The 144,179-nt window shown below is 48.1% G+C and overlaps 3 protein-coding genes across 3 annotated transcripts in view; 1 reads left to right on the top strand and 2 right to left on the bottom strand.

Annotated features, from left to right (window-relative positions):
* Positions 1-12,039, bottom strand: part of Nachrbeta1 (nicotinic acetylcholine receptor beta1) — a 38,030-nt gene extending 25,991 nt beyond the window's left edge. Inside the window, exon 1 of the mRNA XM_077675985.1 lies at positions 11,719-12,039. Coding sequence (XP_077532111.1) covers positions 11,719-11,866 — 148 coding nt within the window. The 5' untranslated portion in view covers positions 11,867-12,039. The remainder of the gene's footprint in view (positions 1-11,718) is intronic.
* A 34,086-nt stretch (positions 12,040-46,125) lies between these two features.
* Upf1 (Upf1 RNA helicase) lies at positions 46,126-86,866 on the bottom strand. Its single transcript, XM_077675984.1, has 11 exons — positions 86,409-86,866; positions 80,795-80,922; positions 78,618-79,130; positions 77,919-78,091; positions 74,869-74,967; positions 74,171-74,279; positions 65,116-65,695; positions 64,893-65,036; positions 59,940-60,461; positions 55,217-56,238; positions 46,126-46,362 (listed from the first exon to the last, which is right to left on the bottom strand). Exons 1-10 carry the CDS (start codon positions 86,598-86,600, stop codon positions 55,267-55,269), a joined length of 3,432 nt encoding a protein of 1,143 aa, XP_077532110.1. The 5' UTR covers positions 86,601-86,866; the 3' UTR covers positions 46,126-46,362; positions 55,217-55,266.
* A 375-nt stretch (positions 86,867-87,241) lies between these two features.
* Positions 87,242-95,176, top strand: LOC144144505 (uncharacterized protein C16orf52 homolog B). Its single transcript, XM_077675982.1, has 4 exons — positions 87,242-87,786; positions 88,728-88,940; positions 91,013-91,214; positions 95,090-95,176. Exons 1-3 carry the CDS (start codon positions 87,684-87,686, stop codon positions 91,198-91,200), a joined length of 504 nt encoding a protein of 167 aa, XP_077532108.1. The 5' UTR covers positions 87,242-87,683; the 3' UTR covers positions 91,201-91,214; positions 95,090-95,176.
* The last annotated feature ends 49,003 nt before the right edge of the window (positions 95,177-144,179 follow it).

Raw genomic sequence — 144,179 nt, 5'->3', positions numbered from 1 at the left:
CCCCGCCGTTAGTCTGTGCGCAACCAGGGAAAGAGAGATGTTCCAGATTGGTCAGATTTGAGCACCAGCCGCTTCGAGATCATCTGGCAGTTGTTTATCCCATCCAACTCCTTCCTTCCATGGGTGCTGAAAAAGCACTTTAGCTCGTACCAAAAAAAGCGCCGCTAATCCCAAAGGGTCAAAGATCCTCGCTGAAGCCTGAAGCACCGCGCGCTTAGTGGTGACTCCTGTGCATGCGGTGATTAGAACGGCAGCGGTTGAAATGGCCATCTCGTCCTTAGAGGGCATCCACAAAAAGCCCGTGCACTTTCCGCGACTCTTCTGGATCGCTACTGCCCGATGTCATCCTAGCTCTTTCCGAATTGAATGACCATTGTTTGAGGCACACTCCAGCCTCGGTCATTATCTTGTTTATTTCTACAGTTATCTTCAAAGCTTAGAAAGAGTCCTTCAGCATGATCTTGGTTCTCTGAAGTCAATCGCTGTGGTTTCCTAATAAGGCGAAGGAGAAACGCGTTTGACAGGTACGGGCTCGCTGTATAGAGCCAAACCGTACTCTGCATTCTCCATTCCTTGATATCTGGGAGGGCGTCCGCGTAAAGGGCTGCTAAAGAAACCTTAGGTCATCCCTGTCCTCCATTCGCACTCTGATCTGGATGCATGTTTTTGTGATGTCTGCGACGAGAGCAACGGGGTGCAGGCAAAAACGCAGCAGAGTGCGTACCATGTCGCTGATGAGTTTCGGTCCTTTCTCTAGGTGTTCATTTAGAGACGAATGTTATAGTGCATCGGAAGAGGCGTCGAACATTATGCGAAGTTTTGTTGTCTTTGCGTTCGGATGACCAGCTGGTGAGGCATGTAATACACATGCTCGGAGGCTGTTTCATTCTCCACTCTTTCCGCATGTCAGAGTTGTGGTAGATTCCCCAACCAACAACCTTCCCTCTGCGCTTACTGTCCCCAGCCTGGCACCCTCTACCACATCATATGGGAGTGCCAACGAACTCCATACTTTCCCCCACTTTCTAACCCCACCTTCGAGCAGTGGAGGGCTTCCCTGGCCAGCCCCTGCCCGGATATCCAGCTTAAACTGGTGACCCGAGCACGGACGGCCAGCCGAAGTCAAGCCATCCCGGACTAGGGACGCCTTACACGGGGCGAGGCCCACACATTAGACTATGCTCGATAAATAAAAATATTTATTCTCTCTCTCTCTCTCTCTCTCTCTCTCTCTCTCTCTCTCTCTCTCTCTCTCTCTCTCTCTCTCTCTCTCTCTCTCTCTCTCTCTCTCTCTCTCTCTCTCTCTGCACAAATATTTCTCGATAATTCATCTTCTCACTTACAGAACAGTTCACGGAATGCTATCCACAGAATAATGCCAATAACTAGAGACCGGAATTTAGGCACAATGCCTATTCTTCCCTGGAGTCCGTATCAAGCCTATTTAACATATAAGCATGAACTAGGGGAAGTGGAGCATTCTAAGCAAGTTTATTGTGCCTATTAGTGCCTATGTTTATTTATTTATGTATTGATTGATTGATTGATTGATTGATTGATTGATTGATTGATTGATTGATTGATTGATTGAATAAATGTTTATTGAAACCGGAAGACGACGTTGTCGGCGGTTCAGTGGTAGAACACTCACCTATTTTGACTATATGGGCTTCTTAGCGCCTAAAAACGCCTTTTTTTGTGTTTTATATGCCTGTTCTAGTTTTTCGTAGATCTTCTGCAAGGACTTTTCTCGCTTTAGAAGGCCCGCAACTGGCGTTTTCCGCACGCATTTTCCGAAACATATCCGCGCACCGTGCCGAGCACGCCGAGAAACGCAAACCGTGCTCAAGCCGCTGCCACGTCGACCTTGTCAAATAGGCAGAGCCGCCGGAGGCCCGTGCGCAGCGACACCGCTGCCAAGCTCACCGACGTCACCTCTGTCCGCACGAGCGCATTTGTTGTATGTCCTTCTGACGAGCTCTGCCCGCGGACCAATGGTGAAAACATTTGTCGACGTGGCGTATCCATTGCTAACGCAATAAAAAAAAACCCGAGCAAAAAAATGAACGCGACACAGCCGCGCACATGCCGCTCAAGGTCAAAGACGCCTCCTGGGGGAAAACTACGCAGAAATCTTAAACACCCAAGTTTTAAGGTGCCGTCACCGACGCGTGCACTGTCGGCCGCCAAGGGAGGGAGAGACTAAACTTTATTTGAAAACAGAGAGAGGGAGAGAGAGAGCACATTGGCCGAAGACCAACTCCTTCATCGCACCGATACCGCTGGGGTGAGTGTCCCCAGATGACATTCGCCTCGTTCCGCAATTAATTTCACCAAAGGCAGTAATTACTCCCAGCCGGCGCTAATCAATTAAATCTTTCACCTTCCTCCAACTTATCATCCGTCTCCCTGTTGACCTCACGACGTATAACACAAGTTCCCACCTTTCAATAGCCCGCCCTTATTTCCAGGGGGGAAGCGGCCTCAGCAGTACAACAGTCCATCGCGGTGGGCGACTTGGAACCGCAGAGAAACAAACAAACACGCCTCAAAGTGCAAATATCCAACAGCGGCTTTCGCTGAATAACACTTATTCTCGCTTTCAATTCCTACAGCTGCAATAGACCGAAATACCAAAATTATTTCTCGCGTCACATTTCTGACACGGGCGCAGTCATAACAAAGGTTCGGGTATTTGTCTACTCCCCCGACGATGCAGGGCAAATGCCTTCAGAGATAACGGCTCACTTTTGGATCAATTTGCAATCGCTCGAACGGCTGTTGCGTGGGGAAATCTGCGAAACACGCAGACGGTAACTCGCTACGGGCCGAGTTTGTCCCCACATGTATTCATGTGTGCGGCGCCAGCTTAGTGGGACGTACAAAAACTCCGCGAAAAAGCACCCAGCCGTAGCCCTAGTCGTCGGGCGGCCGAGACCACGTTCAGGCTTGGGAAATGACACCCACGACGCCCATGTGTTCAGGTTTTCTGGGAGCGGGGTAAATTGCACATGCACAGGCCACGTTCACTAGATATTAAGCCCGTGGTTAAGCTATGCTCACCCGATGACATTGACAATCAGCAATGTCACAGTAGTAAATAACTCACGCTTGAATAATTTCTGACGTAATAATAACTACATTATAGGCGGCTACGTTACGAAGGCAGGAAGGGACTGTCAGGCGTGACCATGAACTAAAGGCGGGAAAATGCGAGCTCAGGTTATCACCCCAAAGCGAGGGTTAGTTCAAACTTATCGTAGGTACGACATATGATGAAAGTGGTCAGAAAAAGGCCGCGAATATCGTGCAGGTAACGAAGGTGAAAAAACAAATCTGCCAGGAGCCCAACGTACCTTTCATAGGTTGTGAATACAAAAATAATAATTGAGTACTCCTGGGTGCTGTTTCGTGTTTTGCGCTGCGAATTGTCTGTCGGCCACCTTTCGGTAATTGCCAATCAAGCTGCGGCCGCCGACGGGATGTAGATGCTTCAGACTCCATAACTGCACGGTACTGCAGCACCCCAGGCGTTTCCGCGCATGCGCTCCTTCACGATTTATAACGCGAAGCACGCGGTGTCGAACACGTCGCAGCGATTGCGCATGCCGAGGCGTTGCTTAGCAGAATGCGAAGCCCGCAACATAGAACGTGTCGCAGTCACGTGGGTTTAAGAGCCATTCCACTACTTCAGACGCAGGACGACGCCTGCTCTTTCATTCCTCCGCGTTCACCTTATTTGGCACTGCTCTGCTTACCTCTCCTTCCGCCCCGTTCTGCTCAACGCCCTACTAAATCCAACCGAGACACCCCCTAAGACACTCGACGCCGCGATTTCTTTGCCGCCCCTGGGCGCTTCGCTATCGCGAGTGGCCTCGCAAGGGTAGTCCAGCCGGGGTCTACCTCAGCTGTCTGTGCACTCAGGAACTGATTCTTTCTCATCAGTATCTTCAAGTGGACATCGCCTCATCTCCGTTCATCGTTTTCCAAATCTCTCCCTTCCTGGCCCTCCTTGAATTAATAAAAGACTTTCACTAACTCACTCCTCCTTCTCCCCACCATTATCGGCCTGTTTTTGTCCAATGCAGGGCGAAATTTTCTCCGATATTACCCCTGCCATTGCCGTCGCGCAATGCCCTCGTCCGTTCTTTGTCTGAATTTTCTTATTCCATGCCTCCATCGAGTTAATGACCGGTCTTCCTCTACTTCTAATTCCACTTCTGGGTAGCTACTCGGTTGCCTTGCAGGTGCTCCACTAGTTGTCTGTACTCCGCCTTACGTACCCAGTCCACGTCCACCATCCACAGTTCCAGCTGATGACGTCTTCCGCCCGAGTTCGCTGATATGAGATGCTCGTTTACGACACAAAAGAGTTACTACTCCCGTCATCATTTTTAGGGGCCAAGCACCTTAGGACCTCGCTTTGTCCAGGGCTTGGCGTCCGTGTACACAGTGTTGCGCATGCGCAAGGTGCAATGGATTGGATTGAATTAGATTGGATTTAGATTGGATTGGATTAGATTGAAATGGATTGGATTGGATTGGATTAAATTGAATTGTATCTGATTGGAGTGGATTGGAATTGTATATACGGTACACACGCGGTGTCACTCATTTACATGCGCGAGTGGGCAATGCCACGGGTGATTTACGGTAAGAACGATGCCCAGCGCTCTGCCCACTCGTCATGATTCACTTCGTGGAAATGCGTGAATTTGTTCCACTGCGTTGGGATGACTTAATCCCTTCAAGACACTTAGTGAAGCACCAGGTTTCTGCCCTTGAAGTCGTCACTAGCAGTACACTGGTTGTGTACTGTTTTTTGAACGACAGAAGGAGCCCATTGTTCCCTTTCTGAGCGTGTGTGGTTAATGCTGTCGAACCCATGCTAACTATACGCCGGGTTTTCTTTTTCGTGGTTTGATTCATCACTGAAAACTTGCCAACTAAAGTTATGTTTACCTGCCTCTTCAAGTGTTTCAATACCTACGCTAAAGTCGACGTACGCGTGCTTGATATTCATCTTTAATCATATCATGAAGCTTTCTGACACCGGCTACTTCAAGAATTTTTCATAGTCGTTCTCTTCATTCCCTGAACTAGATTAATGTCGTCTGCAAATCTCAAGTGGCTCAAGCATTCTTCATTGATTTGTATTCCTCACTGCTATGCGAGCTTTCTAAATATGCTCCTTTACAACAATAATGTTAATTTGTTCATCATTATGTGCATGATGTAAGCAATTCTGTAGATATGGTGTAAACAATTTCAAAGAAATAGCCCCAGTATTTTGAATCCCTCCTCCACTAGAGCCTTGAGTGCAGGAGATCCTTGAAAGCAATTCTCGCATGTAAAATGATTGCGATATCCTCCACTTACCCGAGTCGAGGAGGCATGGAGTCAGAATACAACCAAGTGTCTCCTTGTCTCACTCTCTTCCTGATAGGAAACTTTTCACTCTTCTTGGGAAGAATTCCCCTCGTATATGTCCTCCAAGAGTTTTAAAGCGAAGCTTTCTTGGTCTTACTGATGGCAGTGTCGTAACCAAAACGCACTGCAGGAAAGTCAACTTTACACAATGGGAGGGCACATGATGATGATGGTGGTGTGATTATTATTATTATTATTATTATTATTATTGTTATTATTATTAGCCAGCTTGATGTGGTCTACTGTGACATGAGCAAGGCCTTTGATGTAGTCAACCACTCGTTATTGCTTGCCAAGCTCATTCTGTTAGATGTCCACGCTTCTTTGGTGGGTCTTATACGTTGCTATCTCCAGCAGCGATATTGTTATGTAAGTGTTAACGGTCAAACTTCATTTAGGTACAAAGCAACCAGTGGTGTACCCCAGGGCTCTGTTCTGGGTCCCCTTCTTTTCTCCATTTTCATTAACGACGTTGCTTCTGTAATTCAAAATTCTTCTTTTTTGTTGTATGCTGATGATATGAAAATCTTTAGAGAAGTGCGTAATATTCATGACTGTAATTATCTTCAGGCTGATATTGCGTCATTCCATCGCTGGTGCACCAAAAACGACCTAATTTTGAACCCCTCAAAAACGAAAGTTGTCTCCTATAGTAGAAAAACTCAACAGCTGCAATACTCTTATAAAATTGCAAGCACTGCATTGCCGAGGGTGACTGAAATTCGAGACTTGGGAGTACTATTTGATTCTTCTCTGACTTTCTCTTCCCACGTTACACAAATTACCCGTCGCTCTCTTCGATGTCTGGGTGCTGTTTGCAGATATTCTAGAGAGTTTAGAGGTCCTCTTCCTTTCTTCAAGTTGTGTGCGGCTCTCTGCTTACCTCTTCTTGAATACGGCTCTGTTGTTTGGAATGGAACTTGCAAGTCCAATAGTGACCGTATCGAAAAAGTTCAAAATAAGCTCCTCTTTATCTTTAAGCACCGCTTCCGTCATGTGCAAGAAGACGCTAACGGCAGTGTGCCTTTTCTGGAAAGTCTTCCTTCCCTTCGGTGTCGACGAATGCGAGCTGATATTATCTTTCTTTATAAACTTCTTCATGGGGATATTTTGTGTGACGACTTGGTTACACTTATCAATATCAACTTGCCGAACAAACTTTTCCGAACATTTCGAACTTTTAGAACAGATGCTTTAAGTAGGAGACGCTCGTCCATCTGCAGAATACAATGTGCTTATAATGAATATTCTGTTCGTCTTGATATATTCCAGAGCTCTTTTTCTTTGTTCTCAAACGACTTGAAAACTGTTGTAGCTTAAGTGCCTTTATGTCATTGCAAATTTATGTGCCGTATTTATTTTAGGCAAATCATGTTCTTGTTTGTTTGTTTTTCACATTTCCTGGTTTTGCGTTGCTTGAATTTCTGTAGGTTTGAGTGCCAGTGCTTGTAATGCTGAGCTTCTTTCAAAGTTGAAACTTCCGAACATTTTGTTATAAAACCTTCGTTTTATGCGTATAACGTATCTCTGTCATGTTCAGTGAGTATTTCCTGTTTTTCACGTGCCTTGAACATTTCGCTGTCCGAGTGTCATGGCTTGCAACGCTAGGTCTCCTGTTTCTTTTCTTTTCTTTTTTTTTTTTTTGCTGTTTTGCTTTCTGAGATTACTGTAACTATCTTTACTTTATTGTTTCTTTCATGCATACGGTTTTGTGTGTTGTGTTGTCTTGATTTTAATTTGTTTTTATGTATGTTTTGTATATGGTGTACCAGTACCAAGACCCTAGGGTTGTTCCTGGGCACCGAAAATAAAGGTTGATTGATTGATTGATTGATTGATTGATTGATTGATTGATTGATTGATTGATTGATTGATTGATTGATTGATTGATTGATTGATTGATTGATTGATTGATTGATTGAGGGGTAAGTTGACAGACAGGTCCTTATTCTGTACAGCTAGTGAACATAAAAATACTCATTGCTTGCATCTCCTCTTTTAGTAACACGCATAAGTTACTTCACATACAGGTCTTCTTTCCCTCTGTAGTTTAATTTTGTCTTTAAAAAGAGAAGCACACTATGAATTAGTACTTCGCATCTCACCCATGGGCCATGGCACAAAAGTTTTGGGATTACGACGGACCTTGCAGGAAATCATCATCAGCCTATCTACACCCACTGCAGGGCAAAGGCCTCGCCCATTAATCTCCAATTATCTCGGTCCTGTGCCAGCTGCGACCAATTTCTCCCCGCAAACTTCTTGATATCATCTGCCCATCTAAGTTTCTGCCGCCCCCTGCCACGCTTGCCTTCTCTAGGGATCCGCTCTGTTCCCTTTAATGACCAACGGTTATCTTGCCTTCATGTTGCATGTCCCGCCCACACCCATTTCTTCTTCTTAATTTCTACTAATACGTCCTTAACACGGGTTTGTTCCCTGATCTACTCCGCTCTCTTTTTAATGTTACACCTATCATCTTCCATTCCATTGCTTGCTGAGTCGTCCTCAATTTAAGTTGAACCCTTTTTGTGAGCCTCCAAGTTTCTGCCCCTTAGATGAGTACCAGTCAGATTCAGCTCCAGAGACAATGGTAGGCTGTCATTCATTATCTGAGAATGCCTGCCGAATGCACCTCACCCCATTCTTATCCTTCTAATTATCTCTAATATCCATTCTAATCCTAATATCCATTCTAATATTCTAATATCCATACACAGCTTCAGAGAGTTTGCCGATCGCCCCAACACTGAATAAATTATTCGTTTCATTACTGCTGTATCACATTATCATTGATTGGATATTTGGCGTTACTTCAAGTTTCTTCGTGTTTATTGTTAAACTTACCAGCGGACATTCTGTGTGCAGGTCTTGTACAATTTTCACAGGTCCCCTATAAAATAACTTAAACTGATAATAAACAAGAGCCTTGACACAGCCTCGAGAAGGAAGAACCGGAACTTAGTCAACCAGGAGTTGCCTCAGACTACCGTGGACGACGTTTCGATAGATGGGCCTATACCTTACTTGCTAATCTCAACTGGCCTAAACATTCTCCGTTCAATCTTATCCTAAACACGTCGAAATAAACCTTCGTGAAGAATCCATCGAAACGGGTTATAGGGGAATTAGGGAGACTGTCTCCCTCCCCACGCCTCCGCCATAAGTAATGTCGCTCCAAATATTTCTTCAGTGACCGTTCACTCTTTGCATCCACGCACAGATGGCCTAATTACAGCATTCCTAATTGTCCACGTGGTTTCGCAATACCCCGTGACTGCTGTGGTTTTAGATTAATAAAATGTCTTTGAAATAATCTAGTGTGCCCATTTAAACAGGGCTGAGTTACAATGCATGGATTTAACGATTACTTGGTTGATTCCATGACTGTGATCCAGTGCCGAGTAACCCTTACTAAATTCAGTCCTTCTCCAGTTAGATGGAAACCTCAAGGGATACCTAGTAGGGTAAGTTTGGCGAAACGTACATGCTGTTATTGTTGAAAATGTCTCACAGCAGTTTGAAAGTTGAGTCTGCAGTGTTTCAATTTTTAACATTCCTATTCTTCAGAATTAGAACGCTTTTAAGTTTCCAATTTTAAGTGAATTAAGCTTTTAAGTCCACTGGTACTTATAAACTCCTAAAAGATTTTTTTCCTAGTACGACCTAACAGCGCCCGTCCTCGTCCGTTTTCTTCCGTCCCATAGGTCCCCTGCGCCGTTTTCTACCATTAAACCGCTTTCCTAGTATACCGTATCCTCCATCAGTTAGCAGATCCCCGTTTATTTCGTCGTCTCCTGTTACCATTTCTGTTACAATTCCTCTACGCACCAAGCCCACCGCTCTGTGACTTCACTATGCACAGTGTTTATTGCGGTACCATTCCCAAGTACATACATAATCATACTGCCAATGCCAAGTCTCTGTATTTAGTAGCTAGTAACAGCTACAAAACGTTAGCAGAAGAAAAAAATGGCAGTTTCGTAAGTGTGTGCCGTTTATTGAACATAAGAATGTGTACAGGTGACGCCGGCATCAGATTGGAAAGATGGACGTTAAAGTAGCCTGTTTCGATACAGACGCCCGATATCGTGTCTCCGAATTGTGACTTCGCGAATAATTTATGGCACTCAACATGGCGGCCGTCAGTGCTGCCCTCTACTCGTCCGTCCACATGGAGGTCTCCAGAGATCCTTTATCTGGGGAATATCTGAGCCTCTAAGAAACCGCAGATAGGGAAATTGATAGTGCGTGTGTAAGACGGAAAGCTGCACTGCACTCCTTAGTCGATACAAGAGCATGTCCTCCGCTGCCACGACTTTGAAGAGGACTCCTGGCGGTTTTCGGCTGAGAAGCGCGTAAAAAGGTAAAAAAGAAGTAAAAAACAGGTAAAAAAGAGGAAGGATGGCACCATCAGAGGTTCCTAACTTCATTCGAGCTCGCGTTTCTGCGCTTGAATTCAGGGGGGAGCTTACTTATTGGGTTTAAGGATTTCATCGCAGTTCACGTTATTTCCGCTCCAATTTCTCCCCCGAAACTGGATTAAACCTCCATTAAACCTGTAAACTTAACAGAGACGCAGTCGACGTCTTAGCCCTGGCCAATTTTTCCTTGGGGGTACGAGCCGACATCTCGAAGGCATCATCATCATCATCATCATCATCATCACCATCACCATCACCATCACGGGAAACACTGCGTACGAGCACACTGTGAAAGGGAGGATATATTATTTCCTCTGTCGGTCCAACTGAATATGTGATTCGTCTTTTTGCGACAAGGTTACAAGGGGAAGCTCTACTCCGCTAATGTTAAACATTCCCGAGACTTACTTCGCTAGATGGTACGGAAGGCGGTACGCCTGCCCGAGCGTTTGGAAGCCTCTTCAGCAACACGCCGGTTTTATTAACCTCACTTTTAATTGAGATTCGCGGTAAGTGAGATTCGCGGTACAAGAGATCGCAGCCTCGTTGCTGCACTATTTGTGAGTGTTTTTGAAGCCATTGTTTTTGTTGGAAACGCCGCGGGTTTAATCGCTCTGTGCAAACCACGGAAATGCGTAAGCTTACAGGTAGCGGATGTCATTGCATAGGCAGGGAATAGGTGAGAATTCCCCGTTTCCACGTTGAGTGTCCTCCAAAATCTTGATCCCGCTTCTCTCATTGAGCCTCCCTTCTAATCTGATCACGACTGATACTTACGGAAGGCTTTCCCTCTGCATACACCTTGCTGACTGAAGCCCCTCCCCCTCTTCCATAAATTGCACCCAGTTACTGGGACGCCCTTTGCTGCAAACTGAGGAATGTAGGAGTTTCATTTATCTGCTTCACAGACCGCAAGAATCGCGGCAAGCTTCCCACGACCAACAATTCGACATAAACCGAGTGCAACGGGACATGCAGCATGTCTATGTTCTTTGGAACCTGGTATGACTTAGGAAGACACTTCTTTTGGGCTCTCTATATCGCGGTAATAGCATTTTGAAGCCCATTACTTTCAACGAACAGAATACTGCCAGTGCCCGTTCCTTCTAGAAGGACGTTCTTGTGCGATCACTAGACCCCAGCAACTAAGAAGGATAATCGCGCCGAGCTCAGTAGGTGCAGCTACACACAGCCGAGGCCGGAGGCATGTAACGTCCACGAGCCCCAGCGCCGCCAGCATGGAGCCTCCTAAGGTCACCCTATGCTCCTCCTTGTGAACGCAGCAGGCACGGGAATAAAGGAAAGAAGGAGCGCTGCCGAAGAGCACGTGGCGGGCTCCACGCTTATATGGTTGGCTAGAGGACACGCTTTTTCTGCCAAGACTGAGCCGAGGCAGACGGACACCAAGGCGGCCGCACACAGCTTTCCCGGAGCTCCTCCGCCCCACTATTGGCTGCTACGCGGGCTGTCTACTCGTACCCGTTCGCGCGCGCCTTTCTCCGTGCTTTGGCGTTCACCACGGCGCGGTGCGTGCCCGGGGCGCACCAACTTCCCGCGACGAGAGACTGCCCGCGGCCGGGCGCATGCACGGGCCCTCCTCCAGCGAAGCGTGTTCTTGGGCCGCACGCTTGCCATGTCGGCCGCCCGGGCGCCCGTGCGGCGGTGACAGGGACGGGTGGGAGCCCCGGCGGCTAGCTCGGAGGGGGGCCACCGGCGGCCCCGGGCCTCGCGGAGCCCTTTCGGGGGGCCCCATCGAGCTCGGGGCCCACGTGGGCGGGTTCTGTGCGGCAGCGGGTCGACGGCCCCGCGCCAATGGCGCGGTCCTTAGGCCTAGCGACTAGGCCTGCTTCCCGGCGGCGCTCACCTGGCGCAAGCCGCAGGGCCAAGAGCAGGATGGTGCAGGCGGCCGTCATGGCTGGCCGGGGAAGACGGCGGACGGCCCGGTCGACATGGCGGTTAGCAGGCGGCGGCGCACGGCGCGGTGCCGCCGCCCATCGCCCGGCTGCGCCCATCGCGGGGCCCCATGGCGGCCCACACCGGCATCGGCCGAGGCTCGCTTCTCCCTGCTCCTCCGCTGGCGCCGCCTCCTCGCACAGCCGCCGATAGTCCGCCGCTCGGCTGCTGCTGCCTCCACTGCTGCTGCTGCTGCGCCTCCGCCGGCGGCAGCCTGCGAACGCGCGCGCGCAGCATCGACCCGCGGTCCCGACCCACGTCCGCAGCGCCGCCAGCCAGCACCGCTGCACAGCGTGCGTGTGTGTGCGCCCATTGTAATCCCCGCTCCGGCCCCAGCGTCCGCACCGGGGGCGCTTCGGAGCGGCAGTCCCGAGAGCGGGGCTCGCGCGAGCCTCACGTGCCGCCGCCAGAGACGCCCTCGCGCCTCCACGCGCTGGTCTGGCGCCGCCGGCCCATGGCGGAGGGGCCGCTCGGGACGCCTGCTCTGCAGCAGCAGCAGCAGCAGCAGGGTGACAATCGGCAAAGCTGCGGTGCATCTGCTCGAGCAAACGAACCCCACGGAAGCGTTGGCTCACAAAGCGAGATTAATAGTCGTGTTTCCATTCCAACCGTCGGCGGACGTCCTGTATTTCCTCTCACTCCGGCCACCCTTGTTTCTTCGGGAACGGCACTGATTGTGACGATAGGCGATGAGTTTCTGTGCGCTATCCTAAGTACGCCAAAAGGGCGGAAATGGGATAGGATGTGAAACAAGCCCGCAGAAGTCGGAGCGTTGAGAAATCAGGGAGTACAGGAGGCTTACACGATCCTATTGAAGGACATATACGGGGGACGCACGGGCATGATAGTTTTTCACAAGATAAAAGTGTTCTTTACAATGAGGCGTGTCAGAGAAGGAGGCAACACCTTTCTGAAATTATTTACAACCTGTCTAAAGGGGGTAATCGGAAAACTTTATTGGGAGAAGTCAAGGATGCGGATAAACGTAGAATAATTGATCCACTTTAGATTAGCTGGAGGACACCGTCTTAGTGAGTCAGGCCAGACAGTATCTTCATGTTGTGAGGTTACAAGCGAATATAAGGAAACTAGACTCAACAATAAACACACATGCAAAAAAACTTGCCTTCACTGAAAGTAATGAAATACTAGAAAAATTTTAATACTATAACTACCTTGGGCAAGTTACAAGTTCTTGTTCAAACGATGAGAATTGAATACAGATTTAGTATGTGCTCGGCTGTGTTCGGCTAGCATTTTGAAAAAGAACTGTGGTTGATTCCTCTGTCGTAGGAACCGGTAAAACACGAAAGTGAAATGTGCAGCGAAATCTGCAGCTGAGCATGATTTTCGGATGGGCGGCTGTCTTGTGGGTGTGCTTGCCGAGCGACGTCCTGCTGGCGGGTCGCTTCGGCAAAGGTGTACTGGTGTCATTTCCGTGACGGATACGACGTCAGTCAAATCTTGGGGCATCGCGGCCTAAAACACTTTCGTGTTGAAAAATAAAACCCGAAAACGAACAACCCTAAGTATAACGTACCCTTTTATACTAAAGGTTGCTTCCCGCAAGAACACCCTGTGTGCCGGGGTGCACCCTTTACAGGCCGCTTGCTTCGTTGTACTGGCGTCACTTCCGTGACGAACATGACGTCAGCGAAATATTGGTGTATCAGGGAATAAAACACTTTCATGTTAATAATGAGTAGTAGGCTATCTCTGTCACTATGAAGAGTGCTGTATAACCAATGGTGATGGCACATGGGGCAGAAACATGAGGTCACACTAAGCATCTTGAAAAAAAAAACGGCCTATAGAAAAAAGAATGATTGAAGTACCATTCAGCGATAAGATAGCAGTTTTATGGATTGGAGAATAGACTAGAATGAAGTGCATCCTCGGTCGGGTTAAGCGATACAGGTAGTGTAAGGCAGGCCATGCATGCAGATAACGGACAACACGTGGAGCACTCGTTGAGCGGCATAGGGACGGGAGGATAAGGGGGAAGACGAAAGCTCGATGGCGGGATGGGAGAAGAAACTTCGGGGGCAAGGAAAGACTTCGGAAAACTCCGGATAGGAGAGGATGGAAGTCTAGGGGGGAGGCAGATGATGATGACAATGCTGGTAGAGGTGATCAATCAATCAATCAATCAATCAATCAATCAATCAATCAATCAATCAATCAATCAATCAATCAATCAATCAATCAACCAATCAATCAATCAATCAATCAATCAATCAATCAATCAATCAATCAATCAATCAGTCAACCTTTATTTTCGGTACCCAGGAACAACCCTAAGGTCTTAGGGCTGGTACACCCAAAAAAATTCATGCAAATAAACGTAAATCAGCAGGACACAACACACAAAATCATATATCTGACCGAAACAATCAAGCGAAAATACTTACGGAAATCTCAGAAAAAAAAGCAAAAAAAAAAAAAGGAATCCCAATGTTGCAAGCTATGGCACTCGGCCAGCGAAACTTACAAGGCACCTCAGAAAAAGGAAACATACAAGAAAATACACAATGCACATGATAGAGACAGAGTATACATATAAAACGAGAGTTATGGTTTTCGAGAAGTTACACTGCCGTAAAGTATTACCGAAAAGCAACGAGCGATGCCCTTGCGATGTCCCCTCTTATCGAGACCACACAACAAAAACAAGTTTGACAGAAAAACAATGGAAAATAAAGAAAGAACAAAGAAAACAATGGCACGGGTATATAAATAAATGGTCAGACCAACAAATCGCAGAAATAATAATAATGATGAATCAATCAATCAATCAATCAATTGTAAATTAGCGTGTCCAGGAACTATGTGCTGGCGCGGAAAGAGAAGTGCATATCTCCGAAAAATATTAGTAGCAATGATAATGATGATTATTGGGATGATGGTTGTGATGATATCGACGACGATGACGTTGATGAGAATGAAAAAGGAATCTGAAAAAACAACGCGTTTTTTTTTTCTTTTTTTCCCCCTATTTGTGCAGCATCCTCTGTTCGGCTCCAGCGAAGGTTGCTTTGCCGCATAAACACCATTGTTGCAGGAAAGCTCCCTGTAGCTGCCGTTATGCTTCTCCCTCATACAAGGGGTCTTGCGGGTTGGCTTCTGTGAAACCTTTTGCGGCGGTGAAGAGCGAGGGTTGTTTCAATAATGCCGGGGGATGGTGGGTGACAGCAGCGCGCAAGAACAGAGACATGACCACCTGCCCCGGCAATCAGGCAGTTGCGAGCTCTTCGCGCCGTCCTCTTGTGATGCCAGCGCGGCCCACTGTTCTTTAGGGGCGAAGCCCCTTATGGGTTGGGGCTGTTGGCGTCTTCTGTCGTCGTCGTCGTCGTAATCGCCGTCTCATGTAGTCACGGTACTAAAACATCGGGAAACTCGCTTACGCCTCGCGCTAGACCGTAACGGGTACTAAAACACCGGGACACTCGTTTGCGCCTCGCGCTGGAGCGCTTCGTAACGCGTACTAAAAAACACCGGGGTACTCGTTTACGCCTCGCGCTAGAGAGCTTCGTACTTCGAAGACAAGAGACTTTTACAGAAAAGCTGTATACCCCTACCCCCCAACGGTTTCATCTCCGTTGGCAAAAACGCCGAGGTGCCCAGAATACACTAATACACTGCATGCTTCGCCCCTGCCCAGGTTTCACGTTGGTGGAGATGGCCCGGGATTTTTTTTTTATTCTCTTCTATGCTCTCCAAGAAGGGCGCTGCAAGGCTTCCCTCCTAGCCAGCAAGTCGATTAAGAAAAATTATGTTCGGTTTCGTACAGCTCCAAAAAAAGCTATGTAGAGCTCCGCGTATACATGCGGTGCGACGTAGCGACTACATATAAGGCGGCAAGAATCTACACAAGAAAAAGAAAAAGTAAGTTCCTGTTCGGTCAAGGTGCGTGACAATTATGAGTCGCCAGCAGAAAAACATACGGGTTAGCGTAGTGCGCGTTGAAAAAAGTTCTTAAAGGGACCCTGCAACACTTTTTCCAACTTTTTTTTTAAATTTTAAATGCTTGCAGAACGCCGTCAGCCAACACACCCAGTACTTAGATTATGGGGCCTCTGCCAAAAATTACTGCTCTATGCCCATCAGATAACTTGTAAGCTCGCTCAAAAGATTTTTCTCTCTTCCCTGGTCTTGAAATTCTGCGACGGCTCTAATTACGTCACTAAGGCTATGTAGCGGCTGTTGGCCGGTTTTCCTTCAGTTGTAGCAATGAACGCCCTTCGATAGCAACTTACAAAAAGCCACAAAAACAAGGCAGAAATGGAAGGCGTATCTGGTGCGACGAGCAAATAACGCAGTGCCGCTCCGTGCTGGAGATAACTATAGCTTTCGCAGTGGTTCCAGACGCGAAGGAAAGAGTGCAAACGCGTATCGAAAGTGTTGCAGGGTTCCTTTAAGAAAGTTCGAATTGTCGTCGTGGAAGGCTTCCGGGAGAAGAGAAGCGTAGGATGTTGATTAGTAATATTTACTGTTGCACAAGTTTGCAATTTATTTTTAAGTCTGTTTGAATGCGCATCATGATCATGTGGTCCCATGACGGCTTAATGAGAAGAACAATGGCGACAAGGAATGTGCGTGTCATCCGTTTATGCCACGGGAGGCCAGCGACCTGGGCGCAGAGTTTGGCATGGTGAAACTACGCCCAGACGCGAGGTCCCATACGTCATGTGCCTTGAATGGGGCCCGTGGAAGCGCTTGTCAGCGTGTGTGCTGACACGAACAAGGGCGAGAATTCGTGTGCTCCACAATCAACTGTGAATGCAAATTCATATCACCTGGGGGCCACGGAGGAACAGGAATGGACGTATTTGTGAAGCAGTTATCCCTAGGGAAGAGACCTTGTTTCAGGACCCCTTAAAACCACCCGGCTTCGTCGGCACTCTTCACAAGACAAAGTTGGTGTGAGTGTCTGAGCTGGACAGAACCCTCTCCCAGTGCTTGGGAGAGGGGGAGGATAGGAGGCAGCGAATCTTCTGCGGTCGTCATGTTGTTGGGAACAACGTAATAAATCCTATCATTCAAGGTGGCGCGCGTGAAGCGTATAGAAGCGGTAGAATTTCTGTCGGATAAGTACCACAGGTTCCTTGAAACAGCTACGGACCTTCAGGCAGAACTGACTCAGCCACGGGCTGGAGTTGTATCGTTTTTCCGGACTGTAGTACAAGGGAGTGGCATTATTCGTAATATTCGTACTGAAATAAATTATATTGATAATTATACCCGAAGCGTCCACTTCGAAATTCTCGGTTTCCGGCAACTCAATATGAAGACTTGTTGGCTTTTAAGAATGGTTGGTTTTGCTGTTAAACTCAACCTTTATGAATGCCAGCCAAGCGATATCGCAACGGCACGCAGATTACAAACCATAAAGAAATTTATTCCCACCGTTATCGTCCTCACGACAACCGAAGCTAGAAGAAACACTTGGCGGACGTCCCTTCGAAAGGGCCTCGCAAATTTTAAACTCTAAATTCTCCCCACGGCTCTACTTTAATTAAATACTTACGTGCACCAACCGCGACCTCTTCAAATTGACACGGCTACGAGTAGAATAAAACGGCTTCAAGTTCATCTGGATGGTAAAGGGAAAATTGGTAGCAAGGAAATGTGTAGGTGCATCTACCATTCGCATGGCTGGGTTACCTGACTTCGAAAAAAATGGTTCCAATGGGGGGGTCACCCTCTCATAACGTCGACCTTTTATGGAGTCGAACAATTTTTTCCGGCAATCAGTGGCAACAGTCTTCAGGCTTGCCACGTTGTCATTCCAAGTCTGCATGAGAAAAAATTGGGGTTAGAATCGATTCTGGATAATAACGCCACCGTTGCGTTTACTGTACGACTTTTTTATGTTAATAAGGCATAATGTTATTTCAAACTGCGGGCCCCAGCACACTGTCCCTGGTAACCACACGTTCTCCTAGAGGGGTAGGAGTTGAGGTTTATTAAAAGTGCTTCACGAGAGCTAACCTTAAGGTTAGCTCTGGTCAAGCACTTTTCAAGTTAGTTCCATTTCAGGTTATAGTTCTGTTTAAGCATAAGCTTCTGCTTGAATGAATGACTTGTAATTCATTCAAGCAGAAGTTTATGCATTGCGTTTAAGCACGCATGCATCGCTTCAGCATTATTGTCTAGTTACCGACCGCATTGTTGCAGCATATTTTTTACCGAACTGGATTCTGCTTTACCTTCGAAGGTGTTTGGAGAAAATGCATGAATGACGGGTGATATTAATTTCGTCCTCCTTTGTCGAGCACTGGGCCTAGTTTCGAGTTACCCTTGAGTAAGTTTCGAAGGGGGTTTACTGGATATAATCCAAAAAGTGGCGCGTGCTGAGTTCTTATCGGGACGCCTCGTCAAATCATGCATTGATCTTAAAAACCTTCAAGCTCCGAAGTGTACCCCCCAATCCGAAGTCGTAAGATCAGAACCTGACCACCTTGTAATCGTCTAACGAGTGACAGAAAACAAAAAGAATTGAAAAGTTATAGATCGTGCACTTTAACCACCTAGTTTTACTCGTAAATGATTGCTTTGGCTATTACCGCATGCAGAAACTGTGCCCGAGGGTACGACTGTTCGTGTTTCAAAGGCCTTTGGGATTCTCAAAGGTCAGTTGTCATGCTCCTTCGTCTCAAATGCCATTTCAACCAAATGCCTTTGAAAAACGTCATGTAGCAGCTCAAAGGTGTGATTTGAGTCAAATGACATTCGACTCGAAGGCCTTCGAAACGCTCGTGTAGCACGGGTATTAATGACATGTCGGCAGTGGTGGTGACAAGAGCTCTTGTATCGATTCACATCTCAAGACAATCTGAGCATCGCTAATGAATTCGACGATTTTGTCTTAGGAGTGTCGAAGTTTGCTGCTCACAAGTTTCTAGACTCTGCATTATCGCGTAGCTTTATCGGCCTTTCTTAAATTTCTCTATGAAAAAAAAAAAAAAATAGGGCTGGGCATCAATTAAAAAATTTAACCCGATTACTAGTCGGGCTTTAATTGGTTAATTGACAATTAATCGGTTGCGTTGTTTTGTTAAGGAAATTTTAAAAATAATACAAGAAAAATACCGGCAGTATCCTTTTGGCCTGGTCTTAGATATTCCAGCTGAGGTAAGCATGTCATCGTCATGGCGTTGATGTAGACTGGCGCTTATTACCGAGTTCGTCATTCGCCCTATTTATTGAACCAGGATCGTATGCACCCGTTTTAATTGCAGCGACACCTATTAATCGCGGTTTACGTACGCCAGAGTTAGTGTATGCAACGCTAAAGCGGTATGAGTGCCCGCTCGCAGTCTTTTGTACCGTGTGTATATGAATTATGTACAGTCACTTTCCCGTCTGTCTTGGCTATCATCGTACGGTTTTCATCACTATAATCTCGGATCATGCTTGCACCGTTTCCTGTCATGACATAAGACGGGTTACTTGAGCACGAGTATGACCATCGACCTGCTTGCGCAGAATTTTAACGTGACATTCGTGGTCCATTTTGCTCACATGACGTCAGCCGATTAACCGGTTAAAAACTTAATTGCGATTAACGCATTAATCAATGAATCGGAAAATTGATCGATCAATCGCCCAACCCTAATTCATATCCGTACTTTTTGCCTTAAAGCTAATAAATCACCTGGAATCGACGGGGTCTGCATTAGTGAATTGCGAAGAAGTTATGAGCCCTTAAAAATGTTTTGTTATCGCTTTTTAATGGCGTCATATCGTCTCGTGAGATTCCCGTGATATCGTGAGATTCATTGTTAAGCACTAATTCATTGTTAAGCGAGAAAATTGTTGGCACGTTTCTATTTTTCCGAACATATCATGGGTGCTAGAAAAAAAAATCTCTACGAGATGCCTTATAATATAAACAAGCACGACATTTTATCACCTACGAAACATAAATTTGTTGAAAGCAAAGGAAGTATTAGAAGACGTTGCTGGTATTTGAAACTCTTCTGGAAGCAATCAAGTTACTTTCGAGCTCTTCCTTGACATCAGCAATGCGTTCGACAGTGTTTGTCCATGTCGGATGGGAAGGCAGTGCCTGCCGGCAAGTAGAACTGGAGGGGAAGAGTAGACGCACAATCCTCGTCCCGCCATTTCATTCTTTTCTGACAGGCAGCGCGACGCAGCGGAAGAAAATTCACTGTCTGTGCTGGCAGAAACAGCGTAGGAGGAAGAGGACCACAACGCATCCCTCACTCCTCCACGTATCCATCCGGCGCCCTCGTTTCAGGTCGTGCAACGCTGTGGAGAAGGAGGAGCCAATGCTTATCGATAACGAAGAAAAAAACGGAGCAACAGAAAGAAAGGAAGACACCTTTCGTTACAGAGTTCCGTGTGGAAACGATATACTGCTGCAGAGATTAAGGCTACGGCTGAGGAGTACGGCTACCTCTGCTCATCAGGAAGCAGAAGACATCGGGACTTGACCTCATACAAGCTGAAGCGTTTAAGAGAGGCTATCAGGAGGGTTTTTTATTGTATGCGAAAGGAACGTTACGCCTCAAAGAACAAGCTAGCCTGCGCTGCACGCCTGGCAGATGCAAAACGCGAGCACGTCGGTACAGCGAGCATACGAGCAACGCGTTTTGCCAACGGGTTCTTTTATCGCGTTGCAAGGTTGCGGAGTTCAGACGTGGCACGCGGGATCAAGCAGCGGACGTGACTGAGGGCCGAAGCGGAAGCGCCGCACGGGATCTCTCGGCGTTTTATTTCACGTCCGTTCCAAGAGAGGAGCGAAAGCTGAAATCTGGGTAATGGTGCGAAACCCTGCATTTGTTTTTCATGGTCTACCCTTTAAAACATTTCCACGTAAAGGCACCGCAAGCGTTTACTCGGCGAACACGCCTCCTCCCGACACGTACCCGGTCCTGTAATAGAGCGTGCTTGGTGCGTTTCTCAGCGTACGTGCCGAGAGAGCCTAAGGGCTCGCTCTTGCCGGGCATCTGAAATGTTTATCGTTAATCGTGAGCACCGCTACCCTCGAACGTGCACGCATGCCCGTGAGTAACGCTCGTGTAAGCGCTATGATGTCGCTATACACTTCTGTCGAGCGCACTTGGCATCCGTACACGTGCCCACCCCATTGCAAATTGTTATATCAAAAGCGGTCTAGCAAGAGCAACACAACATATAGGGTTTTGTACTGCACCGTACCTGGCCGTAAACCTCGCACTCCACAATTCCCGGAACACCTTCTGTAACGACTCCACGCTTCCCCCCAAGGAGGCAGCCACCATGCATGGCTGAATTGTCCTGTTTCATTCAACCTCCCCTCCCCCCCCCATCCTCCTAAATGTTCTCAAAAATGCAATAAAATGGTTACTATACTGTTTGTACTATTGCGGATAGCTGGGGTAGTTGCTGACAGGGTTGGAAATTCTTAAACCACCAAAAACATGTTTCGTCTTTTTGCACAGTCAATATGCTGATGCTATAAAGTTATCTTATATGTAAACGAATACCACTTCTACAGGGTGGCTTCTGGGAAAAAAGGAAGACTTTTCAGTCATTGTTATTGTCTCTTTACCGTCACCCCCTTATCTTTTTCTTTCGCTATTAAAGCTTCTTGCCTTTTACTCAATAAGCCGCACTTGCCTATAAATCTTTCAGTTCGCGTCGAGAGCTCATACGGATGACCTCCTCGGTGAGAATGGGCGTGCCTCCTGCAGTGATTGGCCAAGGCTAAATGGGCTACTGCGATCTACTAGTTCCTAGTTCATGAATGACAATTAACTTCAAGGGAAATAGAAAAATCCCGGGCCATCTCCACTAACGTGAATCCTGTGGAGGGACGAAGCATGCAGTGTATAAATGTATTCTTGGCGCCTTGGCGCTTTTGCCCACGGAGATGAAAGCGTCGAGGGGTAGAGGTATACAGTTTTGCTGTAAAAGTTTCGCGTCTTTGAAGCACGAAGCGTTCTATCGCGAGGCGTGGGAAAACGAGTGTCCCGGTGTTTTAGTACGCGACTACATGAGACGCCGACGATGACAAAAGACCCTGACAAACTGAGACCCTAAGGGGCTTCGCCCTTATTAAGTAAAGAGCTCTGTCACCGTGATGACAATCCACAATAGTTATAATTTATGATCCCCATAGTCCCACAGGTCAAAACTCTCCGCCTACTAGAACTTACGCTACAGCAAGACGGAGCGGGCATGGCAACGCTCCATAAACTGCAAACCACCATTCATCAAGTTCTACGTCTCATACGCCGTATCACAAATCGCCGACTTGGCCTCAAGGAACAGGAAACCATTAAAATTGTGCAAGCATTAATAGCGAGTAGAATTACGTATGGAACGCCATATCTAGCCCTGAAAAATAACGAAAAAGAAAAACTTAATATCTTGATCCGAGAAGCCTACAAGTTTTCTCTCGGTTTACCTAGCTCCTACAGGCAAATTATTGCAATTAGGCCGGCACAACACTTAGGAGGGAGGAGTTGGCTGAAGCCCACAAAACTAGCCAATTGGAACGCCTAAAACTCACCAAGACGGGAAGACACACCCTACAAAAACTGGGTTACGAAGTCCCGAAAGACAACAGCGCTAAACAACGCATTCCTCAACATGTTAGAGAGAACATCACCGTTGCCCCGGTACCAATAAATACGCATCCGCTCCAAAACAAAGCACGACGCAAGGCCAGAGCTCAAGCTCTTCGAGCTGCATACGGGAAACGGCCTGACATTAGGTACGCAGACGCATCACTATACACCAGTCGATCAGCCCACGCCATTAGCATATTCAATAATCAGGGACTGGAGCTAGCTTCTGCTTCTATACCTCCCAAGGACATCGACACCACCGAAAAAGCAGCCATTGCCCTTGCAGCTACCACCGGCAAAGACCATGTCGCCATCATATCAGACTCCGAAACAGCCTGTCGAAACTTCCAAATTGGACGCATTTCATCAACAGCAGCAAAAATTCTATCGGTCCACCCTGATTTACCCGAAATGTTTATGATATGGACACCGGCTCATTCATCACTGGAAGGGAATGAGGCGGCTCATGCCGCAGCCCGAGCTCATACACACCAGGAGCCTCCTTCTGGGATGTCAGCCAGTCCTCCCATAAGCCGAACACGAGACATAATCCCCAGAAGGTACAGTGACGTCCTGGCCCATTACCGCTTGGGACGGAGAACCTTTCCGCCTCCACATACCAACATGTCTCGCGAAGACACGGTCATCTACAGACAGTTACAAACTAACACATTTCCACATGGTGCATTACTACACCCAATGCATCAGACATTATACACATACACTTGTAAATTCTGCACAGAGCCATGCACTCTTCACCGCATGGTATGGGAGTGCCGCCATACACCATCCCTTGCCCCAAATCCCAATCCCTCATTTGAGCAGTGGGAGGGTCGGTTGACCAGCTCCAACTCGGATCACCAACAACATCTGGTGGACCGGGCGAGACAGGCCGCCAAGACCCAGGGCTTCCTGGACTAAGGAGGTCCCCCACCTGGCGGTCAACCCAACAACATTGACTTCTCAATTAAATGTTTATTCCTCCTCCCATAGCAATAAAAGAGGGTTGACGCAGACATATACATATACAGGAATAAATTAAGAAAAACACGGTGATGATTATGGATTATTTTGCAAGTATTGCAAGAAAGAAGGGAAGGGGAACAGAGCGGTGCTTCTTTCTTTTTCTTTTTTTTGCCTTTTGAGCCGACGGGATTAGCCTTATGTGTAATGACAATGAATTAACTGCACTGGATATACCCAACCCAGACACCTGTTCATATCCTCATCGTCGTCGTCGTAGTAACTACACTTAAACCTGCATGTAACAAACTTCTCTGTAACGAATTCCTGGATTGACCGAAGTTTCCAATTCCCCATTGGCAGCCCCATTGAAACCCATGTGTTTGAGAACTATGTAACGAAGGCGTTGCGACGGTTAACCTTGATATAACGAATTCGCTACGCTAATGAGCCATTGCTTTTCGCCCTTTTTCTGAAAAAATTGGCTGCCGAAATGCACTCATTTATCGAACTTCACCCGCACCGCAAACTGCCGCGCGTTTCCAGTTGGAGTACGGTGTCGGTTAGGTGCTAAGCCTGCCTGTCGTCGTTTAGTCACGAGTCTTCACTACTATCTGTGGTGTTGGTTCGTCGGTGATGATTCCTGCTGCCAGGAAACGAATTTTTTTTTTCTTTTCAAGACGAGGTCGCAGTTTTAAATACCGTCTCTGCCTGGCAGAAAGAACGTCGCCACCTGGTACAGTGCCCAGCTAGCACCCACTCAACAATTCTGAGTGCGACAAAGAGCAACAAGTTCGCGAGAAGGCGCCCTTTTTGAATGTTTGGTCCTTAAAATGGGATAAGGCACCGAAAAATGTCAAAGGGATAAGTTATACTTAAGTAACGTTCGCGAATACGGGTGTAAGTGACCTTGCTTCTTAGAGACTAAGACTAAGACCAGAGACTAAGTTAAGTTCGTGGGAAAGCAGCAGGCGCCAATCACACAGTTTTTCGCTGTGAACTACATTCGTTAGGGCTGAGTTCACCATCGCTGATGTCTAGCGTTTTGGTTCCGCTTCTGCGTCACTCACGCTAGCCTTAACTCAAAACCTGCATGTAACAAAAACCTGCATTTAATGAAAAATTGCGAATTGTTGTCAACTTCGTTATATCCAGGTTTAACTGTATAATTCTTTACCATTATCCGCTAACCATCCCCAGCAACACTAACAAACATCTCTACGACACTTGCCCACTCCAACTGGGCGTCAATATAACCGATTTCTTTCCTCGGAATGTTCTTATCCCAACTTTTAGGGGCGAAGCACCTTAAGGCCGAGGCTTGTCCGGCGTTTGTGCTCACGGCACAACACCGTGTAAATCGAAACATCTGTGAACAAAAGGTTCACAAAAGGTTAACAAGAACAAAATAAAAGGTTCACAAAAGGTTAGAGAGAGAGAGAGAGAGAGAGAGAGAAAGAGAGAGAGAGAGAGAGAGAGAGAGAGAGAGAGAGAGAGAGAGAGAGAGAGAGAGAGAGAGAGAGAGAGAGAGAGAGAGAGAGAGAGAGAGAGAGAGAGAGAGAGAGAGAGAGAGAGAGAGAGAGAGAGAGAGAGAGAGAGAGAGAGAGAGAGACCCTGAAGAGCCATGCTGCTATAGTGCCTAGAAGATAGTGCTGCGCATGCGCGAGGAGCATTGGATTGGATTGGATTTAAATTGATTGGATTGGATTGGATTACACTGAATTGTATTGGATTGAATTGGAAATCATTTTAGCAGCAGTAAGCACTCTCACGGGTGATTTACGGGCAAGAACGATCCCCAGCGCTTCGCCCACTCGTTATGATTCACTTCGTGGAGATGCTTGAATGTTTTACTCTGTTATCCAACTCAGTTTGATTTCCGTTCCTTCCTTCGCATGCCTGGTTTCGTTCGTGGGTTCCGCCTGCTCTTTCCCGCCCTGCGCATTGTTTTCCTTAATGCAGCGCCACTTGCGGAGCGGTGTGTTGGTTATCCCAACTGTCACTCTTAGAAGACAGCCAGGAACGAGAGCGTTGTCAGCTGCAAGAGCGCATCGTCCCCTTCCCGCCCCTCTCCCCTCGGTGCCCTGGGGAATCATGATCCATAGATCATGGCGGTCTCAACTGCTCCAGGGGCATTGGCAATTGCCTCCGTCGTCGCCATCCCATCAATAGCTCGGCTCGGCTCAAGCCGATGGAGTGACGTACTGAGCGATAACTTAAGAGAGACAGATGGACCCCTCGCGTCTTTCCGGAATATTTTTGGCTCTTGTTTCGCTTGGGCGTTCGCTCGAGGATAAAGAGAACGGCCTGTCACACGCCCGGATCCGCGGAGAACGGCGAACGAGAAAGCTGGAGGCTTTAGTGGAGGGGATGTAAGGGAAAGAGAGAGAGAGAGGTCTTTTTCACTGACCAAGGTTTCTGCCGGCAGAGTTGGTCTCCATTGCTTTTTTGTTTTCTTCTTCGTCTGCGTCTATGCGCGGTTTATCCCGGTAGCGAAGCGACTTCCGGATACAAGAACGCCAGTAGGATTTACAGGCGGCAATGAGACTATATATTTAAAAAAAATTCCACGAATTAAAGAAAAACACGAAGCTATGCGCCTTTAGAGCTTTTGCAGGAATAAAAGAAAACAAAAATAGGGTTTGAAGCGGTATTCAATCTCAGTTCATGAGAAAAGTTATTTATCTTTTTCTGCTTACAGATCTGAGAAACTCTCAAGGAGAATAAAGCGTACAAGCGCTGTACTTTCCGAACAGGCTGTTTTTTTCTTAGTAACGAACTATAGCGACGCGTACCAGCGTCAAAAAAAAAAAGAAAAAAACATCGACCAATATCAGCACGCAGATTATCGATGAAATGAGATCACCCAGGACTGGGACGTCATCGACTGGCTCGCTGAGATATGTATGTACGCCCCTGGCTGAAGGTTCTTTTACTTTTTTTTCCTTATTCTGTTTCTTCCTTGTTCTGTATGCTTTTTTTCCTTTTCATTCATCGTTCAACTTAATTTATTTTCGTATTTATAATTTGTAATTCTTGACCTGGCTTTTTAATTCTTTTATCTTGTTTTATTTTGCGTATAGTTAACCTTCAGGTATGCTTCTCTTAATTTTTTCTCGTTTTTGTATTTTAGTATTTATTGTATTTGTACCGTAAAAAATCAAAGCCACTTTTTAAAACAAAGATGGTTAAAACGCGAAGCTTTCTTCGAAGGACACAGGTTTGATTCCGACCCCGGAAAGCGTTCTTTCTTGAGGCTTTTAATGTGCATTCGCTTGTCATCATCCCCGTTTTGTAAAGCCCAGTTTGTGAAGTTGGCTTTTCTGCAGTGCGTTTTGCGCGACGTCGAACGCCATCAGCGAGGCAAAAAAAGCTTCACTTTAACATATATTTATTTGACCATCATGTGACAGATCACGCAGGGCATCCAAGGTAAAGGCTGTCAAGCGACAGCTTGGATGCGCTGCAAACCGGGGTAGAAAAAAAGATCATGAAACAGATTTGTGTACCGGAATAATCAATAACAGAGCGCCGCCTTTACCAAGCATACTTCCTAAGCACGCTTGCCGGAAAAGTAGAGTTGACATTGAAGCCCGACAGTTCCTAGTGAAAAAAAGAACAGCATTCTGGAGCACGCCTGCAAAGAAAGTATGAGCAGCCGCAAAAGAGCGACCACACCTCTGTTCATCGCTGTTTCTTTTTTATTAGCTGTATTAATCTGGCGATGCTCCGTGTACATTGGTTAGAAACCTACCGGCCAACCGACGTCGAAACGCAATAAGTTTGTCAACGTCTCCCAATTCGCAAAGCAGGGAATGAAAGCGCTCCGTTCGAACATCCCGCACGCCCAGAGTATACACGCGGAAAAGGAGCAAGCCTGCAGAAGCCACCCGAAGATTGCACGATTGGAGAAATGATAGCACGTTACAACGGAGGCCGCTCCTCGCGTTGGACGGCAGCGTTTTATTTCTCTCATCTACCACGCGAAGATCGAGGAGCGGCGCAGCCCCGAATCCGTTTCATGAGCGGGACGAAGGCGTTTTACCTCGGTCTACCCCACTGACGTTACAAGCGGAGCAGCGAGATCGTGATACTGCTCTTGGTTGCCCCGAATGATGCAATATGGACTTAAGAAAATCCCAGGAGCGCGCGCTCAGGCTGCCGCAAACAAATACGTCCCTCAACCATGCAAATAAATTGTATCCGACCCAGTAAACCGGCCTGTGTCAGCTTTGCAGAGAACCTGGCTCCCTAGGTTTGCTATATGGTGTGGGGGTGTCAAGAAAAGCCCAATATCTCTCAGACACAATTCCTTGTCCGCCGCAGTGTGTGAGGAGCGGGGGTAGGGGGCGGGCATGATGTCCAGACATGATTTAGAAACAGCGCAGTATTACGAGAATACAAAGAAAAGAACCAGACAGGACGAGCTTGTCCGGTCTGGTTCTCTTGCTTGTGTTCTTGTAATACCGCGCTTCTTCTAAAGCATGTTGTCGCAATACGAACTCGCCCACCTTTCCATCCTGCTGTGCCGTGCACCTCCAGTCCGGCCAGCCAGCTTGACCGCCGTCGCAAACAATTGATGACGCCGTCCCAACTGGCACCACCAATGCTGTCCTCAAGCTAAGACATCCCTCTGCTAATCTACTGCGTCTAAAGAAAGTTACTTTTTGTCCCTTACCACGGCTCATTCCTCCGAAGCACATGAGGCCACGCGCTAGTCGCAAACGTATACGGTACGCGCGGCCGTCTTCGCCGGCCTTCGTCCATGTGAGATTGACGACGAAACTAAACTAAACTAAACTCGGCGGAGTTCTTACTCATAATGCACTATTTTTTCCACCCTCTCCATCCACCCGTCCGCCCGCCCGCCTGCCTGCCTGCCTGTCATTAGAACGGCATCGTTCCTTGGACGTGCTTCAGGGAATGGCATCCAGTTTAACGGGACCATGCAGACAAAATACAAGTTTGTTTTATTCGAAAGATTTCGTGTTGTATAGTGTCTCCAGCGCTTGTCCGGAAGCAAACGATGCTTTATTCACTGAGAAGTTAATCAATTTAAGTTAAATATTTGATTCTCCCGCCAAATCACGTGTTTTCGTGACGTCTGCAATGACGTCACAAGAACAGGTCTTCAAACGAAACTTAGTGCGCCATTAGGCTCGGCAGCCGACTGCAGAGCTTTGTTTACCGTCAGTCCTCCTATATGGCGCAACCATACTGCGCCGGGCCGTTCTCTGCCTTTGCTTTGTTTTTGACCGTATTTGCACCTGGCTTGTTTTTTGTTAAAGGCCAACTGCACTCAAATTTTTCTTTGTCCAAATTTGATCCTAATAAGTAGTCTATGCTCTTAAAATCACCATGGCGAAATCCTAAGCTCCGTAAGCACAGAGCACACTAGGTACCGTCGTTCGAAGTTGCTCCGTGCAGACGACGTTTGCACCTGGCGGAGAGTAGCCGAAACAAGTTCCGAGCGGCCTGTGACGGAGGTTGGGGACCCTGTCCCGTGGAGCTCGCGCTTCTCCGGCGACTTGTATGGCGCTCCGCCGGGCGCAGGGACGCGTTCGTCCGGGGTTTCTCTGCTACACCACCGCGCTGTACAGCCGTCGCCATCACATGTTTCAAACTAACCGCATAAGTAGCAATATTCGCATTTTTTTTTCAGTGCAATAAAAGAGATTAGAAGCCTACAAACTATTCACGCGCTTACGAACGTCCTGGAGTTAGCAAAACTCTTTTCACCTGAAAATAATATTTCCAATAAAAAAATAGCGCTACAAGCACACTTGCCTTACATCTGTCATATTGCCATCACAGAAAAAAGGATCTTTTATAAATTATTTACCCCTTGCACTACCGCGTCCAATATTTGCAATATCTGGGCTGGGAAAACGGCACCTCCATCCCTTAGACCTGTCCAAATTTAAGTTTTGCGACCTAACTTGAGTTGTTGCACACGCGGGTATAAACGTTTGTGCGGCTTTTGCCTCACTCACTAAGTGAACCAAAATCAGCCTTTCTCGTGGTAACAAATACATCCGAACAAATATCGGCCGTCGTCTTCGCGAATTGCGCAAGCTAACAAAACTGCTCCTCTCATAAACAATAAACTTGATGAGCTTGAAAATCTAGAGTCCGTCATTGAAAGCACACTCCAAGCCTGCAAGCGTTCCGTCCGGCTGTCTCCAAAAGTGACCGAGTTTGACGTGGAGCTGGAGCGCCTTCGTGCTGTTCGTCGCCGCGCCGAACGCAGATACCGGTGAACGAAATGTCTCGAAGATTTGAGAATTTGCAGACGAACGCAAAAGAAGATCCAGCGACGCATTGCCCAAGTGCAAGCACAACGTTGGAAATCTTTTTGTGACACGCTGGACCCTCGCAAGCCTTTGTCGAGGATATGGAAAACGGTGCAAGGGCTAATGACTCCTGTACAGCAGCGCTCCCAATTTAAGGCCCTGGCTATTCACCAGAACCGCCGAGAGCTCGAAGTGGCCGAGGACTTCTGCGTGAGGATAGCCAGTGGAGCAGGCCCTTCTGGACTACTGCTCGCCAGTGACACCCCTGCATCGCGGGATTCAAGGATGGACGTTCCATTTAGCATGGAAGAACTGCGGGCGGCATTGGCTGCATGCAAGCGATCTTCGTCTCCTGGGCCTGATGGAGTCACATATGCTGCTCTCCGTCACCTTGGCAAGGATGCCCGACAAGCCTTGCTGGAATATTTCAACGACCTATGGTGGGATGGTTCCGTTCCTCAAAAATGGAAGACCAGCCGCCTCGTTCCGCTCCTGAAGCCCGGAAAATCTATGCTGGATCCACTGGCATACCGACCAATTGCACTTTCAAGTTGCGTTGGAAAGCTGATGGAGCGAATCATTCTCGCACGTCTGGAGTGGTTCCTGGAGCGTTACAATGTCTACCCTGATGTCATGGCTGGATTCCGTCGTGGACGCTCATCCATTGACTGCGTTATTGATTTGGTGACTTTTGTGCAGCAGCGGAAAAGTGCGAAGCGGATATGTGCCGCGTTGTTCCTCGACGTTAAAGGGGCCTACGATAACGTGGAGCACGATGCGATTCTCAAAGTACTGCAGGCTGTGGGGCTCGGTGGCCGGGTCTACCAGTGGATACGGAACTACCTAACAGAGAGGTCATTCTTTGTTATGACTGCAGATGGGCCGACATCAGCTCACTATACTCACCGTGGTGTTCCCCAAGGAGGCGTCCTGAGCCCTACACTGTTCAACCTTACACTAATTGGCCTGATTTCTCGCCTTCCAAGGAGGGTTCACGTGTCGATATACGCCGACGATATATGTGTTTGGGCAGATGGCGTGACTCGTCGGCATGTGCGCGCCCGACTGCAAAATGCCGCAGACTTGACGACCTCATATCTACACGGACAAGGGTTGGAACTATCCAGCAGCAAATGCGCCGTGCTTCTGTTTACACGAAAGCCTATGTATGCATACCCTTTGTATATTAACGGTGAAAGGGTGTCTTATGTGAGAAATCACACGTTTCTCGGCATAGTTGTCGACAGAGGCCTTTCTTGGAGCGCTCATGTTAACGTTCTAAAGAAGAGGCTCTCTGCAGTGGTGCATGTGCTCAAACTCATCGGCGGCAAGACGTGGGGAACACCACTGAAGTCGATGTTACAGCTCTACAACGTGCTGTTCTTGGGCTATCTGCGATACAGTGCCCCTGTCCTTTCTGGAGCGTGCCGCACAACTACTCGGTAACTTCAGGGTATTCAAGCTCAGGCCCTGCGAACCTGTCTTGGCCTACCACGATGTACGTCCACAGCAGCGACCATTGCCCTGGCTCGAAATCACCCTTTGGCAACCTTTGTGGACGTCGAAATACTCAGGACACATATCAGGCATCTCGCCCGTCTACCTGATCATCACCTCGTGGGAATACCAGCGACCCGTCCCCGGGCGTCGTTCGCAAGGGTGGTAGCTGCCCACAACACCAGCGTTCCATCGAACTACACGCCGGCGATGAGACCGCTCATTCCGCTGTGGTGTGTGATGCAGCCCCGAGTGTGCCTAAATATCCCAGGAGTGACAAAAAAAACGTGAACTTCCAATTCCGGCCCTGCAACAGCTCGCTCTGACGTACATGCACGAGACATACAGTGACCGAACCCATGTATACACTGATGGCTCGGTAACATCGTCGGGTTCTGCCGGAGCTGTTGTTATACGCCGACTGTCACTGTGCAGCAAATTTAAGATAGCCAATCTTACCACATCCACGGCTACAGAACTTACGGCCATCCGTAGCGCTCTTCACACCATCGAGCAAAGTTCGTGCCGCAGATGGGCTATCTTCTGTGATTCGAAGCCTGCACTTCAGTCACTCCAGTCAGCGCTGTGCCGGGGACCTCACGAACAGCTCCTGACAGAAATAAGAATGGTATACGACCGTGCTGTCCAGGCGGGTCATGATGTCACCCTACAGTGGCTTCCTAGCCACTGCGGCATTGTCGGCAACGAAAGTGCGGACGCTGCCGCCCGGCTGGCGCATCAAACAGCGACAACTGTACTCATCCCATTGTCTAGGACGGACGCAGCTAGGGTCCTCCGCATTCTTGTCCGGGAAACAGCTATCTCCCAATGGTCTCCAGAAGATTTCACATGCGCACGCATTGGTGCCTTTGACCCGCACCTGCAACGTCCCCTTCCACTAGGCCTCCCACGGTCTGACGCAACTCTTCTTTGCCGTCTCTGGCTGGGGGTGGCATTCACAATTGCTTACTCGTACTTAATAGGAATGGCAGCAAGGGTGGAGTGCGAAACGTGCGGCACATCGGAGACGATACGCCACGTTTTATGCGAGTGCCCACGCTACTCGGCTGAAAGAAAAAAGCTGTCGTCAGCGCTGAGTAACCTGGACTCTCGGCGGCCATTTTCGGAGGGAAAGATTCTGTGCCACTGGCCTTCTCAGTCATCCGCTCAGAAGGCGACTAAGGAACTATTACGTTTTCTACGGGCGACGAACTTGAATACTAGGCTATAGACTGAGAGCCTCCAGTGTCAATCACTGTCAGTGCCTCAGTGCTGGGCATACGTGTCTGGTCCAACTTTTCCTCTCTTTTTTTTCCTTTATCTTTTTTGCCCATTTCCCCTTTCCCACGTGCAGGATAGCAAACTAGGCTCTAGCCAGGTTAACTTTCCTGCCTTTCTTCTACATTCTTCCTTCCTTCCTTCCTTGATTTTTTTCAATTCCCAAATGAAGTATTTACTTTTGCAGAGCGCTAGAGTTAGTTTACTTGAAATTAAAATGTTTTCAACAGCACATGCCTCTGGTGAAAGTAGAAAACAGCGGCAGGTAGGTATTTTTTTTAGTTGTTTTAGTGCATCATTTAGCTGTGGAAGCTGGCTTATAGTTTTAGATCCCTTTTATAATTCGATTCTCGATGTGCAGCAAGGTGTAAAATACTGGGCTGATATTCACGAAGCTGTTTGCACTTAATATATAGTAAAAATAGTGATTGATCTCCGCCCGCCTGCGGTTTATTCCCTTCAAATATAGAGCGATGTGACAGTCGAGGCGTCGGCTAACCAAAGCTGCTTTTCGATATCGTTCAACTAGCTTTGTAAATCAGCTAGGGCCCGATTTCTTACTTGCAATGCCAAGGATTGCTACAACGGCAATAATTCTAATGCAAAAATAACTGTCGTACGGTCAACTTCATTTCGATTGATAGCAATGCGATGTCGGAATTTCGCCCAACTCCATTATTCTGGGCAAACGTTAGTGGGAGTCCTTCTGTGGAAATAACCATGTCAAACGCGACGCTACCACGCACATTTGAAGGGGGCTCTGAGCGGCAGCCAGTTCTAGCGCGGCCGCTTCAGTTCCGTCACGTACGTCACGTCCGGCCGCCGGTAATGACCGCCTTTTCTATTCAGTTTCGGTTCCAAAAACGCCAATGTCGTGAGCCGTTCGCGTCGCGCGCGTTGATCTTTGAAACGTAGTATTTTTCACTTCGCACTCTTCGTATCTGTACTATTAGATGACATTATTTTTACATTGTCGAAAATTTGAGTGCAGTTGGCCTGTAAGGTAGATAATAACCGTTTCGTGAAACATGGTGTTCGCTAGGCAAAATATGGTCCCGTAAGACACCGTCGCTTACGCCAATCGGCCAGTGTCGTCTGAGACAACTCCAAAGCGCCGCACTGCTGTGCAGTTAAAACAAGCATAGTGCGCGCAGTACCAGCAGCAGTACGCATCGGTACTTCTATGTTTACGTGTACCTTCATAACTTACATTGTTTACCCACCATTATTAGTGCTATAAAAAGAAAGGGCCTTAAATTTAAGCGCAAATAACTCGTTCGGCAAGCTTATAACCCCTGCCTAACTTGCCTTTGCTTTTGCTGGCCTCAGCCAATCGCACAGCTGCCCTTATTACGTCATGGGTTCTAATGCGGGAAATGAGCTAGTGAGTCGCACGGCCATTCCCTTTTCCCCTAAATATATAGCTTATTTGAGCGAAGTGTGCGTTAAAAGTTGTGTCAGTATGATTCTAAAGAGGCAGTCTTTTGAATTAACCAAACTTGTGTTTTGCCTGCATGGCCCCTTTAAAGATTTCACGAACAGTATGATGGCGTGACATCTGCTGCATGCGGATTACCTGGTCCGGGTATGGCGCTGCCTTTGATCATGGCTGGTGTAGAGCTTTTCCACGTGACCAGAAACCAACGTGCGTCATTCAAAGCACCCGAGTTGAATTTCGGCGTCCCTGTGCTTCATTCTACCAGGCCAGTCTGATGTGGACGCATAGTAACCGACGCAGCCACCAGTTTTCAAAATGCGCTGCTTGCGCACGAGAGGAGAATCAATGCGGTTGACGGTGGCAGTTTTTGTCGTTGCAAGTACAGCCTCCGAAATTTTTAATAATATAGCCGGAGCAACGGCCGACCGGCATGTCAGCGCCTTATCACGGTGTTCAGCAGCGAAATAGGCGAGAGTACGCGCACGCGCATAGGGTTATTTGCTGTACGAGTGTCGTCTGCTACGCTGTTTCCCTGAGGGTGGTACACCGCCTATACCACTGCATCTGAATGACTTTGCGCCCCACGCTGCTTAGCTATCTTCGGCGGTAGCGAAACAGCCTTGCAAGGTAAGAAAACCGGGGGGTGTGTTGCCCTGAGAAGAACAGCGGAACAGACGACGCTCCCACAACAGATAGTTCTTTGCGCGTGCGCGTACCCTCACCTATTTTGCCGGTGAACACCATGATAAGGCGCTGACATGCCAATCGGTCGTCGCTCCCGCTATATTATTACAAATTTGGGAGGCTGTACGTTCACGCAATCAAATCATTTTGCCCTCAGAGAGAAGCACAATTAGACAGCTGCTGAAACTCAGTATCATCAAATTCTGCGGTGGGCGCACTGATAAAAGAGGTGGTTCGACGTGCACACCCGCAAATGAGCTGCGGACCTCCACAGTCACTTTCAACGCGGCTCGTAACTTGAAACCTTCAACGAAGGATTAACAAAGATGTGGGGTAGAGTGCAAGCACTGTTGCAGACAACTAATTACCTTAAAGTGTTAACGTCGACGGATAGTCAATACGGAAGGACGACGCCTGGTATTAACACAAGCGCGCGCGAAAAAAAGCTCACAAATAGTAGCAGAAACTGCTTCTTCGTGACGCGTAAACGTGATGAAGGCGTAGAAAACGTGTGTGAATGATGACGGATATTTAAATTACTGCTGCTAGGGATGTTTTTTTGTTTTTTTGCTGCGTGATCGTGAGCAACTTGCTAATCTAACCTAATCTGCGATATTCGTCTCAGGCGTCCTTGACCCCATACCCTCACAATTGCGCCAGTTTACTTACCACGTTCAAAACGCGGAACAGAATCGCTTTAAAATTGTTGTTTTTGCATTAGGTGCATGCACAAAGTTGACGCACGTACAGCACCATGTAAAGTGGTTTTTGAAATTGGCTATTTCTCAAACAGTGTCTGCGTCACGCAATACACAATCTCTGAGCACGGGAAGCCTAGTGAAACCAACTGTAAGCTAGCTTCTAAGTCGGACATATGCATAGAATATAAGTTTTAAGGTTTACTTCGGTAGTTAATGAGCTTGTATCGAGAAATGCAGTCATACTTGTTCTGAACACGTATGTATTGTACACGCATTCTTGAAAGCTCCGATTCGAACTAGCAGCAAACTTAACACTCTAAATTAAAAAAAAAAAAAAATCCCGGGCTATCTCCAGGAACGCGAAACCTAGGGAAGGACAAAGCATGCATTGCATAAGTGTATTCTTGGCGCCTTGGCGTTTTTGTCAACGAAGATGAAACCATTGGGGATAGAGGTATACAGCTTTGCTGTAAAAGTCTTGTCTTTGCTGCACTAAGCTCTCTTCAGGTGTTCAGGTTCAGGTGTTTTGTGTTCAGGTGTTTTGTGTTCAGGTGTCTTGTTAGCACACGTTACGAAGCGCTCCAGCGCGAGGCGTAAACCAGTGCCCCAGTGTTTTTGTTTTTTGTTTTTTTTTAGTACGCGTTCCGTTCGAGCGCAAGGCGGGAACGAGTTTTCCGGTGTTTTAGTACCGTGACTACATGAAATGACAATTACGACGACGACAGCCCCTGCCCCTAAGGGGATTCGCCCTTAAAATAAGATGGACTCCCAGAACGGGTCGTATATTAGCTTATGGCAAATACGATGATGAATTCGGCTCCTTGTATCGACTGCTCAGCTCCACGCTATGCTGTACACATTTCGACTTAGTGCATGTACCGAAGGATTCGAACTGAGAATTTTACATGATTCATACGCTTTATTGCACGCCTTGGCTCTACCAATAAACTAGCGCTTATTTGTAATTATTTGCACTCGTAAATAATAGCCATATCATGCTGGCCTTTTGCATTAAGATGCCAGCTGCGATGAGGGCAGATACAGAATCTTGCTGGGAGGGCGGTAGGCGTCACCCTGTTACGATTTAGGATGATGGTAGTGATTTGTTTTCTAATTTCGCCGAAGTGACCCCTGGCCACCTTCCCGTCCTGCGAGCAGAGGAGTATGCTTCACCACCATAATACCCATTGTGCGGTGGTGCACCCTTTACAGGCAAATCGGTGATGGCGAGGCGTCAGAGGGCAGTTTCGCCACCAGCCACATAGTACTATTAGCAGATAGCAAACAGTGTCTGCAACAGCTCACAGATATCTGCGGGAAGAAGCCACTGAACTGGGGTTAGAGTTTAGCACAGCAAAGTCAGGAGCTGTAGTTTTTAATGACAACGCCCGTAACGAATCGGTATTCGTTCAAAAAACAGCAATACCGTGGGTAACGAAATACAAATATCTGGGCATATGGTTAAATGAAGGTCAGGCGTATCTAAAAACTCATGAGGAGCATTTAAGAATGAAAGGCAGAAGAAACGCTTCTATCATGAAGCACAGAGCACTGTGGGGATATAACAGATATGAAGTAAAGAGAGGAATCTGGAAGGGAGTAATGGTACCAGCACTCACCTTTTCAAACACAGTAGTGTGTGTCAAATCAGAGATTCAATCAGGAATAGAAGTAAATCAGAGGGCCGTAGGTCGATTGGCATTAGGAGCACACAGCAAAACAACAAATGAGGCAGTGCGGGGAGATATGGCATGGGCATCCTTCGAAGTGAGAGAAGCACAGAGCAAAATATGTTTTGAAGAACGACTTAGAAATCTGGATGATCAGAGATGGGCGGCCAAAGTGTTACGGTATCTTTACATGAAAAGCGTGGACACACAATGGAGGAAAAGAACCAGAAGGCTCAGGACAAAGTATATGAAACCTGGAAGTGCAGGGGAAACGACCAAGGCAATAAAAAATGAAGTGAAAGAAACAGAAACAACGACCTGGAAAAAGAGGATGGATGCGAAGAAGTCCTTAGATATCTACAGAATCGGGAAGCAGGAGATCACAAGGGAAAAATTATTCGATAATACCAAAGGGAGTGCATTGCTTTTTGAAGCCCGAGCGGGTTGCTTGCGGACAAAAACGCTTATCCGCGAGCCGGTACAGGAAGAACTATGCGCAGGCTGCGGAAATGAGCCAGAAACCATGCGACATATTGTAACAGAGTGCAAAAGTATCCGTCCAGTGCTCAGTGATGGAGCCATCCAGCTTCCAGAAGCCCTTGGCTTTAAGGTTAGCGGAAAAGTGAACTGGACAGCAGTAGAGGTTAGTAAAAGAAGGTTAGAATGTTGGTGGGAAAAGAGCAGAGAACAATCTGGGAAGACATGCGAACAAAGAAGTCAGACTAGCGCAAAAATTTCGTAAAAGTATTTTCTTTTTATTTTGACATTATTTTTTATTTATTTTGTTTGTATTTTTTGGCGAGGTGATTGTACAGTGGCGTTGCGACTAAGGCCGCTGTGCAACGCCACCCCGTTACAAAGGGGAAGCCACTAAGCATCATCATCACACACTCTTTCAAAATGTGGGTAATAACCGCGGAGTGCTTTTGCTTTAGAGGGACCCTATAACACTGCCGATAAGAGTTCTCACTCTTTCCTTCGTGCCTGAAAGCACTGCGAAAGATGTAGTTATCGCCAGCCCAGAGCGGCACTGCGTGATTTTCTTGTCGCAGCAAATACGCCTTCCAGTTTGTGCTTTGCTCAATTCTGGTTTTATTTAAAGTGGCTAACGAATGCAGTTATTCCTGCAACTGAAATGAAGCCGGTAAATTGCCGCGACCTCGCTCGAAGGACGTCATTTGAGCGGTCAAACAACGTCAAGACCGGGAAAAAGAGAAACATTTCCTGAGCAAATTTTGAACATATCTGATGGGCGCAGAGCAGTAATTTTTGGCTGCGGAACTTTCTGAGCCTTATGCTAAGTACTGAATGCTCTTCTTGACTGCGTTCTGAAAGCATTTTATAATTAAAAATTTTTAAAAGTGCTGTAGAATCCCTCTAAAAGGAGAGGCATGATGGTTGACCTACACTGCAGTGCTTCACGGTGGTACGACAAATACACATGTATACCAGCGAGGTCAGTTCAGAATAACTTAGGGGAGAGAGAGTGGAACATCTATTTTGCGTCGCAGTGCATCACGGCCATTCTCGGCAGAGCTCCGGCGAGAGTTTCAAAGTACAAAAGCTCTACACTATGAGACCTTGAGCAGCCCACTGCCGCAGAACGCGGTGAGCTGTGGCCTCTGTATCTATTAGCAGGCACTGACAGAACCAATCATACAGGCTAACAAAATATTAAGCATATCTGGGCCAATTTCGACAAAGCTTCGTCACTGCCAAATGAACTAGGACGCCAATTTTGGGGCGAGCTCTTATTTGGCTCTCCCTTTGGTGGCGTAGGTAATGCTGCAGCTGCGCGCCCTCGCGACCTCGTCAACGTATCAGTGACATGTTTTGATCGCGACCAAGCCGGTAATAGTATTGATGCCCCAACTTTGCGTCTACACTGGCCGTTACCACTCGTAAAACTTTTAAAAGAACTTTTCCGAGCCCACTGATAATCATTTGAGGGGGAGGGGGTGAGCAGGAGGAAGAGGGAAAAAAAGTTGTGCACCTTGCACTAGTGGTGCAAGGCTGTAGAAACAGCAGAGCTGGCGCGGCCCCTCTACCTTCGTCAGAAACCGGGCTGTTGCACCTCGGATTTCCGAACTTGCCGCTCAAAGTTCTCCATGACTGCATGCAGGCCCGGATCTTTTTGTCCGCAGCCTTTCACATCTCTCCCAAACTAAATCCGTGGCGCGCGTCCCCGGCTTCGCGAACTCGGCGTCTGCGCTCCATGGAGGCCAGTGGCGTCAATAAAAGTTTTTATCTCTCTCTCTGCGCTCCACAATTCAGGCGCAAATGCACGTGAACTGGCCAGTAGAAGAGCACGCGAGAGATCACGCCACGAAGGCTGGGCAGAGTGTTCTCGAAGGTCGAGCTGGCCGACGCCGGGCGCTACTCTTTTTCTTCGTATATTTTCTGGCAACGTTATACGGTTGAACTAAAAGCTTTAACAGCTTGGCTGTTAAAAGGGGTTATTGAAGTCGATATTTCAAAATGGAAATTGAAAAATGAAACTTTAGGGGGCTACCTGTCAAATATATGCGACCTTCGTTGGCCAGTGCGTCTCTTAATGATCGTAACAATGTTTTTGCACCCTGCTCACCAACGTTACAAGGGGGGATCGTAACACCCGGCAGGTCTCGACAGGAGAAGTACAGAGAGGGGGCAGAGGGTCATGTGCTGCCAGGGCACCTGTTCGCCGCTGCCACTCGCGTACTTACGCGCTGGGTATCGCATTCGCCGATACAAATGCATATGAAGTCATCCCTCACTCGGAAAGTGCCTGAAACCAGCGCCTCGTGAGCGCACCACTATCCCCTTCGCAGACAGCTCCGGCAGGGGCAGGGGAATTTTGCGGCGAACGGCTCTGAACACTTTGTTGGAAGGGGCCCACACAAGTATGGGTGTCGGCAGAGGGTGACAAAGAGGGCACTACCCCTCCCCTTAAGCTAAACGACCTTGAACTCCACCCTTCCCCTTCGCCAAATATGATGACACTGAATGAAGGAATAAACATTTATTGAACTTTATGAGTTCCGTTGTGGGAGGCATCCTTAGTCCTTGGCTGCCCGGCGGGCCCTGTCCACCAGTCGTTGCTAGTCTTGGGGGCATGAGCTGGTCAGCTGGTCCTCCCACTGCTCCGGGGTGGGGTTTGGTAGGGTGGTTAATGAACACATTTTTTTTTAAATTTCTATTCTAAGGAAGAAAGTAAAAAAGCCTTTGTGTCTTTGTGTCGGTGTGGTGGCTACGGGTGGGCGCGGGGACGCGGTCTGCCTATTTTTTGCTACGCATCCCGCCCTCGGTATTATTCTGAACATACCGAGATTTCCACTGTTTGCGGATTTGATATGGAAATCCATGTCACTGGAAGCAGCGCGCTTGGGTTGCGTGTCCAATGTGACTTGTGCTCTCGTCCGGCGGAGAAGCTGACCGGCCAGTCAACAAAAACCGGCATACGTGCATGGAGAGTGGGCGGGCCAGGGACGGTAACTCCAAAAATGTACATAAAGAGGTAAACCTGCCTGCCATTGCTGCTTTCGAACTGCCGTGAAGTTCATGGCGCAATCAACTCTCTTTTTCTCCTGCCCCACATCCATAGCTCATCATCCACGTGGGTGTGTATGCGGACGCTGGGAATGGCCCTTGTGTGCTCATCAAATGATGTGACGAATGCATGTGTTTGCATGCCTCCATGTGTCAGAATTTAATCTTTTCACGCACCCCTACCAACTGGCTCATTCACAAAACAATCCTACAATTAATTTCACAAGCTGCGCGCGCAGCACTGTGGCTGCTACCCGGGTTCCTAGGAAAGCCACTTAACGAGCGAGAGCTAACCCGCCACGACATTGCACAAAGGCCGACTGTGCAAAAAAAAAAAAAAAAAAAAGCGTCAGTACACGTTGGAGCTTTGAAAGGACATTTCTGCCTCCGGTGGGTAGGTGGAACTGGCTCGGTTAGCCGCGTAGCTCCGGCCCTCCCGCACGCCGATTATGAGATGAGTGAAGAGAGAATTAACACCTTCATTCCCGAGCTCATCGATGAACTATGAAGCGCGTGTACATGAATGCGACAATATCGCGTGGCCTTTTCCAGCGCATCTGGCTAGTTCGATGCGCTAGCGTTTACATATAGCGCATCAGCGGCCGCTCCCGGGCTGCGAAACACCAGCGCGCTTCCCTCCAAGCAGTTTTCCACGTGCCTCCCGCACGGTGCGTCCACCGCGACGAATTGCTAATGCGACGCGCCAGCCGTCTCAAAGCGCGTTTGCATGTGGAAGAGTAGCACATCGTATTGGTTTTATTAGCACATCGCATTCATGTAGAAATTCGATGTCCACCATTTTAGCATCGAAACTGTTAAACATTCCTAAAAAATAAAGAAACCTCCTAGGGTATTCATTTTTTAACAGCGAAGCTGTTTAGCAAATTGTTAGGGTTTCGTGTCCGCAGTTAAAAATACCATGAAAATGCCGAGCGCACGTGAGCGCGTGCCTCGCAGCAACCCCGGCGCACGTTCGTCAAGCCAAGCATACCCCCCCCCATTAGGGAGACTGGCCAAGATTGGCCAAAAAAGAAAAAAGCTCCAGCGTTCGCCGTAATCGTCGTAACACTTGCTCGGAACGAAAAAGACGTCACAGCGCTTGTCCCTCCAAGCTGATGTCCAATGATGATCACTTCCAAAAAAATAAAGGAACCTCACACTATATGGAGTGAAGATCGTTGCACCAGCGAAAAAGCAAATTGGCTGCAGTCGTGCACTCCAGCCGCCAGGCGAAAAATTAGCGCACTTTTACTCTGTGAAGAAGGATGGCCTGTGAAGCTGGACGATGTACACGAAATGCACGAAACAAATCACGGTTTGTAATTTGCAATCGAGCAATTAGCACTTACCCCAATGAAACTTTGGACTCGAGATTTATTCTAGTGGACAAACATGGAGCTGTCTGGCACCTTACCGTCTGCGTAACACACGACCATTGAGGACGCCAGAAAGTTCGCATTGTCCTCACCGATTTGCAGACAGCCTGCCGAAACTACCAGGTTGGCTGCATTTCTTTATTAGCCCTATTAATCCTCAAAAACTGCTCGATAATCCCTGACATCTGCATCGTCTGGACTCCTGAACACGCCGCCATCCCCGGCAATGAAGTGGCTCACGCCGCGGCTCGCGATTTGATACACCGAGCCATTGCAGACAGTGGCCAATATCTACACCTCAATATCAACCCCACCCACTGAGTGGCTACACAGAGATTCTTTCCTGTTACAGGCAAACTCACTGTCCCACCGCTACACTGGTGCTTCTCCAGAGAGGAAGCTTCAACTTGACAGCGGCTCCAGACGAATACCTACCCATATCCCACCCACCTCCAGGCTCCACGTCATCTTCCCCACCAAATAACCTTCCCTTTGTGCTTACTCTCCCCAGCCTGGCACCCTCTACCATATAATATGGGAGTTCCAACGTACTCCAGACTTGCATGCTAAAAGAGAATTACCGGCTCACGTCGGCGTTCAAAACGGACAAGTTGCCCGGACAACGCCTGAAAAGGGCGCTACCACCATTATGAGCGGTGCCAGTGGTGGCGAGGAGAGCCTAGGCGGCGCCGAGTAAATCAGCTCCACCGGAATGGAAACTGGTGGGGGGGGTTGGGGGGCTAGACACGTACTGCTTTGCAGTAAAAAACCAAGAAAATGCCGAGCGTTCGTGTGTGCACCCCTTGCGGCGACACCCCAGCAGCCCCCGGAGCACATTTGTCAAGCCAGCATACCCACTTCGGCAGATCGGCCAAGATTGAAGATAAAAAAACGCCCGTGTTTGGCGTAATCGTGGCAACACTTGTTCGGAATGAGAAAGACTCCAGCGTTGGCCGTAATCGTGGCAACACTTGCTTGGAACAAGCAAGATGCATCATAGCATATGCCCCTCCAAGGTGATGTCCAATGATGATCACTTACAAAAAATGAAGGAAGCTCACACTTACAGCATTGAGGCAGCAAAGAAGCAAATCGGCTGCAATCGTGCACTGAAACGGTCATGATGGTCGTGAAGGTTGCGTACAGCTTTCCTGGCTAAGGCCGGGTATAAACGGCCAAATTCCTGCTCACTGGCAGCGAGGAGACACGAGGTCGTGAATGTCTGTACACGCTTTTGCGAGTTGCAGCGACCGCAGCCCACCGGTAGCTGGGTGGGGTGTAGCGGCCACCGGCGTTCTTCAGCAAAACTTGAAGGGGTTTGTTTACATTTTTAGTGATGAAGACCAGATAGCCTCAGCAAGCCGCCACACATTTTCCCCACTCCCTAGATCCCTAGGGTGGGGATCACGATCTAAAACTACACGACACCAATGGTAATGTGCAAGTTCCTCATTTGCACCAGCCTCAGCAAGGGACCTGCCCTTCGTTTGGCTCTATCAAGCTCAACAAAAGCACCCTTGCCACTCTCCGGAGACATGGAGTAGTGGGAAGGATGCGCGACACAGCGCAGCAGTATCCTGTCCGTGATGAGTTCCTTCCGTGCCAGTGTTGCGGAGTTAGCACTAAGGAATAAGAATGACTCCGGATTCGTTCCACTTTTTCGTGACCCCAGAATGGAATGGGAATGGAATTGTGGACCTTTTGCCCGAAATAGAATTAGATGTAATGGGCTGCGTTAGCCGAGCCACTCTTAAGCTGCAGCCTACAACAAAGCCGGCCCTTGAAGCAGCATCCCTGCAACCAAGAGGTCTATCACCGCCTTTACTTTTTTGGCTGCTTCTGTGAACTTGTGGATGAAAGTGGCGACTCCCAGTGAAGCCGCCGAAAAAGAATGATGATGATGATGATTGGGTTTTTATGGCGCAAGGCCGGCTAAGGGCAAAGAACGGCAAGGGAAAGTTGCTTTATGAGAACGAAGTGATAGCAAATATAAAACGTGTAGCTAACAATATACATGAGATAACATAGAAGACATTGTAGATGACTGGTATAAAGGGCAAGGGTGTCAATATGCATGGCAAGTAATGAGGTGCAAAAACAGGACATTGCTAAGAAACTTAAAAGTACATTTGTGGGCAATTATGGCACCATCTCCCAAGAAGCACACTGGGTGCAGCGGAATGTGTTGCGAGTACAGCTGTGCCCGCCACTGAAAAAGAAACTCTTCACAGGTAAAGTGTTTCTGGCACTTAAGGTGCGTCAAATGACAGCGCTGCGTGATTACTGTCGTATTCCACACAATTGCCCAAACCCAGAACAGCAAGCGCGGCCACTTTTCCCCGCCATGGAGATTCCAACCTTGGCTGCCGAGGATCTCATCTTACTGGGAAGCATAAATGAGCAATCTTTTTATTGCCATTTGACAGCCTCAGATAAAAAAAAAAATTGTCGAAATAAAATACATTTCAACAAATTGGGAGCAATTATGACAAAATCACACTGTCAAATTCCACTGCAGTCACATTATTTACAACGTTGACACAACTGTGCCGTGATGGTGCTGCCACTTCATGCTCCAACATTAGTTTTTCCTTTTAATTTAATGCTTCCAAGTTTTACTTTGCACACAGAACGTGTTCTATCGGGCGTGTGACACAAACTATTGGCCAGGCTTTATAGGAAAGGTGGCATGCGTGGGAGCCTTTTTGGGGGTGAGCATTACACAACTCAGATGGTATAAAAATGTGCTGTACCCATATCTGCGCCACACCAGAAACATGGCTGCGAAATTCCAATTATGTAGCTGCGAACGCAGGTATGCATTTGTTCTGAAAGTGGGTTTGCGTTGGCTGGGCATCTGTATTGGCTGCGAATGCAAGATGCAGCTGAAGAAAAAAGGGTGACGACGTAGTATAAAACTTTATTGGGCAAGGGTGGCCAGTTGAAATGTCGAAATGGAACCAGCAGAACGCTTGCGAAGAAGGGGTGGACCCCGCAGCTTGATGTACAGAGTTTGGTGTTGCTTGGCATGTCAAGCTGGACGATAAGGTTACCTGAAGTTAAGCCTGGACATGCGTCTAGCAAGAGCGATTGGTGAAGGCTCTTTGTCATAACAATGAATAGAAGGACAAAAAAGGAAGAAAAATTGATCATCTCGCAGTAACAAGTGTTAATCGACCAGATTTAGGGGATATCCCCAAGGTGGAGCAAGTTCCTGAGAAGGAATAAGTTGATATCCACCTCAAATGCAGCCGTACGGCTAAAAGAGAAAGCTATACAGCTTCCCCAAAAACTTTTCAATGTTGAAAAATCCCTCCTGGTCTAGGTTTTGAACCCGGCACATGTTGAGAAGCTGGACAACAGACGCAGTAACAGCCGTGTGAAGAAGCAGCCTTTTGTCTGGTCGGAACATGGCCGCCGTTGCAAAGAGTAAGTAAATAAAACACACACACGGGATTAGGTGGGATTTGAAACTGGGTGTTCACGGTAGCAGCAATATCATGCTTTACCGACTGCGCTACCCCAGCATGTTGCGAGCACTGGAACAAAAGCTGTAGCTGTTTCTTTCATTGAGATCTATGAGAAGATAATTTGACCGCAGCCCCAAATTCACAAAACTCCCTTTCCTGTCTACCTGTGTTCTCCATTCCCCACACCCGCCGCACCAGCAGGCGTTCCGGTGTCCACCCTTAGGCGAGACAAACTACGCCTGCTGGTGGTCTTTCTTTCAATTTTAAAAATTTCGTTCATTCATTCAATTGAAAATGTAGAAGTTGAATGGTGCGTGCCGCGAGATCCCTGAACGTGGTGGCACGTTAATAGAATAGGTGCGCACCAGTTGCACGGAACCCCGATTCTCAAAAGCCCGACTCTGCTTGTTGACGCACTTCGTGAAATACCAAGAAACGAAAGCAAAGAAAGATGCAAACACGGCATAGCAGAAAAGAAGCTGGTAGAAATAATTCATGCCAAAAGACACAGAAATGAAAGCACATAAGATGAGTGCTCCGAGGAATATTTTTTGGCCTTCTGTTGCTCTGTGTCCAGGAAGTGATGGCACAAACTTTTGCTGAGATGTCCCGTCTACTGATCATACAATGTAGACACCACATTACTTGCGATATCGTTCAACACCAACAGCTGACACTCAATTTTCCAGCCTAGATGTGTGGGCACCATCCAATTTTCCAGCCCCCCAGCTGAGGAACTGCTTTCACAGGTGACCGACCACACAGTGACCCCGCCTGCGGCAGCAGTCAGCCGAGCGAGAAGAGGGAGAGAGAAGAGAGAGAGAGAGGGAGACACTGGTGTGATGCCCGCGCCGTTGCACGCACAGTGCCTGTTTTATTCCTTGTGCAGCCTGCACAGCTGTGGTGCTGCCTCCGGCGGTGTTGGAGAGGAGGAGGAGGAGGGGGGCGTGGTGGCCCGGCCTCCCTTCGGTCCCGGCCTCAAGGTGGTGCGCCGGCGCGCCTGGGGCAGTGCCCCGCCGACGCTACCGCGCTTGTCCCGGTCAGGGGTCCCCACGGGCCTCGTGTGCCTCAGTCCGCCTAGTCAGAGGAGGGGCAGGGGGGAAGGAGCAAGGTCAGAGAGGCTCCTCTCCTCTGCAGCTGCATTCTCTTTGGTTTTCACTTTCTCTTTGTAGCTGCCACGGTCTACTGTAAGCCGTGGTTCCGTTCCTAACACTGTCTCATTGTCTACAATATGTCACAGCTGGGCTACGAAGACCGGAAACTGATGGCAAAAGCTGTATAACATAATGTTGGGAACAGTTTTCTACATCACAACGTGACTATACAAGAATTGAAACAGAAAACAAAAGGTTTGCAACATGGGTAAAATCATGGCCAAGAATATTTCGAATCGTTTTACACACAAGCCGGCCATGCTGTCTAAGTCGTAGATACGGTGACAATGACACGACCTTTAGTTTATTAGCAAACGGGTGAAAGCAGCCACAGCTAAAACGTCACAGCTCTTGGCAAAACAAGGTCCCACATGTGTGGGATCAGCAAAAACAGCAAACATCTTCCACATAACCAAAGCCCACATCAATTGACACACTGCAGACCTACAATTAAATATGCCCGACCAGGCTAACAGTCAGACTCTGGCTATTGCTCTCAAGGCTTCAAAGACACCTGCCCGGGTCAAGAGTTTAGGGGAAACCTCCATGGTGGAGCAAGTTTCTGCAAATGTTAAATTTTACCTTCACCTGAAATTCAGCTGTACGACTACAAAGGAAAGTGATATTGCTTCTCCCCTCGGACACTTCGCAGTTGAAGAAAAATGAAATGAAATCAAGGGTTGGACGGAAGCCAGTCCGGTCGGGAAAGCGCATGAAAACGATTAAAAACAGACATCGACCATGAATGTTTACAAAAACCAAAAGAAAGATGGTTCGTCTTTTGGATTTCTTTTTTAGTTTTTATAAGCATTCATGGTCGGTGACAATTTTTAATTTTCCTCTTCCTGGATTCAAACCTGAGTACACTTTACCTATGGCAATCGCTCTGCCCACTGAGCTAACCAGGAGGCTAGCCAATTGTAGCATGAGAGTGATTTGATCAACTGGAAGTGACGGGCAAGTATCAATTGACCAGTGCATGGGAAACCCCCAGGTGGAGTTTCTGCAAAGGAAAAAATCTGACATTCACCTACAAACAGCTAGACTCCCGTTTAGATCACTCAGTAGGGTGACTGTCCTAGATGGATGGTGATCACAGTTTCAAATCCAGGCCAGGACGAATTTTTTTGTTGAATTCTAATGACAGATATGGAGTGGTCGCCGACCTACGCCACAGAGCACAAGAGCAGGCGCTCCTAAATTGCCTTTGGGAGGTAAAGCTCTGCAAGCATTGCGGCACGAGACAAAAAGACGTCACAGAATCAGTCACTAAAGGCAGAGAAAACGCACCCGAATTGAAAATACTGCCACAGCAAACGCGTGCCTGCAAAAAAAAAAAAAAAAAAGGCTACTCAACTGCGCCGGCCAATCAGACTCTGAACGAAGCTCTCGCCACGAGCACGCGTGCTCCTTCCAATTAGCCGCTCGTCGGTGGTAACATTCTGTCTCCTCATGCGACACCATTTTGAGATAGCGCAAAATATGCACAAAGAAATCAGCTGCAAAGCAAGCCCAACATGGCCGCCACTGGCAGTCTGCTTCAACTGCCTGAAGTTCAGGTTTTTTGTTTTAGGCCGGTTTTCGGCGTTTTGCAGGTCCCGCTGCATTTTCAAAGTCGATTTTGAGATTCTTTTCAATCAAATACGGCAGTGAAACTTTTAGAGTAGGTGCTTGAAGCTATGAAAACTTCAAAAATGTCTTCTTCCCAAAATTAATTTTTTCACAATTTTTGACCATTCTAAGTCCCCCCTAAATAAAACATTATTTCTTATAGCACAACGATGTCATTTTAAAGCTATGGCCACTGTCTTAAGGCACATTCCCACTGGCAATTCGCCACGTCGTGCGACATTGCAAAGCGATAAGCTGGCAAGCGCTTTTCGTCGCTTTGCAGCGGCGGAGCAGAACGCTCTTAGACTGAAATCCCTCGTTGCGCGACGACATCGCAAAACCGGATAGCCATGCCGAGTCGGCTGACATAGCTTGAAATGGAACGCTTGTTGACATCCGACATTCTAAACGGCGGTGAGCCACTGCCTGGCCCCCCGAGGGAGGCTTGTTGGGCCGACAAGCAATGCCCCGTGCACTTCGGTTCTTTGGTCAGTGGCTTCAACGTACACATGTACGAACCAACGAAAAGTGTGGATTCATCAGGGTAGAGAAACGTGTTTCAATTGCAAAAGAAAGTAATCTTCGTATACAGTCGAACCCCGCAATAACAAAACTGGCGGGGAAAGCCCAAAAATTCGCTGTTGCGGGAATTTCGTTGCCGCGAGAATGAAACATAAGTGACAGAAAAATCTGCCACAAACCCAAAATTTATTACCGGAAGTCGGTTATATTAGTTTGTGAGCCTAACCTTGCCACAACTTCACAGCTCGGCTCTTCCACTACGAGAAGTGGTTATTCACTAGTCGTCGTGCACGCCTAAGAACGACGGTACCGTGCCAAACGCATCCAAAACATCCCGCGGGTTTGCCTTCTCTGCACATTTCTCTCCGTGAACCTTGGCACCAAGTACGTCAGACAGGGTTCGTACAGGTTTCAAAAGCAAAAATTCAAGGGTTTTCAAGGACTTTCAAGGACCAGCAAACACATTTTCAAGGTCCCCATCTAATGTTTTATCTGGGATTATTTATAACCTTTCCAACTAAATGCAAAAGTTTTTTTTATTGCACAATACCTAAGCACATTAGTGCACATTTAGGTAGGTGCTAACGGGTTCGTAAATGCTCGCCCAGCTTTATTTTTTTTTTTATTTCATGGCTGGTATTACAGGTTTTTCTTTTTTCTTTGTGTTTTTCTGAGGCTGTTTGATTTCAAAACTTCGTTAATGTTGCCTGCATCTCCTGCTTTGTCAGCAAGAGCATCAGCTGGAATTAAGTCGACCAGGTGTTGCTTCAAGGCAGGATGAACTATGTGCACGTCCACCATTTGCATGCAAAAAGCAAATGTAGATGGAGCGTATGAGGCACAGACTAGATGGAAGATGCAAGATGCAAGCTGGCTTTCACTGGATTGTATCGTGATATGGATTGGATTGACAAGTGCCTGCTCCCAATGTTGCCTTGTAATAATGAAAATCCACCAAACTTGTAATTTCACGCAATACACTGAAACTTGATTGTTACAATGTTTCGTTACATTTGTTAACACCTAAAATCCATGACAACCACTTGAAATTCTTGTGAAAGGGCAGGGCCATTGATTCTCTCCAGAAAAATCAAGGGTTTTCAAGGACCATTTAAAAATTCCAGGACTTTCCAGGCCTTGAAATTGACACTTCTAAATTCAAGGGTTTTCAAGGTTTTCAAGGACCTGTGCGAACCCTGGTCAGAGCATGCAAGCGAAGTCCAGCTTCTTCAGTGATTGGCAGACTGCCATACAGCGGCACCTCGTTCCAATGCTGTTCAAAGCTAAGTGAGCACCGCTTTGTTGATGTCCAGAAAAGCCACAGCCGTCACCATTTTGTTTGCGTACGTGCGCCAATAAAGAGTGGCATGCTCGCTTTTCAAAATGGTAGGGCAAGATGCAGGCGGTTCCAAACTTGTCAGTGCTATCCTCCCTTCCTCCACTTGGGCTACTAACTGGGGCGATGATGGGTGTTTTATCTTGTAGCGATAAAAACTTTCACTTTTGGGCTGGCAGAGACATCTTACTTATCTTATCAGAGGTATCTTATGCATCTTATCCGATCGGCGCACACACAACAAACCCACGCACTCTGTTCAGCGGTAGTGGGCTAACGTTGCTAGCGTAGCACAAGCCAAAGCCGCGTCGCGAGTCCCCATGCGTCACCTCCTGGTGGTGTCGCTAAGGTGTACTAGAATGTAGAGGTGTGTCGTCCGGGGAAACAACCAATGGAACGCGAGGGTCCCTTTTGCGATGAAAAATTGTAGGTGGCGCTGGCTGTAACAGGAGTTCCCAGGCGACGGCCCGCCGGCGCCGTGCCGCTTGGTGTGCCTGCTTGCTCCGCGGATTGGTAGCAGACGACACAAGGACTCCTCTTCACTTTCATTGTTCCGAAGAGTGCTCTTTCCCTTTATTTGACATGTTTTATGAAACGTGATGCAATAAAATGAAGAAATAAGACTCTTTAGTGTTATAAATCAATAAAAATGGTCACAGGCGATGTAACAGACGATACTTGTCAAGCTGACCTGTCACCTCTGCTTATTGTCGTCTGCGGCTGTGTATCTGCGTCGTCGTTCTGATGCAAGAAACTTATAGCCGTTTCGCGCATCGTTTTATCGTCGGACATTCAACATAGTGTGTGAAAAAAGTCTCAGGAATGTGATTTGTGCATGGAGAGGCATCGGTATAAGAGGGACAGCTCTTGCTTTGTGCCGCTGTGCAACAGCGGACTGCGATCATGCAAAGACGCTTTTTCGGGTGCCTGTGGAGCCCGATCGCCGTGAATTGTGGTCCAGGAATATGCGATTTTTCGAGTCTCGGCTGGCACCTTGCAGGTGTCGTGATTATACCCCCCCCCCCCCCCAAGACTAGCAACCAACCGTGCAATGCGCTACAGCTACCGCACATGTGAATCCGGCTGCCGCCGTCGTGATATCCGTGCCATACTCTTGAAACGCGACAACAAAAATAAGGCGTGCGGAAATTGCCGTACTCGCTCTCCGGTGCACGCCCCAGCCCAAACTCTCACTCCCTCCCTCGCGGTTCTATGTTTCATCCTGCCACCGCTTCCTTCCTTTGCGTATTATTTTCTCTCCCCGTTCCACTTTTAAGTTCTCCTCCTGCGTCCTCATCTCTTGCCTACTTTTCTTACAGCACAACCCGATCTAATCAAGCACTCCGTCAGCACTAGAGCCACTAAATAAGCTACGCTTTATTTAGTGATGCTAGCCGGCACCCAGCCGATGCGTACGCTATCGGCGCGCGTTGGCGATCGAGTACGGCAATTTCACGACGCCTCATTTCGTTGCCGGGCTCGCGTACTCACAACGCCCGTCGTCGGGCCGCGAGACGGTTATCCCTACATTGAAACTCAGTCAAAGCAATCTTCCAGGCAAGTCACACAAGATAAGTGCATAGTTCGTGAAATGCAAAGAAAATGGTTCAGAACGCACGGCACTGCATTTTAACTGCACCCACCAGAACGCTCGATCAGAGCTCGAACAGTGAGCAGTGAGCTACACACGGGAAAGCAGCGACCGCTGCGGCCGCCGCTGCCGCCAGGGGTGCTGCTTACAACAGGAGTTCTTCAGCAGGAATTTTCATCGCAAAAGGGACCCCCCTCCTCGGCCCCGAACAACACACCTTTCCCTTCTAGTACACTGTAGTGTCGCTGTGAGGCTGCCTCCGTGGCAGCACTGCATGGTCTATTTTGTAAACTAATATGGTGGCGGCCATGCAAGTGCGTTGTGGCAAACGTTCACGTTTTGGACACTGCTAGCCTCCAATGGGTAGATAAAATGCTGACTGGACCTGCAGCGAATTTTGTTAATGCGGGATCACTTCCAAAAAAACATTTTGTTGCCACAAGATATGAAATACATGGGTGTCTATGGACGTTCGCCGGGGATCCGAAAATGTTTCGTTGCAGTGGGAATTTCGTATTCGTGGAATTTTGTTATCGCGGGGTTTGACTGTATAGCTGGATGGATAGCGGGAGACTTGCAGCCTTTTCGTACCTCTATCGGTGAGTAGTAAACACTGTCGGGTTCGAATGTGCCAAAACATCTGCGTCTGTGAAAAGAAGCCACCTTTGCGGGCTGGGATACAAGCATTGTAGTGTGAAAGCAAACGTGTGTATTTCTTCCGGCAATAATTCGTTAGTTTCTACACTTCCTGCAACCTGCAATGCTTTCGGCATTATTCCAGGTTAGTAGCATGTGTTCTACAGTGATTTCTACCTGTTTTTGTTGTGCTCGTGTTACATTTTCTTTGACTCCGAATGGTTGAAGCACCAATGAAGTTGTACAAGTCAGGTAACAGCTTCACAAAACGTGGTCGCATCATCACTCGTTTCAAGCGTGAGCACCACCTCATCACACGAGCCGCGCTGCACTTCATGCCCAAGTCGCCAGTGGAAATGTGCTTTTAGACATACAGTTAAAGGAGCCATGAAGAGAAAACACAAGTTTGGTTCATTCAAAAGATTGTCTCGTTAGAATCATACTGACACCCCTTTTAATGTAAACTTCGCTCAAATAAGCTACATAATTAGGAAAAACGGGAATGGTCATGCGACCCACCAGCTCATTTCCCGCAACAGAACCTGTGATGTCACATGGGCTAAGCTCTGCGATTGGCGGAGGCTGGCAGAAGCAGACGCAAATTAGGTAGAGCTTACAAACTAGACGAACGAGCGATTTGCGCTTAAATTTAGGGCACATTCTTTACAAAGCAATAGGAATGATGGGACAAACAGTGGAAGTTACGAAAGCACATGTAAACATAGAAGTACTGATGCGTTCTGCTGTTCGTACTGCGCACAGCATGCTTTGGTTTCGCTGCACAGCACTATGGGGCTTGGGATTGTCTCAGACGACACTGGCCGATTGACGCAAGCAACGGTGTCTTACGTGACCCCATTTGTCGAGCGAGCACTGTTTCAGGGAACGAATATTTTCTCCCAGAACAAAAACAAGCCAGGTTTAAATGCGGGCAAAAACAAACCAAACGCTTGCCACGGTATGGTGGCGCCATCTAGGTTACGGAACGTAAAGAAACGCGGGAACAAACAAACACCGCTACAGGGTGGAGACAACCTTTGAACGGTCCCGTGCCGCCGCAATTGGGCCAACGGGCTCAACGCGTTATTCTTTTCGTTTCCCACGAGACCTAGCAACGTGAAACAGACAATGATTCAAACTTCTTCAGTAAACCGCGTTGCGGCGATAATTTTAGCGCGGTTTTGACACAATGACTTGCTTCGGCGGCGAGCGAGCAACCGAACATGGCGGCGCCAGCGTTACGTGTCTCTACCCTGTACGGCGGGTGCGTGAATGAAGGTACTCTAGGCTGCAGAGCGGTCGGTTCCCGTGATGTCACTTGGGACCTCGAAAACGCACGATTGAGCGGGAAAATCAAAATTTTAACCTAAATTGTTTAATTTCTCAGTGAATAAAGCACCGTTTGTATCCAGACAAGCGCTGGGGGCACTATAAAACACGAAATCTTTCGAATAAAACCAACTTGCATTTTCTCTTCATGGCTCCTTTAAAAACCTCGATGTAACGAAGTCCGTAAAATTCGTAATTTACTTCGTTACATTGAAATTTCGATACACTGAAGTTCGCGGTTATAATGAAGTGTTCATCACGTGAAGCGTTTCCTGCAAACCAAAACATGGCGCATATACACGGCTGGCGCACTGTTTCTGTTTTTGTTGGAGCTTAGTCGTCTATGCGGGCATCAGCGTGAACCGCATGGGGCGTTTTCTCCCCGCAAAAACGTGCCCCGGCGCAAGCCACGGGCGCGCTTACGCAGCCGCGGAGCCCACCCGCGCGATGCAGGTAGCTCCAGCGACCACTTCTAACCGCTCGCTGAAACGCAACTCGAGGGGCAAACGAGAGGGGCATGCGAGAAAAAAAAAGCGGACAAGGCGGGCGAAATTTTCTCTGTAAAACGTCATACGCACTACGAAAGCGCCCATCAAATATATCCTCTGCGGTGGTAAGCCTAATCGTCTCTTGTGGGGCCAGCCCACATCCCCGATGCTTCAAAGCTGCCGCCATGGGGTGCACGCGCCTCCCCATTGGCGAAACTGGTCAGGCTCCTCCCACTGCTGTGCGCAGCGCGAGTCTGGCCAAGGCTTAGGGCGTGCAAAAAACGCGCGCACAAGGCTCAAAGATTCACAAATGCTTGCTGGAACGATGGAACCCATAAGCGTGAGCGAACTCGAACGAAGAGCAAAGCGGAGGCATGCGGCGACGGCAGCCCCGCTAGAGACGATTAGGCTTACAACCGCGAAGGGTATATTTGATGGGCGCTTTCGTAAGTGGCGCGTACGTTTTACAGTGAAAATTTAGCCCGCGTTATCCGCTTTTTTTTCTCGCATGCCCCTCTCGTTTGCCCCTCGAGTTCCGTTTCAGCGAGCGGTTAGAAGCGGTCACTGGAGCTACCCGCATCGCGAAGGTGGTCTCCGCGGCTGCGTAGCATGCCCGTGGCTTGCGGAGCGCGTTTTTGCGGGGAGAAAACGCTCCATGCGGTTCACGCTGATGCCCGAGTACACGATTAAATCCAAGCCACTCCTTAAAATGACTGATTAAGCTCCGACAGAAACAGAAACAGTGTACCAGCCGTGTATGGGCGCCACGCAGTTTGTAGGTAAGGAGCGTTCATGGACTTCACGGCACTGGACGGCCCATGTCGCGTTCGTTCGCATTTTATTGAGACCCCGTTTCGGTGCTTGCGTCTCCCAAAATCTACTTCTACAACTGAAATTTCGTTCCTGAACCTCCATGAAAATTCGTTACATTGAAAATTTGGCAAACTGGACTTCTTTACACAAAGGGGGAAAATACATGGTGTGAATACTTGACGTTACGAAAAATTCCGTGGTTCGTTACATCGAGGGTTTTGTTACGTTGAAGTTTGTTACATTGAGGTTTAACTGTATTTTTAAAATTCCGCCCCTGGTTGCGAAGTGTGGAAGCAACACCTGCTGCCTGTTGACGTAATTTGAGTAACCACGACATAATTACACACATGTTCTGTTTGCCGATCCAAAGTAATAGCCAATGCCTGTAGAAATAAAGAACACAAAGCAACCATTGGTGGCCCAAAAGGACCGCCCTCTCGTGGGGACTGACCTGCTGCTGCTGCTGGTGCCCAATGTTGCCTGGGCTGCCCCGGTTGTAGCTCAGTAGGGTTGCTGCGTGGCGAAGTGGGCCGCGGCCGACGAGGGAGCCTGTGGCGGGCCCCCCGCCCCCACCATGCCGAAGCAGTGCCGGTCCCCCTGGTAGGACGAGTCCTGGGAGAGCATGCCCTCGGCCTGCGAGCGCAGCTCCTCGCCCAGGAAGCAGCTGTCCTGCGACAGCTGCGACAGGGCGCCCACCACCCCCGTGGGCTGCGACAGGGGCCCCACCACGCCGGGCTGCGACAGCACCCCCTGGCTGGCCTGGCTGTTGAACTGGGACCCTCCCGGCGGCTGCACCCGCCGGCCGCCGGGCGGCTGCTGCTGGCGGCCCGCACTGCTGCGCCGGGGCGGTGGCGGGCCCTTGGACGCGGGGGGCCCCCCGCCTCCGACCCGGCGCGCCTGCAGCGCCTGCTGGTGCTGGTTGTAGAAGCGCGGCGGCACGTGCGCCATGTTCATGAACAGCCCCACGGGCACGGGCAGCCCCGCGGGGTTGGCGGCGGCCGCCCGCTCAGCCGGCCCGATGTAGGCCAGGGGGTCGTGGTGGCGGCCAAAGGCCGCCTCGGGGAAGCTCTCCTTGAGGGGCGCCCAGGCCCGGCCCCCGTTGAGCTGGCCGGCCGAGCGGTCGTACACGCTGCCGGGCACCATGGCCTCGCGGGCGTCGAACACGGTGGTGCTCATGAAGTGGCCGCCCGGGTTGACCGTGTTGACCAGCTTGCGGGGCTTGCTGAACTGGATGAGGCTCTCCTTGAGGTTGTTCAGGGGCCCCTCGACCAGCACCCGGTTCTCCTTGTAGAAGCTGAGCAGGTGGTTCCACAGGGGCTGCTTGGACAGCACCTTGGGGTTGCCCACAATGATGAGCCCGTAGCGGGCACGCGTCAGCGCCACGTTCAGGCGCCGGGGGTCGTTCAGGAAGCCGATGCCCTGATGCTCGTTGGAGCGGACGCACGACATCACGATCAGGTCCTTCTCGCGGCCCTGCAAGCATCAGCCAGCATTGCAATCTCGCTCCTCGCACGCTCTGCACAAAAGCAAGTAGACTAAGGAGGGGCATGTGTTTTCATGGCATGGTGTGTTCGTAATGGTGTTGCCTCTGTCCATTCGTTTCAGCTACTAGTCTTTGCCACACAGCCTCAGCAGTTTTCTGTCAACTCTCTTAGGTTACCTCACACCACTAGCAGAAGGCAGAGCATCAATCATAATTTTCCAACTAAACAGCATAAAGACGCAACCAAAACAGCCATAACGCAACCACCTGAATGCATGATTCTGTCCAGACTTGTCCAGGAGCAAAATGCTAATGCCAACAGCCAGGCTACAACTCTGAGCAAGGTTACATTCCATTGAGCTGAGCTCAGTGCCTTCTCTCTTTTTTCGTTGCGTCTGCACCAGATGGCCGTACACAAAACAACAGAGGGATTTTTAGTCGCATGAGCACTTTATACTTCAGAAAAAATTACGGAAGATTGCGATACTCCCTAATGTGAAATTTGTGCGCAGCACGAACTGCAGTTTTCTCGCACACGGCGCATAGCGGCTGCGTAAGAAGTTATCACGTGATAAGTGAACACTCAGCGGCGTGGCTTTGCTGCCGTCATCTCGCGGCGCTTTGCTGCCACCAAGCATGTTGTAAATCGTATTCAGACCTCCCATGCAAATGTCCCGTGGTTCAGATGGGCCACACAGCAAGGAGGACCACGAAGGACCGATGTACATGCAGCACCCAGCGCGTGTTGGATTCCTGTGGCGCAGCCTCGGCATACTGCCCTCCCCTCGCACTTTTTCCATACTTTCATCTCCCCCTTTCATGTGGGCTCATCTCTGGAGGCCTCTTCTCACAGCGCTTCGTCACCGGGGGGTGTTTCTCAACACCGCTTGAGTAAGGTTATTAGGAAAAAAGAAAACGGGATGACTGTTTCTTTTATCTCTCTGCCATGGCCTAAGCCACTAAGCTGTAGCTGTACACATTACTGTGCACAAGATAATGTGCGAGCTTGCACTGCGTAATGCAACCAATGCAGTCAGCAGGGATGAGACAGCCGAGTCAGATTTGGGAGCAGTTTTCGGAGCAGCAAAATCTCGATTTTGGAGCAGAAGAACCTTGATTTGGAGCAGAACGACACCTATTATGTCACCTTAGGAGCCTAAAAAATCAGATTTTGGCCAACTCGGGGGGAAAAGTGCACGTTTTAATCAGTTTTGAACGTACATAACACCGAGCCAGCTTTTCAATAGTTTTTTTTACCAGATTATCACAAAGTACGAACTGCACTACCTTTTTACAAACCACTTTTAAATTTTTAGCCTCTATGCATAGAGTGGAGGTCCTTTGAAAATATCGAACTTAAAAACTAAGGAATCGTAAGGCACTTTTATTATAATGTGAATGCGGAAATTAATTTTGTAATCCCAGATTCGGCTTTACGTAACTCTTTGCCCGGTGGCCATGTTTTCCAATCTTCACCACCCCAAGATGGCGACAGCCAGTGTAATGTTGCTCCGGATATACGGTGTTCCTAAAATTGCCGTTTTTCAATCACTTTGGACAAGTAATTTGCCGCCTCAGTACACATATGTATTTTTTCCACAAGACTTTGCCATGGTTTTCGATGGGAAAACTTTAAAAACTCACAGAATACAACATGTGCAACCCGACATTGCAACTTTCGAAAGAAACTATATGGGGATTTTTATTGAATGATTAACTGTTACAAACAGCATCACCTTGCAGATGCTGGAAAAGTATACCACCAGTAAACATTTTTCCCCACTGAAACTGGTGGGAGCGTTAAAATCCTTCGCTCTCAGACAGTTTTGGAGCAGTTTGGCGCAATTTTCGAGCTTTCGGAGCAGCCTGGCACTTGAAAACAAAGTTGTATCAAAACTGCGCAATATGCGCAACTGTCTCACCCCTGATATGCGCTCTATGCTAACTTTCCCGAAGGAATTTTGGTGCAATTTCCATTTGGCACTAATGTCCTCTCGTATTTACTCGCGTAACCCTCGCACTTCTTTTCAGGAAAAATAAGTGTGGCGTTAGGGGATGGGATAATTATGCCGCGTATAAAATTTTGAGTGGTAAAAGTGAGCTTAAATAAGATTTGAATAGGTATTCTACATAACTAAGGAATTTCCGAGCAGGACTTACCATCGTAATAGAAGTACAATGTCGACATAGCCACAACGCACAAAACTTTACTCATTGCCGCCAGCCATCGCTAAACTTCACAATCCCGCGTTTGGCAGTGGGGGGCCCAAGAGGGAACAGCCCTAGTCCGAGTCACTGATGCTAACATTAGCGGCTGCTGCCTCGTCGTCACCTCCGGATTTTACGTCGGCTTCAGAGGCCTTGTCTTCATCCTACACCGAGTGGCCTTCAGTCGCATTCAAGGCATTTGATATGCGTGTCTTCTTGAAGCTCTGTCAACAACGTCGGCAGTGATCATACCCTATGCTTCAATATCCAGCTGCACAGCATCTCCACCAACGGTCTCCTTACCTAGCCGGCCGGCGTCAAAGCATGCTCACAATCCTTGGTGCATACAGCCTTCCAACCTCATCTTTTAACGGCTTTAGTGTCACCAGATAAGGTTACACAGTATCGGCACTCTTTTCTCCTATTGTTACGTGGCGCCGCCGTGATCATTGGTCAGTTCGCATCACATGACATTTGTTTACACTGCGACGGTTCTTGGGCACCGCCATTTTGTTGTTTATGTGTTTTCTGTCAGTCAACTGTGGTAGTTTCAGCATGTTCTCCCTGCTCTGCAGCTGTGCGTGACTGGCGTCGTTCCCAACGCGAATCGAAGATAATGCACTTTCGCTGCAGAAGTATGTCCAAAGATGCTGTGCTGCTGCGTCTTCGGCAGTGTTATCTACAAATGATCTCTTCAAGAGCCGAGGCCGCAAAAGCGGCAATCTGGCAACACTGATAAACAGAAAAATGGATGCCGTTGCTGCCTTGCATGCCTCAGTGACGGTACACTGTATCTTATGTAGTGACGCTAGGTGTGTTCAAAGACACATCCAACGGCTGCGGCATGGACGTTAGGCCCCCTGGAATGACAGCCAGCTCAGTGCGCAGCTCCTGTAGCTTTGCACTTCTCGCTGGTCACCCTCAGCTCCTCGCGCTGCCATCTCCACTAGCACACGCTGAACTCGTAGACGCCGAAGGGCCTGTTTGTGGCATGGTTGCTGTGCTCTATAGCGTATTCGATAGGTTTCAGCTAGAAAGCAGCTGTATAACTCTCAAACCGCCCCGTGGCAAAGGGGCACCGAAACCAGCGCAGAACAAAGCGACTTGTCAAAATGGCGGAAAGTGAGTTCTCGACTGCTGCTCCTCCACTGAAGGAACGACCGGACGCCGCGCAAACGCCACCTATAAGAGCGCACGTGAAACTGGCCCAAAGATAGTGTGAGTAGCGCTTGAGAGATGCAATGTGCCAGGCGCGCCTGGATGCACTGCGCTGGCTGGCAAACGGAGTGGTGGCGAGCACATCCATCATGTGGGCTTTGCAAGTAGACGACTTCAGCATTTGCAATTTTGGGGACGCAAGGATTATGCGAGGAAACAAACAATCCAAGTTTTGGCAGCTCACATGAGAGGTGCGAGCATTACGCGAGTAAATGCGGTAGTACTGATGCTCCCGGAGAGCTGCTCGGAGGAAGTGGTGCCTCACCTGGAAGGCGTCCACGCTGGCCACCTCGATCTCCTGGTAGAGCTTGGCGTGCAGGGCCCCCTGGAACTGCATGTGCTGCACCAGGTAGGCCCGCTGGCCCTCGTAGGGCGTGATGACGCCCACCTGCTGGGGCTTGACGCCCGAGCGCAGGAAGCGGGTGCAGATCTTCTCCACCAGGGCCGCCTCGGTGCGGTTCAGGTACGAGGTGCCGCTGCCGGCCATTTCCTCCTGGCCCTGGCAGGCGTAGAAGAGCATGGGCCGCTCGGGCTGCGGCCAGGGGAAGTCCAGGCCGCGCATGCGCCGCTCGTCGGCAAACACGCCGTTCTGCAGCGAGCCCTCGTAGAAGAAGTTGGAGGGGAACTGGGCCAGCTGCGGGTGCATGCGGTACTGCACCTCCAGGCGCAGGGGCCGGATGCCCAGCACCACCAGCCGCTCAAACAGCGACTGCGACAGGCCCGCCCGCGCCGCCTTCTTGCACATCACCACGGGCCCCAGCTGGCAGTGGTCGCCCACCAGGATCAGCTGCGCACGCGGCATGCACAACGTCAGTGGGCGCTTCCAAAATGCCTTCAAAATGGACACTCACTGCTATGATTGCACAGTTGAAAGCTAAATCTGCCTTTCTACAATGAGCCTGAACAAGTCGAAGCTCACTTTGGGGAGATGCGTGTCGCAAAACTGCGATTTTTTGAAGGATAAAAAGAAAATAATAAAAATGTTTTTGTGTGTTCCATTTTCATGCTTGTACCATAACTTATTTCTGAAAAGATTAGGTCAAAATACACACAAGAAATTGGTTAAAAATGTAAGTAGACAGTGGTGGTGCAAGATACCGCCATAAGTCGCAAAAGTCCGCTCTGTTTGCGTCCATCCTACACGGGAGCATGGCGCCTTCCACCACTTGCAATCGGCTGTGCGTGCAGTGATGGCCATGTTCTTCATATTCCACCAGCCGTAGTCTCTATTTCCACAGAGGGGGACAAAAATAAATACCGTATTTACTCGCGTAATCCTCGCACCCCTAATGTGAGCCACCAAAACTTGGATTTTTTGGTTCCTCGCATAATCCTCGCACCCCCAACTTTGCAGCGGCGAAAGTTGCCTGCTCGCGAAACCCGCATGGTGCACGCGCTCTCCAACGCGCGCCCTCCGTCGCCGCCTCTCCGTTCGCCGGAGAGCGCCGTGCATCCAAGGCCATCCAGGCGCCCTAACAACCTGCATGGCTACTCCCTAACAGGCGCCCTAACACGCTACTGACACTGTCCTTGAGCCGGTTTTGCACATGTTTCGCGTGCGCGCAGCTAGATGGTGTTCGCGCAGCCCGCTGTCGTGTCGTCGTGTCGCCGTCGTGGTCCCGTCGTTGAGCGGCAGCAGTCAGTGAGTCACTCGCGTCAGTGGTGAATAGCTCGCTGCCATTTTGAGAACTTTTTGATCTCTTTGTTTTGTGCTTGGTGCCGCTTCGCCATGGGGAAGAACGCCAGCTACACTGATCGAACACGGCAACCGTGCCGCAGGCAGGCACTTCGGCGTCACCGACTTCAACGTGCGTTACTGGAGTAGGGCACGCACATACGACGACGAGATAGGGCGTGCGCCAGATAGCAAAGGCGGCAATTTCATGATCGCTGATCGACGGGAGACTGTTTACGTTGTAAATAATAAAATGAAAAGAAATAGCGGCTGTTGGCAATACTGAGCTTACATATAGAAAAAACGACCGCTACATTTAGCGGGATTGGCATAAGCAGGGGTGAGACAGCCCAAACAGATTCGGGAGCAGTTTTCGGAGCAGCAAAATTTCGATTTTGGAGCAGAAGAATCTTGATTTGGAGCAGTTAGGGACATTTAATACATCGTCTTGTGAGCTTAAAAAATCATTATTTCAGCAATTTGCAGGGTCAAGTGCATATTTGCAGGGTCAAGTGCTGTTAACATTAGAAAGTTTTAGCAGTCCGTCTGTTCTGTTGGTTACTTTGTTACCGGGTTGCCGGGACCAGTTTGCGCCTGCACGCGCGGAAGGGCGAGGAGGCGCGGACAAGGCGAAGGCAGGCCCGCGGAACTAATCCCCCTACCGCTACGAATGCCCAAGTGCCCAGTCGAGTCCTGGTCAGCACGGTAACTACGTACACGACGGAACAGACGGACTGCTAAAACTCTCATCAAATTTAAGGGCCCCGTAATTGTGGTGTTTTTTTGCCGTTTTAATGCTAAAATTATTATTTTTTGTAATCCCAGCATTGTACGAACGACTGTAGTCACGGCAACAGTTGAGCAACTTCGAGCTAACCAGCTTACCCGTTTCAGTCCCCGGGGCGCAGGTTCACCCTATGGTCATTTGAGTAGCGTTACTGTTTAGCCACCTAGATTTTGGCATTAAATTTCACTTTGCATACATCAAGTGTTATGTTCTATGGCAACCGTGTAGTCCTGCAGCTATTGGGCGCTGCCTGAACAGGTCGCGGCGCCGCAGCACAGCCCGCAACTTTCGTGTCGACCATTCCATCTCCGAGGCTCCCGATCGCGCTTCGAAGCACAGCAACACCTCAGCATTTTATAACACCACAACGAACCAAAGAAATCACTTCATGAACCCGATTATAGACGCACGCACCGGGTTTCGCAACTCAAGGACAAACCACGCCAAAGTCGTAGGCCCCACATTTCAATGAACTTTTTTTCGAGCCGCGCAACTTCCCGTAATCTGGCACAAATCCCAAACCATATCCCCGCGTTAACGTCACTGTTCAGAGCCACAACATATAGAATGAATAGACTGGAACCCAGCTGATAGCGTAACATAAACCAGGGAAAATATCGGCGATGCGCACTGAGCGCGTTGGTAACAGCCAGATCAGGCGGCGGCCATGTTTGTTGCCACAGCGATGCCTAATCGAGAAGGCCGTTTCAACGAACCAGGACGGAAAGCGAATCGTGTTTTAGAAGCTATCGCTTGCTTCCTTTCAGTCTTTCTATTTGTGCCATATCTGTGTTTGCGATTGACCGACGATAAAAGCGGTGACCGGGATGCGGGAGGCTTTCGTCCCCGCCGAAACTGACATGAGCATCAAAATCCATGCCGTTGAGGCTCTTCTGGAGCAGTTTGGCGCAATTTTCGCCATTTTCGTGCTTTTGGAGCAGCTTGGCGCAGGAAAATGGAATTGTATCAAAAAGGCGCAATATGCGCAGCTGTCTCACCCCTGCATAAGGCAAATTGGCAACACTGTGCACCAGATTTTTTTTCCCCCGCATAATTCTCGCGTTCCTAACTTTGCATTGACTTTTCCGAAAAAAAAAGTGCGAGGATTATGCGAGTAAATATGGTAAAGAAATACAAGAAAAAGAACACGCATGTTGACTGTTTGGAATCGCGTGACACATAGTGCACGGCCGCTAGTGGACAGCACCTGAGAGCAGCCCGATCCAATTGCAACGAGTGTCCGCGAGTAGTACTGATGGATCATTTTATGAAGCTTTCTTCGCATTATCATGTTATGGCCAGCCTGAAAAAGCACGATTTCGACACCCGGATGTATAGAACTTTACACAAGTACTGAGGACGGCAGCAAAAGACACTTCAGAAAGCGACCGGGACGGCCACTAGGCCTACTCCACTGCTGATCACCGCGACTGTAGTTGCGATATTGTCCCAAAGCCAAAAACGATGCAGTTGCCTTCAAGGAAAACAAGTTAATTGGAGCAAACTTATGCTCCCCTAACAACTCAAAGAATACACAGGCGGTGAAGCAGCAGCCGACAAAGTGACGTGCACAGGCAAGCGTCGGCGAGTCGAATGCTGCGGCGTCTGCTCTGCAGGCTTTTATCTTTCGGCGAGTCTTTCTCAAACCGTCGATCTACATCCAGAACATTGTAGATCAAAGAAGATTACTCTAGGCTAGTGACATTAGGGCAAAATGGTCTCCTTATCAGAAGGAGATAACCCGCGCGGCATAAAAATCAAGAATGAAACACGCGCTTTGCTTGGGACACAGATAACACAGCCGGGCGCAGCCGGGCAGTAAAAACAAAACAAACAAACCCAATGCATGGTTCGTGGCAATATAACTCTGATGTGGAGTTCATGCTGGGAAACGCCAAATTACAGCGCTGGAGGTTCTAGTTTCTTGCTATGCTTTGTACAAAAGATTCTCTTCACTGTGACGAAGTTTTGCGCAGTGATGATTGCATTTCCATGAATACAAATGTCTCAAACTTTCAAACTCATTTCTATTAAAACGTTGTATAGATAAACAAACTCATTTTCCCTTTTCAAACATCTGGAGATAGCGAGTGGTGGCACTGGAGATTTCCACTACTTGTATGTCGTGCTGATAGGCAACCGCCTTCGGCATCGCGATTGCAAGACGAGGTGGAGGAAAAAAAAAGAGAAATCCCACTCGCATCCTTATCATCGCGTTCTTATCATGTTGTCCTGCAGCATCCGTTCATAGTCTCTAAAACACAACCATGGAAGTTAAAGCTGCGCTTAAGGTTTGTAAGACCCTGCAGCAGTGGCTGATTAGGAAGAAAAGATGAAATAAAGACTGTGCCTGTTTTTAAGTGCCGTGCGTTTGAGCGATGATAAACAAAGAACGACTTGAGAGCTAGGTTGCGATGTGGTTAGATTAACCCATGTTTTGTTTATAGAGCGGTACTGCTTATAGTGCAGATTTTGCAAATCCCACGACGTATGTTATAAACAGTCTATCACTGTAATAAAAAAGATGTTTTGAGGAGCGTCTGCCATTAACTAGCTTGCTGACGGGTACAACAGGTCCGCCTTTAAAATAAATGTCCTCGTTTCACGTTCTACAGCACTCAATGCGCAGTTCACCAAAATGCAAGGTGTGCTAAATCTTGGGATAACGACCCACCAGGAAAAGTTACTCGTCTCCGAAATGGTACCTTAGCCCTTTCTGTCAGGGTTTTCCTCTACCTCTGTGACTAGCTGCTCACCTGTTTAGCGCCCAGTACGACGGGCACCATGCACTCTGGCTCGGTGGCCTGCATGCTCTCGTCAATGAGGATGGAGTGGAACTTGAAGCGGGCCAGCCGGGGGTCTCCCGCACCCACACACGTACAGCAGATCACGTCTGCAGCCTGCAGGCACAAACCAGCATTTGTCACGACACTCACGCCTACACAATCATTGTGTCGAATGCGGACAAGGGGGCCTCACCTCGAGGAGCTCACGCTCGCAGGCCTTCTTGAGCATGCGGTAGCGCTTCTCGTCGGCCGACGACAGCTCGCCGGTCTCGTCCTTGAGCTGCTGCAGCTTGTGCAGCTCCGAGTGGCCGTCCATGCTGCGGATCTGGTTGTGCAGCGCCAGGAACGAGACGGGCGAGTTGAGCGCCTCGCGGCTCTTGGCGCACAGCCGCACCACCCGCAGGCCCGTCTGGTGCACCTTTTCCGTGAGCTGGTCCACGGCGATGTTGCTGGGTGCACACACCAGCACGGGGCCCCCGCTGCCCTGGCCGCCCCCACCCTGGCCCCGGGCCAGGTGGTACACCACGGTGGCCGAGGTCACCGTCTTGCCTGTGCCGGGGGGCCCCTGGATGAGCGACAGGGGCCGCTGCAGGGCGTGCTTCACCGCGTACACCTGCGAGCGGTTCAGCTCGGGCAGCTGGGGCGCCGAGAAGTGCTTGGGCAGCGGGCACCGCATCACCACTTCCTCCACCTCGTGGCCCAGCAGCCGGTGGTAGATGTACGCCGACACCGAGCACTCGTCCACCGCAAACTTGCGCAGCGCCGCCTGCATCCTGCACGACGGCAAGGGGAAGACGCTTTCAAAAGACCGACCTCACTGACCACGCTTTTTTTCTCGAGGCATGCATTCCCAACACCTGCTCACGGGCTCCTTGCCTCCTCGCCACTTTCCCCCCCACTTCTTAGCCTAGCATTCTCACCTTCTCCACTTTGCCAATGATGATAGTTTTCTGGTAACGCTCCACGGCAGAACTAAAAGCTTATACATCTCCGCTGTTAAACACCTTTTAACTCCTATTTTGACAAGCCAGCACCCAGAATAAGATGACAAAATGGCCCGTCAACCAGACAGCCATGAAGCCCCACCCTAACTAAGCATTCCCGTGAAGTACTGCTGCCTGGGGAAATATGTGCGCCATCAGCCACAAATAACGTTGACAGCCATACCCGGCAACAAAGCGAAATGCACTAATTATCTCCAACTTTTGCACTAAAAGTTGTTTTTGTTACTTTTACACTTTAGTGTCCTTCTAAAGACATCATTGACCAAGACACACATACCGTATTTACTTGCATAATGAACCCACTTGCGTAATGAACCTGCCCCCCCACTTTGTTGAGAATTTACTTTTTGTCACTGAATAAAAAATGCAGCGGTAATATGTTTTTATTTTATGGGGGGACGTGGCTTTCAAAATCAACTTTTTAATTTCCCTGTGGATTTTGATGAAAATTGGCACAGCAACTGGAAATGCTTCTGTTATAACACCATAAACATTTCAAGGTAACATTTTGATAGCTTTTTTATTTATTACATTTTCTTTCTGTTCCGCTTGTACCGAGCTTGAGCGACTTATAAAACATGATAGAAAACTTGTTCGGAGTGCTTTGTATTCCCAAATGAACGGACGAGGTCGTGACAGTTTTAGAATTTTTTTTTACAACACAATGTTTTTTAGTTTTCATTTTTTCAGAGGTTACTGTGCAACAGGCATGTCGACTGTGAACGACTACCGTATTTACTCGCATAATCCTCGCACTTTTTTTTCGGAAAAGTCAATGCAAAGTTATGGGTGCGAGAATTATGCGAGGAGAAAAATCCGGTGCACAGTGTTGCCAATTTGCCATATGCCCATCTCGCTAAATGTAGCGGTCGTTTTTTGTATATGTAAGCTCAGTGTTGCCAACAGCAGCTATTTCTTTTTATTTTATAATTTACAACGTAAACAGTATCCCGTCGATCAGCGATCATGAAATTGCCGCCTTTGCTTTCTGGCGCGCGCCCTATCTCGTCGTCGTCATGTGCGTGCCCTACTCCAGTAACGCACGTTGAAGTCGGTGACGCCGAAGTGCCTGCCTGCGGCACGGTTGCCGTGTTCGATCGCGTACTCTTTCGCTTTCAATTTGAAAGCGGCAGTGTAGCTGGCGTTCCTCCCCATGGCGAAGCGGCACCAAGCACAAAACAAAGAGATCAAAAAGTTGTCAAAATGGCAGCGAGCTATCCACCACTGACGCGAGTGACTCACTGACTGCTGCCGCTCAACGACGGGACCACGACGGCGACACGACGACACGACAGCGGGCTGCGCGAACACCGTCTAGTGGTCTAGTTGCGCGCACGCAAAACATGCGCGAAACCGGCTCAAGGACAGTGTGAGTAGCGTGTTAGGGCGCCTGTTAGGGAGTAGCAATGCAGGTTGTTAGGGCGCCTGGATGCCGCTCTCCGCCGAACGGAGAGGCGGCGGGGGAGGGCGCGCATTGGAGAGCGCGTGCACCATGCGGGTTTCGCGAGCAGGCAACTTTTGCCGCTGCAAAAGTTGGGGGTGCGAGGATTATGCGAGGAACCAAAAAATCCAAGTTGTGGTAGCTCACATTAGGGGTGCGAGGATTACGCGAGTAAATACGGTATCTGAATAAAAAAATCACAACAAACAAATCTGGAAAAACAAGAATGTCACGACCTGAACTGTTCATCAAGGAATGTAATGCAAGAAACTGAATCAAAATAGATCCAGCGGTCATGAAGAAATTCCTGGAACAAGCGACACAGGTAGCAGAAAAAACTGTTTTGAGAAAACGGCTTCCGAAGTTGCAACATAGATTTCACTTATCAAAAGTAGTCACGGTTGTAGCCTTTCATGTCCTTTTGAACATGGGGCTTCTGGAAGGCCTTTCCTTGAAATTGGAGTGCCTTTTACAGCCTTTCTCTTTCCACAAAACAATTATTTCAGCTCCTCTGTGAACAGTGCATAGCCCAGTTAGCAGACCAAACGGAGGGGGAGATGGCTTTCAATGCAAAGTAGATTAGCTGGTTGGCTGTATCCCACTGGACAACTTCCCTTTGCAGTGTTGTCCTCATGGCAACAAGTGAAGCATTTTTTTTACCTAAATTTGAAAATTTGTCTTCTTTTATGTTTTACTACTTTGCCTGGTGCAGCAACTTAGTACTCATACGTGCAGGTGTTCATTGCCAAAAGTTTGCATACCACAAGGGTGCAAATGAGCTACTTTGAAGCTTGGTATAATATTGTGCATAACTCCAACTTTGATGGCATCCAACATTTTTTGCAGCACAGTCAGTAAGCCCTAAGCCATAGATTATATGCGTTGGTATCAATAATTTCCCTAAAAAAATCACTGTTAAATGCTGCGACAGTACGGAAAATTTTTAACGCAGAGAACATATTTTTGTTCCTATATTCCTAACTCAAACCTGTTTGCATGATTATTAGAAGTGCATGGGAAACGTTGCGCAAGAAAGGCGATATGGCTCGCGCGCATCGCAGCGCACGCTTACTGCAACATATTGTACTTTGATTATCCCTGATATGGCTTGTCAGGTCGTTTTTAGGATTAAATCTAATGTCGCAGGCATTAATTACAACTACTGGCGTTCAACAGTAACTGGTTGCACAGACATGTGATACTCCAATGCGCGCCGCAACGTTTGACGCGTCGACCGTTTCTTTCCCAAGGCTAGTGAGCCCACAATCAAAACACAGCAATAACTAGCGTGTAAACATCGCAAATCCGACTAAAAGTTCACAGTGGTGCCACTGATGAACGGTGATTTGGAGCAATTTTTGTATCAGCAAATTATTAATTTTGGAGCAATTTGGAGCACCTAAATGCCAGTTTTGGAGCACCTTGGAGCAACTAAACATCAACTGCTAGATATGTCCAAAGCAACTCTCAACACTAAACATTTACCAGTATCGTCCAGTAATTGATGTAGAGGTCGCCATGGAATGGGCTTCAAGATGCTTTTCACATGTGCGATCAAAAATGGACGGCACAGCTGAAGAATAATGGCCTTCTTGTCCTTACTAGGGAAGACTTTTTCAAGGAGTCACTGAAAACGCTCCATAGCTGACAGGCTCGAACATGCATTAAAAATAGCTTTCACAGTCAGCTCACCCAATAGCCCAAGAATAGCCAAATAGCCAATAAAAATTCCACCAACCACAAAAAAGTAGCCATATTTGGCTATTTATAGCCCCAACCTGGCATCCCTGGGGCAATGGGATTTTTTTCCCACTTATTTCGAAACAGTCGCTAGAAGTCGCCAGAAGTTTGATGCAATTAAATCCCATAAGTATCCACGCAATAGCAAAAAATGCCACAAAGCATAATTTGCAAGGTATTTTGCTCCTTTCTGGTGCGAATAAAAGGCAAAAAGGCAAGCTGGAAATGTGCACGAGAAATGCGCATGGAGCATTTTTACATGTGATTCGTGCGCGTCGGCGTTGCGCGTGCGATTTTTTCACGCCCGTGTCGACGATTCCACGCACGCAGCAGCTTCTGCCTCACTCAGAAAATGACACGCGTCGCGCACGGCAGTGGGAGGAGCCTGGCGACTTGCGCCCATGGGGAGGCGCGCGTCTCATGGCGGCGGTTTTGAAGCACTCGAGACAGCCCGGTCACGGCCGGTTGGCTCCGTCCGAGGGGGTTTAGGCTCACCACCCTGACAGGTATTGCATGGACGCTTTCACTGGCGACGCGGATGATGTTTTATAATGACGATTTCGCCCACATTAAAAGCTCCTTTACCACACACGCAACTTCGAGCGGTATTTTAGAGAGCGCTTAAAAGTGGTCGCTCGAGCTCCCCACCCCACTTCGCGGCCGAAGCCGCCGCCATGTTGCCGCGCCGCTCGCAGCGTGCAGGTGGTTACGCGGCAGCGGCAGCGCGCCTGTGGCGTGCGCGGCGCGTTTTCGCAAGCAGAAAACGCTCCACGAGGTTCATGCTTTAGAGACTCTAGACTGGCCATTTTTCATGGCCCGCTTCACGTGCGATGGTCCACTCCGCGAGCCCAACAATCGAAGCGGGAGCTAGCAGCCGAGCGCGTCATGCATGCCGCGAAACGGCGCTCCCGCTGGCTCTCGGGGCGGAGAGAGCCGGCAATAAACGCCACCTAAAACTACCTATTGTTCATAGCAGGAACCACTGGAAACTACAGCAAGAAGGAAAGTTTTGAACTGTGGTAAGCCAGCGCTGCAGTTGCTAGACGAAAACACTGTATCGGCGGTACTGTGACGGCGCCAACCAAACTCACCGCGGCAAACACGATGACGGGTGCTAGGGAGTTGAAGTTATCAAGCCGAATTAGTTACACATGTCTAGAGACCACTGTGAAGTAGTGCTTGTAACAGGCTGCACGCGATTTGCGCGACACAAATTTTGGCGCACTTGCTTGCAAAATCGTGGTTTTTTTATCAGGATGGCGCAGGATACCTCATTTGGCGCAAATTGGCGCATTTGGCGCAGGAGTGGCAGCACTGTTCACTTCACGAACCGCTATTGCAAGCGCGCACACCGCGTCACCCTCCGGGGTCTGGCGACGGTAGAGTCACGCACACCACGAAGCGTTCGATGATTTCCGCCTTTCGAGCCACACAACTTCCCCTAATCTGGCTTGTGATCTCAGGCCTTCCCATCGCGATAATGTCCGTGTTGAATACCGCAGACTGAACAGAAACTTGGCCGAGCGAAGCAGCGAAAATGAACTCAAACTGCCCACGCTACGCAGCTCAGGTGGCTGCCATCTTGCATTGCGCCGCGACACCCAATCAGGAGGGTTGTCTTAGCGCCCCCCGACCGGAGGACGAATAGCGCTTCAGCATCTATTTCTAGCTTCGTTTGTGTGTCGTTTCTTTTCTGCCGTTCGTGCGTTTGTGAATGAACGAAGATAAAAGAGACGAGCGGAACCGGAAAGACGAATGCTCGGCCGATCTAGCAATATCAAAATGGCCGCGCCCGGTGGCACCATTGCAGAGATATAGCGCTCCGAAAATTGCCGTTTTTTCGCCCTTTTGCGCTGATAGTTTGTCACCGCGCCTGGCAAAACTATTTTTTTATGCCACTTTGCGACACTTTTCAGCGGAAATACTTGTCAGACGCAGAGATTAGGAAACATAGAAGCCGAATATGTGGCTTTCAAAAATACGATGTTTTGGCCATTTTTCTGAAGTTGAAAGCCGCGTCCCCACTTAAGCACAGTTGCTGATGCTGTAGGCGATTGCAGCAACTTGATATCGTGCTCAGAAATGCTAAAAATGCATTCCAAGAAAAACAAATCTCATCAGTAGCCAGAGACGTGAACGCGAATGCCGTGGCTTAGAATTTAAAAATTGTGCGTTTGCAGTGCACCACCTGTTGAATGCAAAACAAACCTTGCGCCATAAAAACGTTGCGGCGTGCGAACAAAGCACCAAACGTACTCCGCACTCCTTCCCTGCTATTTGATGTTTAATCTTGTTCCACCGGCGTGCGAACAAAGCACTAAACGTACTCCGCACTCCTCTGCTCTTGCTGTTACGCGACTTCGCCATTACGCTCCATGGTTTTGTTGTTCAGCTGTGTTCCAACCTTTTTTTCTGGTCCTGCTGCGCGGCGTTTTAAACTACTGTGGCGGAGAATGCGTTGCACATGAAAATGGCGCAGCTCTGTGGCAGGCACTTCAGTGTTGACCCAGTGCGTGTAGGCTACGAGCGAAAATGAGAGGCTTTCGGGTGGTGAAGGGGGGTCGCCGTGTGTTTTGTGGGCCCAAAGGAAGTTTGCCGGTGTCGGAAAAGAAGTTTTGGAGTGCCTTGACGGCACGGAAGACGGTGCCGACAACAAAAGTGCGGCCGCAAGCGACTTCAGTGAGGAGGGAAGCTCCACGGCGAAGGGGGACGATGGCGAGTTGCAAATAAAATATAAATTTCATGGCATAATTACCTACGTGTTTTTACGAAAATGGTAAGGCTCTGACAGCACTTCTCTTAGCAACTTTATTGTATGAAATTTCAACTTTTAAAAATATCTTGCAATTTTTTTCCCGCATAATGAACCCTCCCCCCAAATTCATGCCGAATTTTCGGAAAAAAAGTGGGTTCACTACGCGAGTAAAAACGGTATGAGAAGGCGCAGACATGGACTACACCCCAGAGGTCCAACGCAGAAGTACAATTTTTCCCTTTTATGCCCTGTACAACTGTTCTGAACTTAACCCCTTGACACAAAAACACGGCCTGTACAAGTTGACAGGCTAGCCAGTGATTGCTGCTGAAATACCCTGCGACCAAGAACAATATGCACACCTACTTCTAGTATTGTAATGCCAGTTATATAAATAAATGCTGCTCAATATGAATAAATATAAATACGCCTGCACAAGCTTCACGAGGAAAAGGGTGTGTATTATTTGATGAAGCAGCCATCTGAGTAACATTCGAAGGCATCCATGAATTTCATCACATTTGCCTTGCGTAACTAGGCAGCTGGAAAGAATAAAATGACCGCAAAAAAGACGAAAACGAAGTAGACTCAAAGAACACATACAGGCGCCAACTGCCAACTGTTTATTCATGAGAACCAGGCTTACTTATACACAGGACAAAGGTACAGATAATATTCAAGATTTCCGCCAGGAATTAACATTTGTTGATGGCTCATAGATAAAATAGTAACAGCAATTGACATGTTGGCCCACACGCGCACTACTGATACACCCGACACAGAACCATGGCTCTGTGTCAGGTGTCAACAAATATAAATTCCTGGCGGTAATCTTGAATATTACATGTACATTTGGCCTGCGTGTAAGTAAGTGTGGTTCTCATGAATAAACAGTTGGAAGTTGGCGCCTATGTGTTCTTTGTGTCTACTTCATCTTCGTCTGTTTGCACCCATTTTATTCTTTTCAGTAAGCATGAACCAACTAGCTCAACAAACTCTGTTAACTAGGTAGCTTCAGAAGTTTTGCCATTGCACTCGCGATGCTGAACAAAGCAAGTGCCTGAAATTTAACACAGCATGTTGACTTAGTACAACGTTCTTAATGTCCTAAAACTATTAGACCCCACACACAATGCCTAAGCTCATTTAGCATGCCAAGTGGAGTTTGTGATGCATCATAAAAATGCAACTACAGTAGAACCAGAGTCCGTCAATGCTTTTCTGGTCATGAAACTCCCGGCCGAGTTTTGTTTGAGGATAAAGGCTCCCGCGAGGGGCGCCGCCGCAGATCGGAGGGCTAGAGTACCTACATTGACGCGCGTCCGCCGTACAGAGTGGAGACGCGTATGCGTTGCGCCGCCATTTTGGTTCGCTCGCTCGCCGCCGCAACAAGTCATTGTAACAAAACCACACCGTAATTATCACCACAACGCGGTTTACTGGTGAAGTTTGAACCATCGTATCTGTATCGCGTTGCTGCGTCTTGTGGGAAACGAAAAGAACAGCGCGTTGAGCACTTCGACCCAATAGGGGCGGCACGGGATCGTACAAAGGGTGTCTCCACCCTGTACAAGCGGTCTGTTCTCAAGGTTACTTACGGAGGGCATCGGGCCGCCGCTGCTGCAGCGCGCGTTCAGCCGTGCGCGGCAGAACTTGCGTCCGTGTTTGGCGGCACTTTTCTGGATAGAAACGGAATGTTGGTAGTTGTGCCTTCAAATGTGGCGACAAAACGAAGCCGTCAGGATTGCAGCCCTTGCAGGGAAGCCGTATGCGGCAGAACGCACGCTGAAAACTGCCGACTGCTATCTGTGCTTGATTTTTTTAGAAGTCCCCACGAGCCCTGCTAAACCGCAAGTAGCGTCTGGCAGTCTGCTACGCGCCGCACTCCCCTCCGACCGCTTCGCCGGCTGCCCTCCGATCAACGCCAGCGCCGCGGCGCAGCCTCCCTGAGCAGCGTACAAAGCTCTCCCATAGCGTGACGGCGAAGTTTCACGACCAGAAAAGCATTGAAGACTCTGGTAGAACTTAAATGATACGTTAAAAAAAAAAAAAAAAAAAAAAAAACACGCACACACTTGAGGGAGAAACATACAATCTGGGAAATAGTACTATCCGGTAAGAAACGTACAATGGGGAATTTTTAGTATTCACATTTGACAGCGCAGTAACCGGGAAATCGTATGAACCACCAACGTATCAACGGGGCTCTACTGTATGCCCCCCTGTGACAAAAAGAGGGGCTGCTAACAGCTGCTTTCTTGAGGCAGGCCTAAGCCACCAGCCAAGGGGGTGACGGTGCAATACGTACCTGTCAAAGGAAGTTGACTTCCACACAAAGTCCACCACAAAGTTGGAGGTGCACTCCGAAGGCACGCCCAGATTTGTCTTCATCTCAATGCCCACTTCTTCACTGTAGTCTGGTGGTCACGGCAGTCAAGGAAGGGCACACCCCACCACGAGAAAAAAAAAAATCTGGATCTTCTGTTTCCCTTTGTGATGTCATCTTACTCTCTTCAGTCACTATAATTGAAAGGCTTGGCCAATCAGTCGCCCTTGTCAGACCTAAATATGTTATTCTTTCACCTATCCTAATTGCTACTTGTGTAATTACCAAAATCTCTCCTGTATACCAAGTACATGTCGCGACAAATGTCACAACCCTATTGCTATGTCCCCTTCAGCCAGCTAGAATCACCAAGTTGTGGTGGCACAGGGGTTCTGTGCTCACCTCATATTCCAAAAGTCCCTCGTTTAAATTCCACCAAGATCAAAATTTACATTAATTTTCTTTCTTTTTTTTTGATCAATTCGATAATTTGTTCATAGGAGCTTTCCTGAGAAATGTGGCGCGATTCTGAGCATTAATTGACAGTTTTTTTAATCATCTTAACCGTTTTTTAAGCAGTTGGTAATTCCGCGGGCCACCGACGTTCAAGACAGAACTTTCACAGACTGCTGGCAACTGACACCAACAGCTGAGCGCAACCACCCAGCGCCCAAGGATACTGTCGGGGATCTTGATCACGTGGCCCACCCCTGACCAGGGCTTGTGCAGCTCCCCCAGGTAGCGCAGCCGCAGCTCGTCACCATGCATCAGCCGCATATCTGCAACAAAGCCACGGCATGCAGATCACACAGTGGGCCACTCAAGGCTATGCTAAGGCAACAAATTTTAAAGTCCCCCAAAAAATCACGTAACATTTCTAAGGAGCAAACAAAATCGACGAGTTCAACCGCCACAAATGCAAACATGCAAATTCTTCATCATTTTCCTTGTTTTGCAGCTCTCTTTTACAAGCTGTTGTATAGGCCTCCTGCGCTGGAGTTTTGGCAACAAGCAGCGCCCCTAGCGGCCGACGCCTCTGGGTAGTACAAAAGCAGACGACCCTTGCCGCCCTCCATGTGTTTTCAATTACAAGCCAGAGTGAAAGTTGGTTGTGGCGCTTTGTGGTGAGTTTAAATGACTGCATATTGTATGAAATAGCCCTTAAAGTAGTTGCAGAGTCTAAATAAAATAATATCCGCTAAAAGAAGCCGATTTGTCGGCTTTCTTTTAGCGAGCTTTCGCGATGGTCGCGGCGTGGGACAGTATTGCCAGGTCGGGTGGTTTAACTGTTTCACGGCAGTTACAGTTTTTTCTGCTTGCGTGCGGTCGACAAAGGAAAGTTCACGAGTAGCATAAACACGGAACGCTGCTCATCCTATATCCTGAGGTAACTGCAAAAGGTTGCTTCAGCGGGAGCATGCAAGCGAACGCAAGAATTGCGCAGCCAACTCAGCTGACACTGCTGGCCTGGCACCGCCTTTGAAACGAGTGGAAATTTTGTTTCGTATTTTCGCAAACTAAATGATTGTTGCGTAACGTTTTACGCCGCACGATTTACGAATGGGAGGGTACATGTATACTGGCGAGTAGGTGGGGCAATAGCGCCAAATAAACAAATTAAGTGCTATTAAAGGACGCAAAACATGCACCAAATCACACGCCCGCTGCCTGCAGAGATGTGTACTTCTATAACACCACATAACACAGCATAACATAACACAGCCGCATACACGGCGCGGGGCCCCGAATATTTACATACGATCATCACTGACTGTGTTGGTTTTCTAGTGCAGGGGTCGTCCAATCTGAACGCCAACATGCCAGTTTTGACTTCAAATGGAGTTAGACAGCGAGGCAAGAACAGAGAATTGGCGTCCTCCAGTTCAATTGCACCCCCATCTTCACACTTCGCCAGATTATTGTCAAATATTATTAGAAATTCGCTGAATTTTTTCTCTTTGCATTCAAAGCCCCCCCCTCCCTCGATTTGCCATCCGGCCCTCCGCCGTGTCGGCTGCATGGAACTCGGCCGTTGCTGACCCTCATTCTAGGCTATTAAGTGCGAACTGGGAATGTATACTGCAAGAGCGTAATTAAGTAAAGCGAGAGCAAACAAGGAAAGCGAGCGGCCTCTTAGTTCGCCCGACCACTTTGTTTTACGGCCACTAATTTCGGAATCGCAAAACAGATTTCATGCTCCTGACGGTCGCGGCAATTTGTCACCGAGACACGCAACAAAACGGCAAGCTAACGCTGCACCGTGTATTCGTAACGGCGACACAAACGAGCACTGTTTAATGAAAGTGCACGCATGTGTGCAGGTACGCAAAAGAGCGGCGCACCGCAGCAGGCGAGCCTGCGGTCCACCGGACTCGCTGGCTTTTTAAAGCGCGATCATCACCGATTGCGTCACTCTTCTTGGCTATTTTTGAGAAGTCTCTGTCACCTAGAGTATAAGTTTAAACTAGAAATTTCACCTAAAATTTCACTTCGTACGACCATCGATCGGTGAACCTGCGAGTAGCAGACACCGTCACGGTCCCGGCACTTTCGTCGGCGCTGTAAACGTGTTAAGCGCTGCAAAGCTTTTCCCCCTAACGCCAAGTTGATCGCTGAAATAGATCGGACGTGTCGGGGATGAACCGGTGACCACGTCGCAAAATAATCGGGAGGGTCGAGCTCATTTTGCTTCTGTCAACACGGGATCCTATGGGACCCGCGCAGCTTTGTACTACCCGGAAGTACTGCCCGGAAGCCGCTTGCGCAGCGCCCCCTGGGCAGCGCAGGAGGCCTATACGCTCGGACCACAAGAGACACCCGTCTAGTAATGCTCCTTATTGCATTTCCTATCAATTTCCCAAATGTAGTTGCATTTACCATCACCTTGTTAGATCCCTAGGGGCACTGTTTGGAATAAGTGGGCAGAATGAACCTGCAATCCTCATCGCCATCACCAAACTCACTGTTGCATTCCCTGCCCGTCTTCATTGCACTACTGGCTGAACTCATCATTGAGCTTCATATAGCACTTGTCACACTCCTTGAACTCCCTGTTGTACTCCCCGTCACACACTTTTCATTCTACTACTACTCATACTCCTTCTCAAACTTGTCCAAATTTCGGTCATATTACTACTAAAACTCTTCGTCACATCGCATGGAACCCGCAGTCATACCCTATGTTGTGCTGCTTGAACTTCTCATCAAACTCCCCTCACACTCCTAATCGGAATTCCATTGTGCTCTCATCAAACTCCTAGTGATAGTCCTCATCAGACTAATGTCACACTTTGGTCCACCTTCCGGTCATAATCCTTTTCAAACTCCCATCCCTCTCCAGTCACTCTTTGACCATACATTTGTTGACATTGATTTAAATACAGAAGTATACAAATTACTATGCAAAAAATAAATGCAAAGTGTATTCAAAATAATACTTCTAAACTAACCACTTTCAGTTGCTTCATGGGTTCTTAACAAAAAAAAAAAAAAAGGCTTCACACAACAAATGCACTGCCCCCCCCCCCCCCCAAAAAAATTATTTCACCTGACCTTTTTTTTGCCTCCTCTGGCGATGGAGAACACTAACCAAACGAAGCTGGTACTCTACAATGCAAAAGCCAAGTGGGCCATCCCTTCGTGACCTACGGGAACAGATGCGAAGCAGCCCAGGGGCCAGAGAAGGACAAGCTGCTCCAGCAAGGCCACCACCGCACAAGCAGCCACTGACCTGTGTCCGACTTGGCCACCGTGAAGTAGGCGATCATCTTCTTGTTTAGCCCAATGTCCCAGCGCACCTCGATGTTGTCCTGTGTCTGCGACTCCTTGAGCTTCTTGTCGTAGTCCGCCTCCATCTTCACCAGAGGCCCAAAAATGTTCTGGTACTGGTAGCCATCCTCGTACCTGCAGCAACAACGTCACAGGCTACAGCTGGTGCACACCCGATTCCTCACACAAGGAGCCAACAAGAGCACAGCCTGCGGGGACCCTGGTTTCCCCACGCCTTGTCCGGGCACATGGGAAGCAAGCTGGGGGCTACCATTTCGGCAATCAGCATGCCACACGTCTTGGTCCCCCCCTCTCGACCCGCATGCAACGTAACCTGCCAGGCCTGCTGCAGGCATGTGTGATGGCACCAGGGAGGAGGAGCAGGACGTTGCCTCTCACCGTGCCACCCTGTCCCTAACCACCGAAGGGAAACTTCCCCATCCCTGAGCAGTCTCCGCGGCATCTTCGGGGCGATTGCTCAGAGATTCCGTCTGGGAGCGATCCTTCCCACAAGTGCGACAACCGATATTTGATGACAGACGTGTTGTCTGATATGAATGTCTCCCGTATTAACCCGGCAATAAAGCCCCAACGCGTTGCTGGAGTACTCAAACGCGTGCGCAAGAAGCCTCCCGATTCCGCCGGGGCCAGCTGGTCGTACCTGAGCAGCACCTGCTGGGGCTCCTCGTCGACGCCGGGCTTCTCGAGGTCCTGGAAGGAGGCGTCCACGTTGTCCTTCCAGAGCTCCTCAAGGCGTGAGATCTGCTGGGCGGTGACCTGGCGGGCGCGCAGCTGCTCGCGCTCGAGAGGGGCGCGCACCAGCCAGGGCAGGAAGCAGCGGTCGTGGATGAGGGGCTTCCACTGCTCGGGGTCCCAGTTCATGTCCTTGAGCGAGGACTGGGCGGCGCAGGGGTGGCGGCACAGCAGCACCACCACCGAGTCGGCCTTGGCCGGAATGAAGCCCAGCACGAAGACGTTGCGGCACGCGCACGAGTAGCACTCGAGCACCGTCTCGCCCAGAGGCCCGTCGCGGTGCAGCGTCACCTCCTTGTGCTTGGCACGCACCAGGTGGTTCACCATGTGGCTGCCTGACGTGTTGCCCCGGCCGTTGCAGAACCACCGCTTGCACACGTTGCACTGCACCACGCACCCCGGGTCGTGGATGCCGCAGTACCTGCCGCGACCAAGGGAGGGGAGGGGGGGGCCTCAGCAACCTGGGCCCGCTCGCTCAAAGCCCGATAAGACAGACTCCTTCGCAGTCTAAACTTCCCTAGGCTTATAAGGCTGCAAATAAGACTAAATAAGAATGCGATAAGACTGTGAATAAGCCTGCTCCGAGCAGCCTTATTCACAGACTTATGCTGACGTGGTCAGTCATTTCATGGTAAAGGTCGACCCCCACGCAGTGAAAAACGAGTGAAGAAGCCGTAGAAGTGCCGAACGACGCCCAGCGGTGGCTGCCCGATGGTCAGCTTCGAACAAATGCCTGTTCAGTGGAGATCAATGCTGCTGGAAAGGCCTTCAAGAGAGAAGGTGGAAAGGGTCAGAGAACGCTGCCAGCAGAAGCCACGAGGCCTACCTACTTTGATGTGGCGGCAACGGCTACAGCCAATCACAGTTTTCAACTTTCGCTGTGCGCTATGGCCGTGTGTTTGTTTCTTTCCCAAGTAGTGCAGCTTTTTTCTCCTTCACGTCAAACAAAGATGGACAGGAATGATAGTCTGCGGCCTGGTATTTGTCCCCAGTACATATCAGACGGGTGAGTGCGCGGCGTGAATGCGGGATCGTCTGATATGTCGGCTGTCGGCGCAGTGGCTACGAAAAGGCGGCACACGGAAACGACGGAACAAATGTATTTTTTATGCAATCATGGCCATTAACTCCTAAACAACAAATAGGCATCCATAATAGAACTGCAACGTGACAACATAACTATACGCAACAGCAAAACGTTAACAGCCTGCAATACCTCTGCCCGTGACCGTTAAAAAAAGTCGCGTTCTCAAAGAGAAGCTGTGCAGACTTTGAGTCTTTCCATCAGTCGCTTCAAAAGTGCGGTTTGTACTTTAATTGAACACTCTGCTTGAAAATTCAGGATGTTTTGCGTGTAAAAGCATGCAGGATATCAACATTCAGCTATATTCTATAGTGCGATTATTTACAGCAGCAGCACTGAGTAAGTGAGCTACGGGCTAGACAGTGCGTTATTGCGATCGTGTCACCGTTCCCGGCGGCCCGCTGGACTGCTCGTTGCATCCATATTTACGATGATGAACCCGAAGCCAATTCGCAACTGTAATTCGCGGCGAGGAGAAAAGCACGGCTCGTGTTGCGACAACCTCAGACACCGTGGGTGCTTTTCACGTCAGCCCAGTGGGTTTCTCTGGCCCACACTTTGTAGCAGACTATCTTTGTTTATGACTTCGTATATGCGGCCGGGCGACCGAGGCCCGGCGGCATGAGGTGGCCTACCAAGGATGGTGGGTCATTGTAACGTAGTACTGACAGGGCCCAAATACGCCACCTGATGGCCAACGTTCCTTGAATTTACTCCATCATTGTTCAAAATAATCGTTTGCCCAACGCCGACGGCGTCAACAAGCAATTTTGCTGCGTATTCCTCGCTTTTCTCTATGGATCCCTCCCGTGCGCGTCAGGTACCTGCTTTCCCTATACACTTCAATAAGACAGCTCTCTAACCTAGTTTATGGCCTTTTGAGAAAGTCCGAATCCTATTCCCGGACTTATCAAAGTCCACGAATGAGACTGCCAATAAGCACATTTGTTCGACCAAGCGGGACCTGGTGTTGTCACAGAGGTCGAAGGAAGGCAACTCACTTGCAGGCGTGCTCGGGCAAGTCCTTGGCATAGTACTGGTCTTCCTCGTCTTCCTCAAAGGTCAGCTCACCCAGGGCCTGACCAGCTGCGGCCACTTCCAGGCCGTTGGTGCGCACCTCGCCAGGCAGCTGCATCACACAGATTGGTCCCCTCAGTTAGTGTGCCAGCCGACCAAAACACTTTCTGAAAGGGCTGCAGGTCTGGCTATGTGCAGCAAGTTGCTCCACAATGTAGATATTGATTGATTGATTGATTGTGGGGGTTTAACGCGCCGACGCAACGCAGGCGATGAGGCGCGCCGTAGTGGAGGGCTCCGGATTAATTTTGACCACCTGGGGATCTTTAACGTGCGCCGAAATCTCGTACACACGGGCGTTTTTGCTTTTCGCCTCCATCAGAAAAGCGGCCGCCGCGGCCGGGAATCGAACCCGCGACCTCATGCTCAGCAGCGCAACGCCTTAGCCACTGAGCCACCGCGGCGGGTCACAATGTAGATATTATCACGGGACATAATTAGACAATTCCCAGTGGCGCCATAACCAACCGTCAACGACAACGCAGGGTGGCTGGGTGCAGCCTACGCAAGCTCTCTCATGGCTGCTTTGTACACACTGTAAATCAATCGCTCATCATCCTTAAAGACCAACTGCATTCAAAATTTCAACCTCTTGAAAATATTATTCCCTACAGTCTGCCTAAAAATTACGCATACCCGCGGTCCAAACAACCATAAAAAATCAGAGCTTGTGAAACCGAAATTGAGAGAAGCACGCCCATTCCAGCCACGCTGAAGTGATGTTCCAGCCGGCCCAGCCGGCAAGCGAGCGGCCGCACGCGGCCAGCCGGAGAAAACTTGTGCGTAATGCTTGCCCTCGCCACAGACCTAGGCGAAGTGCGCCCAGTAGAGCTAGACCGGTTCTCCTGACTGGCCATAGGAAAAAGCACAGGGCCGGAGCAATGCCACTTCCACTTCATTGCTGTTTGTGTGATCTGCTGGCAGGTGCAGCATTGCCTGGCAACGAAGCTATTTTTAAGTGTTTATAACTAACACCGTATTTCACGGGGCTACCAGTCATGTCTTAGTGAGTTTGGTGGTACGTAAATTGGTTAGTAAGGGCTGTGGCCCTTACTAAGGTGTCTCATAATACACAACCGCAAGGCTACAGGCTGTTTCCATTGAGTGTTGTGTGAGTGGCCAGGTGGGGGAGAGATTAATTTAAAAACCCTCACAATCACCCTACATGAAGAATAGCTCGCACCTTCTAACCGGCTTGGCCCATTTATGACTGATCACGTTAAAGTTGCACTGAGGTGCACAAAAAGAGGATTTTCATGTTTTTAGTAAATTTGACCTATATCTGGCCCAAACTCAAGAGACATACAAGAACTGAAACAATGCCTAGAACGCTTGTTTTGTGGCAGGACCTGAAATCCATTTAAACAACAGAGAAATATAGAGCAAACACGAAAGACTAGCGAAAAAGATAGACAAATGCAGCACAATGACATTACTAGTCTGTTGCCTTTGTGACATTCCTTGCTTGCTTAAGAGGTATGAATTAGCCCAAGTATACACTTTGCTATTAAAGCCCGTAGTTTTTAAGTTAACAGGTTTTCTCTTCAGCCCCATCACTGGCTGTAATGAAGAAAGTTTACGTTGCTTTCGTTAAATGCTCAGCATCTGCTGTGTAGTACCTTCAATTTGAATGTGTGTCTGGCGCACTTGATTTCTTTCTCCTAAAAACTTTAGTTTATTGTCCCCTGTTGCAGTGCTATTGGATGTAAACGCATTTGCTATGCAGGCTTTGTGCACAGCCAGGATTTATTTGTTGGTGCTTGGAGCTTCACCACACCAGTCCCCTGACTCCAGCCAACGAATGACCAAGACTAAGGTGAACAGTGGTCCTGGCTTTCCCAAATGCTGACAAACACTTCAGCACATAGTAATGACAAACCTGTTTCTATCACTGCAACTTGTTTCAATGTCATTCACAGACTAACCCACAAGAGACCACTGATCTTGGGATCACAGCTGAGCCTTGCATCAACCAAACCTCTCCAAACAAGTTCTACCACTGACAGGTATGTCAGAAATCCCTGCCAAGCATCTGGGGATTACCTCAGACCCTTCTGACCATTGCCCCCCCCCCCCCCCCTTCCAAAAATAACATGAAGTGGGGAACAACACCCATTCCAGTGAAGCTATGCAGGCTTAAAGCCAATAAAATAAACAAACAGGGTTAGTCACCCACAATGTAGTGTTTAGGTAAAAGCCAATTAATTGATGACTTGAAAAAGTCATCTGGGGATTACCTCAGCCCCTTCTTTTGACAAGTGATCTCGACACTAGCAGTTAGCCTGACCCTTAACAATGTTCCCTGGGCAGTTTTAGCTTTTTTTTTCCTTGGAAGGTTACTGGAACCGGAAGAATTTAAATTTTCCCAGTTAGTGCCCTGGCGGTCTCAGCATACACTTGCTACTTCTACACCGTCGAGGGTGGGCGTAAAACTTCGTATCGGGGCCTTTGGTTATCTTCCGGGCTCAATCTTTACAGACTAAGGCCTTCCGGCCCTACCCTGGCGAGCCGCCTCTGGAATATGGCCTTCATTGCTAGTACTGCCTTCAACAAATGTGTTTTGAAAGTGAGCTTGCAAAGTTCCCAATGCGATTACGAATTGAAAAAAAAAAAAAAAAAGTTCATGTGACAGCAATTCGGCAGAAGGGAAAGTTGATATTTTTCCAATACACAGAAGCCTGCTTGCTTAAAGGGGCCATGCAGACAAAATACAAGTTTCCTTTATTCAAAAGATTGTCCTTGTATAGTGCCCCCAGCATTTTTTCAGCAGCAAGTGTGATGCTTTATTCCCTGAAAAATTAATGAATTTAAGTCAAAATTTTTATTCTCCCACCAAACCGTTTTTATCAGTGACGTCTGCAATGAAGTCACATGAACGCGTCTTCAAATGAACTTCAAGTGCGCTGTTCAGCCTGCAGAGCCTTGTTTACAGTCAGTTCTCCTCAATGACGCCACCATACTGTTCTGCACCACTATTTGCCTTTGCTTTGTTTTTGACCGTATTTGCACCTTGCTTGTTTTTGTTACGGCAGGTAGTAACTGTTTCGTAAAACATGGATTATGCTCGAAAACCAGGGTCACGTAAGACAATGTTGCTTAAGCCAATGGGCCCATGTCAACACTACTAACAGCAGTACACACTGGTACTTCTATGTTTACGTGCACTTTTGTAATTTCCATTGTTTCACCCCACCATTCCTACTGCTATAAAATGAATATGCACTACACTTGAGCAAAAATCGCTCGTTCTGCGCTGTTATAAGCCCTGCCTAACTTGCGTTTGCCAGCCTTAACCAATCACACGACTGTGTATATGACACCATTTGTTCTAGTGCAGGAAATGAGCTAGTGGGTCGCATGGCCATTCCCTTTTTCTGAATTATGCGAACCAAACTTGTGTGCCCTTTAAGCGCAATACTGGCGTTTTTTTTTTTTTTTTTTTTTGCCCAAAGCTCGAGATTTTCTTTCTGAGAATTTCTACATCATGTCCTTGATAAAAGCTGCTAGACTGGAACTTAACTGAACAAAGCTCCTAATTTCCAAGAGACGTGAGGTCAGTTTTGAAATCCACAGAGCTTCAAAGCCCCTGAAAAGCTCTTTGAGAGTTTAACAGCCTTTGGAAATGCGAATGCTTATTAAATGAAGCTGACAAATAAACGAGTATATTCTCAGGCAGTAGTATTCATGATTCTTTTTTAAAACATCAAATCTTTGTTGCACTCAGCAAAAAATAAGCATCGAATAACAATGACCGACTTGTTTGTGTGTTTGAAGTTTCCTTGTAGAAAACAGAATGCCCCAAATACGCCCTTCTTTGCTGTTATACCAGAACTGCAGGCGCCCGTCAACAATAATTGAACAGCTATGAAAAAATAAAAATATATAGGCTTTACTCTTAGCATGAAGACTATATCGGACCCATATTATTGCTTCTAATGTAAACAAAACTAGTGCAGCTTGCTAGGGGCAAAGTAAAAAAAAAAAAAACAACACTGGACTATTAATCCCTAATTATGAGACGAAATAATGTCACCATGGCAAGTGCAACAATTCATACATTTGCGCAATGCCCTGAACAATGTTACTACGATCTACAAATGGACTTACGGCAACATATTGTGTTCAAACACCTATCACCTGAGCCAACATCTGGGCGGTTTTTGTGCATGTTTAAAACACACTGCACTTGTAACCGAGCAGCAAAAGTAGGTGGCCTATGAGGGCCCATTGTAGCACATGGCCACATCTGATGCACTGCGAGTGATCATGGCACATTTAGTATACAGGTCTGAATAGATTTGAATATTTAGGGCTCATTAGAGAACTTAACATCCTGAACACAGTGGGAAAAAAGCGGCGCCTGACAACAGAGCTTCCCGCTAGAGGTATAATCACATATTACAAGCATTTGTCACTGTCGTCGTGTAGATACATCAAATTTTCGACAAATTTTGAAAACTCGCGACGAAATGAGCAGCGGTACACAATTTGAATGACGCAATGGCAGACACAAGCCCGACGCTAACATTACGAACGCGGTTCACGGCCATCCCAAAACTCGAAGCCACAAGCGTTGGCGTCAAAGTCCGGCTGGGGGGGTTAGCACGCGTTCGACGTGGCGTGCTACGGAAACACGCGCTCTTCGCTGCACCTTCGGGAACGTAAGCTGCGCGGGAGTGGCGACTTCGCAGAAGGAGCAACGAAAACGTAGAATTTAATGACGACCACGTCTCCGCCCAGGCGTGAAAGAAGATTTTAGCGCGAAAAGAAGTTTTAAACAAAAAGGCGTTAGAATTCGGACTCCCAGGATAACCAGCCATTGGCTGCAGTTATAAAGGTTTCCAACCCCAAAATCATACCCGCATAAATTGCCGCGTAGAGCTAACAGCAACAACATTTAATGCCCGCCGGCGAATGAAGCTAGCTACGCATGGCGCAGCAAGACCAACATTTTACCTTACACCTTGCCTACAGCTGATTCCCGCGTTTTTTCTGGTCGATTCACTTTCTTTGCTGCGAACTTATAGAACAGCCGCTTCGCTTGAAAGATGAGGCAAGCGCACGTTTCTGTGAGCTAACGGCAACGTTCGTCATTACAGCAATTGCTTCGGAAGCCTTTCACGCGCAGAAGCACGCATTTATCCCAATATACGTGCGCTGGTCGAAGAGGCGATTCGGCTCAGCAGTGAATTATTGCGGAAGGCGGCACGTAGAGAAATTCCCGTAAGGCCGAAATAAGACGCGTGGCCGCGGTTTCGGTCTGAACGAAATCGCCGGAGCCGCCGGGCTGGCGACTTGAACGTAAAGATCACGGCTTGGTGATGTAGGTTGGAGCCAGCTGTGAGAGCCAAACCCTTTACTAAATCATGACAGGGCTATATCACGTGTTAAATAAGCCAGCTTGGACGCCGAACGTAATAATGAACAGGAGGCTTATCGCACTAGCAAGCGAAGTAGGCTTAGCGCGCTTAGACTCACTGTAACCGATAACCATCGTCACAAGTGGCAGTCACGCAGGCGACAACAGAACGTTCTCACCTGGCCGCCGCGGGTTCCCTGCGTCTGGCCGCCATCCGCCTGTGATGCTTGCGTTTGGGAAGGTAGCGTAAAGTCCGTGAAGTCGAACTCTGATCCCTGCGTGTCGGCTCCAAGCAAGTCGCTGGCTTCCTCGGTGTCGAGGAATGTAAGCGTTTGCGAGCTCGGTCCGTACGCGTCAACACTCATGCTCATGGTGTAAGCAAGTGAACCAGCGTGTTACTGCAGGAGAAGGCTGTCGCGCATCCAAAGCAACTATACTGCCGTCCACGCGACCGCGGCGTTTGTAACAGCAAAACTCAGAATATCGAACAGGACACCACAAGCCGCTCTACGCCATCTTCAGCCCCAAGCATACGCACAAACGCGCTTTTGCGCGCACACACACTCACACACAAGAAAGAAAAAGAAAAAGCACGTGTAACAGCGTTGCCGAACTACTTCTCGGAACGCGCTGCCGCTGGTTTTCTTGTAATTTTCTAATTTTCTCTATGATTTTTGCTCGGAAGTGCGTTAACTTTGTTTACATTTTTGGCTGTAAGCGAAATAAAAGACCATGGGTCTACTAGTAAATACATTTATCAGGCGCAGTGGCAGTAGTTCCGCCTGAGCCTGCGACCGCTGCGACCGCGATGCCGCGTCTGTCCTACTTTTTATAACTCGTTGTGAAATATTTTATATTTGTATTGCCGATAAAATTTCCGAATATTTTCTCATGGTAATGTTGGGAGGTTGTTAAGTTTGAATTCTTATTATTTACTCTCCTCTCCCCTCAACCCCCCCCCCCCCCCCCTTCTTCTTCTGTGTCTGTGTCTTGTGCGGTTGTGAACTTGTGGGCTTGTGGCACTTGTGGTGCTTGTGGTGGTAGTGGTGGTAGCTTGGCGAGTCCGGACTTATGGTCTGGACGCTCTGCTAGACCATAGAGTTAGACCATATATTCTAGTTCCCTCTTATTACACACGCGCTGATTTAAGTGACCGTAAACGTATTTAACAGATCTCTCGAGCAGCCGCGTATTTTTTCTGTTACGTGCGTCCTGTGTACCAGCGCTGGTACCGCGGCCAGTGCCCAACTGGCAACTACGATGGATAACAACTTTCTGGACCTTCGTCATGCACTGAGGACCCCTTGTACTTCCCCACTCTTCTGCCCGACGCGCAGAAGTTGTGCAGTTGGTCGTCACGATAGTGTGCTGCTCGGCTAGCAGTACCTAGACCTTATGGTTACGCGAAAGCTGCAGTGAGCACAAGGTTTGGTGTGTGACCGGAACGTGCGACAATGGACAAATTGACAGTGATCTCTGGCATGTTGTTCTTCGCTGCCAATGTTTTCGCTATCATGAGTCTTGTGCTACCTGACTGGATTGTCTCCGATGTCGGCGGTGCGTATTGCCTCGGAGCGATTTCACACACTTTTTACGACCCGCATAATTCATTGGACAGCCTGAGCTATGAAGAGCCGTGAAGCCACAAAACAAAAAGCGAAACAGAAGTTATAAAACTGACTACCCTGTTTGCTACGATACGTTGAGGGTAGCAGCTGCTACCCTCAACGTACCGTAGCAAACAGCAAAGCGTCTAGACGCTTTGAAATCCGGCATTAAACGCAAATTTTTTAGCTTCGTTTCCCATCGAAGATGTCATGAATAATGTGAAGTCTGAATAAGTGTAGTATAGATTTTTCGAATGAGGCGAACTGTATGTTGTCTGTCTTAGTCCCTTCGACATGCACATTTGGACATTGGCTTCAAATGGAGCAATTGAGGCCAGCTGAGGGCTGTTATTCAGAGTTATGCACCAGCTACACTTGTAGCTCCAGACTCGTGGTTTGTCCCGTACATTCCAAGCAAGCTCAATGTTTGGCGCTGTGAATGATTGGTGAAACCTGCTCTTCAGTTTAGTTTACATTTCTAAACTCATGTTGCAACTTGACACCACAAACTGTGAAGGCGTAGCCACATGCAGCAATTTTGCTGAGTGAAGTGAAAAGTGTACAGTAAGCAGGTAGTGTCGGCGGGAGCGGCGAGCGAAGAAAAGAATACACTGCCACCAGTCCCCTGTGCCGCTTGCATCTGGCCAGCCAGAAGCAGCCCACAAGCGAGTGACAGCAACGGAAGCCCCCTGCGACAGCGTATTAACTTTTTACTTGTCGCTGCCGCCCACACTACCTCTTTACTGTACCCACTGAGTTACACTTTTCGCCTCACTCACCAAAATCACGGCATGTGGTAACCCGTTGAGTGCATTCTGCGTAAAAACCACTCGGGAAGAGTCTGGACTAGCTTTTCGCTGAGTGGAAAACTGTGTGGTGGGCCCTGTGCAGGTGACACTCGTCTAGGCCTGCTGCAGACTTGCACAACGCTTCAAGGCCGGCCTCAGAGCTGTTTTCCGCCGCGGCTGCAACCAGAGTGGCTGCTGGCCCTGGTCTGCATTGTGCTGGGCTGTGTCTGCATCACAGCCACCACTGTGCTGCTGGGCCTGTCTCGCTGGAATGGCCGCGGATTGCCCTACGCTCGCTGGATGGGCTTCTCGGCCAGTGAGTGCTGCTGTGTTCCTGCTCTTAGGCTCTCGGGAAGCAGCTGGCTGCTAAAGGGGGCCATGAAGACGAAACACTACTTCGTTCACTGGGAAAGAAGCAGCTTCCGGGGACTCCCTCGGCTCCATTACAGCCGTGGAAGAGGTTTTTGTAACCAAAAATTACAAGAACTATTAAAAGCTTACCAATTCCAAGCTACTGTGATTATCAGTGTTAACTGCACGTTAGCATTCAAGTTATATGATCAAACAGAATTACAGGCCCCACTACCATAATTCAGTCATGTTTCTTGTCTTGGCTGTGGCTTAGATTGGTGGCCATCAGTCGCACAAACAAAATTCTGTGATGTCAGAGAAATCGTTCGGAAGCCGCTGGAGAGTGCCACAGCTTCATATGTTTTTTCAATATCTATACTATTTGTTCGAAGTTCGCAACAAAATTGGTATCATTGTTATCAGGACAAAGTTGTCGTCTTGATGAAACAAACTTTATTTTGACCTCGTGGCCCCTTCAAAGGGGTACGGACACGAAATTTCAAAGCTGAGATAACTTGCGAGACTTTCCGTGAGATGCCATAATGTTCTAAAGAAGAATTTAATTTGAATTTTTTTGAATTTGAATTTTATTTCCGAAACGTGAACATGAAACGAAAATGGGTACAAAAACAACGGGACATCCCAAGATGAAAACCGCAGGCGGGATCTCCGATACGCGGGATGCGACTAGAAGAATGACTTGGTTGGCCCACATCTAATAGTTGACTGGAGACATGGTATTCAATTCTGAAACCTTCAGAAAGCGCAACACTGATTTAACGTGACACGAACAAAGGGAACACAGGACAAGCTGAGCGAACTGAAAAGTGTACAGTAAGCAGGTAGTGTCGGCAGGACACAGTCCTGTATTCCCTTTGTTCGTGTCGCGTTTTTTCAGTGTTGCACTTTCTGAAGGTTTCAGAATGAAATTTTGCCAACTAGCCCAACTCGCCATTCTGCTGTGGTATTCAATTGCCAGCCCATGAGCCACGGATCACCAGAAATGGTTATTGCAACAGCAAGGAGATGCTTTAAGGAACCACGAGGACAACATACAACTGCACTCCTGTAAAAAGATTTCTTCCTCCTGGGATTAGCACTCATGCTTGTTTTAACACAAACTGCAATCGCAGAATAGAAGGTCGTGGCTCAATGACTAAGTTCCCATACTTACCTTCTGACAAAATATGCCTAACTTGTGCAATTAGCTGAAGCCAACCAAATTAACTTATTATTGGTATAAATTTGGGAGATTATGTGGCACTCATAATGTTTGGAATGCAAAATGGAGTTGTTTTTTACCAATAAGGCAATAACAAATTTATGGCTATAGGGAAATTATCGTGAATTGAAGGCGGATGCTACGAGTGGCTTTACCAGCTGCGGTGCTTTAGGGCCATCGCTTGAGTAGCTCTCGTAACAGAGTGGTAGCGTTCAAAGTGAAAATAACTAGGCACAAGTTGTGGTCTCTTGAGGCACTCGGGGTCTAAGCGAGCTCGAATCATCCAATCGTTGTTACTTTCATCGTCCAAAGCAAAAACAAAGTGTATTGTCTGGCAAAATTGTAGCTGCCCAGTCTTTTGAATGAAGTGAAGTTGTGTCTTGTCTCCATGGGGCCTTTAAAGCAGAGGCATAAATGCATTATGCTGAGTGCATTGCTCTAGAAGAGCTTTGGCCATAGCTTGTGGAGAAAGTAGCGAACTGGATGGTTGCCCCTGCTTAATGGAATTCTGGTGGCAGGCATTAGTTTTGGTTCAGGTAGCAGCCGCATGTACCATCGTTGTTTTCCCCAGGCCAAAATAAGCTGGGTGGAACAACACATTCATGTAAGAACCATGTCAAAAGGAAAAATTGCCATCTTTTTACTACTCCACTTTGGTGTGGTTCTTCTCTAGTAGGCTCTCAAGTAGTGCAATTGACACGTGCTAATTGAAGCAAGGCAATGGGTTCTTTTTCGCTTAATCTGTGCGAGTAGTATCTTCGTGTGCGTTGCAAGCCTCGTCACAGGCCAGGTGTCCCCCTGGTGGCCCGTTTCAGTGCTGCTGTTCTGCCTGGCGGCGGTGATCTTCCCCGTGGGCTTCAGCCAGGAGGAGATTGGCGGGGAGCCGTACCAGCTTCCCAGCAGCCACCAGGTGGGCCTCTCCTACATCTTCTTCGTGCTCGCCCTCTGGATCACCGTCATCTCGGAGCTCTTCGCGGGCAAGGTCTGCATGCCGCACTTCTGAGCAACGCCCCCCAGGTTAGTTCTGCCTCGCATGTCACTTGGCAAGTTGTTTTATTCAAACTCATAGGGATGGGGCTAGACAAAGGGAGCTTGAGCAGAAACGAGTCATAAGGGCATGATAGGTGACAATTGGAATTGCCCCATGGAAGCGCTGGTTTTTTGTATGTTCATCGCACCCTTCATGGCGGCACAGTGGCTGAGGCATCGCGCTGCTGAGCCCAGAGGCTGGGGGTTCGATTCCTGGCCGCAGCAAGCCACTTTTCAAGTAAAGACAAAAAGCAAAAATGCAAAAAAAAAAGCAAAAACCGCAAAAAAAAAAAAAAAAAAAAAAAAAACGAGTGTCAAGATTTCGGCGCACATTAAAGAAGTACTGACATGAAATTTCAAAGCTAAGACAACTGTGTAAATAGCTTCTGTTGTATATGGAGATATCTCTCAGGGCCTTTCAACAGTAACCGTTCAGTATAGCATATTTTTAATCAATTTTAATCTTTGCAAACAAGACAAAGCTCAGAACGAATACCGTTTTGACATCGGCATCAGCATGGCGCAATGAGCGCCTCGGCCCAGATGGCTGACATCAGGGCTCCCGTGACACAGCCAACACGCTGGGTGCCATTGGGACTGATGTCATATGCTGCTTGGGCACATGCAACGATGGCCAGTCTGGACGCAGTCGCTTTAGCATGGGCGTCGAGACCGGCCGTGGTGCGGCAAGAACAGTGACCTCAAGAGTGCCGTCCTGTCATGGCCGCCACCTCGGTGTTTGTTTGGTCGAAACTGAAATTAACACGAATAAACGAGGCTGTAAATAATTATTTACGCTGCAATCGACCATCTGATGTGCCATTGTACCATCAGTGGGCTGCTAGGCACCCATAGCCGTGAAAAAAATGCAACACGAAAATTTTCTGTAATTACTCCTTTAAAGATCCGCAGGTGGTCAAAACTAACCCGGAGCCCTCCACTACGACATGCCTTATAGCCCAGGTGTAGCTTCGCCGTGTAAAAACCACAAAATTTGACTTTGAAACGTCATCGCAAAAGACAAGCGTGCTAGTGTTGCCTGACTGTTGGACTGTTTTCTAAGGTGGCTAGGTAGATGTAAGTGCAGTGGGCTGAAGGAAATTAAAAGTTCTGAACACAGTTCAGTTTATTCACTTCAGTTGAGAAGCCGATGTGGAGAAAATTCAGCGTATTATATAGTTGCGAACAACAATATTGGGAGTGCACAATTTTGGTGGTTTTCTGCATTCTGATGCACTAGTCATTCCTATTCAAGTTAATGCAATTGGAGGAGGCAGGGTTAAACGCTTTAACTTTTTTGCAACATCCCTCTTTGCCACGTATGTATGTATGTATTTATTAATAATTGGAATGGAAAGATGTCCCAACATGCGTAAATTGCCTCGCCTAGGGGCGGACACCGGAACGCCTGCTGGTGTAGGGAAGGGGGGATAAGGAGAAAAGAGTACATAGGAGTAGCGGGATACGAAAGGAGGTTGACAATAACATATATACATCACATAGGAAAGTTAACAAGGATAAATATGAAACACAAAGGGGGGAAAAAAAGGAGTTAAACAATTGTGCAAATTGGCAATACATAGAGAAACACTATATACACACAGAAAAGCTACATGAGCAGCAGCACTCCACTACAATCTGGGTGATTAGATGGTGCCTCGGGGCTGCTCAGTGCACTCCAATGCAACACCACTCATGACCACACAACAGTTATGGTGCTCTTTGGCCACAGATTCCCTTCCACCTCAAACATCAACATGCAACTGTTGCTGCTGTGAAGTACTATGGTTAAGAGAAATGCGCTTGTGATAACCAATACTTTAAATACCAATACTGAATGTGCTTGTCAACAGTTCATGCATGAAGTGTAGGGGACCAGTGGCTGAGGCATTGCGTTACTGAGCATGAGATCGTTGGTTGGATGTCCTGCTGTGGCACCAGTTGTTCGGAGGGAGGCAAAAAACAACGAACTCCCCATTTGTGAGATTATGGTGATTATCAGAGATCTTCACGCGGTTAAAGTTGATTCGCAGCCCTCCAGTGACCCGGGTGCAGGTAGCTGCGGTGTAGTCGTATTGTGCTAAACCATTCTCTAGATGCAGAAAAATACCTGTTGCAATCTGTAATGAACAGCTTTTATTGACCGCTTCTTTTAGAAGCAATTTATTTATGTACTGGCAGCAATACAAGTTCATAAGTGTCATGGCATATTGTTACTCTTGCCATCAACTTCTGGCCAAAGCCAGCGGTGCTGCTTCTAGATGCATACCTGAGTTGTGACTCGAAGCTTTATTTTTGAAAATGATGTCGCAGTCGTGGAGTATGAAATTTATATTAAGTTCTTCCACTTTCCGTTTCTTTTGATAAGATGTTTCCGCAATATTACTGTGCATCAGACCCTGTATTAAAGCAAACACTTTCATTTACAAGAAAAAAAAGGGGGAGGGGGATGTTTTTTCTCCCAAAGCTGCTAAATTGCAGAAGTAGCTTTAGCATCCTTCCTCTTCTGAGGGGGCCATTTTTATGAACTTGTCAACAGTGCAGTAATTTGGAATGCCCCTTAGGCTCCATTAAAGTTACAATTTGAAATGCCAGAAAAGCAAGGGCCCAATCAGGCTATTTTGCACAACGGACTGAATAAAGGTCTGCAGTCACAAGCCATGCTGTAATGCTTTTGGTCAGTGGTTCGGGGGGGGGGGGGGGGGGGGGTCCTCCAAACGCCCTTGCAGGTCTGCGAGAATTCCTCGGAGAAACTCGTTTTCCCCATCCCCCCTTTTCCAACTCAACTTTTACGGTGGCACTGTGTAAAGTAAGCTTTTGCACATTACATGCACATTCTTTTGGCTTTCCCACATAGCCAACACTATTGCGGTGGCTTTTTGCATGTCACCAGAGCTGTGCAAAGAAGCTAGGCACATGGCGTGCGCATAAGACTTCAATGCGAACATCTTCGACAGATCTCGGTCTGGTTGGGTTAAACTTGTGGGAGAGGCAAATACACCAACCACGGGCGCTTATTGAAAGCGGACCGCTTTCAATAAATGCCCTTGGTTGGTGTATTTGCCTCTTCCTCAAAACTGATGTGCATGCTAGCTCCTGCCACTCCTACTTCAACAATAGGTTACACTTCAGCATCCCCTCATCTGTTGATGTGACTCCAGTCATCATTTTTGCAACCCTAGAAGAATCCCCAGCTAATTCATGATTGAGGCAAACCACTGGCAGTGAGAAATAAAAGTTGTTGAAACTCAATTGATTAAATATCAGGTTTAACGCGCCAACTCTACACAGGCACACAGGCAATCAGGCACACCGTAGTGGAGGGCTCCGGATTAATTTTGACCACCTGGGGATCTATATTGTGCGCCGAATTCTCGAATACATGGCCGTTATTGCTTTTTGCCTCTATCAGAAAAGCGGCCGCAGTGGTTGAAACTCAGCCAACAGCCTATTCTTGTTGTACTGCTTTGCATACATTTTGTGTCAGATGTTATTTCTGAGAATGTGGATAACATTGCAGGGGGCTTTAATGAAATATTTTGCTATAATATAAGAGAGGTGTGGTAAAACTAAACTACATTGTCAGAGCAAGGAAGTGTGCAAGAATGTCTTTAAACTTTTGTTTAGTCTGTTTGTTCTTTTGTGCTCCTATCATGCCATTTTGTGCTGGCTGTTTAATAAAAGTCAAGAGAGACTTGTGCCTCTCTTGTATGCTTATGCCTAGATATTTCTGTTCACATTCAATTAGCGAAGAGAGCCTCCCCTCTGAACAATATCTTGGTAGAAAATGCTTTTCTGCTTTGAAGTAATTGAACTGCAACCTTTACACCCTTTCTTTCTTTTTTCTTTCTGAAACCTTTCAGGGACTGCAACTGCCTTCGTCACCTTTGACAGCGCTGAGCTCAATATGGCTGCTGTTTACTGATCACAGAATAAACAGTTTTATCCGATTACTCATCGCAATTCTTTTCTGCATTTGGTTTGTGGGACTGCAGTAATGACAATTATAGAGGGGCACTAATGAGTATGGAACCAAGTTGGCCTGTATCGATGGATTGCAGTGACGAGAATAATAATGCGCCATTCCCGCAACCAGCAGTTGTTTAATAAGGCAGAAAACGCCAGAAGTGTGAAAACAGGGACGACGACCCATACACATTTAAGTGGTACGGTTTTGCGACGTCACAAAAGTGGTGAACGGTGAGAGCTCATTGGAGAAACATCAATAGATATTTCCCGAAAAAAAAAAAATCAGTTCTTAAGTGGTTGAGCTCGTGAAATAAACATACATCAAAGCTTTCCGTGAGCTCATCATATCCAAAAAACAGACTAGAGGCTGTTTCCCTCACTATTTAGTCAGCCATCATGCTTTCAGTTTCGTTTTTGGAAAGCATCCTCCCGTTCTCCGCGCGCAGAGGAGGAGTAACACTTTATTTACAATGTTTCTATCAGTAAAGCGTGCACGGCACGAACATAAACGCCCGTGAAATGAACTTGCTGCAAGTGGTTAGCTGACCAATCCGCCCGTTTGCCTCGAGCCGCCGTTGATAATCCCTGAAGCATGCGTCGCTCTGCCCTTGTTATGTTTGAGCCAGGGGGAGCGCGGGCAATGACGAGTCTACTTAGAGAGTTCTAGCAGTCCGTCCGTTCCGTCACGTACGTAGCTGGCGTGTTTGCCGGGACCCGCCTGGGCACTTGGGCATTCGTCACGGTAGGGAGATTAGTTCCGCTGGCCTGCCTTCGCCATGTCCGCGCCTCCTCGTCCTTCCTCCTCGCCCTTCCGCGGGCGCAGGCGCAGACCGGTCCCGGTTAACCCGGTAACAATGTAACGAATGGAACGGACGGACTGCTAAAACTCTCTCGACACGGCTGCCGTGAAGAGGGTTTATTTAAAGGAGTACTGACACATCTCCCAGCAAGTTTCAACAGCAACCGTTCAGCGAAACATATTTAAAATCCATTTTAATCTTCGCCCGCACGAGAAAGCCCAGAGCGGGCCGACGTGACATCATCTGCTACGTGCCCCAAACTGGCGACGTCGGGGCTCCCGTGACGAAGCCGACGCGCTGGCTGTGGTTGGCGCGCGCTGCTCGGGCGTGTGTACACGTCATGGTTTTGCGACTGACGTCATGCTGCCCGGGCCTGTGGGGACGGCGAAAACCTCGGCCGGTCTGGGCGCGCGCGCGTGCGCTCGCTCGCGCGCGCTTCCAGAGAGGCAGCGATACGGCAAGAATGGTGACGTCATGTTATACATGCTGTCATGGCGGCCGCTCGGCGTTTTTCAGTCGAAACCGAAACTGGCACGAATAAACGACGCCGTAAATGAATGTTTACGCTGCGCTCGACCGTCTAATCGGTCATTCTATGATTAGTGGGCTGGTAGGCACGCATAGCAGCGAAAAAAACGTAACATAAAAATTTCGTGTCAGTACTCCTTTAACACTGCGTTCGCGCCGCGCAAGAGAAGATAATAGAGGTACGTGGCTGTGTAGACCTAAAGGTGCCCTCCTGAACGGCGCCAGCCGGGAGCCCGGGACCACTGTACCGGGACGGCGCGACGCTTGTTGCTACTAAAGAGGCTTAGCTGGCAGCCGGCTCGATGGGGTTTGGAATCCGGAGTAGGCGGTCACACCGCCCACTCGAGCATAAAAGCGTTGCTCATTCCGTCGGTGAAAAATTTATAAACGTCCACGCCAGCCTCCTCGGCCAAGGAACCGTTGCCGTAGTCCGCCAGCGCTTACGCTCTTGACGGCATCGGTGCTGACGGTGCTTTGCTCCTAGTTTGTGACGCTGACTACGTCACAAAAAAATGAAAGGGAAGCGGGTGATATATATGTACAATATATACAAGACTAAACGCTAGGAACACTAATGAAAAAAAAAAAAAAATTCACCACATGTCTTTCCGTAGGGGAACCCTGAGTAGTATTATTAACCACAGCAGCCATGGGGTCGACTCAAGTTCCCATTAGTTTTCAGTTCGATCGCGGCGTTGCTGGAGGAGAATGAGGGTAGCGGAGCGCGCGCGCGCGTCATTTATACCAGCTACAGTGGCGCCCCCAGCGGAGTATGCAGCGGCTACCGTCGCGTCTCTAACCCTAAGCTGCTTCGTATTATCGCGCGTGGAGCCGCAGGTGTTGCCATTTGTTGCGCTATCCCGGAGAGGAGAGGAGCTTCGGAGAGGTGAGGAGCGTCGGAGAGGAAAGGAGGAATGCCTCGCATACTACTCGGGGTCCCTCGAGCTTCGCGATCGCTGCGCCGCCGGCCGCCGCTTCTCCGCGGCGTTGACGGGATCTGCGCTGCGTGGCTGATAGGGGCTCGTGCAGTGTTTCGGTTCTGTTTCGCTTCTTTTCGCCTTTCCGCGCCTTAAAAAAAACTTGTTATGGTGACGTCTATAGGCAAAGAGTACGTTTAGGTCACTTAAAAAGCAGCTGCGTCTTCGTAGAGTACGCGATCACCTGCAAGAGCTACCCGGGGACGCGGTTCTGCGCGCTTCGTCGCCGCCCGGGCGTCGGCGACGGCAGCGACATATCAGCCGTGATATCACCCATGTCACCTCCAAAACATCAGGCACAAATGAATCCTACTGTCGCCTCGTTTAGACCTGATACTGTCACAATGGGAGGTTGGCTTCATTTCGCAGCGTGGACAACGAATGCGGCTTCGTTTCGAATATACAGAGTGATCAAAGTTAAGTCGACAGGTTTTTTTAAAAATAGGCGTTTAGATTTTCGCGAAGACCACCTCTACAGTGAGGTTATGCGCCCAGGGGGACACATAATTAGGATGTAATTATTGATGCAGGTGGCTTATTAATTAAAATTGATTAATTAACTCTTTAGAGGCTGCAGTAACCAGGCATGTTTGTATTGGAATGTTCGACGTAATCGTGTTTCTACGCAGTTTCAATTGACACAGTTCTTCTAGCGCATCCGTAGTCCGAGATATCAAACGGCGAAGTTTAATTGCCGTTCGCATGCCGTTCGCATAGAGCCTTCTGTATACAGTAGGCTCTACTTGGGTCCATATTCTCTCGCTGCGCCGCCTAATTCCGGCAATCGCATCGACCGTTAGCGAGCTATAGGACGAGAAGGCGAGCCCATGAAGTGCTCTGCACTTAAAACGCATACAGACACTAACAAACGCAGATAAGCACACTGAAACTGACAGACGCAGGAACGCACACAGCGCACCCACAGTAGTAAAATTATAGCAAACGCTCACAAAACTGTGTCCAGGCCGGTGTCACGGTGAAATGACTCCAAAGCTCTCGTAGTCCGTGTCACCACGACAGTTGAGTGTCATGGACCGATGACGTCACTAAATTTCAGTGGTGCATCAGCACGCAGTTCCAAAATTGCCTTCACGGTTAGCCATGGAGTGTCAAAACGGGGGCACACACAGCACATTTTCATTGTCCTCACGAACACTGCAACCGCGACAATGAGTGGATGCAACTCGGTGTCTTGTGCAAGTAGGGGTTGGTAAAAGCGACGTTGAGGCCAATGCGGTGAACAATTGCTTTGTCACACTTTCCCAGGCCACACGGCATTCGGAAGGTGCAGGTGGGATCGATTCTGTAAATGCTGCCAATAATTTTTTTTATCTGTCCGTCCATATCGTTAGTTGTAACTGCCGCGTGACAGAGTACGCTATCGTCGCGTGGCATCACGTCGAGGGAATGTAATCGGAATGATGACGCTATAGACTGGTTGTGGGCCGCGCAAGCTGTTTGGTTGGCCACCACATTCCCAATTATCCCACAATGTCCAGGTAGCCACTGTAGTCATGGAGCAAGCTTGTAGCCTGTGTATGCCTCGTGTATTTCGCGGGCCAGTTGTTCCCGCGGAAATGATGCTAGTTGTTGAAGCGCCGCCCGTGAATCTAAAAACCACGCACACAGAAGCTTCTTGCCCCAGAATGTACTCAAAGCAGTGCGCAAAGCTGCAAGTTGCAAGTTCTGAGGTCGTCGACGTTGTTTTATGGCTTAGCCTGGCTGCAACTGTGGTCCGCGTGTCGATGGAACCCAGATTCTTACCGTAGATGATATACCGATAAATCGGCGCAAATATTCTTGTGGTTTGCGTACAAGTTCCAAATGTGTTCTAGGGCAAAGCACTTTAGGGCCGAAATCGGCAACCTGGGTTTTCTGCTGGTGCCCGGTACTGTGGTGACAATTCGCCAAGGGGAGTAACCCAGGGCGGGAGATGAAGCGGCGCAGGCCACTTCTGACACAAGGGCGGTAGAGTGTCTTGCACCTCCAAGGCGAAGCTAGAACTTAACGGGTGTCCAGAAGCCCTTGTACAAAAAAAAAAAAAAAATAAAGAATTGGCGAAGCTTGCCCGAAGTTGCGCGAGGCTTGAACCACAGCGAAGCTGGAGGGTTTCTTTCTATGTAAGCACTGAAGGACGCACCGCCAGGCATTGCAACAGGTTTGAAATTGTTTATTTACATGTTCCGTTGTCGCTTTTCGCTGTGGTAGAAGTAGTCATCTTCATCATCATCATCTTATCTACGCCCACTGCAGGGCAGAGGCCTCTCTCATAGATCTCCCATTATCTCGGTCCCTGTGCTAACCGCAACCCATTAATCCCCGCAAACTTCTTAATCTCATCTGCCCATCTAACTTTCTGCCGCCCCCTGCAACGCTTGCCTTCTCTATGGATCCACTCTGTTACCCTTAATAGCCCCGTGTACATGGACGCGACGGGGTCGGGGTGAGTTGAGTGGCGGGTTCAGCTTACCTCGACGCGTCCGAGTTTATATGAACCCCGTCCAAAGAATCGAGGTTGAGGGGAGCGGCGGGGTTCACGGAAAAGGGGCTACCGTATTTTCACGATTCTAACGCGCACCCTCTTTTGCTAAAAGGTAGATTAATATTTGTGTGCGCGTTCCAATCGGGCTCAAAACCGAAATAGGCTTTAAAGCGACCAGCAGCATTGCCATGCGCAACGAACACGAAGTACCCGCAAAATCCAACTCAATCCAATAAAAACAATCCGTCAACACCACGTGAGTGAATTTCGGCGACTGATTCCGCAATGGCATGCCGCATACCCTGCTGTTGCACATTTATTTGTGGTTCTGCTTAGCCCGTAACGCTTAGAATTATGAAGATCAAGGCATTTGAAATCGCAAGCAACTTCAGTGTTCCCCGCTATAACTTTATTTCCAGCCGCAGCTGGATAAGCAACCTTGTGAAGCACAATTCATTTTTGGCTTTAAAGATCTGCATGACATATAAAATCTCCCTTTTCCAGGTACGTGGTGTCATGTCTTTTCCATCTGCGCAGTACCGTCAGTGTCACAATTTTTTTTTTTTCGAATTTTCCTGCGCGAAGTTACCCGCGCGTTACGATTGCGGGCGCGTTAGAACCGCGCAAATACGACATTCCGCTCCCCGCGGCCCGCCGACTCAGCCCGACGAGCGAGCTAACCCATCCCCTGCCTCCGAGTTGACTGGACTCGCCGCGAAGGCTCTCTGACCCACCCCGTCCACTTATACATGGGGGTGTCGAGTCCAAAAAACCTGTTTATTTCGACTCAACGCGCCCTCGTCGGGTCAATGTAAACGGAGCTAATGACCAGCGGTTATCTTGCCTTCGCGTTACATAGGGAGCCTACATAAGCCGCGCCTTCGTCGTTGGCGCGGCTTATGTAGGCTCCCTAGCGTTACATGCCCTGCCCACGTCCATTTCTTCTTAATCTCTACTAATATGTCCTTAACACGTGTTTGTTCCCTGACCCACTCCGCTCTCCGTCCGCTAACGCTACGGTGGCGGGTAGCGGGGCGCGACTGGGGAGAGCAAATTCGTCACGGTGGGGTGGATTAGTTCCGCGCGGCCTGCCTTCGCCATGCCCGCTCTTTCCCTCCGCTGAGGGGCAACCTCCTCGCACTCCCCGCGCGCGCATGCGCAGTCCGGTCCCGCTACCCGCTAACCTTAGCGTAGCGTACGGGAGCCGCTATGCTAAAACTCTCTAATGTTACACCTATCATTTTACGCTCCATTGCCCGCTGAGTCGTTCTCAATTTAAGTTGAACCCTCTTAGTGAGCCTCAAGTTTCTGCTCCGTAGGTTACTCCCGGTAAGATGCAGCTGTCATACAGTTTCTTCTTCAGCGACAATGATAGGCTGCTATTCATTATCTGTAGTCATTTTCATATCCATCTAAATCGTCGCCTACCTCATCCATGACTGGCGGGCCCGGATCGTTTTGTCTGCAGGCTTTCACATTTCTCCCGAAGTGGTACACACCCTGAAGTTGGTGAAGAAATCGGCATTGCCCTCGCCCTCACAGCTATCCCAGCCACCACAACAATTTCCGGCTCGCAGACGGCTCTTGGGAACTTTGCGACCGGTCGTGTATCCCCCATCACCGACGCATCCTGCAGACAGCACCGAATCCGCCTGCACATTGTCCACGCCTGATATGGACACCGGCGGGTAACGACCTGGCTAACGAGGTAGCCCGAGATTTCTGCTGCCGGGATGCCTCGGGTGCTGCCTCTCCACCTCGGGCGGGAGGGAGGGATCGCCAGGTCACCTATCGGGACATTACGCGGCATTATCACCTTAGTCGCACGTACTTTCCCGGCCCCGCTCCCACCTTAAAGCGCAGGCAGTCGTTCACTGGCGTCGACTGTAGACAAACACTTTCCCGCATCCTGTATTGTGTCATTTCCACTTCCCCACACGATACTGCCACAGGTGCAAGTGGTGCGGCGCGCCTTTCGCTTCCCTCCACCACATAGTGGGCGCTTGCTCTTCCAAAACCCCCTTCATCCTACTATTTCAATGCCCAATTACTACGTTAGAGCAACGGGAGGCTACGCTGCTCAGCTCCGACCCACAAGTGCAAGGGCGTCTGATCCAGCTAGCTGAACTCGCCGATAGGGCCCACGGACTCCTGGCCGTCGACTAGGGGACAGCAGTGTGCCGGTACTCCCATCTAGAGCCTCTTTCTATCGGCTTTGGGTCAGTGGGGCTCTTCGATTTGCACTCTCGGACTCACCGCGGATAGTCCGCGGGTAGTCCGAGGATTCCCCGAAGCCATAGGGATACATGGGAAAATCGAATGCCGGACTGCTTCTCGGGGAGTCCGCGGTGAGTCCGAGACTGTAAATCGAAGAGTCCCAGTAAAGTTCTTACCACCACCGCCACGCGTCAGCACGCGCTAGAACCGGTGGCAATCGGCTTCGCGAACTGGGCGTCTGTAGCGCGAGCTGTCTTGTGCTCCCCCCTTGAGGCGCGGACGCACGTGAACTGTTTTTGGTATTTTTTGCGAGCGCCACGTGCAAGCCTGGACAACACCGGGCGCTTCTCGTTAAGCCCGTGCTCACGTGCGCGGTAAAGGCGGGAGTAGCTACGCACCGGGATTTTCTGATGACGCCGCACAAAATACGGTCAAAAACAACAGCTCCGCTGTTAACATTACGTGGATTCTTCAAACTTTCCAAGAATGTCAAGGCTAAAACCTATAGTTGGATCTTTTGTTGATTTGCTGTTGAACCTTGAGGCCGCGCCCGTCATCACTTGACCAGACCTCTGGGCAGCACCCCGCAGCTTGTTGCGCTCGCTCGCCGTCGCCAGGAGCCATCTGCTCGTCCGCGCACGAACATCCACCTCTCAGTGGTATACCCTACACTGAACGTGCGGCAGAGGCCTGCCCTCCTTCGGGCGCGCGCTGCGTCACTTCTTAAACCCATAAATTTTGGTCTGTCTGTATGTCTGTCTGTGACTCGATTCAGCCACCCGGCCAAAGTAAAACAATGCCTGCGCAATAGTCTTATATAGTCACAGCTAAATCTACCCGTCTAAGTCCGGTGTAACGTTCATACTTGTCAACATTGTTGAAGAAGAACAAGACATTACGCAAATATAAGACAACAAATTAATAGAGAAGTGATATTTGCAGTGTTCCTTTATATAAAAAAAATCATACATGCTTGACTTTTGCGAAATTAAATACTTCATCAACTGCAGAAAAAAAATTCAATCCTCCGTCGCCTGCTGTCGCCCGCGCCACTATAGCTTCTGGTGCAATTTTAAGAAATCAACTGGCAACAGTTACAAAAGGCTCCACTAGATAGGTGCACGTTCTCCTTGCAACGCACGTGGAGTAGGGAAACGCGGTTCTATAAACATTGAAGTAGGGCGCCTCGATTCACGCGCGTCTTCGCCGTACGGCAGCGTTGCCATCGAGACACCCGGTTTGGAGCAGTGGAACGCGGGAAATTTAAAATGATTTAAGCAAACCTTTGGCGTCTTTACCTTCGGAGGAGCGCGACGCAAGAGAAACAACATGAGAAGTGAGCGGGAAAGCGAATAGAGGCATTTCCTTAGCTAAATTCGATAAAGACTATTGTCTTTTGACGACATTTGCAACGAAAGGAGCAGATACGCGGCCAATTTTTTCTCAGAGCCCTCCTCCGACACTGCTGTACCCTTTCCTGGCGATCCCCGGCTCGCGCCTCGCACCTTGACCGCCGTAGGAACCTCCATCTCACGTGAACCATTCGCAAGAACACATGTGATGTCTCCTTCAGTCTAACACATTCCCTAATCCCGCTGTACTCCACTAAACCCATTGTACCCTTCCCCAGAATGCCCTCTCCATCATTTCCCACATCTTCTGGGAATGTCCTCACAATCTCCTTCTAACGTTCGTCTGTGCGTGCGTGCGTGCGTGCGTGTGCGTGTGCGTGTGTGTGTGTGCGTGCGTGTGTGTGTGTGTGTGTATGTGTGTGTGTGTGTGTGTGTGTGTATGTGTGTGTTTTCCTTGATGAGCAGTTGGAGGAGGCGAGCTCAGACCTATAGATACAAGACACAGTGGTCATGAGAGCCGCCGATATCGCCGCCCGGGGCAAGCCAGGGGCCACAATCGCCCCCTAAGCCACATAAAGCTAAATAAAGTGTTCTCTCTCTCTCTCTCTCTCTCTCTCTCTCTCTCTCTCTCTCTCTCTCTCTCTCTCTCTCTCTCTCTCTCTCTCTCTCTCTCTCTCTCTCTCTCTCCTTCTCTCAAACTTATTTTTTTTGTACGATTCTGTGTGCCTCGACTATTTTTCGCACCTCACGCATTCTATTAAACATAGAGATCTCATGCTTTCGCCTTAAAAATGCCCAGAGTACATCCTGATGTACCCGAAGGACTGCCATTGCAGCATGGTTCTCATATACCACCGCCACTGCTCTGGTCATCCCCTTGTTTTTAGGGGCGTCCATGAAGACGACACCCGCTTCGCTCCCCAGTAGCGTGTTGAGAGTACGAGCCCTGGCCTCACGCCTTGCCCCATGGTGAGTGGGATTCATGTTGTTTGGGGGAGGCTTCGTCTTGATTGCGTCTAGCTACTTGTCCGCAACTTCAGTGAGCCCTGGCACGGTCCAGCCGATTCTTGCCAGGATACGCCGACCCGCCTTAGTCTGACTCAGCCTATGTTTTTTGGCTGGATTGGTGGCCCTCAACCAGCTCGGCCGCTGTATTGTGTAGAGCCATCTGCAGGAACTTGTCTGTCGACGCACTCACGGTCACTCCAATGGCTTGTTTAACTTCGTTGCGTATTATTGTGTCATTCTGCCTCTCTTCTCCCTTGTTCATCAGGAAGTAAGGTGGGGCGTACGTTATTCGTGATACCAAAAAGGCTTTGACCAGCCTCAGAGTTTCGTTACCCTTTATTCCTCTCCAACGGATTGCCACCCACCGAAGCCTGTGCAGTACCTGTTCTGAGGAGTGCTTGAGCTTGCGCTCGGATGTAGTTGCCTTGTTGTCTGCCTGGATGGTGAGTCCCAGGATCTTAACGCTGGGTCCCGGAACGATGTGTTCGCCCCCAAGATCGCCTTCACGTCTTCCTTCTGTTTCTTGGGTGACCGAGGCTGTACGACCACCGGTTCAGACTTCTGAGGCGAACATCGCAGTCCACCCTTCTTTGAGTATTTATCAACCACGTCTGCGCCTGCTTGCAACGTGTCTTGAATCTACACTGATGAACCCGCCTTCATAAACCGGAACGAAATGTCGTTGGCTTAGAGCGTGTGCCCTAAGCCTTCGACTATCCCTAGAGGACGCGTTTACCAGAGCCCAGGTGGCGAAGGCAGCATGGGCAATACTGTGAAGAGGGACCCACTCTCACTTAGCGCGTGTAGCGCTGACATGCTCTGCAATACACTTTTTCATTCTCATCCCCGCAAGAAGGATAATGCATGAAAGATGCCCAGCACGCATCTCCCGTAATAAACCAACTGGTGGTATGGTAGCATGGTGGTAGTTTGTGCAGCCCTGCAGCACATGACGGTACAGCCCCGGGAGTAGCGAGCTCAAGAAGTTAGTGACCTGTACACGCGGGAATTGTCTTGTCGCCTCCGCTCATTACGACTCCTTAATTACCCAAGTGCCTTTCACAAGGCAAGAGGGAGCGGCGCCCGCTTCTAGGATATCGAAGGGCTCTCAGCTTTCACTCTTTACCGACCAGGGAACGAGTTGCTGCATGCATACAATTGATTCAGAGAGCAAATTCCCGATGCCAAGCGGCCTGTGTGAGTATAATGAAGCCGCCCTGCATCATATGATAGTCAGACAAAAGGTGGCTTACGCGACGCATTTTCTTTTTAATCATCGGCAGACATCCTCCAACCTGTTTCCAACCTGTGCAGTTCGAGGGCGCCTCCATTCTCTGTGTATGACCTGGTTGCATCGCGTGGTGTATCGGGGGCGTGACCAAGGACTACATATACGGTGTCAACACCGACCAGAGGCACTTCAGAGCAGCCGTATGCTTCACGCGTGCTAAACCCTGCTTCTTCATACGTAGAAGGGCTCTTCTCTTTTTTCTTTTACACTTGTTGCGGCTGCTGGACTGCTCTGAGTTTGTTTTGTTGTGCCCCACCTGCTTGCCCGTGTTTTGAAGGGTTCATATCCTTGCATACTTCGTCATAATGCCAGACGCACCACACCCGCTAGAAGAAATCGCGAGTGCATTGGGGGACAAAGCTCCGAACAGCATCAAATAAGTGGTGAAGGTCTTGAACGGACTCGTAGTTAAGTTGGTGGAAGTAACAAAAAAAAAAAAAAAAACGAAATACGCAACCTATAGCTTCCTCAAACAAAGCTGTAAAAGATGAGCTCGAAACTGTCAAAAATTCTCTGAAATTTTTCAGCGATAGTTTTGACGAAATAAAAGGCGACATGAAGACTATGCGGAAAGAGCTAACAGTGGCGCAAGGTGAGACCTTGGAATGCCAGAAAGAAAACCAGAGGCTAAACAAAGAACTCAGAGATGTCCAAAAACAGCTGATTGAGCTCAACCAGTACGGAAGGCGCAACAATATTGAGCTGAAAGGTGTTCCCTCCTCTCAAGATGATGATCTGCATAAAGTTGTACAGAACGCAGCTGCTACCTTGAAGGTTGACATGTCAATCCACGACATAGATATTGTTCACCGTGTACAAACAAGGGGTGACGACCCCTCCAATATAATAGCCAGGTTTGTCTCCCGCAGCAAGCGTGACCAGATCTTGCTTGCCGCCAAGAAAACCAGGCTAAACACCGGAACGCTCGGCTTTGGGGAAAACGAACCCGTTTTCGATAACGAGCATTTATGCCCATAAAACAAAGTTCTGCTTGGGAAGGCCATCAGGACTAAGCGCGAAAAGAATTGGAAATTTGCCTGGGTGGCTGATGACAAGATTCTGATGCGCAAAACCGGGAAATCGGGGGCAGCAGATTTCACATGCGAGGACGACCTTGCAATGATAACGTAGATGCACACACAAAGCATCACCTTCTTTAACGGTTGCAATGACGATGTTCAATCCAAGACGCACCGAATAAGACATATCTGTCTTTTACACTAACATCTGCAGCTTAAGAAGAAATATAAATGACCTGTCTGCCTTTATCGCTCAACAGAATCATCAGTTTACCGCTTTAGCTATGGCATAAACGTGGCTAAAAAAACACGAAGAAATATCGCTTCCTGATTACACGATGATCTCTAACCCGCGTGATTCGCACTCCCGTGGCGGAGGCGTCGCACTTTATCTTCAAAACAATTTTGCCTACTGAGTACTAACAAACATTACATGCTTTGTACCAGAGATCGAAACACTTTTTACCTTGATGGAACATGGTATCATTCTTGGCATAGTCTATCGGCCACCGAATTCTAGTCTTGATGGTTTTCTTGAGAGACTTGAAAATATTTTTTTGTGCATCACCAGTGAATATAAAAAAAAACCTGCAGTCATTGTTGGTGACGTAAATATCGACACTATGAACTCATCCAATATAGATTACACCTACTTTCTGGAATCCTATAATTTTCGTAATTTAATCACAACACCAACAAGTGTTAGAAGTTGCTCGGAAACCTTAATAGATCATGTTCTAACAAACATTGATACAGGTTTTGACGCCGGGGTTTACAGTAGTCCGATCTCAGATCACTATCCTATTTATGTGACTATTCATGACTCAGGAACTACAAAACGTAAAAATACGAACTTCACTAATAATCTGGAATATGGCGTGATACGCAAGCACCTCCTTTCACTTAATCCTGATCTGATATACCGTATTGATGTAAATGAAGAGTTTGAAAACCTCATTGATACTTTTACCAACATAATGGCCGGCAGTAGCCGAAATACACGTGCCCATTCACGCGACAAGCCAATTTGCCCTTGGATGACTAAACAAATTTTAGATGTTATAAAAAAGAAAGATTACTGGTACCATAATTGGACACATAACAAAAGCAATGACTATTATTTACGTCAATTAAAACACACACGCAACAAGTCTGTTGCTCTGATGAGGACTCGTAAAAAGGAATTTTATTCGAGTCTCATCACGCACGCCTCTAGAACACAAAGAAAATATGGAATATTTTAAAAGAAGTTATAGGACACTCCTAGAAAGTACACTCAGCCCCTGACAATATTACTCAAACAACGGTTGAAACCTTTAACTATTATTTCACTAGTGTTGGCCTTGACTTGGCGGCCAAAATTTGCACCAGTAACACGCACAATTCCATTCTTACGTCAATAAGCAACACTTTTGTTATGGAAGACATTGAATTGAATGAAATAGTGGCGATAGTTACAGTCTTCCCAAAAATAAAGCCGCAGGCCCTGACGGTATCACCACCCGCCTCATCCAAGAGAACACTGACATACTTGGCCCCATACTATGTAATCTATTCAACCACTCTCTCCTTGATGGTATGTATCCATCACGTCTGAAAATAGCAAAAGTTACCCCTGTATTTAAGGAGGGTGACCGATCTGAGCCATCTAGTTATCGACCAATTTCAGTTCTCAGTGCTATCAATAATATTTTCGAAAAATTAATTGCAAAACGCGTCCACAAGTTTCTTGAAAAGTACCGCGTCATCTGTCCGCGACAGCATGGATTCCGCCCGCGATACTCAACATCAACAGCTGTGCTCTCACTTACGCAAGTGCTTAATATCACCCTGCATAATAATAAAATTGCCGCTGCAGTATTCTTGGATCTTCAAAAAGCTTTTGATACAGTAGATCACAGTATGTTGGATACGCTTAACAATTATGGCTTCCGAGACAAAACCTTTAATCTATTTCCCAGTTTTCTTACCGACCGTCAGCAAAAAGTGTCCATTAACAAGATATCGTCTTCACTACGATACATAACAACAGGTGTTCCACAAGGGACCGTGCTTGGGCCCTTACTGTTTACCCTCTATGTAAACGACTTGTCTCAAATTTCTTCTGAAATGCTCATGTATGCCGATGACACTGCTGTCATATTCACAGCTGATAATGAGGATGAACGCCAGGGTAAACTGAACATACAGATAGCTAAAGTATCAAACTGGTTTTCGACAAACAAATTGACAATCAACACAAAGAAGACTAAATACATGATTTTTCACTCTCCGAGAAAACTTGTAAATTACAGTATAATTACACCGATTATTAACGATAATGCACTTCAACAAACCAGTTCCCTCAAATGTCTACGTATTGTCTTTGAGAGCAAGTTAAATGGGAAGAACCAAATTACGCATGTTTGTTCTAAGATAGCATCCGGATGCTATGCCCTTTTACAAGCTCGTGATTGTTTTGACGCTAACATCTTACTTTTACTTTACTATGCCTTTATCAGCAGTCACCTGACATATTGTTCAGAGTCCTGGGGCTGGACATTCACTACGTACCTTAACCCCATCAGACGATTGCAAAAACGTGTGATTAGAATTATGAATTTCGCCAAATACAATGAACTGAGTAAGTCTTTGTTTGCTCAGCTTCGACTATTAACTTTTGATCACATGCGTGAGGATAAAACGACTCGAATCACATACCGCACAGTAAGAAACAATAATCCATTTGCTGTCTCCTTATTTAACAGTCCATTACGGCACACAAGAAATTTCAGCCTCAACAATTCCAATCTTCCCCTGACTCATAATAGGCAGTTTTAGCATATCGTTACGTTGTTTGCGTTACCGTTTACCGTGTTACCGGAAGCCGCTGGTGACGGTGAAGCCTGTGCCGGTAAGTTACCGTTCGCGGTAACTCTCGCGCTGTGCACTCACACGGTAAACGGTAACGCAAATACGGTACCGATATGCTAAAACTGCCTAATGTTTATGGTGAGCAACTTTACAGTACGTTGGTGCGAAAGTGTGGAATAAAATCCCTGTTGACCTGACGAATGATCATAACTTCTGTAAAAAACTGAAAAACCATTTTCAGTTGTTATATGCCCAAGAGTGTCCCCTGCACTAGAAACGTACTTGTTTTTTTTGTGTGTGTGTGATCACAGCACGATCATTTGCGTACAATTGCAAAGTTCGCGGCCTTTCTTCTTCTTCTTTTTTTTTTCAAATAGTCATCACGTGTTATGTATGACGTTGTATTGGTAGTTACTGTATTCTAACAGTATGTTTATACACTGATTGTTAACAATGAGACTGCTTATAACTATGGATTTCCGAATTTGGACCCACAAATAGCCTTTGGCTAAGGGTCCGAGCACTGTTTGCGAACATTATGCACCTATGCTTGAAATAAACCAATGATTGATTGGTTGATTGGTTACCGACTTGAACGAAAACCCGCTAATGTTTAAGGGTCGAAGCACTTTAGGGGCTCGGGCTGTCACCGTCTCCTGTCTTCTCATGTAGTCACGGTAGTAAAACAACGGGACACTCGTTTTCCAACGCCTAGAGCAAGAACGCATGCAGCGGCGTGTGACACGAAGACAACATACGGCCAGCCTGTCTCCCATTTAATTGCTTCAATCCGGTTAAACGCAAGAGAGGGCGCCACCGCCTCAGCAAGCGCGCGATTGCTCCTCCCACCGGCACTTCTCTGGCGCCCAATCAGCGCACGCCGTGTGGCAAGAGATTCTTACAATCTTTGAATACACTTAAGTCAAACCCGGTTATAGCGAACTGCAATATGCGCCACGATTAGTTCGATATATCCAATAGTTCGATATAGCCAAACCCGTCCATAACGAGTTTATTGTTACGAGTTCGCAATACGCGGGAGTCTTCTTGCCATCCCCGCATGCAGAAACGAACAAAATAAAGTATGTCGTTACCATACACCCAACAATCGATTTATTGCAAATAATAAAGCTACTTTCCACCTTAACGCCATAACTGCCTACTTCCAAAAAAAAAAAGCGGTGATTTTTGTTTTCCCATTCGTTTTGGCAGCGTCAACTACCACAGAATTCTTTACACGAGACATTTTTGCACCAGTTCGAGTCCGTGCCCTTCAATATCGCAGAAATATTGGCAGAGGACATCGACTGCCGAAAGACTTCATTAAGTGTCGGATGGCTTCCGCTCGCGACATCCTCTGCCTCCTCGGTACTTTTCATTAGCATTACGACTGTGCTCCTTACGGTGCCCGCGTCCGAGGGGCTGACAGTAACGGCAACGTCGTCATCGACACTCAGGAAATCTTGGAAGGACACTCCTTTCGGCACAGTATCGCGAAGGTTGGCGAGCTGCCCTATTGGTCCGGACTCACTGACTGGACGGGTTCCGTCGTGAGTTCCGCGTGTCGGAAACAGTTACGGAAAGCGTCGGGCGTCATGTCGCTCCATACGAGGCGCAATGTCTCAGTCGCGGCCTTTTCTCAGTGGTCGCGGCCAATAATCTCAATCGCCGCTACGAGACCATGCATTCTGGCGGCCATTCTAGTCACGCCGAGTTCGATATATCGGATGTGAAGTTCATTATAAGGAATGTGTTTCACGTGTATTTCCGTAACTGATTTGTTTTTGTTCGATATATAGCATAATTCGCTCTATCCGGGTTCGTTATAGTCGGGTTTGACTGTATACACTGCATGCTCCGCGCCTCCTCAAGTTTCACGTTAGTGGAGATGGCCAGGTGTTTTTCTCGGCCCGCCCCTGTCGACCCATATGCCTTTACGAGAACTTCATTGACTCGACTGGCCTCTCCGTAACACGCACGCACGCACACACGCGCACACAGACAGACAGACAGACAGACAGACAGACAGACAGACAGACAGACAGACAGACAGACAGACAGACAGACAGACAGACAGACAGGTGAAACGCGCGCGAACACGCACTAAAGCGAGAAGATCGCACGACCGTGCATTTACAGTGTACTACTGTTCACTGTAGAACAGGAGACAAGCAATAGGGAGCGAAGCGTGTACCATACGAGCGCTACCGCCATTTCACGATCACAGGGATAACTGCAACCGAAAAGGTGAGCATGCAACGCAACCGATATCATCAAAGCTACCTTTGGGGGAAAGGGGGGGGGGGGGGGGGGGGCAGGCAGGATTGGCGCGAACCCACTCAAGGGGATTGCCCGCCGCGTTGTATCGCCGAAGTCGAGGGAACAGGCCGAGCCACCGGTCAAGTCAAATCATCAGCGTTCGGCTCGTGGAGAGCGCATGACGGGCAGCCAGCCGGCAACCGCACCCTTCGCTCGCTCTGCCATCGCTCGGTGTTCCGTTGTTATGTGTTCCGCGCAATAAACCCCATATATCTGGTGAGAGAGGACTGTTTATTAGGCCTGTAACATTCCTTTCCGGGCTATTTACGCGCAGATGAGATGCTTACCCCTGGCCGGTGGAGAACAGTTGCAGTGTTTTTTTTTTATATCCTCATTTCATCAATGCACATACGCACTCACAGATGCGGCGCCTGCTTTCATTTCGTTGCCGGGAATCCGAGGTCGTCTAGCTTTCGCTTTGGCATGCTGCCAAAAATCTAGATAAAAATAAGAATTTAAGGAAAGAATATCTATATAAAAACTAAAAGAAAAACGCTTGTATACGCATGGGACATCTAGTGGCGTAGTTTCACGGTATGTTGGAGATGAGAGAGAAAAAGAAAAGAATTGGGGTCAAAGAAGAGCAAGAAAGAGGATAAAAATTAGAGCGGTGGAATTATTAAAAAGAGTCTTTCGGAGCGGAGGTAGAAGGGGGAGGGGGAGGAAAAGGGGGTTGCACTGGTGGAATGCCTTTATGGCGCTAATGTTCTCTATCGACATTGCTTTCAATCTGGTGCCCACAATAAAGGCATTGTCGGCAACGGCCGCCCAAGCGACGCTAATAATGTCGGTAAACAAAGGTCTCTCCGACGAGTTGAACAAGGCTGTCTGGTAGGCGGGCTGAACCGAGTTTTTATTTTCAGCTGCTGTATTTTTCAAAAGCCGGTAACGAATATAAATAACCATGAGCGCGCAGCTTGCGTGCTTTGACTTTTTTGCGTTCTTTGGTTGTGCAGACGTCACGGCACCACAAATGTCCTCGCACCGTGCGCGTCAGTAGGAATTATGGCGCCGTAATTGTGATAATCGAACAAGGATGCCGATAGAAAGTGCTAATATTTATTTCTGCCACGCCCCTAAAGCATTTATTTTGAGTGCAGAAAAATGGGCTCTAGGCGTCGCGGGCTCTGCCGAAATGTACACAGTGGAAAAAGGTGTCATCTGCGTAATGAATGCCCTCTGCTTCCGAGCGGCGCGATGAAAGCGGCTATCCGGCGCCAGAAGGAATGCACCGCATTTTTTGCACTGTCTACGTCTGTGCTCTTGGGCTCTCGTGCTGTTGGCTCCTACAAAGCCATCGCTACTTTTTTTTTTTTTTGCAGAGCAGGGAAAGGAAATAACTTTTTGTACTTCTGCATAACTAGATTTTCGACGGGAACGTTGGAAAACTAGTTTCTTGAATAGATAACCCACGTACATGCATACAAACACAAAAAGTAAAGTCAACTGACCTTTCTACGCAGCCATAAATTCGATCAATGACGGCACACTCCGCAGCGGGAAACCGAATATGCACCTTTGAAAAAAAAAAACATAAATAAATAAACGACAGGTGGACCACGTCTTTTCGATCTTTCCACAACAAAACTCCTCGGCTTGCTTCGGTATTGATTTTGAGGCTCACTCAGAATCGATGCGCTTCCGCCGGTACCCCAAATCCAAGCGTGGCGGGTATGCTCGCTGGCCCTTCTATCCGCCCACGAATAGCTCTCCGGAAGGCCATGTGCTGCATCCCAGGGTATTCGACTCGTCTGATAGCATCTCCTGTTTTCACACTATAACAATCTTCTTGCGCTTTGCGGAGACGACAGCTGCCAACGCAAAGGGCTATTGTTTTCATCAGCGCTTCCCCTTGCCGTTGGAACGGAGGCTTGTAACTGCGTCTATAAAGTATCTGCAATGGTCACCGTTTATGCCCGGAAAATAAAAACTGCGGCAAAGCACTCTAGAGATACGAACGGTTCACCTCAAAGCGTAGAAGAGGCTCAGATAGATTGCCGAGTAGGGAGGGACAGCTTTCGGCATTGTTTGAATTATTGGCAGGAATTCTGCACATATTTTTTTTATCAAATCACTTCTACAAAAAAAAGGCTAATTTAACTAGAGGCACTCGCTGTCGGGTCAAAGTACATAGGCGTACGTACACCGAGAGAGAGAGAGAAACAAAGAGCGAGATATATAGAGATAAAGCTTTTATTTGGGCAGGATGGCTTAGGTCAAGTGGGAGAACGAAGAGTAAAAGGTACATCTGGGACATTTTGAAGGTCCATTGTCGTTTTAGAAGCAAACTGGTGTATTTTCCCAGAAGGCAGTAAAGGTCGTGTGGGGTGAAAAGAGCAAACTCACGACTCTAAACTGCTTGCGCTAGACCGATTTCCAGAAAGTAGTGTGGAATATGATAGAGCGAGGAGGGATTTCATGTAAGAGGGTGGATGTGTGAGGAGGACGCATTTGGGGGAGGGGTGAAGCTTTTCTAGCGGGCCAGTTCTAGACAGTGCCATATTGGTCACTGAAGATCGACGGGTGTGGTAAAATACAGAAAGCACGTACTCAAAAATATCGTGGGGCGATCGCAGGAATCAGATGAAAATCAAATTATCGACAACGGTGAGACTAACCCGCACTAACGGAAGCAGTGCTGCACGTCAGGGCGGGAATACCCTGGTACTCAGAATTTTAACGGGATATCAATGATTGGAATGTCACGTGAGGTGCACTTGTAAACCCGCAAACAGTAAATTCTTCCCCTAAAATTTACAGGTGATCGATTTAAGACGAGGTGACCTACAGCGACAGCTCTTGACACACAGCTACGCCGCAGCAATGGTGCTCCAGGGATAATTTTTCAAAAACGGCCGTGTGTACAAGATTTAGACGCACGTTAAAGATCCCCAGGTGGTCAAAATTTATCCCGAGCCCTCCACTACGGGGCGCCTCATCACCTGCGTTGCGCCGCGCGTTAAACCCTACAATCAATCAATCAATCAATCAATCAATCAATCAATCAATCAATCAATCAATCAATCAATCAATCAATCAATCAATCAATCAATCAATCAATCAATCAATCAATCAATCAATCAATCAATCAATCAAGGATAATTTTTCATTCGAGAAGTTGGAACGTGGGTAAGGACCATATGTGCAAACGAGTATGCGGATATATGCCTGGGGTAGGTGGCCCTATTTTATATAAAAAAAAACCAGAAGATGTATGTATTGCATAATACATAATATATGGAATATAAAATACTTCAGATGCTATTAATAGCCATGAACAATATTCGAATTACTTGGCGCGAGGGCGTCCAAATTTTCTGTCATCACATACTTGATCCTGTGGAGATCTTACCTTCTTGAAGTGTGTGTGCGTGCCTGCTGTGAGCAGAAAGCAGTACATACGCGCATCCCTTACAGTACCGCTCTTTTCATCTCTAGTGTGGGCACCAGTGCAAAAACAAGAATGATGTGCTTGCAATTAGAGCATGTGCTGGCGAATGAGTAAACATGAACCAACATGAACATGAACATGTAAACATGAACCAACTAGCCCAACAACAAGTTCTATTAAGTACAAATGGGCAGGAATGTGCGCGTATCGCATACGTATCGCCCTTTTTCGCCTCTAAAGGGTGCACCACCGCAAGTAGAGTCATACGTGTGTGAAGCCGACTGTCGGGCGCGCTTCGTTGTGAGTACAAGGTGCATATTACGTATGCGCACCCCTTATATACTTTTTATTTAGTAAGGTAACGACTTTCAGAGGCGTAGGCAAGGGTGCTGTTTCCGTGCCAGAAAATCTCCTGAAATTTTCTAATTTCGCAGTTCCCTGCCACATTGCTCGTTAGCAAAATCGAAGCGGAACGTTCTTCAACGCTGCGAAGGCTCTAATCTAATCTCACCTACAACGTCGGAAGAGCATTCACTAGGGTGCGCCCTTCTTAGCATTTACCGGGATACTGTTCTCAGTCCGGAAACTATTTTTTCGCGCGCTTACGCCGACCGCCGGCGGCTTCGGCTGAATGTGTACTTTGAGCCTGAGCAGACAATCTTCTTTCCTACTTCTGGTGCATTAGGAGGCGGAGGTGAACGGGTGACTTTACATAATGTCCAGCTTGTAAAGGTACTCTCAGAGAGAGAGAGAGAGAGAGAGAGAGAGAACAGGAGGAGGAGGAGAAGGAGGAGGAGGAGGAGGAGGAGACGGGAGGAGGGAGGGAGGGAGGGAGAAAAGCATCTTTATTTGCCCTTCTAGGCTTCTGTGTTACTGGGGGGGGGGGGGGGGGAGCTACTGTTACCAGTCGCCCCCAAAGACTGCCTTAATGTGTTGGAGGAGGGCCTCCCAGTGCTCCTCTTCTGTCAACCTTAATGAGGAGGTGGTCAAGTGTCTGACCAAGGATGGGTACCGGCCAGTGCTTTCTGTCTGCCACAGACATATTATAATAGCGCTCTTTTTTTCTTCTCACCCGGCAGTTCCGCGTCGAAATTCAAATAGAGGCCCTTATCTTTGTGTTTCAGTAATTACTCTGGAATGGTCCTGTACGTTTTCATTCTTCTTTCGTACGAGATTTTTTCATGCAAAAGCATAGGTTAACTATGTTGATAAAAAATCCGGAGTCGATCGTACTCAAATAGCCGGAGGGGTCAAATGATAATAAATTGGTCAATAAATGCTCAAAATCATGCCGAATTTTTCAGAGAAGCCGCTATAAACAAAGTAAGAGATTGAGTTGAGAAGAAAATGATTTAAATGATTTAAACTTTGCGCTGGTTTAGATTCAAACCAGGTGTCTGCGGAATGTGAGATGAGATGGGAGCCGTGGAGCTGCACACGGCCCGATTATTCTAGCTCATTTACGGTGAATCTAAAAACAGCCTCTCGATGAAAAGGACCTCTTTTTCATCCAGCGGCCGTGGCCCGGGTGTAGTTTTGGCGCGACAAACACAAATTTCTTTAATATTGCTGCAGCAAACGACGCTACACCTGCCGGCGGATAGCCCGCGCAAACAACCATGAGGCGGAAGGGACGTTCCTGATGGCACGCTCCTCCGTCCAGCCTGGACGGCCAGACAACCGGGAACGCTCGTCGCATTTATTCTGGGGATTTCGCCCAAGCTCAACATCACTCCCGCCATCTCAATTTTGGGTTCGAAATCCGAAAGTTTTGCCTATCGCTGGCGAGATGCGTCCGCATATTTATGGTGCCATATGTTATACCTCGCAGTATTTTTAGTCAAACTATACGAAACAGGTTTTCAAGAGGTCAAAATGTTTACTGGAGACAGCCTCTAAGAGTGATAACGTGACGACGCAAACCTCACTTCCTGCGCCTGCGAGTATAGCTTTCGCCGTGCTTTCACCCTTCGGTTTCAGCTGTGCTTTAATCGCTTCGATCAAAACAAGAGAATGTGTGGTCGTTAAGCTGATGTGGTAGGTTTGAGGTGGAGCGAGCTTTTATGCATACTGTATGACTAAACCAAATCAGGGAAGCTTGCACTCACGCATAAGTCTTGAATGGCAAATCTGTTGTAGGTGAGAATTGCCCGACACATAAGTAAGTTTCAGTATCATTGTTTATTTGCATAGTTGCGGAGCTATTAATCGTCGTCATTTGCATCGAAGAGGACGTCGTCTCCTTCGTGGTGAGGGGTGGATGTAAAGTCATCCTCAGCATTGTAGACTTCGGCCAGCCCAGCTGGTGAAACTTGCACTAAGTCGCCCAAGGCTTGAATAATAACGAATCTGCACGCTTTCTTAATGCGTGAGCAATGAAGGACACATCAACATGCATTTGTACAAGTTTGTAATTGCTTATTTACATGTTCTGTCGTTGCTTTCCACCGCGCTAGTAGTATTCATCGTCATATGCATCGATATCGTTCTGTTCATCATGCCAAGCACTACATGCGCTGTAGTGATTGACGACAACGAGTTTTTTTTTTTTCTTTTAAAACCACTGTGCTATCCGGAGACATCGTCGCAAGGCACGCGCTTCCATCCAAACGTAAGCGGGTCGAGAAAACGCACATTAACTTTCTTTTACGCGCGATGCAAAATTGTGTGCGTGTGTACCGGAAAACTAACGCTTAGAGAAATCCCGCGCCGCTGATCGCGCCTCTCTTCATCACGCATATGCATACAGTGATACATATCTCCCGAGTATTGCTGCATGCTGATGCGCCTTGCGCTTCTTTTCTTTTTTTTTTTTTTCTCGTGAAGGCATTGAAAGGTGGCGCTCGCTTCAGAGATTTTGGCGGCAAAATAGAGTTCTCAAACGAGCTAATTGAAAAGCAAGTGCTTTGCCTGTCTCACGCCCGAAGGGGCAGTTCATCACCTTGATAATGGCATGGAAGTTCCGCGGGAGAACTGGCTGTAGAACTATTTTCCGAATAACGGTGTTATCGGTGCATTGTGCAGATTTTCCTCTTTAACTCGGAACTTAGCATTAGTGCCAAGCTCAGTTTTCCATGTAGCTTCTGTTTCACGGGGGTCATGCGGTCGACCGAAAAAGATGAGAAGAAAGAAGGAAGGAGCGTTTCTCGTTGCCGTGGCTGTGAATCGCTTTTCTCGCTCCCCGTCCGGTTTCTGCCGCTCTCAGTGTCTTCGGCATCTTTGGTTCGTTGGCGGAAAATTTCGCGGCCGCGCTCGTGGTTCGCGTCGGTGGCCGTTCTCGGGCGATGAGGCGCAACAACTCAGGTGAAGGAGTCGCCTGCTCTCTGCGTCCCCCGCAGAGCACCTCGAAAACGACAAAAAATATTGTATACCGTAAATTCACACGGTCGACGTGCACATTATAAAGCGTTGAAAATCGTGTCCCATTTTACAGAACCGCTGCTTTAAGGCCACAATAGAAATGTACGCGTTTGTACTTCACATCGCGGCAGAAGTTAGCGCATTGTATGACAGTTACAACGCATCAGTTTATAAGTAATATATTGAAGCCACTTTTTATTTTTGCCAGGTTTAACCCGTGGACATCGTTTGCCGGTGCACTGTATGTGGCTACAAGAAGCAGCTGGTATGCGAGAGAACCCAGAGAATTCATACAATTGCAACTGGACACGTCACTGGAAAAAGCCTTGATGCTGTGCTTGTGTGCGTGTGTTATATAAAGGACGTTACTTGTCCGTCTGCTTTCGGGAGGATGCGTTCGGGTATTGGTTACATGCAAGGGCGTCCGTAGAACTTTTTGCAAGGGGGGGGGGGGGGGGGGGGGCATCCATTAGTAGTGGGGGGTGGGGTACGGTCGGATAGCACCAAAAAGGCGCTATTTGTGGTTACAAAAATTACAAACACCGAATCAGAACCAGACTTGGAGAATACACATTGGATTTTATTATCAGTCTCGCTGCGTGAGGGTTCTCGACTCACGCAAGCTGATCACCAGCACACAGCACAATGCGTTCACATACATACCACTGCACTCCATCAATCTTCCTTAAATAGCAGCTGCAGACACCTCGGGTTTTTCTGGGAAAATTGCGAGATGACATGTGTGATGAAGTCTGTTGAAATGGCTCACACAATAAAGATACTATACTGGCCTCCCTGACATTCAATGCAGTACAGTCGTACAAGCATTTTGAGGGGCTGATTTATAGGTTTTGTTTCGGGGCTTGGGTGGTGCCGACATTTTGCAATATAGAAGGAAAGGGTGTACAAGGTGATGGGACGGCACGGGAGGATGTTACACTCTCACTACTAAGTGTAGCTGTGAAGATTTTTTGCTAGATATAGCTGCAAAGTTTGTCCGGAAACTGAAGTTCTTGCGGCAAGACTGGATAAATCTGGAGTTTAGAAAGAAAAAAAAAGTCAAACCTTTCCCAATTGTTCGCTATTTTCAATATCCAGCACAGGCAGTCTGTTTCACGGTCGTCACATGACCGGCAATGTCAGTCAGTGTCTAAAGTGCAATGTTTACCGCAGTCCTGAAGGACGTTCCACACGGATACGCAGGACCTGAGTGTGCTAATCATTCGAGTAGCGTGGACTGCGGGCTAGTTGGTTCACGTAAATAATTAAAAAAAAAACTTTGCGCTAAAGGACGGGACAAAGGAGAGAACGTCGGTGTCGTTCTCTCCTCTCTTCCGTCCTTCAGGGCAAAGTTATTTCAATGATGGACCAACCAAGCTGTGCAGCTTTTTTGTCGTGCATAAAAATATCCGAATCTCCAGGGGGCGGAAGGGGGGGGGGGCAGTTTCCCCCCTTGCCCCCCCTTCCGGACGCTCATGGTTACATGTGATGGCATGCATGTAATCCCACATGCGCTCAAAATGCTACGCGATTTGTTGATGAAACTACACTTTCTCTGAGTTACGTTCATAGCAAAGTTCACGCACTGCTTTAAAGCGTCATCAAGAGTTCATCTGAAGCCTGTTTGATAGTTCCTGTCTTTCGCAGATTTCTCTGTATGGGAGCATTCTTGTACGATATTATGAATAAAAATTTTAAGTAAAATTTAAAATTTCTTTAAACTTCTCGTACTGTGTTGTTCCTCAGAATTGACTCCCAATCTCGGCATTCGCAGTAATCCTCCCAAACCTCCTCACTTAATTTTCTTCAGAGACGTATACGTAATGGCACCGAAAGAATGCACATCACAGGCTTAATTTTTATGGGATTTGGTAGGTGCACTTGTTCAAGATACCTTTTCGGGGTATCCCAGCTATCATACACCAAGATTTAAAATAAGAGGATTAGCGTTACTCGAATAAAACCAAGTGCATAGTGTTTTCAGTACAGTGGAGTAGCGGCCTGTATTTTTTCGTTAATGAGGTTTAATTAGTTGTCTGTAAATAATTATCTATCCCGAGAAGTACTGTCACAATCATTCAATTGTAAGTGAGACACTTGTAGGTACCCGCGAGCGGTACTTACAACTGCGGTATTTTCAGCAATGAACTAATTGCGTACTCATTTATTTTGCCCGATAAAGGAACCCCGCGAAATATGAAAAATACCCGGTGACAGGGCTCCCACCCATAAACCAGCGCCCTCAAACAAGCTAATTAAAAAGCAACTGCTTTGCATGTCTCACGCCCGAAGAGGCAGTTCATCACCTTGATAATGACATGAAAGGAGCAGCCATAGCAAGTTCCGCGGGCGCGTGTGGCAGATAAGGCATGAACTCGGTCGCGATTTCTTTCTTTCTTTCTTTCTTTCTTTCTTTCTTTCTTTCTTTCTTTCTTTCTTTCTTTCTTTCTTTCTTTCTTTCTTTCTTCCTTTCTTTCTTTCTTTTTAAAAATTTTATTCTGGCTAACTCAAAGGCAGCCTGCTCCAGGGCACTGCTTTATGATGTGGGCGGGAGCGCCGTAATGTGGTATTTTTCATATTTCTCGGGTTTCTTCATTAGTCAGAATAAATGAGTACGCAATTATTTCTCCGCTGAAAGTTCCGCAATTAGATTCCTCTCATGGTTACCTACAAGTGCCTCATTGACACTTTAATAATTGCGACAGTACTTTTCGAGTTAGATAATTACAAATAATTATTAAATCTCATTAAGGACAGAATTACAGGCCGCCTCTTAAATGCACTGGAAACGTTATGCACTCGGTTTTCTTCGAGTAACACCACTGCTCTTTTTTAAAAACTTGGTGCATGCTAGCTGGGACACCCTGTATAAGTTAGCACTGCATACCTTCAAAGGCGCTTGGGTTTATCGCAACCGAAATTCAGGGATACTCCTAAACCTCCTTATTCTGCTAATGCTACTACGTTTGGGGCCGTGCATAACGAAGAAGTAACGCCGCAACCGCAACGTGACGCCTGTTTATCCGTGACTGGCGACCTTCCTAGCACTTCGTGAAGGCGAAAAAGGGAATTTATACTTACCTGATGCGGCATTTTCCAGCTGTGTATACGACGCCTCTATGACCGTCAGAAATTACTTTCAAAGAAGTCTAAAAGAAGATAATGCTTGCTCTGCTGTGTTTATGGGCTTGGTGGATGCTCGCCGCTACCCAGATGAAAACACGGCACAGCAACTATTTCCTGCTTTAAGATTTCTTTTTAAATGATGTCTGACGGTCAGAGAGGCTTTCTATACACAGTTGGAGGACGCCGCATAAGGTAAGTACAAATCCTCTTTCACATTCACTAAGCGTTAGAAAGATCTAGAGTCACGGTTGGCAAGCGCGAGCGCTTAGCGTGATAGTTCACCACGCCTAAAACAAGCGTGCAAAAGATATCCTTTACTCACTTTTTTTTGCGAAAGTTTTCCTTACGGCATAACAGTTATATATACAACATCACATTTGTTTCACGCAGAAACGTCAGCAGAGACCGGTACTGAGGGCCCCATATCCACCGATGCTTCGCAAGCGTCACGCATCCAGCGAGTCATGCTTAGGAAGCATGATTTTTCAGCGTGAAAGTACATCACGCTTGGAACAAGCGTGTAAAAATCGACACTCACGCTTGCTAAGCGTGAAAAAAAAATTAGAATGTACAACAGAAGATGCTGTGGACCGTGGCAGCTAAGCCTTAAAAAAAATCCCCGCATTTCCCCGAGGGGAAGAATGTGAAAGTGCGAATGCACGAGTTGAATTTGCGCGGTTCGGTAATGTTCGTGAAAGAGAGATCACACACACACACACAACTACAAAGAAAGAAAGATGCATTTATTCACAGACACCTATTTGTGTTGTCGTTGTACTTGATTGCTAGAGCGGATCTCAGCTTTGAAATTTCGTGTCAGTACTCCTTTAAGCGGGTGCATTAGCCCTTCTCACGCCCGATTCCTGGCCAATCCCCCACGTGGGTATGTGCCATGCACAGACACCTATTTGTGTTGTCGTTGTACTTGATTGCTAGAGCGGATCTCAGCTTTGAAATTTCGTGTCAGTACTCCTTTAAGCGGGTGCATTAGCCCTTCTCACGCCCGATTCCTGGCCAATCCCCCACGTGGGTATGTGCCATGTCAGCGGCCAGGCAGCGCGCGCCCATCTCCCCCCGTTGCCAAGGAAGACGAGGAGATTCCTGGCCAATCCGCCACGTGGGTATGTGCCATGTCAGCGGCCAGGCAGCGCGCGCCCATCTCCCCCCGTTGCCAAGGAAGACGAGGAGCGCGCGCACCCGCAGCTGTTGCTATGCGGACGGCGGCGGACGCTTCAGGCTCGCTTAAGAAGTGCATTCGCACTTAAAATTCGAATGTCGTCGGATGGCACTCTAGCCATGGCTGTAGCGATGAGCTGGAGTGCCGTCGGACGTACGGCCCTCTAAACACTGCGTTTTGCTAAAGCTACTGGGCGTTTTGCTAAATCAACTGCGCGTTTTGCTAAAGCCACTGCGCGTTTTGCTAAAGCCAGTGCGACCACCGAGTGCTAAAGCCATTCGGCGGACGCCACGCGGCGCGCGCTCACGAGCGCCCCGCATTTTCTTGGTATTTTTTCCTGCAACACAGAACTTACGGCTTGTACAGGGGGGATGAAAAGAAATACGAACTACCGAGCACACAGCCTCCGACGCATGTCGCACCGTCTGTCTGCAGAGTCAGTAAACTGCGCACATGCGACAATGCTGGATAAAGAAGCGACGCCGGTAATTTATCTTGAGGCGTCTTTTTATGGTGTGTCACCACTGAGCATCCTGTTGGACTACATTCGGAAGTCAAGCGCGCAGCAGGCTGATTGCAGCTAGCATGATAGCCTTCAGCGATCATCCTGTTCAGTTGCGACGCAGCGGGAAAAGGCGCCTCAAAGTAAGCGAGCGGCGTCGCTTCTTGATCAAGCATTTCCCATAAATGTAGGCCACACTGTCAAACGCTCTCGAAGAAGGGCGCATGCGCGTAGTTTAGTGACTTTGCAAGCCAGACGGTGCAACAAGCCTCGGTAGCTGTGCGCTCCGTTGTTCGTATTTCTTTTAATCCCCCCTGTACAACAGCTCCGCTGTTATGAAAAACGGGCGGCTTGAATCCTCTGACCAACAGCGGATGCCACGCTCTAGCTTTTCAGATATGAATTACCCAAATAGGTGCTCCGTGCACTCCACTGACCGTTTAAAATATGAATGTGAATTTTTCTCTGGAACATTTCTTCAGGATGGACGCGTCAATTCTATACGGATTTGGGTATACGCCGCTGCTGACGTGGTGTCCCGCCTAGCGGAAAAGGTTATCGCCAGGGCGATAATGCGCTTGCGCCGAAGAAGAATAGAAGGCGTGTGCCGGTACATGCTGGCGCTTTATGTCGACGCAGCCATGTGGCAATAAACTAGCGGCAGAGGACGGCCTGCGCCGCCGGAGCTTTTGTGCTCCTGGGTCTGGAACCTCGCGATACAACAGCTCACTTTGTTGGTTGTGTTTCTATTACATTACCGTTGCCAGGACCCTTGTTTTTGTTGTCGTTGTTGTTGCTGCCGTTGTCTGAGTTTAAATGAAGCCACGCTTGACCCGTTCTTCAAAAGCTGGCCCTACATTGATGTTAGGCATTCGCGCGTTAACAGAGGCTTAATTCCCAATAATCACGCGACAAGTCCTTCCTTGTAAACAAAACTAAATAAAATGTGTTCACGCTAAGTTACATCGCAAACACAGTGCCTCCGAAATCCATAAAACCCGGTAGTTTCTCCGACTCCTCCCTGTTTCTCGAGGGAGCTTCTCCCGGCCCTTCTTTGGTCTCCCCGCTGTATTTGGCTGCCGGGATTTATAGCACTCGGCTGCTCTTGACAGAGCCCGCCCTTTCTCCCTCTTTGTGTTCGGAACCTCTCACACTTATTCGCTTCTTAATCGATTCCCTACAGGCCGGCGAAATAGCAGTGGACTACAGCCGATTTGTCCAAATGTGCGCAGTGACGACACATTGCGTCCTGTACTTGCGTTGGTTGCCTCATCTCTAATTGTGATTAGCTACACCCAAAGCGAGGGCCTTTGTTCTGGGAATCTTTGTGCCGCAGGTGCATAAGGGCTACGAGCTCGTTGAATGTCCTGAGAACTCGTAGATTGATTGATTGATTGTAGTGTTTAATGCGCCGACGCAACGCGGGCGATGAGCCGCTGTAGTGGAGAAGTTGTAGACGCTCATGTCACGGCTGGAGGCTTTAAAAGGAGGTCCCCTTCACTCCATGTTGTCGGAGTGTGCCTAGTTACGACCCCTAAGCGTGGGATACAGTTGTATATATAATATTATCCCAGGAAGTGAAGGGTAATACAACCGCTGGATAGCTTGAAGTCAGAAGGTCGCGGGTTCAATCCCCATCCTCGGATCGGGTTTTCTACACTTTCTAAGTTTACGAAAAATTGGCGATCTTTATTTGAACAAATTCCAAACGACTTTTCCTGCGCTTTTTCTAGCCAGCTAGAGTGCTGGCTTTCCTTGCAGTCGAGATTCAAGCGACGCGCAGTAGGCGAACGAACTTAGTTTGATTGAGTTACTTTGTCTCAGGCAAAATATTTCCGAATATTCTTATCGCAAGGAGAAAATATGCCTCACCCCTCATCCCGTACCATTAGTTTGATTTAGTTAATTTGTCTCAGGCAAAATATTTCCGAATATTCTTATCGCAAGGAGAAAATATGCCGCACCCCTCATCCCGTACCATTAGTTTGATTTAGTTAATTTGTCTCAGGCAAAATATTTCCGAATATTCTTATCGCAAGGAGAAAATATGCCTCACCCCTCATCCCGTACCATTAGTTTGATTTAGTTAATTTGTCTCAGGCAAAATATTTCCGAATATTCTTATCGCAAGGAGAAAATATGCCTCACCCCTCATCCCGTACCATTAGTTTGATTTAGTTAATTTGTCTCAGGCAAAATATTTCCGAATATTCTTATCGCAAGGAGAAAATATGCCTCACCCCTCATCCCGTACCATTAGTTTGATTTAGTTAATTTGTCTCAGGCAAAATATTTCCGAATATTGTTATCGCAAGGAGAAAATATGCCGCACCCCTCATCCCGTACCATTAGTTTGATTTAGTTACTTTGTCTCAGTCAAAATATTTCCGAATATTCTTATCGCAAGGAGAGAATATGCCGCACCTCTCATCTCGTACCATGAACGGAAAATGCTGTTCATGCGCCCCTCCCCCCTACTGAATACATCATAACCGAGTTGCATATGAACTAAAACGCCCAGTTACGCAGACGTAAAAGTGCTTTAAAATATAAAATATTTTTCCCACGGTCTGCTCATTTTTTGTTGCGGCGTTTGATACTGTGTGTCTTTTTTCTTTATTGTTCGTTTTTATGCGGTGTTTGCAGGTCCATTTGAATGCGAAGTATTTTGTTTTTGCTAAAATAGGCCCAAGATTTGACGTGCCTTTTTCGCTCAGAGACGCTCTGAGTGGTATTTGCGACGAACTAAATTGGCCTTTACTTGATTTTTCTTAACTCAAACCTGCGGCAACCATATTTCCATTTTTCTTCTTCGTTCTTACCCTGTTTATTCTGAATTTTGTTAGCGTCAGCCTCATTGATACCTCCGTATTGTGTGTTTTTGCTTAATAAACGCAACTTTTAGCATTGAATTCTTCCGTACCAACTGGAGAAAAAAAAAGATGCTGTACTATTTTCATCCTTTCGCTCTCATTTTTCTTTTTTTTTTGTTTTTTATTTTGTATATATTTTTCCCACAGCTGCAACCATAGGCACCAAGTATGGAAGGAGGGTCGGGGGAGAGGGGGTGCTGGAGAGCTTAAGACCTTCCCTCCCCCTCCATATTTTTTTCTGGGGGCTGTATACCCCCTCTTCCTCCCGCCTGCGATAAGCGATGAAGTCAGTGGGAATCATGATTTCTTTTGTATGGTCATAAACAAATTGACTAAAAACTGCAGTTGTCTGAAAGTTGAAAGAACAGCCCAGCCTTAAATTGCAGTGGCTACACGCATCTGTTTCGCTCCAAGGAAGGAGAAGGATGACGACACCAAGAGTTTTGGATCCAGTCTATCACCAGGCATTCCGACTGGCAATGGCAGCTCTCCGAACTTCCCCGCTTCCAAGCCTCTGTTCGGAATCAAATGAGCGGCAACTACAGGGGTTTCCTTCGTGCAAACTCTGTTCTAAGACTTCGAACCGTTCTTGAAAACCCAATCCAAGTGTTTACTCAAAACACCAACTGTAAAATTACCATTAGAATGAACCAGGCAGATACTACCACACACCACACCAACGTTGCCAACATACAACCACCACCGAGTCTGCGGTGCGGCGGTCACGTGCCGACTCGTTCTTTGCATGAGAGCACCGCCCCCTTTCGCTTTTAACAGCGAAGCTGTTTAGCAACTTGTAATATTTTTGTGTGCGCAGTTAAAAATACCGGGGCATTGCCGAGCGGGCGCACGTGAGTGCGAGCCCCGCGGCGACCGCCCGGAAGTTAAAAAAACAAACAAACAAGAAAATGCCCACACTAAACTTTCTTACACCTTTTTTGGCTGAAAAGGGTGTAAGAAGCTTGTCCCGTGGCGGACACCTTTAAAAGGTGTTTTGGCGAAAAAGAGGTGTACGAATGAAAAAAGGGTGTTCGTGTGAACACCCTAAAATAAGGGTGTGGCCAGGGAAGCAGCCACGCGTGGCAGTGTGAATCGGCGGAGCGCGCAGCATTCAACACAGCCAATACGCACAAGTTACACTTGGAGCACAAGTTAATTGAGAAAGAAAACCAACGGGATGCAAGCGCTACAGGGAGTGCATACTTACTTATAGCGCTTTCCATTGGGTGAACAGGAGCACTTCTATCTGCACCCAAAGTGCTCTCGCGAGTTTTTGCGTCTTCCAGTGGTCGGGCAGGAGCAGGGGCGTTGTGTTTCATTGGTCGAGGAGGAGCACTTTTTTGGCGCCGAGAGCAGCCGAGAGCAGTTCTCGGTGCTCCGCCGCCAGCGGCGGAGTAACAGGGAATGCCGAGGAAGTCACATGACCTCTTTTACGTCATTTCTTGTTTTATCCCCGGGCGGCGGAGGAAAAATGGCGGAATCCAGCAGCCGCGATAGTCGCTCAGTGCGTACGGCAGCAGCTAAGCGCGGCCGTCTGGACGATGCTGCTACTTTTAGATGATGAAAGCACCACAGATTCAAGCGCAAACTCATCATCAGACAGCAGCAGCAGCAGCAGCAACAGCAGCAGCAGCGACGACGACGACGATTTGACATTGCATGAGTTTATGTTCGAGCACCTGTTCACCCCGCTGGAGCAGCGATCGAAGGTAGAGTCGTATCTGGAAAAGACGGCGGATGCTGTTATTGTTCGCAGCTAATTTTTGGGAGATACGATGTTGACCCTATCATGGACATGAACATCCGCTCGGCTTCTTCATTCGTCGCCAAGCGGAAGGCAGACACAAAACCACCGGCACGTGTCTGGCAAAACAGGCGAGGAACAGCGTGCGGAAAACACGAGCGCGCGAAATGCTACGGGAAGCGAGAGCGGGAAAAGTTTGGTCACATGACTCTTGACATCACGCCCTCCCCCTCTTTTCACTGCTCCCAGAGCAGCGCGAATGTTTCATTCGCGGAACGAAAGCACACGTCCCCGTTACTCCCGTGTGCTGCTCTGGCTGCTCGCTGGTGAGAAGAAAATTTATTATAAAAACACACAGCCACTTGATCCTGTTCTCCCAATGGAATTCGCCATTAGTAATACATGCGCTCTTGCTTTTTTATCCAGCAGAGGAAAGCCCCCCGGTTGGGTCGATGGGCATGTCGCAAAAAACAGATATTTTAGCAGTAATTTTGTTACTATGGATTTTACTATGAGGATGTACAAATTAACACGCGAATTTGCAAAAACTTTTTAATCACGAGGTAGTTTTTTGTTCCATAACTTATAGAATTTTATTAAATACCAAACAGATCTTCCCCGCCACCTCAACACCCTTTAAAAAGGGTGTTCATTATGTCAACACCCTTTTTACGAGAAGGGTGTAAAGCTACAAATTGGGGTATTCGAAACTAAAAAAAAAGGGCGTAAAGAAAAAGGCTGCAAGAAAAAAGGTGTAAGCAAAGCCGCCAACTAAGAAAAAAAGATGAAGAGACCTCCAACTTTGGAGGCATTTTGTACCTGTTTACACGGGTGGACTGAACATTTTCTACAAGCGGGGGGTGTTTTGCACCTCACGGTGTTTAAAGCAATATGAATTGGCATAATTTATTAACAGTGAAGTTGTTTAAGCTTGAGGTAGTTTAGGTGGCGTTAGCAAAAAAATACAAAGGAAAAGAACTGCGGCACCTGTAAAGGGTTCACCACCGCAAATAGGGTATTATAACAGTGAAGTCGGCTTTCGAGCTTGTTAGAGCGTGACCACGAGGGGCGTATGGGTATGCGTAGCACCTCTTCCTATACCATTTCAAAGGTACTAGTATTTTTGGATTCTAAAAGGCAAAAAAAGATTTCCCATTGGATCCCCTGGCAGTGGGGGGGGGGGACACACTGGAACAGCCTTGTAAAATCCTGTTAATTTTGGCCTCACCCTTCAGCGGTCATCATAGCTTAGCAAGAACATTGCGAAGCTTAGCAAACATAACAAAACTTAGCAACCCCGGAAGAAACTAGGTCGACCCCCAGCTCCGCTGTTCTTTTTTTTTTTTTTTGCAACTAAACACCTATTTCACACCGTTTCAACATCCTACAGGAAGCCACGCGTGCAGTCGGTAAACACCCTTTGCGTCACACGGCAATAGACTTTTTAATTTTGAAGGTTCAAATTGGTGTTTCACGTGCCAAAGCTAAACTTGGGGCATGAGGTGCACCGCATATGGAAACGAGCAATCACTGCATACGAGCTATTGTTTTTTTTTTGCGTTAGAAAATTTCTTGCGACTAGATAAGTATATGAGGGTATGTCTAGTTCTTTACAGTGTTATTGTGCATTCAAGCATGGCCTTATTCAATGAATAAGGCCATGCTTGGACACCTTTTACACACCCTTTCATCACCCTAAGAAAAACCAAGGGTGTTGAAGTTGATCAACACCCCTTTTTTCACACAAAAAGGTTGTAGAGCTAGAAAAAAAGTGTTGAGATTCAAGAAAAGGGGTGCAAAGGCCTCCCAACACACTTTTACCACTTATTCTACACCCTTCTTGCTAAAAGGGTGCAAAAAAGGTTAGTGTGCAGAGCGCTCGAGTGTGCCTCCCGCGCGTCGACCGCCTATAGCGCCCCCTGCGCACGTTCGTCAAGTGAAGCATCCCGCTTTAGGGAGATTGGCCAAGATTGGCAAACAAGAACTTCGGCGTTTGCCGTAAACACTTGCTGGGAACGAGAAAGACACGCCATTGCGAACGCCCCTCCAAGGTGATGTCCAATGATTATCACTTCCGAGCAAATGAAAGCTCACACTGATAGCAGTGAAGTAAAGGTCATTGCGGCAGCGAAGGAGAAGCAATTCGGCTGCAGTCGTGAACTTAAACCGTCGTGATGGTCGTTAAGGTTGCGTACAGCTTCGCTACCTTCACGTCTTACGCGTTTGTGCGAGCTTGCTTCATTTTTTGTTCGAGCAGGTGTCAGGGTAATCACATCGAAAGTTCCTCTTGTCGAGACGAAGCCCCGATGCAGAAGTGGGGACACGTTGGCGCGACAAGTCACCAGCGTGTCATCCCACCGCAATCGCTCATTGGTCTGTGCTCTCTTCGGCACGGCAAAAATAATGTTCGGATCCATTAGCTCTTCGGTGAGGAAAACGCTCCGTCCCCGGCAAAAAACACGTTGCTCAGCGTCTCCAGGTCGGCAAACAGCGAGCGGCGAGGCGGGGATCCGCTAGCGTGTTCTACGACCGGTTCGTACCTACGGGTATCGTCGAACGGTTTCGGCGCGGCCGTGGGAGAAGGCGAGAGATGATAATTAGCTCGGACAAACTCGAAGGGCCGCGTGCCCAAGAGCTCTTCCCTGAGCACGGCCCAGGCCATTTTCTCAAGGGTACGCGGACAGAGGACGAGGAGGAAAAACTTTATTAATGTACAAGACAGATTTAAAGGGAGGGAGAGGCGGTTAAGCCTCTCTAGCGTGGGTGGTATTCCCCAGTCCACGTTTCCATAAAGCTCGCGCTCTTTGAAGGAGGCAAGGAGATGAGAGAAGAAACTTTGCGCGCGTATATAAGAGTGTGCTGCGTGTTGTTTAGTTTTTAGATCAGGCTTTGAGCAGTGAGGTATACAACACTGGCTTACAGGAAGTCATGAAGTGCGTGAATGGAGCTGAAGTGATTGATTCGGCCTTCTGGGCAAGTTGTTAGTATTGCTAACGAGCAAAGCGCAATTATACAAGAGACAAAGAAGTACAATAGAGACAAGCGCTAATTCCAATTGACGTTTATTCTTGAAAACGTTCGTATATATACACACAACGTGCACACATTAGCACGAAAAACATTATACGGCGCATTTAAATATCTCCCGTGTGATCACTGCTAGTCTCGTACGCACAGATAACAATAGGCAGCAACTGACAGTTGCGTATCACGTGGTTCTCAAAATGCAAAAAAAAAACACAACAAAACAAGAACAACAAAAAAGTACACCCCCCCTCCCGAAATAATAATATCCGAGAAAGCAGGTGGCGGCCGGTTTCGAATTTCTCAGAAGCAAGATATGCAAGTTCCTTAGCTGTGTGATGTAATTTCGTGCTGATGTGCGCACGTATTGTGTGTATACACGAGCGTTTTTAGGAATAAATGCCAGTTGGAAGTAGCGCTTGTCTCTATTAATAGTCCCTCTTCGTTTTTTGTGTAATTTTTTGCGCTTTACTCTTCAGGAGCTGAAGTGCTAAGTGTTGTGTCAGCTTCGGTAGCTGAGAAGCAAGTTGACTCCGTTGCCCTTGATTCGTTTCCCTGCAAAAAAAGTATATATGGGCCAAACTGGCAGATGTATTAACGATTTGACTCCGTGAGCACAAAAATAATGTTAGTAATGCGATAAGCGGGCATCTTGGCATTTATTGCCTTGACTGTAAGTGTGCCCTATTTTTTGAAAAAAAAGCTAAGGTGCTAGCTAGGAGCCGTGACTCTCTCACGCGGGAACTAATAGAGGCACCCGCCGCGGTGGCTCAGTGGCTAAGGCGTTGCACTTCTGAGCACAAGGTCGCGGGTTCGATTCCCGGCCGCGGCGGCCGCTTTTCTGATGGAGGCGAAAAGCAAAAACGCCCGTGTGTACGAGATTTCGGCGCACGTTAAAGATCCCCAGGTGGTCAAAATTAATCCGGAGCTCTCCACTACGGCGCACCTCATCGCCTGCGTTGCGTCGGCGCGTTAAACCCCACAATCAATAAATAATAAAACTAATAGAGGCGCGTGAAAGTGCGCGCGGGGGGGAAGTTTGCATCAGTGTTGCTTCAATATCGTTGTTGGGCAAAAAAATCGCGCTTCTTGATGGTGTCTAATCTGGTTGAGACGACATGCGTCATGGTAAAAGTGCGCGTTTTATTTTTTTTATTATTTATTATTTATTGCCTGTGATTTTAGTTTTGTACTTTAAACTTCTCTTGGTTCCACGTGTCTACTTGATAGTAGCATATATATGCGTGTGCAAATCAGCTGAGTTTGTTAGTCTGCGCTGTGTGGCGTGTCTTCTTCTGTCTCCCGTCCTTGTAGTGCAATTTTATTTCCACCGAGAAGCAAGACTTTAGTCAGTATTCATAGCTATGTAGTCAAGAGTTATGCTATGTATGCTATAGCTATGTATGCTTATGCTATAGCTATGTAGTCAACGCGGATTTCAAAAGTAATCTCATGGTTGGGTTCTTTTCCTTGGCTATTAAAGCGGCGTTATCCCAGTCGATGGAATGACCGTGATCATCGGCATGCTCGGTCAGGGCGTTCGACGCTTTCTTGTTGCGGCCCACGTCCTTTTGGTGTTCCTTTAAACTTCAGGGAACACTAAAGGGACGTGGGCAGCAACAAGAAAGCGTCGAACGCCCTGGCCGAGCATGCCGATGATCACGGTCATTCCATCGACTGGGATAACGCCGCTATAATAGCCAAGGAAAAGAACCCAACTACGAGATTACTTTTGAAATCCGCATTCATTCAAAAGACCAAGGACACTATCAATGGGACAGATGGCAATCAAAGCGGAGAGCTGGGCGAGTCCTGTGCTAAAGTTCGCGAGAAGTATGCGTTCATTAGTCAGATGGCAATCTGCCGGCAAGCTACACCCGTTTATTACGTCACATTTTAGAATAAGAAGCGACTTATGGCTCTTGCCTGCTTAGTGTGATCAAGGAACCCGTACGGGTTCCGAAACGTCTTTGTGTTTTCACCTTGACTTGGTCAGTGACTGCATCTTCCTCCTCAGTATTCATAGCTGAGTGCGAAGACTCTGGTATACTTCCATTTGTGCATTACTGTGCTATTTTTAAAGTGCTATATAAACCAGATTCCTCTGTTCCTCTGCGCGTCGTCCGCACATCGTCTTCAAGTATGTCTGCTACACGCCACACGCCAACATCATACATAGTACGCTTCCAGAACTAGCAATACTGCGTAGAAAATGCGTGCTTTAATATGCAACGGCACATCTGGCTGCAACTTCTTCAGTTATGAGGCAATACGGGGTTTAGGACTGCCTGGGGAAAACTGGCTGAATTTAAAGTTGTGCCTTTTTGGAGTTTCTATTGTCAGTTGCGTGGTTTTCTCGACTTGCATTTAGAGAATGAGGCGAAAAAAAGGTGCAGTGAGGCGAACTATATACGAATACGCAGCAAGAAAAAGGCCGCTTTCTCCTCTCGCTTCTAATTACACGGTGGAAAACGAATGCATTATAGTGAGCGGTGTTAATTATTAATGAGCGGTAAACTATGCACCGTGCCTCGTAGCGAAGGTGCATCTTCGATGCATGAACACCAAAGTGCGAATGATTTCAAGTCTGTTTTTGCAAATTTATGCGAATTTTCCTGCGACCAGAGTAAATTAGGCGATCAAGGAAATTAAGGACCCTCCGCTTCTGTAGTGCTACTCGCACCATTCGGTAACGTTGACTGTAACGACACACTGACGAAATCGCGGGGACTGCGAGTAGTTTTTTTTTTTCAGATTGAACTGTTATTTAATGAGCTTTGAACCTCCGGTAGCATGAATTACGGCAAGGTCTTTGAATAGTGATGCACCATTAAACCTCATTTTCAAACCATGTGACGTCATTGTAATAGTCCGTGAAGAGGTCGCAATAGCAGCTTGTTTTTTGGTTTTGGAAGTTTAGAAAATAGGAAAGGCTCTACACGTATACGCTAAATAGCGATATACATTAGAGAGAGAAAGAGAAGAAAGGGTCTCCCCCCTTGACATTTTAATGAGCTCGTTACTGGGAGTGTAACTCCAGTCCTGGAATCTATGTAGCCGTCTTTGCTCCGGTAACCAAGAAAGTCTGGTCCTCTATTTGACAGACGGTGAGCACGTGCGTTAAATTGCACAATAAAGCGGCGAAAAAAATCTCGGGCACTTAAGCCTGCTTACGTAATTTGAAGGTGAAATCCAGGGATTACGAAATACTTCTTCCCGGCTGCATCGTGTTCTTTCTTCGCTTTCATTTCTTTTCGTTTCTCTTCGCTTTGGTTTCTCTTTCTTCGCTGTCGCTCCGACAGGCAGCCTGGCCGCTTCCCCGCAATGAGAGCTCTCCTCCGCGCGCACCTGTTTTACACACGAGCCGTGACGTTCATCTGTTGCGGGCACGCATCAGGCAAGCTGTTGTTTCATTCTAGCACGGTGCAAGGCTATCCTAGCGTAACGAAGGAATGTTTCCCCCCGCTTCTACCAGTATCGTGTGCTGTTCTTGTAGCAGTCCATTCGCACGCCAAGGCATTTGGCGGCCGACATGACCATATAACGCGTTTTTTTTTTTATAAACGAGCCAGATCCACATAACGCGACCCGCCGCGGTGGCTCAGTGGCTAAGCCGTTGCGCTGCTGAGCAGGACGTCGCGGGTTCGATTCCTGGCCGCGGCGGCCGCTTTTCAGATGGAGGCGAAAAGCGAAAACGCCCATGTGTACGAGATTTCGCCGCACGTTAAAGATCCCCAGGTGGTCAAAATTAATCCGGAGCCCTCCACTATGGCGCGCCTCATCGCCTGCGTTGCGTCGGCGCATTAAACCCTACAATCAATCAATCAACCACCTAACGCGAATTTGAGAAATAAGTGGAAGTTTGTTACCGGACCTAAATGCAACGCCCTGAAAGTTATTATATTGCCATGGCTGGTAATGAGTTTGAACTTTGACGCCGTGCCCTGGGCAGGCATTAACCAACCGCTCTTGTTTCTCCACATACCCAACTTGGGGGATAGCAGCTGATAACTTGTGGAGACGAAGACGACGAAGAAAGGGAGCCGGAGAAGAAGAGAAGGAAAAAGAGCTCGAGAGTTAGGCCAAGGCTAGACGTTCGCAGCTCGCTTGTGGGCACAAGTTCGCCTGTGTAAATAAACAATTCTGCTAGTAGCTTTGTTAATACCGTGACAATATGATATATTTTACGTCAGCAAGCGAAAGTTTATGGCCACAGGTAATTAAAAATAATGCCGTGAATTTGAGCAATGTTGGGGGGATAAGCTTGGATTTGGCTCACATTGAATTGAAACACTCAAGTTGATTCGGCACTCTTATGAAAACTTTATTTAAATTGACTTTTAAGAATGGCGCGATTGCGTTTTGGCGGAAAAGGCATTAACCATATGCAACAGGGCTTCAAGAATGGTAGAACTACGTAGGGAGAGCAGGTGAGTCGTCTTTGCACCATTAGCAGCTCTTTTCGATTTATTCGCTAAGATAACTTTCTTGGGCACGCCTAAGGCACTCACGGAGTAAGCGAGCTCTTCATTGGTTTGCCATACATTTCCAAAACGCTTCACCAGAAGGCTACTCATTTCTTCTTTACCTTAATGGACTGGTTCGTACTCTCAGAGAGGGTAAGGGGGGGGGGATTTGCTAGGGCTTGTAAGCGGCGGCTATTTAGTTAAATACTAAAGTGATCAATATCGGGTAAAAAAGTAACTAAAACGAGAGTTATTTAGTAGGGACGTAGGGACGAGATGAAATAATTGTGTGACATCTCTCAGTTTGATTTCGTTCACTTCTTCCATTCACTCCGCCATTTTAAACATGGGGACAGATCTTTCGCCGATCTCCTAATTGCCGTCTGAATTCATAAGCCAGCTCCAAAAAGCAAAAAGAAAAAAGAACTTCCGATAACACCCACGAAACAGTCTGAACAGTGAAGGCAAAAGCAAACTCCCATGGGAAAAATGAATTCAGCTCATTTTGATCCGTGAAACAGTAGGATCTGGCTCATTCTCGATACGAACGATCACCCGCGTACACGTTTTCAGGGCATTATCTCACCTATTTTCTTGCCACCCCTTTTTTAGGAAAAGGCTGTTGAGTTTTTCTTGTCCCTGCAGTTTTACCCGAATAAGTTTCGATTTCTGGATCAGGCTCATTTCGAAAAAAAAAAACGCCTCATATAATGCCTGCACATCGAGCGAGATAGGGTGAGCGCCCATGAGCCAAAAAAAAAAAAATGCCAGAACTCTCACCAAAGTTAATTTTCGCGCCTAAAACAACCCCGAATACTTCGGCCAATGAGAGCACCTTGTCAATACTATAGGCTTGTCAGCACAGAAGGAGGCGAGACGGTCGGCGTATAGGATTGTCAGCACAGAACAAGGCGAGACCGTCGGCATATAGGCTTGTCAGCACAGAACAAGGCGAGACCGTCGGCATATAGGCTTGTCAGCACAGAACAAGGCGAGACCGTCGGCATATGCCAGTAACTTAAATTCATTGCCCAGAACATTAAAACCATGAACGTTGGGGCATTGAAGAACTGTCAAGCATAGGGGCTCTAAATCAAGGGCAGAAAGAAGTGGGGAGAGGAGACATCCTTGTTTAACCGACGGTGGTATCGCCACACAACTCGACAGGTGCCCATTAACAATTCGTCTAGTGGAGCAGTCGTCATAACAAAGGCGCACGCCGGCCGTTCGAAAAAACTGAATCAACGCTCCCGTGCTCAAGACGTGAAAACAGAAACGAGTGGCGCACGCGATCGAAAGCATTACAAAGCATTAGAAAGCATTAGAAAGGTCAACCTGAAGTAGAGCGAACTGCTCGTCAAAGCCGGAACAAAACTCCAGGGCTGTACTAACAATGTGCAGATTGGGATGTATTGAACGTCCACGAAAGGCACACGTTATGCGGAGAGTTTTGTGCGGCACATGTAGTCTTTCAATTTTCGGTAGAGCTAAGGCGTGCAACAAGTTTCTCGCCAGAAAATTACTGTGTGTTTTACAAAGTTTACACTGCGCATGGCTCCCCATTCAGCGTTTTCACAGGACCTCCGCGAGACTTGTTTGATCGTCTTCTATCGTGCCTATGAGACGGGATAATCTGTTCAGGCCCGTCTTTTCTGGAGGGCTCGGGCTGACACACCTCTCTTGGAGGCAACTAGTCGCGCGTTTCTGATTTCTTTGTGACTCATCCCATGCCATTACTAGATCCTTTTGTCAAGTGAATCTCGTATAAGTCCTTCCTGGTGCTATTGTTTCTTCTGAATTTTCCTCACGTTCATGTTTGTGGGGATTCATGCGTGAGGTGTGTTCTCCTGCCAGCTTTTGTGGGCTTGTTTTCCTGCCAACTGTTTATTTACTGCACAAAGCACTTTAGAGAGATTTAATATCAATTCTATTTTCTGCCCCCCTCTACACATCTCTTAATGATGGTTTACCCGGCCATGATGTCATTAAGAGAGTTCGTGAAATGCCTCTTTCTCTATGTAAAAAGTGTTTCTTTTTAAAGCTACATACAAAAACCTTGCTCGTTAAACATGGCTGCGTAGTAAGAAAATTTGTGTCTTCCGTTAACTGTCGACTTTGTGAGGCTGCAGAAACGACTGAGCATTGCTTCATTGACTGCAAAGACGCTGTATTGTTCTGGGATGTGCTTCAACTGATCCCACAGTGTGCGTTGCCTTGTACCTCCCTGCAAAAATGTGCCTTATGACCTGTTTTTTTTTTTTTTTTGGCTCAACAGAGTTGGTAAAAAACGCGAATGTTAGGCAGAAACACTTTAGTCATATGATAATTAAGCTAAAAGGCTACTATGACCAAAAGGAATTTACACTTGATTGACACCCGGTTTTGCACTGGTGTGTATCATTGCTCCCTTAAGAGCGGGAATTGTTGCCAATTGTTGAATTAAATACCATGATAGAAAAATAAAAAAATCGGAGTTAGCCCAGTTGTAAATCCCCTCACCTCCTGCTCTTGCGACTCGCGTTCAAATCCCACGCGAACCCAGATGTGTTTTTATTTTCTTTTAGCAGCGGTGGCCATTTGGGTACAATTTGTGTTGACGGGCAGCGACGACGACGACGGTCACTTTTCGCGTTTGATGAGACACCTAAGACTCTCGCCTTAATGTATGAGCCTTGTTACATTGGCGAAAGCGTGCCCGATTTGGGCCCCGTCACCTTCGTCATGTACTGGTAGCATGGTGGACGAGCGGCGAGCAGAAGCAGCTGCCTCGGTGTTGACGACAAATAGCCGAAGGCCAAACTTAACTGGTTCACTCCATGGCGAGAGAGGAACAGTGACAATACGAAACACTACCCTTCCGTACGAGCTTACCTCATGGCTCGAACAGAGCAACAGCGGGATCTGATGCTGTCAAGTGAATGAATAATGCACCCGGTCAAACAGTTCTCCTAGTCCTTTTCTCCTAGTGTTTTTCTCCTTGTTCTCCTAGACCGACGACCGCACAGACACATACAAACACTCTTTCCCGGGTTCGTGAAAGCCAGCGGTAGGCGCGCACGTTGAGTCTGAGAGAGAGGGGAGAGAAGATCTCGGCCAGCGGCGTCCGCTCACAAATGCACGTCTCTACATGGCTCCGCTAGAGTTTGTTTTGTAATTTTGCAGCAGCCGCGGCATGAGCCATCGCAGCAAGCGCCGGCGTGGCTTAAACACCCCTGCCTGTCGTAGCAGGTTCGAGGAAAGCGGGCTCTGGCACCAAGCACAGGGTGCTTCCCCTCACTACACAAACCTTGCAGCACGCGCGCACAGGGTAGTGGCGCGCTGATCGCTACAAGCCAGTGAAAGTCAGTTCCGTAGTCGTTTAGGACGTGAGATAGCATGCACCCGGCCTCTCGTTCTACAGTCGGAATGGTCAGCCTAGATGTCAATTGAGGAACCCACGGCTCTCCATTTTGCCGGGTGGCTGAAAAATCGAAGTTATACAACTTGTGAGATCGAAGTTATGCAACCTGTTTATGAGCTACTTACACCGGTGCACGAGGAGATCGATAACGCTGTACCTATTATGGTTCGAGCGCACCACAGTGAAATGTGAGGTCAGTGAACTCTTCCGTATTGCCTTTACAAGTTTGGCCTGTGTTGGGCACTATTTCAACATGGCTGTTTTTTTTTTGTTAAGGAACCTGTTCAAAACAAGCGAAGGGAAGGGGAGATCCAGTGAACGGTTATCCCTTTACAAAACAGGTTGAGGGGGGAGGGACGCGAAGAAACGAGAGAGAGAGAGAGAGAGAGAGAGAGAGAGAGAGAGAGAGAGAGAGAGAGAGAGAGAGAGAGAGAGAGAGAGAGAGAGAGAGAGAGAGAGAGAGAAACGAAAACTAACGCCCTTTCATCTAACGCCAGCGATGGTTGAAAAGCTCAGCCAACTCAAGTCGTGAGAAATTCGTTCGCTGTCGTTGGGGTTATAGGGGTTCACAGAATTTTAGGCACGGGACGGTCCCCACCAGGGAGACCAAGAAGGCTTCGCTTTGAATCAAAACTGTTTCGACCGTGTCGGAATGGCTCAAACGAATAGAGGACCGAGATTCGACTCCAACCAAGGGAAGCGTTTTCTTTTCCTCCGTTTATCATCGTCATCGTTTTGTGGAACCCATTGCGTAAAGTTGGTCTTCCTGCAGAGCTTTTTGGTGACGGATAGTCGCCATCAGTGAGGCCTAGAAAGCTTCGCTTTAAAAGATTCCCGGCAGCCGGCCGGAGCTGTCACAGACGGAGCCGTCACTAGATGGATGCAACGATAGCTGAAAACAGTCATTGGAACTTGTGAACGGTAGCTCAGGAGTGTGTATGGCGTCCCGAACTGTTCAAACAAATTTTAAGAAAAAAAAATGCTGACGATTACTACTCTCCCTATAGCAAAATTTGCGTGCAGCGCGAACTGCAGTCTTCTCGGTCACGGCGCATAGCTTCTGCGCCTCAGGAAGTGATGCGAGAACGCATGGCGGCCGCGCGTTACTGTGCCATTATCTCGCAGGTAGTCTCCGCCGCCGAGCTTGTTGTTGTAAGTGTTTGAACCTTTTGCGCAAATGTCAGCGATGGTAAGCCTCTGAGCTGGCGGGGCGAACTGCGCCTCAGTAAGTGATCGCAATATGCTTCTCTGGAAGGGACCCTGAGCTGAATCCTGGGAATTGAACGCACATCATCGTCGAGCACACGACGGCACGCGCTGCTATGGCGTCATCTCGCAGTGTGTCGCCACCGCCCTGAACTGCCTCCCCCACACACTTTCGTCACACGTTTCTCTTCCATTTTCTTTCTGTCTTCGGCTCTCCGTATACGTTCGCTCGGTAACGAGGACAACGCCGCCATCAAACTACAAGAGCGGGCGCCAAAGTACTGCGCCCTAAAAGGAAAATGCCGGACGCTCTGCTCACATCGAATCGCAAGGGTGCTGACCGATCACCACAAAGACGAACGCATCGGGTGGAAATTGCGCACGACGCGAAGGGTTACGCATTTCTGCCATGCATTGAGGCGGGCGACAAACTTGGTGCCTCCACTTGATGTCTTCCAGCGACGCAGCGAACATTCTAATGAGGGACCTCGGATCAACAAAACACAAAACCCGAAGAATTTAGGTCGGAGGTTCTCATCGGTAAAGTGCGGATTCTCGCCGAATTCCTCTACCAGGGGCTCTTGTTGGCAGACTTCAAGGACCTTGGCGTGAATATCAGTGCAGGAGAGATTGAACAGACTGCTTAGAGCCGTTAATGAAAAGCCAACAAGCATGATTTCGTCTTCCTGTGTGGTTGTTTCTCCCGGCAACGCTCGCCCGACCATTGTGCACGATTTGTTAGCGAAGAAATGTTCGGAGGCTCTGCACCATTCATGAAGTTCACAGCCCTGATATGTCACCATGTGACTTTCAATTGTTTGGGCTCTTCAGAAGATGACGACCCCACTCTGATGTGGACTTCAAGGATGCTGTCACGAAACTGTTGAAAGAGCAATCACCGTCTCTCTTTTATAAGGGGCGAAGCCCCTTAGGGTTTCGGGCTGTAGGCATCTCCTGTTGTCGCCGTTTCATGTATTCACGGTACTAGAACACCTTGACACTCGTTTTCTAACGCCTCGCGCTAGAACGCAATGCATACTAAAAGAACACACCGGGGGACTCGTTTTCCAAATCCTCGCGCGAGAACGTTTCATCTCCGTGGGCAAAAACGCGTACTAAAACAATTCACCGCGACTCTTGTTTTCCAACTCCTCGCGCTACTACGCTTTGTGCTTCAAGGACACGCGACTTTCAGCAAGCTGTATACCTCTACCCCCAACGGTTTCATCTCCGTGGGAAAAAACTGCAAGGCGCCAAGAATACATTTATACACTGCATGCTTCGTCCCTCTCCAGGTTTCACGTTAGTGGAGATGGCCCGAGATGCTTTTTTATCAGCGAAACTGTTTAGCAAATCATAATTTTTCCTCTCCGCATTCAAAAATACAAAAACGAAATGTCGACCCCGTACACGTGCGCACGAACCTCACGGCGACCTCCCGGCAGTTAAAAAAACCCATAAAATGACGACCGCTCCTGTGTGCGTGCCTCGCGACGACCGCCCTGCGTCCCCGGCGCACGTTTGTCAAGCCAAGAATACCCACTTAGACAGACTGGCCAAGATTGCGGTGATCGTCCGGCAGTTAAAAACACCATGAAAATGCCGAGCGCTAGTGTGTGCGTGCCTCGCGGCGGCCGCCCAGCGTCCCCGGAGGCCTGTTTCCAAACCCTTCGCTGCACAGAGCACCCACGTGACATGTGTGATGCCACTGCGCGCGGTATTCTTTTGAACGCCTGCTAATCCGAGCGAACCCGAGGACTCGATGTACAGTACTGAGCACTTGCGCTGATGGCTTGGGTTCGAGCCCCAGAAGGTCTATGTGTAGGTATTTTTTCATTGCTTTATTTTGCTATATGTTTTTTCTAAACTCAAATCTACGCGTTGTTTTTGTTAATAATGGGAATTTGGTATGTTTTAGGCAGCTTTAAGTTTGGGGCGCAGCCAATGACCACTTTAAATTTACCGTTCTCCATCGCGCAAACAGACATGTCACGTGGGTGCTCGGTGCAGCGAAGCGTTTGAAAATACGCTCCCCGGCGACCTTTTGTCAAGCCAAGCATACCCACTTAGGGATATTAGCAAAATAAAAAAAATAAATAAAAAACTCCAGCGTTCGCCGTAATCGTGGCAACAATTGCTCGGAATGAGAAAAACACGCCAAAGCGTGCGCCCATTCAAGGTAATTTCCAGTCACTATCATTTCCAAAAAAACAAAAAAAGAATGAAGGAATCTCACACTTATAGCAACAATTATGGAGTAAAGGTCATTGCGGCAGCGAAGAAGAAGCAAACCGGCGGTAATCGCGGACCTAACCGTTGTGATAGTCGTGAAGGTTGCGTACAGCTTCGCTACCTTCAAATCTTACGCGTTAGTGTGAGTTTCCTTCATTCTATTTATTTATTTATTTGTTTGTTTGTTTGTTTGTTTGTTTGTTTTTTGTTTGTTTGTTTGTTTGCGGGAAGCCCGCAACTTCCCGCAGCAGTGGTAAGCGGGTGTGAATGCGTTTGGAAGCTAGAGATTGGAAGATTTCGATGCGCACTGAACAATAATCTCTGGGCCTGACTTATTGAACTGCCCTACCGGAACAATATAATTCGTACATAGCCATACCCTCACTGCTCTTTTCTGCTACCTTACTGCCGTCCCCCATCCATGCTTTCTCCCCTTACCCCACGCATAGTAGCGGGTCAAAGCTTGTACGATCAGCAGGCGGACCACCCCGCCTTATTTTCATGCTCAATGAAATTCTTCCCTCTGTCTGTCTGTCTGTCTGTCTAAAAAACAAATCACTCTATGAGGTTTTCTACCGTATCACGTCAAATTGGTGACAAATTTTTTGGAATAGCTTCCAGAGAGTCCCTATACGCAAAATTTTCTCCCTCAGACGCAGTGGTTGGTAATTCGGATGCAGTGCGGTGAAGCAGACCCACAGAGGTCTGTTAGAGTGCAATGTAATCGACGTTTCTATGACGAATGCTTGAACACGTCGTGTGCTTCAAAATTATTCACTCTTTTTTTTCGAACATTTCAAAGTTCCCGCCAAATTTTCCATACTCATGTTAAAAAAAAAAAAATGGCACAGCCTGCACTATAGTGGTGCAAGGCTGGAGAAAGAGCAGAGCTGGGGGCCCTTTTCCCTCCTTGGGAGACCGGCAGTTGCACCTGACATAGATTTCCGAACGTGCCGCTGAAAGTTCTTTATCACTAACAGGCCAGGAGCGTTTTGTCCGCAGGCTTTGACATCTCTCCCAAAGTGGACCGCGTTAGCACGCGCTAGAACCTGCGGCAACCGGCTTCGCGAACTCGGCGTCTGCAGCGAGAGCTGCCCTGTGCTCCCCCACTTAAGGCGCAGACGCACATGTACTGTTTTAGATGCGACTGCATCTCATTCACTAGCCTGTCCCTCCATACGGCGTTGTCCGTCCACACCTCTCCCCCTGCACTATAAAAAAAAATAGTTAGCGGCGCCCGGTTTCGGTCCCACGACCCTGTGGGCGGAACGCGAGGTACATGGTGCTCTTCCCACTGCGCCACAAAACGGAGACAGAATTAAATGCTACGAACGCGCCTTATATCCTTGACTCATTCAAACTACGTCAAGAAGCTACTGATACAACGCATGATGGGGCAATTATTAACACTTGCAATAAAAGAAAAGAAGCTGCCACTCACAGCAACAATGATGGAGTAAAGGCCGTTGCGACAGCGAAGCCCCAAGCATACCACTTAGAGAGATTGACCAAGATTGGCCAATAAAACATAATAATAATCACAAAACATAATAATCATACGCGTTACCGACACGTTTCACGCGATTTCAGAATCAATCCAACGGAAACACCAAGTGAACCCCACGATGCGTCGCATC

The sequence above is a fragment of the Haemaphysalis longicornis genome, unplaced genomic scaffold (assembly GCF_048455015.1).
Source record: "Haemaphysalis longicornis isolate Haplotype H1 unplaced genomic scaffold, Haemaphysalis longicornis Haplotype H1 scaffold_7, whole genome shotgun sequence".
Taxonomy (NCBI): Eukaryota; Metazoa; Arthropoda; class Arachnida; order Ixodida; family Ixodidae; genus Haemaphysalis; species Haemaphysalis longicornis.
Note: the sequence above shows the minus strand (reverse complement) of the source record. Positions and strands in the feature narration are given on the sequence as shown.

Excerpts from the sequence above, each read along its gene's own strand:
- Upf1 (XM_077675984.1), bottom strand. The coding sequence starts at position 86,600 with ATGAGCATGAGTGTTGACGCGTACGGACCGAGCTCGCAAACGCTTACA. Across the intron at positions 80,923-86,408 it reads AGGGAACCCGCGGCGGCCAG|CTGCCTGGCGAGGTGCGCAC; the intron begins GTGAGAACGTTC and ends TGTGTGATGCAG. Across the intron at positions 78,092-78,617 it reads CCCCAGCAGGTGCTGCTCAG|GTACGAGGATGGCTACCAGT; the intron begins GTACGACCAGCT and ends TTGTTGCTGCAG.
- LOC144144505 (XM_077675982.1), top strand. The coding sequence starts at position 87,684 with ATGGACAAATTGACAGTGATCTCTGGCATGTTGTTCTTCGCTGCCAAT. Across the intron at positions 87,787-88,727 it reads GATTGTCTCCGATGTCGGCG|GTGACACTCGTCTAGGCCTG; the intron begins GTGCGTATTGCC and ends GGCCCTGTGCAG. Across the intron at positions 88,941-91,012 it reads CTGGATGGGCTTCTCGGCCA|TGCTGCTGTTCTGCCTGGCG; the intron begins GTGAGTGCTGCT and ends GGCCCGTTTCAG.